Below are 144,179 nucleotides of genomic sequence, written 5' to 3'. Positions count from 1 at the left end.
GAAAAAGAGGCTGGCATCATTGGAAAGGTACGTGCATTCGAAGGAGAGCATTGAAGACACTAAATTGCAATATCTTGTTTAATATTGCAAATTACATAGGAGGCTGCTGAGAACTGATAGTTATTTTGCATAGAACGAGGAATTGGACAACTCAAGACAGAGGAAGCGTTTCAACGGGAGAAACATTCATAATATATTCAATTTGAGAATTTTGGATAATTTTTGATATATCAAAATTGCATTAGGAAGGACACTGAATATTATTTGATTTGTTTATGTAGAATAATAAGCTGGATTTTAGATTGTAATTATATTATATTATCCATTCATTATTGAAGGTTCACGTACGTAGAACGATTTTTGTTTGATAAACATTGTATGCTAATAATTTTTGGAGGTATTTTAATCAGTTTATTTTATTACATTATTTTCATATCATATTATGTTGTTTTTATTCCGTTATTTTTTAGACCTAACCCATCAGCTGTAAAGTATAGATATTGAAGCACGAGTAAAACCTGAGATAACAAAATTGAAAGGTGTGGTATAAATCATAAATCAAAAATTTTAATAATGTTTTATATATATTTTTTGTAAAGTTTTAAAATTAAAATTCTTGATATCACATTAATATATATTAACTGTGTGCCTATTAAGAGATCTCATAATTGTTTGCACTATCTTGTCTTGTAAGAGGTTATTAATGTAAACTGCACTTTTTTACTTATAGTGATAAGTAAACCTCATTCCCAAATATCTATTACTACTTACCCATCTCAATAAGTTTAATGTTACTGTAGACATAACTGACCCCAACTAGATTCACAAGGTCTTCGCTTTATCTCGGGATTTTTTAGAAACTACCTATCTGTTCAAACACTGACCAATCATTAACCTAAACTCAGATAGTGTTTATACAGCGTATCGATCCTTCACTACTTCCAATCAACATCAATAGTTGGTTTTAATTTGAAACCGCTTATGGCAAGGAGGCAATGGCAGACTGATTTAGTTTTAAAGAAATATTGTCCAAAGAAACATTTACTAAGTTGATTTGGAAAATTTTGATAATTATTTTATAATTGATGAAATGTGTTAATATTATTTATTATTTTTAGCTATTTTCATCTTCTTAAGTTGATAATAATTTCTTATGGTATTTTGTCTTAGAATATACTAACGAATTTCTTTTATTTAAAATTTTAACTTTACCAAGTTAATATTTCACATGTTTGTATTCTTTATGATTTTACTATTTTTTTAATGTTTCGTTAACAGACTTAAAACAAAAAGAATGGTAAATCTAGCACATTAGAATATACATATGATATCAATAGAGAATACAGACAAGATATTAAAATTATTATAGGCGACGAAAAAGCAAAGGCAGAGAAGATATATATAAAAACATAACAGTGGGCGAAAGTAAACGTATGAATACAAATGATAATGGCCATAGATTGATTACATTCGCAATTAAAAACAGGATGAAAATAATGAGTAAGCATTTAAACAGAACGAATATATATATATATATATATATATATATATATATATATATATATATATATATATATATATATATATATATGTATATATATATATATAATTTATAAGTTATATACTAGAGAATATTATAAAATATATTTATATGAGGGTATTCTTAAGGAATTACCATAATAATAAGTTTAAAAAGTGTTTAAGTTGCAATGTATTTGGTTATTTTAATAATTATAATATTGTTAATATATTTAAGTGAGCCATGTGCATAGGCAACCAAATATACTCTGAAAGTGACAGTTAAGTGAAGGTTGCGAATGTAGAAGTTTGGTTATTTGTTAATTTTAAGATGTTTAGTTTACATATAGTTACGGATTTAAATTAGTGTAATTTATTGATTTGGGGTGTTTAATTTACATATAAGTTTATATTCTGATCTGAACAGCCTAAATGTCAATAAAATTCTCGATAGAAAAGTAAAGAATTCTCTAGAACACAAAGTTAACCCTGTCTGCGAGGAGAGACTATTCGAGAACATTCATATATGTACGAAATAGAACAATTCGAATATGATTTCTTGCCAGATGATTCTGGAACATGGAAAAAGATATAAATACCCGGTGATTTAGAAAGAAAGCGGACAGTTACTATGAAGTCAGTATATAGTTAGTAAGTGAGACACAGTTAGTAAGCAGTCAGTATGAAGTCAATATAAAGTCAGAAAGTTAGTAAGCAGTCAGTATGAAGTCAGTATAAAGTCATTAAGTCAGTCAGAATTAGGAAGAAAGTATAAAGTATGCAAGAATCAGTGATTTAGTATTAAAATTAGATAGTATTGGAAAGTATATTAGAAGAATATTGATTGGAGATTAGTAGAAATCAAATTATAATGGTTATATGGTCAATCGAGATTAGAAGAAATTAAAATTATAATAGTTATATGGTGATTGGATATTGGTATATTAAAAAGAAGAGTAAATATAAATGCTATTAAGAAGAAAAATATTTTAAATTGGTGGAAGCTGATAATTGGAAAAAGTAATTTCACAAAAACAAGGATAACCGAGGCTGAGAACGAAGACATTAAGTGGTGATTAACATCTTTATTTTGGAGAAAAGTTTCATTTAGGCATTCAGTGACAGAAAGGTACAAAATTTTGTTAATATAATTTAGTTAGTGTCATAACAATTTCAATTTTAAAGATAGTTTGTTTAAAATTTACATTGTTTATATAATTTAATTAGTTTCATAAGAATTTCAATTTAAAGATAGTTTATTTTAAATTTACATTGGCTATGTTAAATATATATGTGTGTTTCACAATAGATATAATAAAGATAATTTCAAAAAGTGCTTACAAACTAATTCTTTGAGAACCGCGATAAAAACCCTATATATTATTAAAAAACACTCATTGCTAATTAAAATATTCACAAATAATACATCATAACAATATATATATATATATATATATATATATATATATATATATATATATATATAGTAACATGGAAAATTCCGGGATTAAATGAATCTAAATACAAAATACAATAAAAGTTTTATAATTGAATAACAAATGTGAAACGTGCAGAGGGGCAGACGCAGACACTGATCATTTTATGGTTAGAATTAATATGAGAAATGCAATAATTAAAACGCATAAACGGAAAAAGAAAATGCAACCTAAAGTCAATTTTACGAAAATTTTAGGTGATAAACGGTTGCCAAAAGAATATACAAGAAAGCTACGCCAAACAAGAGAGTGCTACTATGAGTAACATACAACAAAAGTTCTTAAAAATGACAAACACTATAAAGGAAGCAACGTCGAAAAAATACCAAGAACAATGACAAACGTAGATCGGAGTAAAAAAAAGATCAGATTGGAGATTAAAAAGTTTGCGATCGCAAAAACAAGACGACCTAGAAAGGTATGCCGAACAAGTAAAATAAGTAAAGAAAATCCTAAAGGAGCGGAAAAGAAAGTATATGGATGATAAAGTAAAGCATATTGAAGAAAATTACAAGAAAAACGAAATTTCTACAAAGAGATAAAATACGTTAAAACTGGGTACCAGGGAAGAACGATACGTGTAAAAATTAACATGGAAACCTGATAGTGGACAAAGATCACTAGTCTTCGTTCACTATCCACTATATAATATTGAATATAGTATGTACACAAGAGAAGAAATTGAAAAAATAATAAAAGATATGAAAAATCAAAAAGAGGCCCCGGGAGAGCGGCATTGTGGCAGATAACTTAAAATATGGAGGAGAAACTAACTTCGTGAGTTAACAGTAGAAGTGTGGGACGCCGAAGAAATGCACCAGCCTAGAACAAGTCCATTATAATGCCTATACACATATTAAGTGTATTATGTATAATGCGTATACACATATTACAAGTATTTTTTTATTGATTACAAGGCCGCCTAAGATACAATAGACAGAAACAAATTAATAGAATCGTTAAAAGATTTCCAAGTACCAGTAAAATTAGTAAGATTAATAAAAATGACAATTAGAAAAACCATTTATGCTGTGAAATCCAATGGTATAGTCTCAGAAGAATTCGAAGTGAAAAAAGTGGTTCACCAAGCAGACCCGTTGTCTACCTTGCTATTTAATATACACTTGAGTGCAAAAAAATCGACTCAAAATTATTTTGCGAAAGTTCGTCTCCTGTTTCAATCAAAAAAAGGTGTAAATTTAAAAATATTTAGTATACAATTATTAACCTCATTATTGAGTTTGAAAAAAGTTTTGATTTTTGGTAAATCGGGTGACGTATTACAAATAAATAATGCAATACGTAGAGAGGGGGTCAGAATTTGACTCATTGAAATCGACAAGCACCGATTTAACACGTTCGGTGAACATCGTAAGCATCAATTTCCATAGCAACCCACTAATACATCAGTCAATTAAGTTCGCAACTTCATAACAAATGGATACCACATCTGTCAAAGCAGCTCAAGAAGTAGCATTATTGAGAGAAGACCTGAGCCAGAGAGCCGTGGCAAATCGACTAAATTTAAGCCAATCTGCTGTGTCTCTAGTGTATCGTCGGTACCAAGATACTGGTGATTATGTCCGCCGACAAGGAGGAGGTCGTAAACAAATAACAACAGAGAGATGAGCGATTTCTTGTATCTAAATCTCTGAGAAATCGACATTTGACTGGTGGTAATCTCAATAAAGAGCTTAGAGAGGTTCAAGGTGTGGTTACCAGCGTTTGGACAGTCAGAAGGAGACTGGAAGCAGCCAACCTGACACCAAAAAGGGCAGCTACGGGTCCCAACCTAACTGCAGCCCAGAAGCAAAGGCGATTAGAATTTGCTCGCGAACATCTGGATTGGGACGACTAGCAATGGAGTCAGGTATTATTCTCCGACGAAAGTAGGATCTGCCTACATGGCAACGACAAGAGGCGTCGAGTCTATAGAAGGCCAGGAGACCGATTTGCTCAATGTTGTATACGAGAAATTGTGTCATATGGAGGCGGTTCTTGTATGTTTTGGGCAGGCATTTCTATGGATGGGAAAACCGAGTTGGTTTTCGTGCCTGGTGGAGGACATGGAGGAGGTTTAACGGCGGATCGTTACATCAGAGATATTTTGGAGGAACATATGGTTCCATACGCGGGATTTATTGGTAATGCCTTTATTTTATTGCATGATAATGCACGATGTCATACCGCACGAGTCACCACCTATCTGACTGAAATCGGTATACCTACAATAAATTGTCCTGCGTTGAGCCCGGACATAAATCCATTAGAGTATGTTTGGGATGAGCTTAAACGAAGGACCCGGAACAGAAATCATGCACCAAGGAGCATAATGGAATTTAGAGCTGCACTTAATGATGAATGGGAAGCAATGCTTCAAGAATTTATTAGAAAAGTCATCCGATCCATGGATCCGAAATCGATTGGAAAGTGTAATTAGGAGTAGGGGTGGTAATATTAAATACTGAATAATTAAGAAATTCATGTTGTAACTGATGATTTCTCTGTTCATAACGTCTTTCTTGCGTTAATTACAATGATGAATATTTAGGAAACTCTGTTTGTATTGCATATTATTTTTAAAATGCGTCTTTCAAATAATGCAATAGAAGTTTTTGTAAGTTCAATAATAAAGTTATTGTTTGCACATTACATTTTTTTATTTTCATAATTCTTACATTGAAACAGAAGGTGTAATCTCAAATATCGCTTTTGAGTCGATTATTTTGCACTCAAGTGTAGTTCTAGAAAAAATTGTATGAGTTAGTGGAATAAATAGGTCCGGTACTATTTTCTATAAAGAGCACCAATGATTAGCGTACGCTAATGATGTGGTTCTCATTAAAAGAAATGGAAAGCTCCAAAATAGGACTAAAAGTTAATATTAATAAATCCAAATGTGAAAATCTCGAACAGAAAAGGAATAAAAACCAAGACCTTCTTTAAATTGGCGGCGGAGGATAGATCAGTTGTAGAATTTGAGAAGGTGGAAGAATATATGTACTTAGGTAGGTACCCTTATTGATCAGACATGTAAGGAAGAAACTGAATCAACTTGAGACTGGCCAAGAGCAACATATGTGCTGGAGCCACCAAGAAAATAATTAAGGCCAAACATATATCTCGTAATACAAAAATAAAAGTACACATAAGTAGACTCACAATGCTATACGCTGTCGACCACGGACTATGAACAAAACCATACAGAACAGATTGGAACAATGGGAAAAAACGAAGATATTTAGTGGAAAAGTAGTAGACTTGTGCTATGGTTTTAACCCTTAAGTATTAAAAACGAAAAATGTTCTTAAATTATAATAAAAAGAATTCACTATTAATATGTCAAACAATAAACTTAATCAATTGACCTGAGTTAAAAGTACGTATTGGTGACCAAACAGTGGCTTCGTTTCATTAAACAATAACATCTAAGCTAACATTGAAATGACACAGGTATTTAGATACTATATATATATATATATATATATATATATATATATATATATATATATATATATATATATATATATATATATAATAACGGATTTATTACGGCTGTCGCCGCTTCTCCGCCCCCAATTTCCATCTTTTTCTGTCATATGCAGTTGCCTCTTCTAAGTCTCTTGCCGCCATTGCTTCATCAATATCGTTGCGCCAACTTCTCCGTGGTCGTCCTCTCTTTCTTCTTTCAGGAGGGATCCATTCCAGTACTCTCCTAGGCCATCTGTACTCTGGCATTCTTTTAACATGTCCGAACCAGATTAATTGTTTTCTTTCTATGTCATCATTGATATTTCTCTCCATTTTCATTTCGTTTCTTATTTGTTCGTTTCTAACTCTCTCCAGTTTCGATCTACCGCAGCTTCGTCTCAGATAATCCATTTCTGTCGTCAAAAGTTTGTTTCTATTAGCTTTGGTGACGTCCCATACTTCCGAACCGTAAAGTGTAATACTTTGGACTATACTACCGTAAATGTGTTTTTTGGTTTCTCGTCGAATTGTTTTTTGCCAGAGAAGAGAGTTTAAGGCACGAGTCGCTGCTCTGCCCTTGTTTATTCTTTCCCTGATTTCATCTGCGCTATTTCACTTCTTGTTGAAAATGACCCCAAATATTTGCAGGATTGCACGCCTTTGATTTTGTCGTCTTCCAAGACTAGGTCACATATTTCATCTGTTCCCACTGAGAGATATTCACATTTTGTCATATTCATTATTTAGATACTTATAGGTATAAATACGATACATATCGGATCGTAGATATATAAGAATATTGTTTCACAACAGTTAACGTAGGTTGGCGTATCGAGTTTGTTATATGCTCCTCCTGATAATGTAAACACAGTCGTTAAATCTAATGTATATAAATAAATATAGTATTAATTGAAAGAGTAACAAATAGTTACTCTTATCATAGTCATCATATATCAGAGAATAGAGAAGACGAACTAATCTAGAAGTGTATCAATTTTATTTTAACCCTCCAATAACATAAACCGTCAAAAAAACGTAGGCTAGAATGGCTCGGGGATCTAGACATAATGCAAGGTAATAGGCAAGTCAAGAATATTTTTTGAAGAGTATCTGAGGACAAAAAAAAGGGGGGAATGCCAAGAAAGAAACCAAGAAATGTAGTAATGGAAGATGGAAATCAGATCAGAGAGATGGGAATTATAGATTGGAAGCTGAAAGCTAAGAACAGAAAACGATGGAAATTATCCATCTGGCAATGGTCCCAAAAAGCTCTATTCATACATACATACTAAAATAAAGAAAGCAGATATGTTTTAAAAGTTGATGATATGTCTTAAAAGATGAATATAATGTATAGCTAAATTAACACAGAAAAGAGATAAAAAGCAATACTTTTTAGTTTAAAAAAAAAAAACATATTATAAAAACATTAAAATTTGGTCTGCGATAAATAAACAAATGGTTCCAATATATTTGAATATACAATAAAATATGGTATTAGCGTTGATTGAATAATCCAAATTTGGATTATTCAATCAACTGTATTAGTTAAAATTTATAAGCAAATGACAGCCTATATATACATAGGGGTGAATACAAAAAGTGAAATTCTTTGAAGAATATGGAAAAATAATAAACTTGATAGACAGGAAAAATTTATTCTTATCCAAACATTTATACAGGGTGGCCGAACAGTGTATAGGCCCTGTGGAAAATAGCAGATGACCATTAAAACTGTTTGCAATGGCAAATGACCGTTAAAAAGTGTCTGGTCATTTTCCAATTCTAATTACAATCAGCACTGACATAATAAAAAAAAAATCAGCGATAAGCTTAGGCAACAAATACGCTAATTGGAATGATTTTCGTGAATATTGGGATACCTTGTGTGAATATCTGAATAATCAATGATGAAATACAGAACACGGTGAAACATTTTACACGATCTATATAGAAAGCGATATGGGAGACAACTCCAAGCCAATTCTCAACTAACACACCTCAAGAACTGCCTTTGATAAGTAAACAAAAAATAGCCGAGAAAGAGAAAATAAAGAAAATCTGGCTTACAACCAGTGCTGCTGCAGAAAATACAAAATTATATAAAGTTACTCTACTCAAGACCTTACTAAATACTAATAAAAACAATAAAATTCAAAATTATCTTATGAACTTAACAGCTTTCGAAGCTACTGACTATGATTTATGGAAAGCTGTAAAAACATTAAAGAGGCCTCAATTTAGCAACCCTTCCATACGTACTCCAGATGGTCAATGTACAAAAAGTAATGAGGACCAAGCCAATGTTTTTGTTGAGCATTTAGAAAAAGTCTTCCAATGATACCCCGCTGAAATAACTTCGACATTAAAGATAAAGTGAAAGCATTTTTGCATACCCCATATTAACTGGAACTACATATTTAAAATTTTAATGTTAAAAAGACACAAGATCGATATATATATATATATATATATATATATATATATATATATATATATATATATATATATATATATATATATATATAAGAATTACTGGATATTAGTGACTGTCAACAAACAACACAGTTTATTAGGGTTGCAGTCAGAACATTGGCCGGGATGTTAATGAAACACTCTTGTGACTTTTTGTCTAGCTTTCGGAATGGTTTTATTCCTTTTTCAAGACACTGTAATAAGAAAAAGTGTAAATATTTATAAAATATCACAAATCTTCAGTGCAACTTACTAGTCGTTGAGATTATTTATAAAAGCATAGACACTCAACATTAATAACATACACATAAAATATAAAATAGTGGACAAAATACATTTTAAAATTCTTTAAAATTTAGGTAAAAATAGTAAAAATTTTGTTGTCATCTTTTACTGGTGTGTTTTAACTCTGGCACATAGAGAACAAAAAGAAAAAATCCTATGATTAAAAAGTAATTAGGTGTACTTAATATCATATTTCTTTTTAAGAAATACTAGAGGCCCATCTTAGGTGATTTTAATTTTTAAACCTGTCTTAATGGTATGCAACATGTTATGCATATAACTGTAATTTGTGTGGGTACGGGTGCAGGTAGATATTAATTCTATTTTGGATGTTTTTCCAGTAAGTAACAATAAATGTTGCTCAGTTTATCTATGTCTGACTTTTTATTGATGCAAGATGTACTCGATTTTATGGAACACATTTCCAAGAAAACACGTTTTGAATGGTTCTTTTCCTTTGCCAAAATACAGGAATCCTCGAAATTAAATTCATGTTTCAACGTTAATGCATGTTCTGTCAATGCACATGCATTTATTTTTTTGGTTTTTATATCGCTACGATGTGAGATCACCCTACTGTGAAAATTACGAGATGATTCTCATATATATATTTTGTTACAATTATTACACGGTATAGAATAAACAATATTCGATGACTCCTGTATTGTGAAAGGATCTTTTGTTTTTGTGTATAACTTCGATACCGTTTTCACATTTTTGGTTGTAATTTTTAAATCACTAACATTTTTGAAGATGTTCATTAGCTTCGGTGTCAAAACTGGAATGTAGGGTAGGCAACCATAAGTTATTTTAGATGGTATCACTGATGTGTTCTGTGTCAATGTCAATTGTCGGACCTCATTGTTATGAAAATTTTGGTTGTCAGAAAAATTCGAAGGAAAAGGAGAACCGAAAATGAGTTTATTTAACAGCCCTATAGGATAGGAGGTCTATTGTAATATAGATCCCAGCTTTTTTAGTCCCTTGTCTCTGAACTCGATGTTTGACAAGTTGATAACCCTAGTCTTCAGGGCCAAAACCAAATTCGTTTTCATCTTGGATGGATGTTGAGAATGAAAGTTTATAAAACGGTTACTAAAACAAGGTTTACGATACCACTCCGTCCTTAGCATGCCATCATTGCCACGATGGATTAGCATGTCTAAAAAAGGAATCATATTATCAGCCTCTCTCTCAACCGTAAACTTTAGGTGTTTATCACTGTGTAAATCAGCAAAACAAACAACACAATAAATAAAGATTCAACCTTGATACTTTTTATGACGACTCCACTGTTCTTCTGTATAAATTAAGACAAAATGGTTAATACACAGAAAAAAAGTTTCTATATTAGGTATTAAAAGTGACATAAGAAAGAATCTTAAAGAAAATAAATATATTTTTGTAATTAACCATAATTGTAAAATTGTAAATATTTTGTTATTGTTAAGGCTTAGAAATCATTTTTTGAGTTGAAATTATTTCCAATCTCGCAACTGTGGTTAATTTCCATTATACAAACGTCAAGTACAACACGAAAATAGCTTACAAGGGATTACTTACAGTTTTAAATACAGAGAATAATAATGTAAGGAAAAAACAGATAAGAAAATACATTCAATAATTTAAGTAGAATAATAAAAAAAAATTACATTAACTAAGTAATATTAAAACACATTTTTTTTTAATCTATGATGGAAGTTATATAATTTTGTTCTGTTTATCCGGCATTTTACTTGTACGTCAAATTATTTTTCAAAAACTATAAAAATATAAGCCTACAATTCAGAAGTATGAGTGTATTTAGTTATTGAATTTTTTTATTTTAAGATGGATTCAAAGAAAAAACGTGCTAGCTGGATTGTGGATGATTTAAAAAAAGCGATGTTAGCTGTTAATGAAGGGATGTCAGTCAGAACTGCATCTAAAACTTATGGTATACCCAGGCGTACGTTACGCAACCACGTAAGTAGAAACCTTGCTTAAAGGAAGCTCAAGAAAGAGAACTTACTCAAAGAATTTTTCGGCTTGCTGAAGTCGGATATCCACTTACAGCTAAAGTTCTCCCACGCAGTGTATTTAAGTTCTGCGAAAAAAATTATTTGCAGAATCCGTGAATAGAGGCATTTGGCAAACCACAACTCATTTATAATACACTCTGTTGCTCCTGAACATGGGGAAAATGTATCTATCGTGTCATGTGGAAATGCAATTGGGCAGGTTATTCCTCCAATGATCATTTTCAAAGGAAAGCGACGCAAGCCAGAATGGGAAGATTATTTGCCACCTGGAACAGCGGTAGAAATGACAGACAAGGGCTCAATGACTACATCGACCTTTATCAAGTGGCTACATCATTTTGCTAAATACAAACCCGCAGGAGAAGTTCTTTTGATTTTTTTTGATGGAGCATCGTCACATTTAGATCCAGATATTTGTGACGTTGCTGAAGGTCACAGTATTAGACTGTACTGCTTGCCTAGCAATACGACTCAAGAACTTCAGCCTATGGACAAGTCAGTATTTAAACCATTCGAGTCGTATTAGGACGATGAAGTCAAATTACATTGGTCGACAAATAAAGGGGAAGAAAACAGAGCAATTAATAGACGGGTATTGGGAAAAATCTTTAGCAAGGTATGGCCAAAAGCTGCGTCCCCAGTTAATGTCATGTCTGGATTCCGAGCTACTATGATCTATCCTTTTGATCCAGAATCTATTCTCCTTCTCCTTCCCATCCTTCACCTCGTCCTGATCCAGAAGAAAACATGCGAATGAGTTCCGAACCTGCTGAAGCATCACAGATTCCAACAGTTTCCGAACAAAGGAGTTCCCAAAAAAGGAGACGCCAATCCAACAGTTCTAGTTCTTCAGAAAGTGAGCTATTTTCTGTGGGAGATAGTTCATGTGATGTCAGTCTTAATGGCGATGATGACGATAGCGATAACCATGACGATCTAGGCTGTTCCTTCCAAGAAATTTTGAAAACTCCAGAGCTGAGAAAAAACTCCACACTCCTAGACGGAAAATACTAAACTACCAGGGGCAAGTAGTAACTAAGGAACTATTCGCTGAAAGACAAAAGCAGCAGAGTGCTGCAGTAAATAATACCTCTAAGGAGGTTTCAGTTGGAAAAGGGAAGATAATTCCGGTGAAACAAAAATATCTGGAGAAATCTAGTAATGAAAACGACGGTTCTGCTCCAAGCTGCAGTGGAACATTAGAAGCTGTTAACTGGTTTTGTCATTTATGTTGTGAAGACAGAACAGCTGACATGAGACTTTGCAAAAAATGCAAAAAATATGTTCATGAAGAATGTGTAGGGTTAACATCCAAAGACAAAGTGCCGAATTTCGTATGTCCTTTCGTATATCATTTGTTAATCATTTGTTAATTATATTAATGTTCATTAAATATTTAGTAAATCTTGTCATTTGGTTTTATTGCCATTAACATGGTCCATACATTAAAGTTTTGGGGTGGGCCATATTAGGGACCAGGTATGGGACTTATTTGGAAGATGGGTTCCTAATAAGGCCCCATCTTCAAAAGTTTTTTTTTTCATTTGCATAATCTATTAAAATTAAAAATACAACCTTTGAAACCGGATGGTCCTAACTCTATTTTCAATGTTTCAATGTTAAGTAGCTTTAAAGTAAAATTTACTTTGTATTGTAATGCGTGATTTAAATCTTAAATACATTTACTCCTCATTATTTTTATTAGTAAGAGTGTATGTTTATGTAGGTACCTAATAGGAAAAATAAATATTCTTGATGAGACATTACGAAGATCGGATGAAAGGTTCTGAGGTAGTTGAATTATTTATGTACCTAAATCGTAATTTACTTACTAAAACGGGAGTGAAGGAATTATTACTAAATATTTTGAAGAAATGGGTTCAACTAAAAATCACCCTAAATGTGTCCACCAAAAACTGGAACTGAGTATTGATCGCTCTTTCGAACACTCAACACGTGTCCCAAGCGGGTTCAGTAGTCAGTGCTAATTAGTAAAAAACGGACGTAGACAAAAAGCTAGTAAATTTTATTTATATATTTATTTTAAAGTATTATACAAGCAAATAATACTTTTATCGTATCGTATCGATTTACAAATAAGTCTACCGCATCTTAGCGGTGCTCAGCGGTTTAGAGGGTCGTATCGAATTATTCGAACGCTCTAAATCCTAAAAAACTTGAAGAAACAATTAGTTCCAAAGATGGAACTCTTATTCCACAAAAGTCTTCACAAAAAAATACTTCGCAAAGCTACTTTTTTGGACATGACGCAAAGTCATTGTTTTAGTGACTTTACACTTCTTTACAAAATTATCTGATTCCGTTAGGTACTATAGTTTAACTTAAAAATATTATCTTCTCGAGTCCTTTATCCAACAATAAGGTATCTATTTACCTCTCAAATAAGCATATTGAGGATGAGTCTATAAACAATCATGGTCACATTAAAATAAAAGGGGAAAGTATACATGCCAGATGTCTCATAGCCCCATCTGTGAGACACTCTTTATGAAACGCAAGCCCAACAATTCCTCGCAATATTCCGTATAAAATTTTGGCCTATATCTTGTTCCCGCCATAACTTTCTTAATAATCAGCGCCAATTTTCCGAAAATATAGCCACATATTGGCATTAGACTCCAAGTATACATATATAGAACCAAACAACCTGCCCATTTTAAAGTCAATATTAGTGACCCATGAAGATACTAAAAACAGAATATTTATATCTTAAAACAAAAAAAAATGATATTAATGTAAGAAATCTGCTCATGTAGCATCTATATGCTCCGATTATTAAACCTGGGAATAAAAACCTCAATATCCACTACAACCAAAATCAAATTTATCCAATTTAAATATTTTTACTTAATTTAAATCACTAATCTTTCTAATTCTGATCAATACCAAATAAACTCCTAAAGTACGTAGGACCATATCTGATCAAACAATTATAAAAACTAATCCAAAAAAAATAGAATACAACAGAGTTCCTCAAGAATGGAGATCAAGCATCTTAACACCTCCCTTCAAAAAGGAAGACAAATCGGACCCGGAAAATTACAGAGGAATTAATTTATTAAACAAAACACTATAATTAACAACCAAAGTAATAACAAAAAGAATTAAATGAAATTATAACACTAGCAGAAGAACAACAAGGTTTTAGGTCGGGAAGATCATGCACAGACACTATATTTTTATAATGAGGCAAGTGCAAGAGAAATAAATTAAACCGGCATATCTATGTTTAGTGAACTTTAAGAAGGCATTTGATCGAGTCAAATTAAAGGACGTTATCCACTTATTGTATACAAGAGAGATACCTCCAGGAATAATCAAAACGATCGAAAATATGTACCAAACAACACAATAAAAGTAAAAGTAGAAGTAAAGAACTAACTGACCCTATTGAAGCTGGCAATGGGATAAGACAGGGAGATTCCCTGAGTTTTCTATTGTTCAACCTTATTATGGATCAAATAATAAAAAAGTAAGAACTAGAAGAGGATACCAAATAGGAGAAAAACTACTTAAAATAATCAGCTATGCAGACAACGCAATACTACTCTCTAAGAGTGAAAATGATTTACAACGTATGCTGCACCAACTTAATATAACCGCCAGAAAATTTAACATATTAATTTCCCAAAAAAAAGACAAAATGCAGGGACCTTCAATCAATGTGTACTACCAGTTATGACTTACGGCAGGCACCAAAACACTTTCCTTAATCCAAGTCACAGAAACCAAACACTCAGAGTAGCTTAAAGATGAATGGAACGGTCGTTACTTGGGCTGACTCTCAGAGACAGTGTGACAAACGACCAAATAAGGACAGGTGTCACAGATGTCATAGAGCGCATAGCATGGCTGAAGCAGATAGAAAAAGCAAAGGTCGACCATCTACACTGTGGACAGACGACATCAAAAGAATCGCTGTGAATTTGCTGCAGGAAGCTCAAAGCCTGTAGAACTGAAAGAAATGATGGAAGACCTTTATTCAACTTTGCTGTTGAACGATGGATGATAACGATTAATAACCTTTATAATATAACGTATAATATCAATTATTCACACTCAATTTCACAATAGTTCATGTCTCGATGTAAATATTTCGTAAGGCAATCCTTATTGTTTGAAGTCAATCAATGTAAAATAAAAATCGTATTGGCAGTCACACTTAAGTAGATTGGCCACAATTTTAAAGCTTAAAGATAAATTTTCAAAAAAACTGGGTTGCGTGCAATCCTTCAGAAAAAGGGCGATCAGTTCGTAGTAGAATGAGGACAAGCAGAGTCCGGCTTCAAAATTTAAAAAAAAGAAACGAGATTATTTTTCGAAAAATATATTGACAGTGCTAGTGTGGATAAAGAGGTATGTGAGGATTGGAAAGACAAACTTGCAGAGCAAACCGAGCGATTGAACTCGAAGACATTTTTAACGGTGATGAAACAGGACTTTTCTATAAATGATGACCTGACAAGACCTTATCCACTCATCCAAATATAATGAGCATGATGTTTTAAAAATGTCAATATCGTGCCAACAAATTCCTGGTCAAACACTATGGTTTGTATGATTGTCATGTTTTTAATAATTGGGTTTTAACAAGAAAAAAAGAAGAACATTTTTATTCGCATTGATCTCAGTCCAACAAAAAAAATTGTCTTGCTACCGAAAAAAAATCAACTAATTTTATTTAATTCTTCTGTGATGGTTCCAAAAATACAAACCTTTTCTTTTTATCAGCTTTAGTTTTCGAGATATAACATAATCACCAAATACTTAAATATTCTTACATTTCTGTATATTCCACCACTATAATTGCAATATGTTTATAAACAAACTTAACAAATTCCAAGACAAATGCATACTAAAGACTTCTAATTAAAGTGTACTTATTGGAAATGCACATAACTTGAAATTAGCGCTAATTGCTTCTTAACTACTACTACTACTACTATTTGTCGGTTTATAACGTTCTCCGCCGTTTTCCGACTTCCAATCGCCACTTAAGCCGGTTGTTCCATAGATCTTCTTTGGCCCTCTCTCTCAGTTCTTTATTTATTCCTTCGCTCCAACTTTTTCTCGGTCTACCTAGTGCTTTATCGTAGTGTTATCGTCTAATATGAAATCTTTTTGTTCTGCTCCAATGCACAGGTATTCAGTTTTCTTTTTATTTACTTCTAGACCCAATATATCATACTCTTCAATTAATTTTCGTGCCATATAGTTTAAATCGTCATAATCTTGAGCCACTATTACTTGATCGTCTGCAAAGTTAAGCGTATATACCATAGTATTGGTGAGCGGTATCCCCATTGTCCTGCATTTTTGTTTCCATCTTTTTAAAGCACTTTCGAGGTATATTTTAAATAAGGTGGGAGACAAGCAACATCCTTGCTTTAATCCTTTTGATGTTATAAATCCTGTTGTTATTTGTGTCCCTGCTTTTATCTTTCGTACGACCCGTACGAAATCCTCTTGTTCTTCTGCTTCATAATCTAAGTATTCTCTCTCGATTCGGTTCTTTAACATCTTTCCATATATTCGACTCATAGATCCGGTTACAGCTATTCCTCGGTAATTTTCACAATTATTTTTATCACCCTTTTTATGTATAGTGCTGAGGTATGATATCTTCCTGAGGTTGAGGTATGCATTCTTGAAAAAGTTGTCGAAGACATTCGTACAATTTGTTCGTTCCTTACTTAAACAATTCTCCGGGTATATCTCCTGGTCCGGGTGCTTTGTTCCTCTTCAGCTGTTTACATACATTTTTAATTTCCTCTGTTGTTAATCTTATTGGCGAGCCAACTATTGAAATTCTATCTTGGTTTTGATTTCTATGTTCCTGAAATTCGACTCTATTCTCTACCAAAAGTCCTTTGAAATACTCTTCCCAGTCTTCAGATTTTATGCTCTGTATTACTTGTTTATTCTTTTCTTTTGTCAAATTCTTATCAGTTTCCAGCTTTCTGTGCTTCTGGTTCCTCCTAGATAAGTATTTATTTGTTGGCAGTTTCTTTCCCAAGACTCGTTCTTCTTCTTAGAGATTTTCCTTCGTACTTCTGCTTGTTTTTCCTTATATTTTATTTTGTCTTGTAATGATTTAGAACTTAAATATGGTTGGTATAGTTGTCTTTTACATTTTATTTCTTCCTCTATTTCGTTATCCCATCAGTATGGTTTGTTTACCTTGGGTTTTATGTAGTATCTCTGTTGTGTTCGGAGTGGGAAGTGTATTTTTGAACGTAATAAATAGTGATCGCTACCGCATGTTGCGCTTCTCTGAACTCTTACATCTTGTACTCTTAGTCGGGTTTTTTGTTTTGTTACAATATAATCGATTATTGATTTTATGTTTCGTGTTTCCTGAGTCAGTGTATAGCTGTGTATCAGTTTATGTGGAAAGTATCCATTTAAGATTCTAAGTTGATTCTGGTTGCATAAATCTATGAATCTTTCACCATTGTTATTAGTGGTGTCTTCTCCGTATTTTCCTACTATTTCATTCGCATCTTTTCTTCCTACTCATCTGTTAATATCCCCCATTAATATTATTTCCCGCGATTGACTTATTTTCGATATTTCTTCGTGAAGCTGTTCAAAAAATGCGTCTTTTACGTTGGCTAGTGCGTCGTTATTTATTGCGTATACGCCAATAATTGTTAGTTTATATCCGTGAAGACACATATTTACTTTAATCAATCTTTCACTTATGGCTTCCCAGGTTGTTATGAACTTTCTTAGTCTTCTGTGAATCATTAACGAAATTCCCTGTTGTGGTCGACATTCTTTTGGTACTCCACTATAGAAATGGTCATATTTTCCTAGATTTTCAGAGCCGGTTCCCTTCTTTTTTGTTTAAGTAATGACTGCTATGTCTATTTTTAGTTCTGATAATTCATGTAAGACTTCATTGAGTTTTTTTGATATATCTTGAACGTTCCATGTACAAAAAATCGTGTCCTTTTTCGAAGCTTATGTCGTCTTTGTTGTGCCGTCCTATTCCGAGGCGTGTGATTGGGTTTTTTAACAGTTTTATGTTTTTTACAAGTACTGGGGAGTTAGCCCAATGCCTTAACCCCCAACCTGGAGGACCAGGGGTTTGGGTTCAGAGTCTCCCTCTCCTAGACGCTATTGCTTCTTAACTATTGTCCGATAAGCAAATAGTATTTTCTGTGAAATGGCCTTAATAGATTCCTATAAAGTTGACTGCATTGACTGCAAAGGAAAGTACAAAACGAGTTTGTGATTATATAAAAGGGCATATCAAGCCTGCCTTGGTGTTCACATAGGAGATCAAGATAAATCCTGGGCTCCATATATAGTATGCAAAACTTGTCTTGAAAACTTGCGACAGTGGACGAAAGAATTTAAAGTTTGGTGTTCCAATGGTATGGAGGGAACCAAAAAATCATTTTGACGATTGCTATATCTGTCTTGTAAATATAAAGGGCAATAATCGTAACAATCGACATACGTGGACATATCCTAACCTGGATTCAGCAATAAAACCAATTCCACATCAGCTTGAGCAGATACCCATTCCAATATTTAGCAGTCTACCTACGTTACCAGAGGATGATGTCAAAACGTTATCTGACGAACTACAAACTAATAGATTTGAGAAAGACGACAGTGCTTTTGAAGGAGATTCAACACGTCCTGAGCGCTTTACTCAGGAAGAGCTAAGCAATCTTATCAGAGATTTGAACCTTCCAAAGGATTCTTCCGAGTTGCTTACCTTAAGACTAAAGGAAAAGAATCTTCTTCACCCAGACACCAAAATTACATACTACTCTAATAGAGAAAAAGATCTTTTGCCTTTTTTTCTCAGCAAGATGATATGGTTTTTTGTAACAATATTAAAGGACTTTTAGAAAAAATGGGTGTATCGGAGTATACACCAGATCACTGGTGTCTTTTTATCGACAGTTATAAACAAAGTTTAAAGTGTGTCCTTCTATATAATGGCAACAAATATGGAAATATACCAATTAAGCATTCTACAAAAATGAAAGAAGAATATAAAACAATATTGCTGGTGCTAGAAAACATCAAGTATGACCAACATCAGTGGGCGATCTGTGTTAATTTTAAGATGGTGAACTTTCTCCTGGGACAACAAATTGGCTATACAAAATATTCTTGTTTCCTCTGTCTTTGGAATAGCAGGGCTAAGGACCAACATTGGAGTAGAAAAAAATGGCGTTCTATAGATGCTTTAGTTCAAGGAGAAGCTAACGTAGTTAACAAAGCATTGGTCGACCGAGAGAAAATAATGTTACCTCCGTTACATATTAAAATAGGTCTGATGAAACGATTTGTAAAGGCCCTAGACCAGAACTGTCCTTGTTTTGAATACTTGTCCAGCAAATTCTCTGCACTTAGTAGAAAAAAATTGAAAGCCGAAATATTTTATGGGCCTCAGATACAACTTATAAAATTATCGCATTTTACAGAATCGATGATTGAAATTGAATGTAATGCATGGTACTTTTGTGAAAGTTGTGGAAAATATTCTTGGAAACAATATATCGGAAAATTACCGGGATATAGTGGAAGGAATGCTCAATAATTTTAACAAACACGGTTGTCATATGAGTGTTAAAATTCATTACCTCCACAGCCATTATTTCCCAGAAAATCTTGGTGACCTTAGTGAGGAACATGGGGAACGCTTTCACCAAGATATCAAAACGATGGAAGAGAGGTATCAGGGGAGATGTGACACTCACATGATGACAGATTACTGCTGGAGTCTTTTTAAAGCCTTTGCAAGAAAATCCCAAAGAAAGTTTTTAGGTGACGCCGAATAACAGATTTGTGCTGTGATTGTTAGGTTAGATGAAAAGTTAAGTTTTTTTGGCAGGTATGTGTGATTATTTTTGTAAGTATATTGTACAATAAATATCTTACTTTTTATTCGTGTTTTGTTTATTTGATGGGTAGCAGCACTACGTATATGTAGGTAGTGCTGAGTTAAATTACCCTATATGTTAGAAATGTGATCTGTTGTTGTATTTTCTGAAAACGATCTGATGGAGCAAATCTGGTGGTATTTTCGGATTCAACAGGCCCAAATTACCTAGAAACGGTAAAAAAATTTCCGGTAGCAAACTGTGTTTACCACTATAATTTTACTGCACATGGAAATATTCCTAATCCCCATTTTAAAGAAACATAAAAATAAAATACTTGCATGCAAATAAAACTTTAAAGCTTCGACGACTAGGCCAAGGCATAATGCAAAGTTTCAAAATGCACAACAAGAAGCAGGTTTTCAGATGCTTCCATGCTGATATTGAACACCACACGCCAATGATGATTTAGCCGTTTTGTGGAGAACTCACTGATGCTGAAATTGGCACATGTATATTGCCAGTTCCTAAGTAAGAAGTTGAAGAAGGAAAGAAAGAAGTGAGTAAAATGAACCAACGGTATTATACCATAAAAGATGCTCATAACGTTCTAGATGTAACAAAATGTGTATTTATTTGAAAGGGCCGGTTTAAGTGACGGTGTAGTAAAATCCCTCACGAAATTGGATTGCCCTTTGGACGTGATAACTAGCACTGATAGTAAGCAGAGCAAAATGTATGAAAATTCTGTGATGAAGAAGGCAAGGAAAATACAGTTTAAGCTACCATATCCACATTGTTTTTTTATGTTCATGTGTTTACATTGTTTATTTTTCGTTTTTGCAAATAAATTTTACTCATTGAAATTAATTTACCTACGTACTTTTTACGGATTGCATTGCATTTTAATTGTGTAATGTCAAAACTGTATAAACTAGAAAAAAAAATACAGTGTTTTTATATCGTAACCTATATAAAGTTGAGATTATTAAACAAACTATTTATCATTTTTACAAAACGATCTATCTCTCTACTTGGAAGATGTACCGTTAGCAATCAGACAAAATATGTGATTTTTGCATCATATTGGTTGGGGCATTTTTATTTCAACAGTGTCCAGCACGTTAAATAATAAGGGAGCCTGGTGTACCAATTAAATGTTCACCGCGTGGTCTAAATCTTAATACAATGGATTTTTGTTTTTGGGAATTTGTGAAATATTATGTTTATTCAGTGGAGATAACTTCTTCTTCTTAAAGTTCCATCTCCTATCGGAGGTTGGATATCATAACGGCTATGGTCACTTTGTTGGCTGCTGCTCTGAAAAGTTGTAGTGAACTACAGTTAAACCATTCTCTAAGGTTCTTCAGCCAGGAGATGCGTCTTCTTCCTATGCTTCTTCTTCCTTGGATCCTTCCTTGCATAATAATTCTCAGCAGCTCATATTTTTTCCTCTGGTCATGTGACCCAAATATTCTAGTTTTCTTCTTTTTATGCTGTTCATAATTTCTAACTCCTTATTTAGACGTCGTAGTACCTCAGCATTGGTAATCCTTTGAACCCACTGAATTTTTAATATTCTTCTGTAACACCACATTTCGAACGCTTCTATTTTTCTTATGTGTTGTTTCTTCAATGTCCAAACTTCCATTCCGTATAGTAAGATAGAAAATATGTAACATCTTAGAGCCCTCAATCTGACATGCAACTGAAGGTCTCTGTTGGTAAGCATTGTCTTCATTTTCACAAATGCTTACCTTGCAGTTTTAATTCGGACTTTGATTTCTCCGCTTTGGTCATTTTTGTCATCAACCCAGGTTCCCAGATATTTATATGTCTCTACTTTTTCTATTTGGGTTTGCTCTATCATTAATCTTTCATTTCCATGTTGCGTTTTTGAGACAATCATAAATTTAGTTTTTCTCTTATTTATTTTTAGTCCGTATCTAATGCAATAATCGTTAATTCTATTTACCAATTCTTGTAGCGATTCCAGGGTGTCTGCCATTATAACGGTGTCATCAGCGAATCTTATGTTATTTACTATTCTTCTGTTTACAGAGATTCCATCACCCAGATCCGCTATCGCTTCCTGGAATATGGCTTCACTGTACACGTTAAACAGTAATGGTGACAGAACACAGCCCTGTCTTACTCCTCTCTTTATATCTATATTTTCGGACTTTTGTTCTTCTATCTTTATATTGGACTTTTGATTCCAATACAGATTGATAATGATTCGTAAGTCTCGTCTGTTTATATCTTTGTTTCTCAGTACTTCTATTAGTTTTTCGTGTCGGACCCTGTCGAATGCCTTCTCGAAGTCGATGAAACAGGAATAAATATCTAGGTTCATATCTAAGCATCTTTGAGAGAGGACATTAAAAGCAAACAATGCCTCTCTCGTTCCCAGTCCCTTGCGGAACCCAAACTGAGTATCATCCATATCATCTTCTAGTTTTCTATATAATCTTCCATGAATCACCTTTAGAAATATTTTGAGGGTATGGCTTATTAATGATATTGTCCTATAGTATGAACAATCTTTGGCATATACTGTTTTTGGTATTGCTACAAAGGTGGACACCAACTATTCCTGTGGGATTTTTCCAGTTTTATATACTTCATTAAATAGGTCCAGAAGTACAGGTAGAGTTTCATCGTCTAGACATTTCAGTAGTTCCGCAGGGATTTCGTCTGGACCTACAGTTTTTCCGTTTTTTGCGTTTCGTATTGCTTGTTCGATTTCCTCTATTATGACCTCTGGTCCCGTTTCGCTGTCGATTTCTTCCGGTTCTTGTCGATTATCCTCAAACAGATCTGTTATGTATGTCTTCCATTTTTTAAATTTCTCTTTAATTTCTATAATGATTTTTCCATTTGCGTCTTTCAGAAGGGCATCTTTCTTTTTTCTCAGTGTATTTGTCATTTCCTTCATTTTCTTATGCATGTTAAAGCTATCATACTGTTTAGCATATGCCTCTATTTCACTGCATTGATTAGCAAGCCAGGTGGATTTGGCCTCTTTTATTTTCTTTCCTATCAATCTCTGTAGTTCCTTGTATTTTGCTTTACTCCTGCCTTTATGTTTCCTTCTTTCCTCCATTAGATCTAAGGTTTCTGAAGTTATCCATCTCTGTTTTTTTCTTATTTTTGTCTACAGTAGCTTTTCTCCTGCCTTTATTAAAGTTTCCTGTACCATGTTCCATTTGTCATTAACATCTGTTGTTTTTATCACGTCTTGTTTGATTTTCTTGAAGTTATCATTTATTTCTTGTTTTAAGCTCTGACGTATAGGTTCTTCTTTTATCTTTGAGACATCAAACCGTGGTATATTTGTTTGTTTTTGGATCTTCTTCAATTTTATCTACATTACGCCTACTAATGGATTATGGTCTGAATTTATGTCAGCTCCGGGGTATGTTCTCAGAGACTTTATAGCGTTTTTATATCTAGATTTTATTAAAATGTAATCTATCTGGTTTCGAACAATGTTGTCTTCTGAATCCGCAGGTGATTTCCAAGTATAAAGTCTTCTTTTAGGTAATTTAAAATTTGTATTCATTATTACCATCTCCTCGCTTTGGCAGAATTCGACAAGTCTGGAAATAACTAGAGAAGAATAATTAAAGAACCGAATTTTAGTAGCTCTTAATAAATTTTAGTTCTTAATATTTCTCCTTGAAGTCCCTTCAATACGTTGTCCATCATACGTTGGAACGTGGACGGAGTTCTTAAGTCCAAATGGCATTCTTAAATATTCATAGTGTCCATTTTCCACATTAAATACTGTTTTGGGAATGTCTTCTTCAACCATCTCGATTTGGTGAAATCCGCTCTTAAGTCGAGGGTCGTAAAATATTGACATCTTCCCAATTTGTCCAAAATATCGCTAATGTGAGGAATTCTGTATCGGTCGTCAATTGTCTTCTCGTTGACCTTTCTATAAACTACTACTATCCTCCACTTTATTTTACCGGATGAATCTGGTTTCTTTGCCACGACCCAAATAGGCGAGGACCATGGCGATTGACTTAGTCGAATGATCCCTTGCTCTAACATTGAAGAGATTTGTTTCTTTACTTCTTCCTTGTGCACATACGGATACCGGTATGATTTCTTATATACAGGCTCTTCATCCTTGGTTCTGATGTAGTGTTTAACTGTTAGTAAAGCTGAGAGGAGTGTCTGGTTGGTGAAATATATCGGAGAATTTTCGGCATAGGTGGCGAACTTGTTCCTCTTCTTCTTCGTTAAGGTGTTCGGTTTTAATTAAATCGTCGATATCTTGTCTGTAGTCTGGTCCAGAGGTTGTTTCCATGGAATATATATGGAAATCTTGAATGCCTATTTTCTTGTTTTCGAGTGGTTCCATAAGATAAAGACGAATGGGGTCTGCCGTGAAGTTGGCAATTTCGGTCCAGGTTAGGTGGTTCTCATCGTTATTAAGGGCTTCTCGTACTACGACGCCTTGCACTTTTTAGGTTGGAATAATAATGGTTCCTTTTTCTTCATTGACAGGAATTTTGACTTGGCTAATAGAATTTGCTTCCAAATGAATGGAATAAAATTGTGTTTTATTTGTTTCTTAATATTTAATAGGGATTGCAGAATCTTTTGTAACTAGAAGCGATTTGGGGAAGTTTAATTGGGCTTCGAAGAGTTTTAAACTGTCGAGCCCAATAAGACCATCACAAGTTTTGTATAACTTAAAGAGATAAAATTTCATTTTGCTGTCAGAATTAAATTCTGAAAATGAAGGTATTTTGGCACAATATTTTTGGGAATAATTTTAAAAAATTGATGTGACGACAAAGGGTTCATGTTTTATGTAACTTGGAAAATATGAAGAAGCTATTTCTGGATTTAGAAATGACTTTGTGGATCCTGTATAGATTAATAGTCGTAAAGAAGGCTTAGAAATTTCGATGTAGGGTAGCTCCTGTTTGTCGGGAATTGTCTAATTTGATCGAAGTTTTGTTGCCGATGTGGTTGCTGAAACTGATTCTGCGGATAGAATTGTCTCATTGGTTGCTGACATCGCGGATGTGCAAAATTTGGCTGTTGATACAATAGTTTCTGGATAGGTACAGGCATCTGCTGTTTCTGAGGTCTGCGTTCTTGACAATTTCCGCTTTTTCCTGATGTTGAAGGTTGACTTATTTGATTTTTTGAAGGTATCGAACATTATTTTCTTCGTGTACGTATTGTATTGCCGTGGCTTCCTGGTCTAAATGCTCTGATAACAGAGCCCATTGGTTCTCGTAGGCCTGCTTATAAGAGCTTGTTGACGGAAAAATTCTTGTTTGCTCCTTTTAATATCGGCATTTATGGTATGTAATTCTAGGTAATTATTAATACAGCTTAAAAGTCCAATGATCTTTTCATAAAAATGCATAATAGATTCTGTTGAGCCTTGTCTTAAATTTACTAGGTCCCTTGTAAGCGAATTTTCGTCTCTCTGGTCTCCCAAATTTTGAATTGATGCGTTTTTTATTTCATCCCAACTTTCGCATCCATATACAGATATAACTTCTTTGGCTCTTCCTGTTAATTTACTGAGAATACCATAAAGCATAAATTTGTTTTGTATATTAGCTGCATTAAGCCTGTCAGAATAATGGTTTAGAAGTATTGTAGAAACTTTAATAAATTCATGTAATTCGTTTGGATTTCCGTCAAAATTTGGATATTGCATTTGAATATTGGAATGCATAAATTTTTAACGTCAAATTGTGGAACTGCCATATTTTAAAAATTTTCAATATATATAGTCAATAGTCAAATCAGTATAGTAAATTTTCAATAGTCAATATATAAATATATCAATCTTATTTTCTATCTATTAATCTCTATGTTTATTAATCTATTTAATTTTGTCTTTAAATAAGTTTCTGAATCTCTCTAAAGTCAATCTAAGGAGATATTTTTAAATTATTTTAATCTTTCTGTTAATCTATTCAAATCGTTGTTTAATTTATCTTCTAATCTAGCTCTGATTCAATCTAAGGACTCAGAGGAGTCTGATTTAATAAAAATTTCTTTCAAAATTTAATCTTCTTAATTCTAAGTAATGATAAAAATCGATTACAGAATAAAGACGATGCCGATGTGCATTCCTTTACTCCTGAAGGCTTCTAACTTCTAATTCCCTCGGGTGAACTCTGCAGACGGTTTCTCTGGGCTGGTTCTTGGAACAGTGGACAAACACTTAAAAGTGACTAGCATCTATAAAGACTCTTCCACTTCCGTACTGACTCTGCGCCAATTATGAATGTTCTCGGGAAAAACACTTTTTTAAAAACTGAACTCACAATTAAAACTTTTATTTTCGACTTACAGAGATTTTAGTAACAACAACAATAAATTAAATCAGACTGAGAATATTGATTTTTACATGGTGTTTTTATAATTGCTGATCTTGCAGTCCGATACGTCGCAATTCAGTCCAGAACGTTCAAGCGGTAGCCCCGTGTTGAATACACGTGGTAGAATTCGCTGGATGGTAGCAGTCATTTACTGTAACTCGTGTCAATAACCGCTGATGCGGGGTTAAAGAGGACACGGACTAGGGCCACTGGTATGAAAAATATACCAGTTCTCTATCTGAGACAACGTTGGACTGGCGCAAAAAGTGTTTACATGATGCCAGCACTGTCGTGAGAGTGCACCTGATGCCAATTACTGGATTCGTATAAATCTGACTTGATAACACATTTAAAATCAATATATTGCTCAGTAAGTATATTTTAACCGAACCCCACAATCTTTCAGCTTGACATATTCCACAATATAATTCACTTTCGTCAGTTCGGTGGCGGCCGTAGCTCAGCGGCTAAGATACTGTCATTCTAACCGGAAACGCACGAGTTAGATCCTCCAGACCTTAGCCAGGTCAGACGAATTTTCCTTTTTTTTTTAGTTATATATTATTATCTAATTATTATAAAGAAAACCACTGTAGCCCTACCAATATAATTTTATTATAACATTTGACTATATAATCAATTAACAAGCTCTCTCTGGTATACATATATTTCTCTATATAACACTATATTCGATAATATTTTTGTCCACATATTACACAAATTTGCACATAATATAACATCGATACATTCTTTTAATGGTTTAGTACCTATATTTGGATAAATTCTGTATATTTGGCACAAAAATTTAGCTGAGATTAGTGTAAAAAATGCAATAATATTAAAGGTAATTATAATTTGTGTTATGCTCAGATCATTGCCCAGTGATCTCAAGATTGAGGGCTAGAATTTCAAACACCAGTAAAGAAAATGAAATTAATACAAAAAAATGGAATGTGCAAAAGCTGAGAGATGCGACAATAATTGCAGAACGGTACTCGGAAAACATCACCAACAGGCTAAGGAATTAAAATGTAAATGAAGAAGGCCAGACAGATATAGACTCCTACTGGACCAGAATAAAGGAAGACATTGAAGCAGCAGCGAAAGAGGAAATAGGAACATAAATTTGTGCCCGTAAAAATCATTGGTTTGACGATGAATGCAAGAATGCAACAAAAGAAAAAAATGAAGTCTACAGAAAGATGCTTACCCGACGAACTAGAACAACTGTATAGAATTACCAGACAAAGAGAAGAGAAGAAAAGAGGATACATAAAAGAAAAAAAAGAAACCACCTAAATGAGGAACTTAAATATAGAAAACCTCAACAGAGAGAAAGAATTCGGAGCATTCTATAAGAAAGTTAAAGTCAACAGAAAGGAATTCAAGGCAACCACAAGACAATGCAGAAGTCAGAATGGCGACCTATTAACAACGAGGAAAGATGTATTGAATAGATGGGTGGAATACTTTAACCAGGCACTTAATGTAGAGGAAGAAGAAGAAAACCTGGAAGACGAAAGATATGAGATAAGGGGGACAGACGAGAGGGAAGAGGAACCACCAACGATTCTTGAAGTTAACGATGCAGTTAAAAAACTAGCCAGAAACAAATCACCCGGAATAGATAATCTCCCAGCTGAACTATATAAAGAAGGTGGCCATGATACCATAATGGCATTATAGCAGCTTTAAAAAAAATATGGACCCACAAATTCCTCCCCAATGACTGGAATATTGGAATACTTTGCACCATACACAAAAAAGGAGATATCTTTGAATGCTCTTACCACAGAGGAATTACGCTTCTAAACGAAGCGTATAAAATATTTTCCACAGTACTATGTCACCAGATGGCACCATATGCAGAAAGTATAGTAGGAAAATACCAGGCTGGTTTCCGAGGTGGTAAATCGACAATTCATCAGATTGCAACCCTGGAACAAATTTTGGGAAAAACACTGGAATATGGCATTGATACTCATCACATATTTATAGGCTACAAAGCAGCCTACGACTCTGTGAATAGATAAATGTTCAAAGCAATGAAAGAGCTAGGAATACCAAATCAGTTGGTAAATTTAACCGAACTAACTGTTGAAAATGAAAATGGAATGGAATGAAATGAAATGGAATGAAAAAGTTGAATGTAGAGTATGAATTCAGGGAGAACTGTATGAACCTTTTAAAACCATTAACGGACTGCGCCAGGGAGACACTCTCTCCTGTATACTGTTTAATCTGCCTCTGGAAAAAGTAATACGTATGTCACAAAACACAACCACTGATTGCATATATATTAAATCAGTTCAACTCCTGGCCTATGCTGATGATATCAATATTGTTGGGAGAACGGAAAACGCTGTAGGAGAGGCGTATGTAGCATTAAAGGAATCAGCTACAAAAATGGGTTTAATAATAAACACCAACAAAACGAAGTATATGAAAATAAGCACGCAACCACAAATCCTACGACCACTTGTTATAGAAAACGACGTCATCGAAGCAGTGAACGAAATTGTATACCTAGGAGCGCTCCTTAACGCTCACGATATTAAATCAGTGCAACTCCTGGCCTATGCTGATGATATCAATATGGTTGGGAGAACGAAAAACGCTGTAGGAGAGGCGTATGTAGCATTAAAGGAATCAGCTACAAAAATGGGTTTAATAATAAACACCAACAAAACCAAGTATATGAAAATAAGCACGCAACCACAACTCCTACGACCACTTGTTATAGAAAACGACGTCATCGAAGCAGTGAACGAAATTGTATACCTAGGAGCGCTCCTTAACACTGAAAATAATACTACCGCAAAGATGAACCGAAGAATTTACACGGCCAACAGATGCTATTTTGGGCTTAATCTCCTCCTTAAGTCCACAATTATCTCGAGAAACACAAAAATAAGACTCTACAAAACAATAATACGCCCAGTCCTAACATATGGTTTAGAGACCTGGACTCTAACAAAAAATAATGAAATCATGTTAGGATGTTTCTAAAGAAAAGTACTAAGGCGAATCTATGGTAGCAATGAATGACAATGGAGTGTGGAGAAAATGATACAACTTCGAACTTTATAGAATACACCAGGAACCTGACATCGTAAAGCATATTAAGATAGGACGTCTTAGGTGGATAGGACATGTAATGCGGATGGAAGAAAATGACCCAGCTAGAAAAGCGCTCCTTGATAGATCCATTGGTCAGAGAAGAAGAGGAAGACCCAGAACAAGGCTCCTTGATAACATCGATGAAGACATGAGAAATATGGGAATACGTGTTTAGCGGAGAAAGGCGATGGATAGGGACGACAGGAGAGAAATTCTTGAGGAGGCTAGGACTGACGCAGGTTTGTAAAGCCAGAATGATGATGATGATATTATTATCTAATTATGATTAAGAAAACCACTGTAGCCCTACTAATATAATTTTATTATAACATTTGACTATATAATTAATTAACAAGCTCTCTTTGGTATACATATATTTCTCTATATAACGCTATATTCGATAATATTTTTGTCCACACATTACACAAATTTGCACATATAACATCGATACATTCTTTTAATGGTTTAGTACCTGTATTTCGATAAAATTCTGTATATTTGGCACAAAAATTTACCTGAGATGAGTTTCAAACACATGAATAAAAACTGACCTTAATCACCTCTATTAAGAATATTTGCCTTAAAAATTATAAATAAAAAACGGCAATGCTGCTGCAACTCAAATATAATCTAATTCGATGGTTATATTTTAATGTTTCAAAATCTAAATAAATACTTGTACATACTGAAGTATGTAGTTATACTGTTTCTAAAGTATCATCCGTTAAGATTTTTAATTTATACATGTTTTGATGCGTTCAAAGCAATTTTTAAAATGTTTTTCCTTTAGGCAACGTCACCACGAATAAAACTTATTAAGATGAGCAATTTTTGAGCAGTAGTAATTTAAATAATACTGTGATGCTACGATCAGATGATGCGCGTGACTTGTTTGGTTGTTTTTGACTTAATTTCCACACTTTGATATTCTTTGTACCACTTTTCGTTTTCGTAAACATTTCGTTATGATACAATAATTCGTCAGTAGAATTATTGTTTAACAAGTTACAACGAAGTAGCATGTTGACGGATTTTCTTGAAACTTTTTATATAAGATAATTCAAGAGAAATGAGTCTGAATATGATATTCTTTTTTACCGAAAGTGTTAAGTTCCTGAGATATCGAGAATTCAAGTTGAAAAAGTAGCAAAAATTGCTGAGTTTTCAAAATATCTTCAAAATCAATTTTAAAAAATCAAACTGTAAATAAAAATTCCGGAACAATACATTAGACATTGACGGTGTTATAAACTTCGTTAACGAGATTATATGCAAGCAGCATTAGTCATCGTACACCCTTCACTAAGAATACAGAAATTCGTCTAAATAAATACAATAATCATTGAGACACTGATTTTTGTATATATTTGGTATACGTTTAACAGTTAGAATACAAATAAATTAAAGATTTGTTTTACGAAAACTAAGCTAGATGAAACTCTCATAAATTGCGTTTGATATTTAGTGATAATCTGTGGACTTTTCATTTATAAGTTTAGTTTTCTACTAATAAGGAACAAAATAAATATACTTAAACATAAAAAAATCGTCAGCAAACAATTATAAGATAATATCTACTCTTTAAACAGAATCGAAGTTTTGAGCACTTCCTATTATTGTTTATTGTGGAATTACGTAGTATATTTATATTGATTCATTTGATTCTTTTTGACATACTAATCAGTAATGTTTTAGATTTTATACAAAAACGTTTCAATCGATCAATTGATCGTTACACCAAGCTCTGCTTGGTATTTTTCTCCACACTATATTATTCACAAGTGCCCTGACTAACTAAACTAAATCTAAATCTAACTAAATCAGTTTAATTCATTCCGTTCTTTTACACTTTTTAATAGGCAACAGTATATATAAACTCATACAAATTCTTATAAGACTTTTTTCCATCGCTATGTAGATAGTGAAGCAGTAAATACTATAGAAATTGAGTTAGTGTTTTGGCCGTTATCGACGACTACCTTAAGGAACGAATTGAACCGACTATTTAAAATTGCACCACTACCTTGGGGACCGAACAGTACCCACTATTTTAGAATCGCACTACCACCTTGCATATCCAGTCACATAACAACTATCAGCGACGGTTAATTTTCCCCAAAGCAAAGAAACCTCCATCGGAACTGCGTAACTTCGCTGAAAAGGAACTAAAGCTGAGTACTATCTTAATTATTTCATACCGGCAACCAGCAAGCTTTGAACCACAGCTTGGAAATTTATGTTTTATCCTCTCTGGTAATACGTTTTTATTTAATATTAATTTATTGAATAAACATCATTATCACCAGCTAATGCATCCATCGTTGGATGTAAGCCTCCGTTAGGTGTGTCCATTAATTTCTGTTTCTTTTTTTGATGCATCCATTCGTGACCAGTCATTCGCTTGATATGAACATTCCATCTGGTTTGGGGTCTGCTTGTACTTCTCTTGTTTGCTCTTGGTCGCCATTCAATAATTCGCTTCGTCCAACGGTTGTCTTCCATTCTTCCTATGTGTCCTTTCCAGTTCCATTTTAACATAGCAATCTTTTGGATTACATCTGTAACTTTTGTTACAGATGAATATGATGTTACAGAAAAAAATGTTAGCAGAGTTACAAATGAATAAACATACCATGACTTTTTTATTTCCTGTACCTTTCTAGGATGAACATGAGCAGGGAACGAACCAGGGCTGAGCAGTCAGGCGTAGCACCATTCTGATAGGTAGAACGATGGAATTTCTTTTGAATATCCCCTCGTCCCTCCCAGCTGTGTGGTGTTACTTAACGACATGATCCTGGTCATACCACGGCTTTGACGTTATAAGGTGGGACCAACTATTGTGTAGGCCCAATTTACTTTGTAACGTCAAAGTCGTAGTAGGACCAGGGTCGTTAAGTAACACCGCACTGCTGGGAGAAACGAGGAATCTTCCGAAGATCTCTAAGGATATTTAAATGAAAACGCCTATCGTTCTACCCATCAGAATAGTGCTCTGTCCGACTGGTCAGCCCTGGTTCCCTGCTCATTTTTCTCCACATTTATCCCAGAAAGGAAAAAAACTTATTAAGTCATGATATGTTTATTCAATAAATTAATATTTACATACATGTACAATAAATATAATATTATATTATCAGAGTGGGCAAAAAATAAATTTTCAAGCTGCCATTCAAAGCTTGCTGGTTGTCGGTATGAAATATAGAAATAATTAAGATGACTGACTATATGGCGCAGTTTCCATCAGATTGGTTACATCCAATGGCACTAATGTCCGAATATAATATTTGCTTTGTCAATGGCACTCTTAATTAATATTAGAGTTGCTTGCTTAATTTGCTATTAGTTATTATCATTTTATTGTGATTTAATTATTCATTGTTTGTTTTATGTTGTTTTTAGCTTGTAGCTGTTAATAAAAATAAGACTAACGTACTGCGGCCTGATTATGGGGCGTATACTATAAGCCTTGAAAGCAGTAGCCCAAAATTTACCATCATTAAAAAATAAAAACTACTTAAGATTGTAAGTATTGACTCATTTCCCTTATACTGGGTTAATATAGTACTCAGCTTTACTTCTTTTCCAGCGAAGTCACCCAGTTCTCGAAGGAGGGTTATGGGCTTTGTGGAAAATTAACCGTTGCCGATAGTTGTTATCTGACTGGATGGCTGTTACTGCATCTTAATGTTAATTACGGTATAGGTACAATTAGGATTTACAGCTATTGGGTTTTATTTCGGCCCCAAGGTGGTAGTGCGATTCCAAAATAGTGGGTACTATTCGGTTCCCAAAGTAGTGCTGCAATTCTAAATAGTCAGTTCAATTCGTTACTTAAGGTAGTGACCAATAACGGTCAAAGCACTAACTCAATTTCTATAGTATTTACTGCTTCTTATATACATGCCGATGGAAAAAAGTCTTATACGAATTCGTATGAGTTTATACATACTGAACCGGCTATTTAAAAGTGTAAAAGATCTGAATAAATTAAACTGATGTTAGTCAGGGCACTTGTGAATAATATAGTGTGAAGGAAAAATACTAAGATTACACAAGAGCTTGGTGTAAAGATCAATCTGTCGATTGAAACGTTACAAATCATTGTCTCCATTGCGTCTATTGACAATTTTAGTTATAGTTTGGTTATCTCTCATATCATTAATTTTGTAAAGTTATCTATCCTCTATAATTGTTCGCTATGCTAGTACATACCATCAGTAGCTCTATTGAATTTTTCCATTCACTTTTATTTATGTTAAGACCTTTTCTGTTTTGTGATATAAATTTAGATATCATTTCCATTACTGAAAGTTGACAATCATCATTATGTGTAAGTGATCTTTGTCTCGTGCAGGTCTTGTATCTTTCTAGGTCCCTTTTTCCTTGAATCTATCCCTCCAATATGAGACGCAGGATATATTTTCCACCTTGGTAAATATATAAAATAATGCTTAGAATTCTCTATCGGTGACCATCATTTCTAATACATTTTCATTCTTTTTGCATTCTGTCCACGAGATTTTCCATTTCGAATGCTTCTAGTCGTCTTGTACTATTTACTCCTTCAACCCATGTTTCGTCTTCACACAGTAATATGAAATAAAAATAAGTATTACCGAACCCATATGGAACATCAAGTGATAAAATGAATTTTTTGAGTTTTTCATTCGTTGAAAATCTGATTTGACATTTTGTATTCGCACTCCTATTTCAACCTCAGCATGGATATCGCTGATCGGTGACACAAAAATTTGATCTGGATGAATCAGTTTGCATGTGAGATGCATAGCTTTTCGTATTATCTGTATTTATTCTTGGCCTCCTTTTGTGTCCTGGTTATAGCATTTAATACTTGTTGCAAGTCTTTAATACGTTTAGCTAGAATAACTCTATATTGTATATTTCATAATTCGTAAATATTTCTATTAGTTCTTTATATTCCACTGGGTCAAATACTGTCTGCCAATCCAGAAAACACAGACGCGCGTCTTTTCGTTGTTCACAATATGTTTGAACAATTATTTGAAGGCCTAATAGTACTCTTCGGTCCTGGAGTCCAATGCAAAATCTAAACTGACTGTCATCTATGTTTTATGGTTTATAGTTTGGTCATTGATATCATTTCAATATCTGTTAAAATAAAAAAATAGATAATAGATATTCATTCCTGTAGATATTCCGATTAAAAGCAGCTCCTGCAAAAGTAATTTAACAAATATCCTACTTTAATAAAATCTAAAATGCTTACTGAATGCTTCTTTTCAACTATCTCGAACACGATACATCAACCGTTAAAGCAAATCACAAAAATAACTCTAGTATGCCTTTACCAATTATATACTGCATTCAATATTCTTTAATTAGATATCTACGACAATAACAAAACTGTAATCGAATCCTAAGATAATACTACTTTTATCACGCATATAGCATAAGCTCCGTCTTTGGTCAAACTCTGTGATACAGTGCGGTAATTTTGGGATTAACTAGACTTGCGTCTCCGTGCAGTCAGTGCGATTTACTACTAAATTTGGGCAAATCCAATAAGCTTGTGCAAAATAGTTCTAAAAGTTCAGACATATATTTAAATAACTAATATGACTATTAGTTGTATTTTATTACGACCCTTTTTTGTTAGTATGACACACGAGACTATCAATGTTATAAGAAATAAAAAATCATGATGCATAAGCAGACATGTGCAACTCTCACCTGCACAACAAGACAGGTCTATGTTCATTGGTGTCAAATTACGATGTTGGTAGGTTTTTTGCGATTGACTCAAAACAACTTATAGGTCAAATGTCTGGTTTTGCATTTATACGCTTCATATATCGGTATAAATCTAAGAAAATGCCACCGAATAAGAAAAATAAATAAAAATAGTAATTTAAAATCGGAACTGATGAAAACTCTAAATATATATATATATATATATATATATATATATATATATATATATATATATATATATATTATAATGCATTTTTTAGCAGTCTGCATTGTAGAATTACTTCGCTATCTAAAACAATTTTTTTTTATTTGTATTTTTAATTAAAAAAAAGCATTAGGCTCTATTCAATAGTTTGAATACCTACACAAACAATAGTTTAAACATGCAATGAAAAATTTGAATCTTAAAATCTATTTTTGTTTATCAACTCGACCATCTGTTAATGAGGGGAAATGGGTAAAATATATCTTCCTAGAATTCTAACAAGATTAGATAAGATTACAATCCGGTTTTTCGCAACTTTCACTGCCCCTCCAGGAAAAAATCGACCAATAGTTTACCTGTATTAATTTAACATTACAAACAATGTGTCTGTTATAATCAGTGAAGTTTAATTTTCCAGACTGCTCGGATGTTTCTAAGACTGCTTAGTTCTGAAATACAACTTGCTTTAAAACGGCGACGTTTACCTACAATTTTATATAATTAATTTGTTATTAATTATATTATTTTGTCATATAATATAATATATTACATAATAATAATAATAATTATATAATAAACTTTGAAAAATTAAAGGCAAATATCGAGCACAATTTTAATAATCAAATCTTGCCCAAGTACTTTCACTTTCTACAGCATCATTAGGGGCATTTCGTCAAATTTGGGCTATCCAGCAAGCGCAGAATGTAATAAACATGAAATTAAACATAAATTGTACATAACACTACACTAAAACAAGGACAAACAGTTTAAAATTATTTAAAAATTATTCTACGCTACATTCTTGTCGTCAACAGGAGAGAGAATTCTCAACAAGAATCTCTCGACAAGAATGTAGCGTAGAATAATTTTTAAATAATTTTAAACTGTTTGTCCTTGTTTTAATGTAGTGTTAAGTACAATTTATGTTTAATTTCATGTTTATTACATTCTGCGCTTGCTGGATAGCCCAAATTTGACGAAATGCCCCTGATGATGCTGTAGAAAGCGAAAGTACTTGGGCAAGATTTGATTATTAAAATTGTGCTCGATATTTGCCTTTAATTTCTCAAAGTTTATTTATTCGAGCATTCAACCTTATATCAAATTATATAATATTCGGTTGGATTTATCTTTTCAGAATTTAAAGACGTTAAAATTACTAAATATTGTTGTAAAATATATTAGAGTTTAGTATATTCATGAATTAATAATAATCCATTCATTCACAATATTCCAAAATTTTGACAAAAAAAAATAAGTTTGAATACGTCCGAACATACTGAATTTTGTTTTACTTGCCAAAAATTCTAAACATTGTTGAATTTTAAGCTTGTCAAAATAGTTCAAAAAGTTGAATTTTCTTCTTCTTCCTCTTATAAGTAATTCTACTTGTTCGTTGGCGGATTAATACCTCTATAGAAGGTTGTCACTCCATATTTTGCGCGGTCGTCCGGTACTTCTTTTGTGGATTGGTGACTTATCTCTTGCTATTTTGACGACACGGGCATCCTCCATTCTGCTTATGTGGTTATTCCATTCTTTTTTTCTATTTTGTATCCATTCATTTATACACTGTACGTTACATTTTTTTCTAATGTCTTCAGTTCTCTTTCGATCTCTCAGCGTATTTCCTGTAATTCTTCTCAGTACTCTCATCTCTGCAGTTTCCAGTAGCCTTTGCGTTGTGGTTGTGTCGGGTCTTGCTTCTAAGGCATATGTCATTATTGGTCTTACAGTGGCTTTATAAATTCTTGACTTCATCTCAGTGTCAATGTGTCTGTTTCGCCGTATAGTGTTATTAAGGCATCCTGCCAGTCTATTTGCTTTTTGTACTTGATCTCTCACTTCTTTGTCCAGGTCTCCATAGCTAGACAGTGTAATTCCCAGGTATTTTATTTCCAATACTTGTTCAATACTGATGCCATCAATTTTTATTTTACATCTGGTTGGTTCTTTGCTGACTACTATTGTTTAAGTTTTCTGAGATGGGATTATCATATTAAATTCTTTTGCTCTTATGTTAAAACTGTGTACCAGTCTTTGCAGACTATCTTCGTTTTGGGCTATCAATATTGCGTCGTATGCGTAACAGAGTATTTTGATTTCTTTGTTTCCCATTCCGTATTCTCTTCCTTTGTTAAAGGTTTTGATGATTTCATCTATGATCAAATTGAAGAGCATGATGCTCAATGAATCCCCTTGTCTTATTCCGCTGCCTATTTCTATAGGTTCTGTAAGTTGTCCATCTATTCTGACTTCCATTTTGTTATTTTGGTAGATGTTATCGAGTTTTTATAATATTTAGCGGAACTTCTCTATTATACAGAATATGTATTACATATTTGAGTCTTACTCTGTCAAATGCTTTTTTTAGGTCAATCAGACACAGAAATGCTGGTCTATTATACTCTAGTGATTTCTCAGTTGAATTTTAACTGTTCAATATCAATTAATTCATGAAATCATTAGTTATTTAAATAGATGTCTCAATTTTTAGAACTATTTTGCACAAGCTTATTTGATTTGCCCAAATTTCTGAACTTTTTTAATTCAAAATATCGAACGCGTATTCAAAACTTCGGTTGGCATCGGCTATAAACGCTTTTTTCCTTAACTTTATTTTCTGACTATAGGAGTGTCGGTTCGTATTGGCTTGCCTATTAACGCACTGTATATGTAGCTACAGTCCTTTATAACTTAGTGCAAATTTCACTCTAAATTGCTTTCTAAAACATGTGAATTATAAAATACTTTTTCTATAAATTCAACAATTTACCCCATAGGCGTGTATATTCTTTCTATCACAGTGATTAAATAGTCTAAATATGTATATGGCTACAAATCTCTTTATTCCTAATACTACGGCAAGAATGATGTTGTATAAATAAATAATTGAGTTAGAAAGAAGGTTTTTGGACATAATATCAAGGTTTTAGTGTTAACAAAAAACAAAATGTACATGATTAATTAAATTCCTCAAATTTGGGATAAAAAAAGTTAAAAGCAGATATATTATTTAAGTTTTTACTCATTTATTTTTAAGCACTGGGTTGTATTACTTGGATCATGTAACCTAGTATCTACCGCTTCATTCATTCTAATATTCCATATCTGTTTCATATAAGGTAAATGACGAGTGGCAGGTCAGTTTAGCACACTCGAATTATAAAACTAATTAGTTTTATAATAGTAATATAATATTTATTACTATTATATATTACTTCATAGTAATCAAATTAGTTTTATAATAGTAATATAATATTTATTACTATTACATATTACTTCATTATAATATAAAATTTACTAATCATATAAATATTAAATTGCAAAATACTGATATGTTTTGGACAACCTTGGAATGGATCAAGAACAGATTACGTTGTGTATTACGAATCAGAATAATTAAGGAATAATTTGGTATAAGATCAAACCTGAATTAATTCAATAGTCAAATATTGATACACGCTTATTAAGAAATGATATTACGAGAAAAACAAAAACGAGAGACAACGACCGCGATAACCAAGTGAAGTAAGTTAAAACAAGTGCGCGCGGCGAACCTTCCCCCTACCATACCGCCCGCGCCCCAGCGCCTTACTTGCCCACTACTTACACTTGGGCTAATTTATTAATCGTGTGTTATTTAATTAATTATGCCTATTCGCATTGTTTTGTTTTGTGTTGCGTTACAGTGTAGATAATTATAGATAATACGTTTTTAATGTGACTGTGACAATGAAACGCTGGTTAAAGCCAAATAATTCCGCTTTAGACGAAGAAAATGAAAGACCTTTGACTTCAAAGGTTCATAAACGTCAAGTTTTGTGACGTATACTTAGCTTTCGCTTTTACATCCATTAATTTAAACGGTGAAGAAGGTTCTCAGAGCGTCACTTGCTACAAAGTTTTGTGGAATAAGTCGATTAAATCGGTCAAACTTCGACGTTATTTAGAAACAAAACATCAAGACCTTTGTGAAAAATCTCAATCATTTTTCGACATCAAAGCCTCAGAATTAAGACGAAGCAAAACACAATAATTAAGTCTGCTACTGTGGCCAATAATGAAAATGATGTAGTGGCGTCTTACCAAGTATCCTTATTACTTGCAAAAAGTGGTAAGCCTTTTCTGAACACCATTTCTGAAGAATTAATACTACCGTGCGCTAAAATTATAATTTCCGCTATGTTGGGACAAAAAGGTTCGTAAGAATTGGACGCTATAGCGTTATCCAACAGTACAGTGAAGAATAAAATTGTTGATATGTCAGGAAATGTTAAAGAGCAATTGATTTTAAATCTTAAAGGGAGCAGATTTTATGCTTTGCAATTTGATGAGACCACAGATATTAGCAATGACGCTAATTTGCTTGCATTTGTTCATTACGAATACAACGACAGCATACTTAAGGATTTTCTGTTCTGTAGGCCTCTGCCTTCACACACAGGTGAAGCAATATTTGAAGTATTAAACGACTTTATGCCCATTCATGAAATACCTTGGGATAAATGTGTGGCATGTGTTAGTAAGGATAGTGCTCGGGCTATAACCGGTATACGAACAGGATTCCAGGCGCGCGGGAAGAAGATAAATCCATCTATTATCTGGCATCATTGTTGCATCCTTAGAGAAGCATTAGCTACTAAAAATATGCCCGATAAATTAAAAACAGTGTTAGACAAGATAGTGCAGGCCGTGAATTTCGTTAAAGCCATGCCTCTAATTTTCGGTATGATTTCTTAAGACATGGGAAGGATTCACAAGCAATCGTTATTGCATGCTGAGGTGCGTTGGTTGCCTCATGGCAAAGTCGCGTCGTGTGTTTTCGAGCTAAGAGATGAGAGTAAAATGTTAAATGTAAATGTAAAAAGATTTCAGCAGGCAGCGGAAATAAACATGCTGATAATTTCAATAATTTTGAATGGATTACAATTATGTCATATTTGGCTGATATCTTCAGTACTCTTAACGAGCTCAACTTAAGTCTACAAGGAAGAGATAAAAACATTAACATAAACATATAGTTAAAGATAAAATAGAAACTATGATAAAAAACTCTAGCTTTCGACTAATCGTACAAATAAAAAAACTCATTTTCCTACACTGGTAGTTTTTGGAATACTCTGGTGGGGAAATGTTACCAACGCAACAGAAGAAAAAAAAACGATTAAACACCTCCGAGGTTTGCGTTCTTTTTTTCGGGATTATGTTTCAGAACCACACAGAAATAAAAACTGGATAGCTGACCCTTTCAACGCAGATGTTTCAAATATCATTGGCTTGACAAAGATACGGGAAACTGAAAACACTGAAACATTTACTGCTTTTCTCACCAACATACCTCTGTGAAAAGGTATTTTCTCCTCTTTTATAACTCAGAAACAAATATAGAAACAAACTACAATTATTGGAATCCAATTTGAAATTACAACTAAGTAAAAATTCGCCCAAACACATATAACAAATTTAGAAGCCAAAAAGTAGCATCAACCTCCACAGAATTTTTAATTTTCATAAAAAAGTTTTTTGTTCAGTACTTAAATAAATTGTTCTAAATTAACTTCTGTGCTCTTTATTAAGGGGTCATTAAAATTGTGTTTAATTTTTAGGGGTCCGCGGATTGAAAAAGGTTAAGAAAAGCTGTTTTAAATAATACTTATAAATTCTTTTCATCGTTTAATTTCAACTTAATGATAAAGGAGAATATTGCTAAATAGAGATGAACTAGTTAGTATCATCTGGTTTCTAAAATATAGCAGAATAAACGATAAGAAATCCACTAGGAAACTAAGTTCCTGTAGCTGGCTGTATACCATGTATCACAAAAATTTTTATTTCAAATCCTTTATAAAAGGTATATAATAAAATATCCAAACGGGCTATATCACAATTACATTACAGAACGTTTTCGGAAAGTTAATTTCCATCATCAGTGTAACGAAGTATACATGCTATGAGTCACTAAAATATATTTGTAAAAACCCGTTAAATGTTATTAATTTATAGTTATGTTACATTATATAGTATTACAAATTGGGATGTTCAAGTTACCGTTGGAATTGGTAACATGGCGACGTATGGCTCCACATAGGTTACATGGTCCTGAGACAAAGTGTCTTCGAGGATCTGTTGATAACAACTGTTATCAGTTGTTATCAGCTTTATACCTTACCAGTATCTATACCTTTTATAAAGGATTTGAAATAAAAATTTTTAAACGATAAGAAGTTGGTGGATAAATTAAGACGCGGATAGAAAAACCAATCATGTGATCCGAATTATTTATAGGATGAACAATATTTGGACACAAATGTCAAATAATATAACAATCTACATAAATAAAGCAATTGTCAATCATTTTGGAAAACCATAGCTGAATTGTTACAGATAAAACCAACTATTGGCCGCTGTCGACCGTTAAAAAAATTTAAAGTAGTAAGTAAATTTTACCGACAAAATAGATTTTTTGTTAAGACTATTTCACTAGACTATTTTTAACCGATAAAACGTCATAGCAACGCCACGTTTCCTACTGACAACACTCCTTCCTGTCCGTAATTTCGCAGCGACAAAATGATGACAGATTCGTCACCAAGGTGTCTCGTAATTCTATTGTTGTCAGTTTGACAAACGTCATCGAGGCGTAATCAATTTTGGACAGATATAATGAATCCAGACGAAAAATCAAGATTTGGATGCCAGTCAGATGAAAAAAAATCAAAAAATTGGTTTCGGAAAATGTCTCATTGGACACGCAGAGATCCAGAAGTTCTATTTGGAGAAAAGAATGGGCAAACTACTATAGCTTATAAAAATTGTACATTTAATATAGTTAACAAAAAAGTAAAGACTATTCTTGTCGAATATCATTCGAGAGAAAATTATTTACCGGCATAACTTTCTTCTGGTTTTATTCGAGTTGCCGGCGAAATTTTCTCTCTTATGATATTATATACGATAACAAAACTTCTATAAACCTAACACTAAGTTACCATTTCTGATAGCGTTATTAAGTACATGCAGAAGAGATACATATAAATTACGTAAAACAAAAACGTTGTCGATCGAATTGCCTAAAAACATCAAAAATAATGTTAACAACATATTATAAACATTGAAGAGACAAGTCAATCTCAGGGCCAAAGTTTGTAAGCACATGATAAACAATTATATAATCTTCCAGGTCAGAAACCACTTAACAGACAAAAGTCACTGAATATAATAGGACAAGAAGGGCTACAAGCACAAATAATTAATCGAGAAAACTTATAGTAAAAACAGCAATGTATTTTTTTTTCTATCTATAAAGTCTAACTTTAAAATTCCATATATAGAAAAGAAGATATATTTTAATCTGATTTTTTAGTAGTATAATAAATGGATGACTATTGATTTTTTTTTAAGAAAGAGAACCAAATTAGAATATCCACAGTAGACCCGTACTGTGATTCTCATGAGTTGGATGAGAGATATGCAATGTTGGAAGTAAATGGTTGTGTACTTTTAAATAATTGTATTCGATTCATACTTAGTGCGTATATAAGTCTCTATAGGTATATTGAAACGGTAAAGAGACTTAAGATATGGATAAAACCTCTCTTCCCATACCAGTCCAATCCTTAAGCCGTATCATATGTACATGCATTTCAATAGAAAAGTTTAACAAAAAGGATAATAACTAGTGCACAATCTGTAAAGAGCTAAAGGTAGTAAACTTATAGCTTAGAAGAAGATATATAAGTAACGGAAGATACAAAAAACAATAATGCTATCAATTGGTGCCAGAAAGTCTTTTTTATGACGTTTCACGACAAAATTACTTTATTATATATTTAATGATTATAGTAATATTGAATATCTGCTAAGAATTTCCAAAAACCTTCTTTTTAAACCTAATCAAAATATACATTAAATGTAGTCAAACCAAGATTAACATAAATTAAACAACTGTTATAAAATATATAAAAATTAAAAATAACAATAATAGGAATCAAGAATTTACAGGAAAATATTCTTTGGCAATGCTTGTGAAATAAAAAATTCTAAACTACTAAAAATTGTCAAAAAATTATTTAAAACCATAAGGGAGATTAGTTTAAAACCTAAATACCAGATTCTACTACTATTGCTCGAGTATTAAATTAACAATTAACTGTTTGAATTGACGATATTATTTATCGGAATATAGATATACTGCTAGGGCGGCTCCTTTTGCAGCATCACCACCTTTTGTAAACACCAATGGCAGTTGATACAGTTTCTCCACTTCCTTTTGCAATACCATATTTCTGGAGAGACCTGAACCGTTTCCAACTATACGATTTATCTTTGCACTTTGTAGCACTTCTCTTGGTATCATACTAAAAATAAACATAATAAAATAGACCTAAACAGGATCCAGCTATGTAAGTACAATATGTTATTAATGTAATGCTTGATTAGCAGATTGTTTCATTAAGAAGAAACAAAAATGCAACTAAAGATAGACCGAGTTACAATTAACAAATATGAATGTATATTGCAACGAATTAACATCTCACTCTATTAGATACGTTGTGACGAATATTAAGAGTCATCAACTATTAGAAAAATATTATAACGGCTAAACTCGCAAAATTGGTGTAGTAATTTCTATATATATATATATATATATATATATATATATATATATATATATATATATATATATATATATATATATATATATATATATATATATATATATACAGAGTGGCCCAAAAATCTAGAAACGGCCAATTATCTCGTAAATTGCTAGTCATAATTATCATAATTATACAAAATTTGAGGTATATAATTTTACACCTATTTTAGGACATGGAGATTCCATATTTGATAATTGCAATGTTGCCGGATTTGCCGTTTCTCTTATATTATTAGTAACTTTGGTTTTTCAAATTCATCACCCTGTATATTCAGTTATTATTGAAATCTCTTATTCAATCCGAGTTCAACCATATGTAACACTTATGATTTTATGTAGTCTGGCTGGAAGGACTTAAATACATAAAACAGAAGTTTTTTATTACTGACTATTTTGAACTACATTAAAACGTAACAATTGATAGATTACAACATTTTTTTAACACAATGGTTACTTTATCAAGTGTTAAATGAACTCCATTTGTGAATTGACAGTACCTTAATCGATGGTAGAATGCGTCTCCACATTTCTCCATGATTGTCTAGAAATTATTCCAGATTCATCAATAATTCGTTGCCTTAGCTCTGCAAGACTTTCTGGTTTAGTTTTGATAAACTGAATTTTCCAAGTATCCCCAATAAAAATAATCTTTAGGATTGAAATCAGGTGAACGTGGAGGCTATTCAAGTCTACCTTGTCTACCAATCCATCGTCCGGGAAATATCTCATCTCAATAACGCCGAACATTTACACCAAAATGAGCTCGAGCTCCATCTTGCTGAACCCATATCTGATTAAGATTGGTCCCAAACAAGTTTCTCAGTGTAGGTATAATTTTATTTCTAAGTAACATTTCGTAACTATCTGACGTTAAATTTCCTTCAATTAAAATTGACCCAATTACCTGAGTACATACTATACATAACCATACATTTAATTTTTGTGGTCTTTGAGTATGGTTTTTACGCATCCAGTGAGGATTTACGTCACTACAGTACCTTAAATTGTGTCGATTTACACTTGCACACAGTGTAAAGGTTACTTCATCGGAATAACATATTCACTTAACGAAATTTTCATCATTTTTAATTTTATCATCAATTCTATTATACCATTATTACCTCAGTAAACTATAATCTACGATCGAAGTCATCTTCACTTAATTTTTGCAATAAGTTAATTTTGTATGGTTTAAATTTATTCTTACGTAATACACCTAAAACTGAAGAAGGACCTACATCATCTACTTGTTCTACCCTGAGTAAGAAGTATGTGGATCTTCAACAAAACTTTGCATTATATATAAAGTTTTGTTGTCATTCATAACTCTTTTCGGTCTACCTGATTGGTATCTATCTTTTACTTCTCCAGATTCCTCAAATCGCTTTACAGTTTTTTGTACCGTCGCCTTATGAATAGGAGAACGTTTTGGGAAAGTTTCATTGAACAAGTTGGCTACTTCACAATATAATAGTAATTCGTTCTTTTTCGTTAAGAGCCATTTTACAGAAGCAATTTATCTTGCAGAACTTTTTGAAACATAACTACTGTCAGTTTAAGTTAATAATGTAAACGGTAAACAAATGTCAAAATCACAGCATTCTACATTTACATATTTAAATGTATTAAAATCTACATATTTTGCACTGTTTTATGTATTTAAGACCTTCCAGGCTACATAAAATCATAAGTGTTACATATGGTTGAACTAGTATTGAATAGAAGATTTCAATAATGACTGAATATACAGGGTAATCAATTTAAACCTGGCAACATTGTAATTATCAAATATGGAATCTCCGTATCCCAAAATAGGTGTACCTCAAATTTTGTAAAATTATAACTAGCAATTTACGAGATAATTGGGCGTTTCCAGACTTTTGGGCCACTCTGTATATATGTATATATATATATATATATATATATATATATATATATATATATATATATATATATATATATATATATATCGATACCTCAGTTCCATAGGGAAACAACACCAAAATTTCGTATTTGGAGTTAATTATAAGGAAATGTTCATTATGTCTTGTTTTATCGATACCCTATAGAAACGTCAAAAATAATTAATTTTCCATTAAAAAAGTTACATATTTTCTTACGATAATGTCTCATTTCAATATTTTACTAGATACATACAGCAATACTTCTAATAATTTCTTTATGGACGTTAGGAGTTCTAGTTGAAGACTAAAATTCATACAGAAACATTTTGAGTTGTTTCTGTATAATACTCACTATCCCAGACATAATGTCCTTGAAAACATTCCTGAGGCAGTTTTTATTCATTCTAATGCACTGGATAGAGTACGAATCACTATGGATTTTAAGAATTTGCAGTAATTTGCACTTTAATTATCTTGTTATTTAAACTATGTATATACAATTACCTCATTTATAAAAAATGTTCGTTTGAGGCGGTTAGTGTGTGTAGTATTTAAAAGTTATTCTAAATTAAGTAAATTATTAAACTAGATACTTTGTGATAAATATGGATTTACCTGTATATAAGAAACGTGGTGAAAAAAGAACTCTCTTTATGTTACGTTTAGCTCAAAATGAAGTTAACGCATCTAATGAGGTTAGTACAGTGTTGACTATTTCAGAATAAAGTAGCTGTAAGCAATGGGGACAGTAAAGTAGTGCATTGCATTCAGAATTAAGCTATTCAGCCATTCACTTCATGTCTCGCGTTTGATAAGATTTGCATGATAAATGAAAAGTCTAAATGATAATTTAAAAGTCTAAAACATACAGCTCCCTTCCCTTTTTTATTGTAAATTATTCAATAATTTTAACTTAAATATATATTTTGCAGAGTAGTGGTACATAATAAATATATTATGTTACTTGCTATAAACGTTTATTATGTTTTCTTGGTTTAAATCTATATTTTTCTTTTCAAGGAGAGGAAACTCAAACCAAGGTACTAAAAGGGGATACGTTGCCTACTGTGAATAATACAAATGAGCCAGTGAACAATCTCTTATCAATTCCTAAAACAGAACGCACTTTTGTTAAACTACAGTCAGTAAAAATATTTGACAACAGCTATTGTGATTTTTTAATCCAGAATGATGACCAACCAGTTTCTTCAGAAAATCAGCCACTTATATATCGCACTCAAATATTATCTGACGAATTTCAGGATAATCAGACTTCGCAAAAAACAGTAGCACATAAACTAGGTTCCTACAAGGTAGATAATATTACAGTTAATTCTACCTATACCAACAATGATAATATTGCAAATACGGACAATATATTATGTATTCAAACTAAACCAAGTCATAAAGAAAAGACTAGAAATGAACATAGCCAGTATGAATGTGCACAGAATTAGCCAAGTTTAAAAGCACAAACAAGAAAGCGAAACCGAGATCGTAGTAACTGGGCAAAAGAAATTGCTAAACGTAAGAGGAACAGTGGTCTTGAATATGTTAATGTGAGCAAAAATCATGTACATGCTCGACAAGTAAAACCAACTTGCTTTGAAAAATGTCGTACCAAGTGATACAAATGAAACAAGGGTTTTTAGAGAATTGGTGACATTAATATTCAAAGAGACTACCTTCTTCATATGTCCAAAATAACGTATGCAGACGCTAATGTCCGAAATATCTCTGTTCGACTGTTTAATGTAGACCTGAACTCGTTTTAGACCTGTTAAAATTGCTAGAATGCGTACTCACTTTCCCAAGCCAGAACGAAAGCATTTTGACATTCGTCACATTACCAGAACCCGTCCAGCACACAAATAAAACGTCCAAAGGCCGTTTTGTAACACACAAATGTAACACACAAAAATATTTTTATTGTTTATGTACGTATAACATTCAAATTTTAAAAATATTAACAGCTATAAAAAACAGAAAACATTGCAATAAAAATGTTTACATATACTTCTGTCTCAAGGTGATAATTATTTTTACATGAAGTGCTGCTATGCATTTGATGTTACATAGGCTCTACACGCGCATTTTTTGCAAATGATGCGATATCGTTTGTAGTTACACTCTTTAAAGCTCTATTTTGATCAAGATGCTAAACAAGAAATAAGCCGGAGAGTCACAGACGTTGACAGAACCGATCAAGTATCAATAAAGTCGGAGTAGGCTAATGTAAACTCATTAAGGCAATAAATCAACTGCAAAGTTCCATCTTTCGTTCCTGAAAATAATTTAAAATTGATTTTAAATTGAGGGAGACACCGAAAACATAAAACCCCGATGATGGAAGAGGTAAAACAAGAAGTACGAGCACCGAAGAATAACAATGCTCCAGGTATTGACAACTTCCCCTCTGAGCCATATAAATTAGGTGGAGAACACCTAGTAGGACAAATGCATATGCTTATGAACAAGATTTAGAATGATGAAAAGATCCCTAGCGACTGGAAAACTGGATTATATGCCCAATTTATAAAAAAGGGGATACACTGAAATGCGAAAATGATCGCGGCATAACCCTGTTGTGCACAGCGTACAAAGGTTTTACTTACATACTAAACAAACGACAACAACAACTAACTTATAAAATACCCATCTTATAACGTACATGAAGTAGGGATGACGTCACCGGTGTGGGTGTAGTGACATAACCGTTAATTTTTTTAAATAGAAATTGGTATAATGCGACACCTCATTTGAATGAGAATTTAATTCTCTATTTAACGACATTACATTTTTAACTAAAATATTTTTTTAAAGTACAAAAACAATTTTTTTAATTTAAATTCAACTAAATTACAACTAATGATTTAATTCATAATTTACTTTAAAGTAACCAAATTATGCATAACAATTATTTTAAATTAAATGTTCGAAATGCCATTCATCGGTGCCTGCCATGACTTTCTGAAGTAAATACTTAAAAAAGCAAAAATAAGTAAAAATAATAATGGACACAAAAAGTTATCTCATAAACACTGAAACTTTTTGTCAAATGTTAATTCAAGCAAGTGATAGTGGCATAGTTACTGTAATATTTATTGACGTAAATGTTTTGATTTTGTGAATTGTCATCAGATGTCAATTGTAATTTTTACTTTTAAATACTAAATTATGGCTCACCTAAATGAAACACAACGCATAGAAAAATTAATTCTTAGCGGATGCGGAGATAAAAAAGAACACAGAACGAAGTATGCAATTTATTCAACGCAAAATATCCAGACAGACCCATCAGCCAATTAACAGTAAGTAAAACAGTCCGAAAATTTGGAGAAACTGGGCACGTTAAACATATTCCAAACGCTGGGCGTCCTAAAATTGAAGACAATGTGAAACTTGATATTTTATTAAATGTACATGGCAATCCTCACAGTAGTTCAACACAAATGGGTGAATATACGGGAGTTTCACAACCATCGGTATTACGTATTTTAAAAAAAGAAAAATACCATCCCTACAAAATTCAACTACATCAGGAATTAAACGACGATGATCCCGATCGCCCGCTTCAATTTTCTGAACTTATGTATCCGCAATCCACATTTGATCAATCAAATCCTTTTTTTCGATGAAGCCACATTTTTTATACATGGTACCGTGAATCGTCAAAATTGCAGATATTGGAGTCAAGAAAACCCACATTGGATGACTGAGTCACACAAGCAATATCCTCAGAAAGTAAATGTATGGGCAGGGATCATTAATGACAAAATCATTGGCCCTTTTTTCTTTGAAGAAAATCTAACAGGAGAACGTTATTTAACTTTTTTGAGAAATCAACTTATACCTGTCCTTGCTAAGATGTATCCAAATGCCAATAATCCAAATTAACCTGGCCAGCAAGTTCGCCAGATCTAACACCTCTAGACTTTTTCCTGTGGGGTTACATAAATTCAAAAGTTTATGTCAATATACCCCAAAACTTACAGGACTTGAAAGATAGAATTAGGTATGAAATGAGTCTAATTACTCCAGAATTCATCCGCAATGTACTTGATGAGTGTGTCCGTAGATTCGCATCTTGTCAAGAAACCGATGGATGGCATTTCGAACATTTAATTTAAAATAATTATATGCATCATTTGGTTACTTTAAAGTACATTATTAATTAAATGATTAGTTGTAATTTAGTTGAATTTAAATTTAAAAAAAAAATTGTTTTTGTACCTTTAGAAAATATTTTAGTTAAAAATGTAATGTCGTTAAATAGAGAATTAAATTCTCGTTTAAATGAGGTGTCGCATTATACCGATTTCTATTTAAAAAAAATTTACGATTACGTCACTACACCTACACCGGTGACATCATCCCTACTCCATATACGTTATACCATGGGTATTTTATAACAAAAATCGACCTGTTTCGGGATTTCCCTCAAAATTCGACGGTTCTCGAAATAATGAAAATATTCCATAATTTAGCCGTTCACTGTATATTTAGTTCAGTGTTTTGCGTTTTTTCGCTGCTGCTACATACATAAAAATATATATCCCACTTTCATTATTATTCATTGTGGCATCAGAAATTTGGCATCGCTGTTGAATATAATATTATCCATAACGAAATAGACAATTTAAGAAGGCATATATTATTTTCAGCAATAAATCATTTTGGCCTCATGTTTTTGTTCCAAAGTCATGCGTTATGACACATTGTACTTATAATATTTTTTAACGTCAGTATGTACGTTGGATAAGTAATAATGATGTTGCAATTATACAGTGTGGTGCGAAAGAAAGTATTTTAGAATCAAATCCTAAAACTCGTCGATTGTTATTGTTAATCGACCCTTTATTAGGATATTCATCTCTTTTTGAGACATCTAGGCGTTTTCTTCTTCTCAGGGGATAAGGAATAGTTCTGCTAAACTTTTGTTATACCATGCTTTAAGATTGACCAGCTGTGATGTTCTTTTTAAATATGTAAACTTTAAGTGCCTTTATGATGTTTATTAATTATGCCTCTTTATGCCTCTTTATTCGACGTAACATTTTAGTTGCGCATCTATCGAATATTGAAAAACCGACAACGATGCCAAGCATAAAAAATACGCTAATCGAGCATAAACGACTTATAACTCGAAAATGATAACATTTCTTGGTGATGCCAAATAACTGCAATATGAGAAGAGTTCACAATGATAGAGGGATGATGAGTAAATTGTTAATGTGTTAGTGGAATATAAATATACCTAATATTATCCGATGGACTTATAAGCTTGGATTTACAGTTTCATTATTATAAATCATACCAGATAAATGAATTGATTCAATTAATAAGTGATTCAATTTAAATCAGCACCCAATAATCATCTAAATTACGTTACTAAAATACTCTGTTCGTTTGAAAAAAATTATATTATATGTTATACGAACCTATGCAAATTTTCCATAAGCCCCCTGCAAAGTGCCCTAAAAACCTGAGCTAACCCTAAGTTACCAACGTGTATATTTGTGACTGATGCAGCTAGATCTGGATCATATCGTTCTCCAAGACAAGTGGGTTTAATTGTAAGGTCTGAAATAGCCGTATCTTCTATGCCGATAGCTAGTAATTTTTCCCACAGTTTAGCTAAAAATATAAATAATATATAGAAAAGTATCACCTAGTAGAATTACTTTCTTACATGATTTAATATAAATTACAAAATTCTAATTGTCTTATCAATAGGATAATGGAAAAAAGCAGTGGTCGAATGTTATTTAAAGTTCTACGAATTTTTCGAAAACTAAAAATGCAAAATACAGGAATAAAACACATGTTAAAATTCGTACATGATGTACAGTAAATGCCTATCAGTTTCGTATCAAAGAAAAATAATACATATAAAGAAACAATGGAACTAAACATCGACATAAAAAAAACCAAAGAGTTCTTCATCAAATAATCAGCGCCAAAGGTAGAAAGTAGAAAATAAAATTAAAGTGGTAAAACAACAATTTCATAGTATAAGTATAAAAAAGAATATCAGTTAGTAGTGCAGTTTACCATGAGTTATTTTTAAGTGTCACATACTAATAGTCTTATAGTTGCAGAAAAATAAGCGTTACTTACACTGAGGAATACTAAAACCCAAATCTATTACCCACTGTTGTAGCATCCTTACAAAAGTAGCTAAGCTATTTCCCCCATTTAAGGAAGCCGCTACTGCGACGTACTGATCGTTGAAATAGGGCCAATGATTCAAAGGAAGAACTTCCGGAGGCCCATCATTGGGTGTGTAGCCGTCCACCACATAAGATATCTGAGCTGAAGTTGAAATATTTAATACTGCATCTTGTGGAGTTTCTACCGTAGACAGTACAGAACACTGCAAATCACCAAGTCCAACACCTAGAAATAAAGAATTTATAGAATTTTAATTGTAGAAAACTATGTGGTAAGAGAATCCATATCAATTAAAAAACTTAATATAGGCTAAAGTCAGTATAATGCCTAGAATACTTTACACTAACCTCCTCTTCTCTATCACATTATATACAGGGTATTTCATTAATATGTGTAAATATTTTAACTTCACAATTTGATGTCAAAATATGATAGTCTAAGATCGCACTGCAGGATCCCTACATTCATAACGTAGTTAATCAAACTCACATTTTTACATGCATTTAAAATAAGGAGAATACATTAATAATAGGTTGCCCGTCAAAAAGTGGCCTACAAATATAATTCAATTAATAGTAATTGATTTTTTGTCTAAGCAAATCACTTAGACAAAATATTGTTCGTTTAGGAGACAGGAAGATGTTTGTTTTACCTAAAAATTTAAACATGAATTCTTATTAAGTTTGAATACCGCTTGATATTTTTCAAATAAATTAAAACACATCAAATTATACTAAAAAAGAATCTCTCGCTGTCCCTGTCTCGATGTTAAAACAATTTTTTAGATCTTCAATTTCTTTTCTGTAGATAGATTTTCTTTCGCAAAAAAAATTCGTTACTTTCCGAGATATTTAAGCTTAAATAAAGACAGTAGAATTATTTTATTTTGAACTTCCTTATAAACAACCCACAAGAATTAGAAGGAAAAAGTCCTAGAGTTCGAAAACATCATAAGAAGCTGTAAGAAATAGCAGCACCGGAAAAAAGTATACTTTGCTTCTGATGAATTCTACAGGGTGTTGCAAAATAGGAGGAAAAAACAACTTTAGTCTTACACCCCGTATATGGGTAAACTGTTGACATTTCCCAGAAAACATTAATACTATAATTGCTTAAAAATAGATCTGCAATGCGAAAAGAAATCATCCAAAAGAAAAATAGCTTAAAAATTATGGTACAGTTGAGCTAATGCTTTAATTTTGGAGACTAGAAAATCACGTAATGCTTTGAACGTACTTTTTTTTGATAATAGAGATATCGAGATGATTTTGTTACGAAAATGTTCAGAAAAAATAAAGCTATCTCTAAATATTATTAAGATGTAGCGTTTGTTTCTAATACATTCCACAGGGTGTACAAAATTAGTTTAGTTTAGTTTAGTAGTGTACAAAAACGTTGACTCTTTCCAAAAACCATTAATATAGTAATTAATTTCGATCACTAAGGGCGTCTGCGCTTAGAATGGGATTAAAAATAAACGCACAGAAAACCAAGTATATGTATTGTACTAGATCATGCAACCAGATACCTAGACTATTAATTGATGATTTGGAACTGGAAGGTGTGGACACCTTCGTCTACCTGGGCTCGCTGCTGACCAAAGACAACAATGTCAGCGAAGAAATTAAAAGAAGAATAGTGCTTGCCAATAAGTGCTATTATGGCTTGAGGAAACATATGGCCCTAAAATTACCCAGAAAAATTAAAGTTACCATATATAAAACACTAATAAGGCCAGTGTTAACATACGGGTCTGAAACGTGGTCACTTACACAGAACGGCCAAGAATTGCTTAAACGTTTCGAGAGAAAAATTCTAAGAAAAATATATGGGGGAATCCAAGAACAGGGTTTGTGGCGTAGGCGCTACAACTTTGAGTTATATAGAAGTTTTGGGGAACTTGACGTTGTAAAATATATTAAATTAGCACGCCTTCGATGGGTAGGAAATGTAATTAGGCGAGATGAAGATGCAACGATCAGAAAAATTTTCAACCGAAGAGGACCAGTGGGAAGACGAGCCAGAGGAAGACCAAAACTTAGGTATCAAGATAACATAGAGGATGATCTAAAATCCATCGGGGTTAAAGCATGGAGAAGAGTTGAAAGAGACAGGGGCGAATGGAAGATTGTTCTGAAGAAGGCTTTAGCTCATAACGAGCTGTAATGCCACTGATGATGATGACATGTACCAAAGCGGGATATACCATATCGTAATTTGCCCAAAAGTGGAAGACCAAGAGTTTTAACTCCTGCTCGGGAACAGAGATTAATTCAGAGTATGGAGAACCAATTAGGAAAGTGTTTGCGAAATGTTGGCCGAAGATATATTGTTTCACGAATGACTGTCAGTAGAACAATTTCTAGAAATAATTTAAAACTATATAAAAGAAAAAAGCTCCTAAGTACACACCGGCCCAGTTAGAAAAAAAAGAGACGTATTTATTTTTCTGGTAAAATTCTCATTGTTGATGATGAAAAGTATTTTACTTTATCTAATTTTGAAATGAAGGACGACTGATTTTATACACGCAATGTACAAGATGCACCAAACGAAGTTAGGTTTAAGGGAAAAGTGAAATTTGCCAATAAAATTTTGGTATGGGGTGCCATCTCAGAAGCTGGTATTTCACAGCCGTTTTTTTGAGCGTGTTAATGGTGACAATTACGTTGACGGGTATCTTACAAAGCTTGTTCAATTTATAAATTCTCATCACCCCGATGATTATATCATATTTTGGCCCGGCCTAGCGTCATGCCATTAAGCCAGGAGAACGGCAGATTGATTAACTGCTCAAAATATAAATTTTGTTCCCAAGCTCGACAACATTCCAAATAGCGCGACAACCCTCCAAATGTGCCTCAGGCGAGGCCTATAGAAGAGTTTTAGGCTGTTTTGTGTCGTATGGTGTATAATAATGGCTGGGAAGCCCAAAATGAAGATCAGCTAAGGCGAAGAATTTTGCAAAAATTTCGTGAGATCGACTTAGAAACAGTCCAAAGGCTTATTGCACATGTAAGAGCAAATTTACGTGCTATCAAAGATCACAGACCTCTTTCGGTTCTATAAAAATACATTATAACCTTAAATATGTAGACTTAATTTTCTGTATTTAGTTAATAAAATAATCTTAATTTACAAGTAGAAAATACATATTTATTTTTTTCCGAAAACTTTAGGGACATGCGTTATTATCATTATCAAGTGTTATTGAATACTGGGTTACTATAAATTTGTCAAATAGTAGCAATCTTAAGGTGCCTCTAAACGAGCAACATTTTTACTGCAATATGTGGCTGCAACACAATACTGCCAACAATAGCGGTCAGATTCTGCAATATAAGGAAATGCTTTTAGTATTTAGCATACGGCTTGTAATAGCCACACATTTTTGGTATCGCTCGTATTATTTAACAATAGTTGCCGGACGGTCAAAACAAACTTTACTTTGTTTTGGTTTGAAAATTGTGGCGGAATAAAAAATGACTAATAATTGGTTCAACGAGAGGATTGTAGATTTTATTAACGAAGATGAATGGGCTGTTGTCACTGAAAAATTTGAGATTTCAAGTGATGAAACGTACAAAAAATTCGGAAGCTTGAGAAAGTACGCAAAAATCTGAAGAAAAATAAAAGTGGTAGTACCGGTGGTAAACCAATGAAATCGTTTGTTTTATTGAGCTTAAAGGTGCTTCTAAACGAGCAATATTTTTACAATATATGGCACTAATGCTGGCAACAATGGCCCAGCCATTTTCAGCCCAGCCATTTATGACAACATTGAATGCAGCAAATGGCTAGACAACATATTATATCTCAACAACAGTATAGACTGTAATTTTGTTCGTAAATACATTAAATTCGTAAATTCGCAAAATTGTACCCGTCGCAGCGACTTATGTTATATTAAAATAAAATTTAAAGAAAAACAATATTGTGAATTCGATCTTACTTAAACAGGCGTGAAACTTTAGATAACATAAGTCTATAAGTAAGTTGTTGTTTGGGTTTATATGACTGCGGACACTAAATCCATTCGCCAATCTTCCAATGTTTACTCATTTTTTCATTAGTCATTGTTTCTTATACAATCTTATCCTAAATCTATTATTAAGTAGTATTGATCTCTACATAGTCTTTTTTTTGGTAATTTGTTTCTAGTTTTTTTTTTCTATTAGGTGCTTTTTAGACATTTATATATAAAATAGGTGATGAGGTCCTCAGAGTTCCACAGCAAACTCTTCTGCAGCTATCTACTTAATCCAACAGCTACTTTGCTGTGGACTGTCCAAGTTCCTCATTTTATATCTTTTTTTTTTATTTTTTTTTTTTATTTTTTTTTTAATTATTATTTACTTATTTCTTATATTTTTTATTTTATTTTTTTTTATTATTTTTTTTTTAATTTTTTTGTATTCTAACAAATTACAAAGAAATACTTACTCTATATTTACAATTACAATTTGAGTTTAATATCTAAAACATGTTTATACAATAATCTATATAAAAACTCATTGTTTTCTAATGTTAATAAATAATTTAAATTAATGGGATGGTGGACATCGGAGTAAGTTTAATAACAACTTTCTAAAAAAATTTTAAGAATATGAAATAAAAAATAAACGATATTGCATCGAAAGCAAACCATTTCACTGGTTTAACACCAGCACTACCTAAGTACCTACCACTTTTAATCTGTTTTTTTCAGAATTTTTTGCGTTCGTTCTCAAACTTCTGAATTTTTTGGTACGTTTTCAAACTTCTGAATTTTTGTACGCTTCATCACTTGCAATCTCAAATTTTTCAGCGATAACAGCCCACCCGTCTTTTTTTTGCAATTCGATCTTTGTATATTCCGATTTTCACATTCCACAACTCATGGCGTAATTGTATTTCGTTGAAGGAATCTAGAATTATCTTATTGAACCAATTATTAGTCATTTTAATCCTAGAAAATGTTCCAAAAAACAAACAATCGCCAAAACGAAGTAAATATTGCAATTATGTTCGCTCGCCAAACGATCATTCGACAACTATTGTAAAACAATACGGGCGATACCAAAAATGTGTAGCTATTACTAGCTATATGGCCAAGACATACTAAAAACATTCCTCTATATTGAATAATCTGACCGTTATTGTGGGCAATAGTGTCAGCTACAGTGTTGCAGCCACATACGCAGTAAAAATATTGCTCGGTTATAGGCACCTTTAGAATGCTACTTGTATATATATTTGATAAATTCCTATCTCAATATTTAGTAATATTTAAGTGCCTGAGAAAGAGAAGGGATTATGTCACAAAAAATTTTTTTAAGTATTTAAATATTTTATTAGACTGAGCATAAAACACATTAAATGTCATTTTAAATGAATTTTGTTTCGAAGAGTTATATACCAAAAAATCTGGGAAAATTGTTGAAAAAAATTTTTTTATGTAAAATTTTTGAAATATTGTGAATAAGAATTTTTTTTTTAATTTTCACATAAATCTCTCTTAGAAACTCATTAAGCACCAGATAATTACATACAATCCTAAAAAGCCAAAAAATATTACCTGAATAACCTTTTCTTTTTAATTTCTCAGTAAATAGAAAATAATTTATAAAGAAATACATTCAATACTTAAAGCAATGCACATTAATAGAATTAGAAAAAGCTGAGTCAAAAACAAATCTTATTTTTAAGAAATTCGTTTATGTTAAACATAAGAAGTAAAAGTAAAATACAATCAATACTCAATAACACAATACAAATACACCCGCTGAACAAAAATATTGAGCTGAAAAACCATTTTCAACTTTTACAGTCCTTTTTACAGGACAAAAGTCCTGTAAAAAGGAATTTTGCCAAAAAGAAATTTTGCCTGAATATCCTAGTAAAAAAATGTTATGTTGTTTGCCATGTCGGCCTCGTTTGTCTAAATGTGGTAGTAACAAAGTTGATTCTAATGTTTGCTTTTGTTCATGGTCATGGTTAGTGTCATCTGAGTGTTAAGGCCTTACAGGCCTAGTTTCAGTAGGCCTAGGCTTTTCTGCAGAATGAATTACTGAAACACGTTTTGTTACTAATATCATAGATAGCAAATGTATCGTAAAAGATTTCAGACACACTCTTACAACTCCATCTCCATTTTTTTAAGAATATGTACAACTTAATTTCCTTCTACTAGAGGTTTCGTCATTTCTCTTGTTTTTTATCGTCTGTTACACTTACTACTTTTTATGAAATCCAACAAAAATGTATTGTGTAAATTATAATTTGCTAACTTATAGAAACTCACAAACATATTGTCCTTGTCTGTATCTGTTAAAGTATGATATTTACACCAATCTCATTTAGCATTCGCAGATGTTAGGTTACAGATAGCCGCTAAGTCGTCTTTTTGCTGACACAAGTTTATTGATTTTTACACTTGTGTAACTCTCACCACTATTTCTCTTAGTTTTTGCAATGTTGATTTTCCACTTAGCTTCGTTTCTAATACGCCTTTTAGGCTGCACTACACGACTACACTAAAAACACAACACTATCTCCATCAGAACTTGACATTTTGAGGTTAGTGACCGGCACTGTTTACTAACACAACTGCTTGGATGTGGTTGTAACATAGCCTCCCCCTCCAAGGGCATGTAGCATAGTCCCTTATCTTTCTCAACAAACAGCTGACACTCGAACTGTCGGATTTTCAACTGCATTTTAGACAAACAAGGGGATATGCCACACTTGCAAAGTTCATATTATTGTTCTTTGATGACAGCACCGACTCTCTTTAAAATATACGTCCAAGAAGCATTGATGAATTGGAGAAATAAATGTAGATTTATGGGCATCGAACTGGGACAAGAAACTCTGTATACATTGTTGTTTGCAGATGATCAGGTGGTGGTTGCAACCGATGAGGAAGATATAAATTATATGAATCGAAAATTATTTGAGGAATATGCCAAATGGGGGCTTACTGTAAACATAAGCAAAACAGAATATTTAAAAATTGGAGGAAATACCACAGATCTGAGGCTTGAAAACGCAGTCATAAAAGGCTGCAACCAGTATAAATATCTAGGAAGCATCATATCAGCAGATGGCAGAGTTAAGATAGATGTACAAAACCGAATAACCCAAGCGAAAAAATGCATCCGAATACTGAATTCATTACTGTGGTCTAATAAAATAAAGATGCATACCAAACTTCGCGTATACAGAGCAATTGTAGAACCAATTACCACATATGGTGCCGAATGTTGGACGATGACAAAGAATGAACGAGATAAAGTAGACGTTGTGGAAATGGATTATCTTAGAAGGTCATGTCGAGTATCGAGAATGGAAAGAATCAGGAATGAGGAAATACGAAACCGTGCAGGAATTAGAGATACTCTTTCAGATAGAATACAAGGAAGGCAATTACAATGGTATGGTCACGTGATGAGAATGGAGGAGGAGCGGTGGCCAAAGAAAGCCTTAATGTATGTTCCGCCAGAAAGAAGGAAAAGGGGAAGACCACCAAATTCCTGGAGAAGAGAAATTACAAAAACAATGCAATCTAGAGGCTTAGAAGAGGGAGATTGGAGAGATAGGAAAAGATGGAGGCTGAAATGCGGGAAGCGGCAATCGCCGTAGGACCCCCGTTATATTATATGATGATGATGATGATGACAGCACTATGCAGAACGACAAAAAAAAATAAAATTTTAGGTTGTGTGGCATAGCCCCTTCTCTTACTCGGGCACTCATTTGATAATGACAATATTCGCCTTAAGTCAATATTTAACTAACTTTAGACCTTTAGAATTACTGACTTTAGAATTTTAAAGGGAACTTACCGCAAGTAATACATCATTTGAAAGCTCGTTTAAAGTGACTTATTTAAATATTTTCTACGTGTTTCAAAGTTTCAAATCTTTATTATCTTATAAAAGAATGCCAAATCCGTTCAAAACATATTGGACACATGGTTATTTACCCAGTCGTTACGATAAATCTTTCAATACGAAACTTTTAGGGGGAAAAATTCAGGTTTTATGGTTGTGCAAATTTAATGATTGCAAGAATGCAGGGAAAAAGACCTGTTGGAAGACCTAAAAAGAGATGGGAAGACGAAGTCGATGAGGATGCCAGGAACTGCCTGGGAACGCGTGCATGGAAAAGAACAGCAGTAAATCGAAATGATTGGAGAAGCCTGTTGAAGGAGGCCAAGGCCCGATTTGGGCTGTAGTGCCATTGGATGGATGGAAATTTAATGATTACGTCACTGAAACTTTATCAAAATAATGAAAGTTCTTTTACCCAAAAATTTATTAATTTAAATGTTATAGTTCAAAAAATATGTCGGGAGAAGGGCGAGACTTTGGACGCGCTGTGTATGATAGCTATATAAAGAAAATTTCTGATTAATAAAAGTGCCAATAATTTTAAAAGTACATAGTAAAAGTGTACATTGTATAGTCAACAAAATGTTAAACTGGTGAAATATGTAATAAAAAATATGGCAAAACGAATTTCGATAATTTTAAATAGTCGGTACGCGATAATTTTAAATGTGTCGTTAATAACAACAGCAACTCTAGTTTATTTTTCGAATAGTAGGTATCCTTGGACTGAAAATAAAGAAAAATGGAATTTAATTAAAATTTTGGCACCGATTACACTGGAGTAATATAGAAAAGCTATATATCAAAAATCCAAATCCTTTCAATTTTTTAACAAATAAACGAATGTTTCTAAATTTAGAATCCGTTAATCATTCAACGGAGCAATTTTACTTTTATCCAGATATTTAATATCAGATGTATGTGTATAATAAATGTTATCATATCAATATTTTTGGTTTGTTTGAAATTGAAGAATATTTAGATTTTTCGAACCTAGTTGGATGTGTAACGATTTTGTTGTACGGAATATAACATAGGAAACTAATATTGTTAACAGAATGTCGAGAGAAATTAGAAATAATGAAGCACCCAAACATTATTGCAGAAATCATATCATTTAATTTAAAAATGTTAGCCTAATGTCTTCATTGCTTTTAGTGTGAAAGGTATAAAAACTGTTTCCCAACCAAGTAGAGAACTTAGAGTAAATAAGGTGTTTGTTTTTAGTCGACTCTACCGACAGGAGTCACACAGGGGACAAAGAATCTTTAATTAATTTATTTTTATTTTAATTTTTGAAGCGAAGCTTCTATACTGGCGTTGTATTACTTTTTTCTCTAAAGTAAAATGCGGAGGCGAGCGTCACGAAACTAGCGCTGTTATTTCATTTTTAACGAGCTTTATTGTAAATAATAATAACACAAATACAAACTAATGCATGTTTCTGAGAATTGTTGTCAGCTTAGCGGTTTCCTTTGTAACAAAGAATTCCAATAATGCCGATTGCGCGGAAAACTGTACACTTCCCAAAATGAACAGTACCTGTAACTGCCGCTTGTTTTAAATCTCATTTGTGCTTCGACTTTCTGTTCAAACGCAACAAACAAACGTTTATTATTGCCGCCATTAGTGTTTATTAGTGCCATTATTAGTGTTTATTATTGTTTATTTTTTGCGTTGTTGCGTTTGTGGAAGACGGTCACACTCAACGGTAAGTCGCAAGAACTGTTGGCGTAAGCCTTTCTACGGTTCAACGAGTGCTTCAACGCTTTCAGGAGACGAGTTTGCTAACCAGACGACCTGGCTCTGGACGAAGAGCCTCTTCTTCGACGAAGTCTCTTCTGGACTATCTTCTCGGGTAATGGCTAAAGGACCGTCACTTGGCCTGACGCATCGAGTTGCACGACTAGCTTTTGCTCGACAATACGCGCATTGGGGAATTAATGATTGGAGCAAAGTGTTATACTCAGATGAATCCCGTTTCTGCCTAACTGGATCCAATGGACGTGTAAGAGTTTGGAGGAGAACCGGTGAACGATTTTCACAAGCTTGCATTGATCCAAGAATGCCATTTGGTAGAGGCTCGGTCATAGCTTGGAGAGGTGTATCTTCCGACCTCCGCACAGAATTACCCTTCATCAAAAATGGGTCCTTAACTGCACGAAGGTACATTACGGAGATTCGGGAAGAACATGTTATGCCCACCATGGCAGGGCTTGGAGAAGACGCCGTGCCAGGATCAGTATGCAATACTTGGACGAGGTTAGAATTACGAGTTTACCCTGGTCAACTAGGTCTCCGGACCTAAATCCCATCAAACATCTCTGGGACGATTTGAAAAAACGTATTCAAACCCATACACCTCCTCCTAACAACGCACAGGAGCTTAAGGATCTGTTAGTGAGAGAGTGGAATAACATACCTCAACATGTAATCCGGAGTATGCCCCGTCGTCTGCAAGAGGTTATTAGAGCAAGGGGAAGCAATACACGATATTAGTTATTGAAATTCCACTGATGTTTTACGACGTTGTGCATTTTTCATTTTTCCTTTCGTAAGTCTGTTTCAACAATTTGGTTTGTTTTCTGCTTTTTCAATAAAAACAATAAAAAAACCGTTTTTTTTTCTTTCAACACAAACATTGATGACAAATAAAAAATACATTAGCTTAAAAAAAAAGGTTATTACTGCACCAGATGCAAAAATATTCAAAAAAGTTGAAATTTTCAAGGTGCCCGGATTTTATGATCGCGAGTGTATTTATACTGAGCAGGTTTAAATTAAAAATTGCATGAAAAATAACTAACACAATACAGACATTAAATGAGAAGTAAAAAATAAAAAAAATATAATGTTAATAAAAGATTCGATTCTGAACGATTGTCAAAATTTTCGATATTGTGAAATATAAAGATACTTTACTCTTGAGCAAAATTCATATTTTTTGACATACCTCGTATAAGATTAAAAAAAATGATTTCTCATGGTTGTGTCTGAGGTTTTAGACCATGCACAACTTTTTATAAAGAATTTTTTCATAAAATTATTAATAAAATAGTTTCTCATATGATGCCGACTTAATTGGACACATTGTATATTTACACATATGTGTTATTTATTTAATTTATTAAACGTGTTGAAAAATGACAGCACTATAATAAGGCTAGAATAGAAAGAAATTTACCGGTTGTGCAAGCTATCCAAGTTTGATACTATATAGAAAACAAACCAAAAAAGTGCAGCTCCAAAATTAAGTTTTGGTGGGAATTGGAATTGTGAGATGATAAAAATATACGGAACAAAACAGAAACTGATTAACAAACACAAAAAGACAATACGCACATTTAAAATATTTGTAGTTGGTGCACTACTTTACATTATTAAGGGAGGAACTGATTTTAAAAATATATTTGAACTATTTTTTGTCTGAATGAAATATTTTAAATAAATTGATTGTAAGTCTACCTATTATTTATTTCTTTTACCTAAATTGAAATGGACTCACATGTGCAACCCATTTATCGTTTTAAAAATGATATATTTGTTTCATTTTTATATAAGATATTAAATTAGCTCTCTTGGATTTAAATTTTAATGATGTGATGGAAATTTCCTAAATAATTTTGTTCCGATTGATCATTATGTTCATATTGAATATATTGTAATTATGTTTCTATTTACTATTAGCTATAAGTTACATTTTAGATTTGAATCCTCAAGATTGATATTTTTTACTTCAATCAGTTATGAACATTACATTTTTTTAATCTGACTTTAAAATAATTAAAAAGCATTAAGAAAATATCAGTGTGTATTTCGAATACAGCTAACAATATCGTTCCTTTTTCATGGTAGTTTTTGTTATATATGCGTATTACCAGCATTATTCTGTTTGCCTTTATCCCACCTGCTTTGTCTTTATTTTCGTGCTGGAGCAACTTCCTTATTTGAAGGTTTGGAAATTGTTGCTGTTCCTTTCTCTTCTGCTTTTATTGTGTTTCTGTAAAACTTTTTTTACAGTAAATTTTTATGTTCTTTTTTGTCTTTAAAGAAGATTACAATTAAAGATCATTCATTATGACTTAAAATATAGTAATTTACTCTAAATTTTTACCAAAACAGAAAACATGAAGTATATATTTCAGTCGTCAGAGACTAAAATGCCACTGAACCTCTAAAAATTAAAAGAACAAGCTTAATTTTGCTGAAAATTTGGGAACAATTCAATTTTAGAACCTCAAAAATGATGTAAAAAATCACATTTACCTCCTGGCTTCTCCCTAAAATGCCTGTAGGGGGAAGGAAACGGAAAAAATCGATTTACCAAGAATCTGTATGCCGTAGAAAAAAATGTTTCAAATAAAAAATTTAGCTGAGATAATTTTGAACAAAAATGTTGAAATTGTTATTTCCACATGTAGATAAAAATAGAGAATGAATAATAATTACATATGGTTTTTTATGTGCGTGTTAAAAGTGACATAGACTTTATATGGTAAATGTTTAAATTTATAATAATCGATAGTATTAGTTTTAATATATGTAAATTTCATGGGGAAAACCGCCTATCGGTTTTTCAACGGTTTGAATAAACAAAACTAAGCGATTAACGGTTTGGTATTGTCCTATTGTGCCTTTTGCATCAAGGCTCTTCGGTAGCTACTGCAACGGAAAGATCGTCTCCACAGCTGTATGAAGAGTTGGAACACCCCAGAGGATGAAAAGGTTATGCAGCATTGCTAAAGCAAGGAACAAGTCATCAAATGACGACCCACATGCTGCAGATTAAGAGTGCGCATGGAAAAGCGTTAAGAACTGATGTTGAAATAAAGCAAAGATGGTATGAATACTCCACATGCGACGCCAAAGGAGAGACAGAGGATGCGGGATCCCAAATGAGAATGGAATACCGGGGATTACGAGAGATGAAGTTGTCGAGGCGTTAAATAGAGCAAAGAACGATAAGGCAGTAGGACTTAATGGAATACCTGTAAAGGTTTTGAAGGCTCTAGGAGAGAAAGGGGTTGACATTTGTGGCAAATGATGAGTAGAATTTATGAAGAAGAAGAAAAAATGTCCAATGCATGGAGAAAGAGTGTGATGGTATCATTGTATAAAGATAAAGAGATGTAAGGACTATAGAGGGATAAAGTTTGTCGCGCCCTTCTTAGGTCTCTGTAATTAAAATTATTCAGATATCTGGATTAAAAAACTCAGTATTTGTTTGTTTGTTAATTATATTGAAATTCGTTAAACTAGAAATTTTATTTAATTTTCTAATTGATTTCAAAATCATAATAATATATAAATACTAGCTGACCCAACAAAAGTTGACATATTTTGAAAAGCTGTAATAAATAAATTAATAGTTTCTTGTGCAGAATCACCCCCACCCCTCAAAGTACCATATTATTATATCCAGCTTAACTGATAATCTAAACTTTATAAACTGCAAATAAATATAGAATTGTTCTGAAAAAACACTATGTTACTTAACTTCTATAGAAATTATTCTTGTATTACATGTGGGCGTATTACATTATTATTATTGTGTTACATTACTACATACATTAAATCTGCTGGGCACAATAAAATAATTCAATTTAGTTTAAAAATCAAAAAACTAATTTTATCGCTATCAGTTTTTATACGCACAAATGAACAAAATAACATTTCAATATTCTATTTTCATCATACTGGCTGGTAAGTTATGTTTTGATAGTGGTTTTCTCTGATTGAAATACAACGAATGTGGTGAAGTCACTCAAAACTAAACTGTTAAAAATATATCATAGGTTAAAGATATAAACTGAAATTAAACAAAAAAAAATAAAAAGAATCCCTAATATTTATTTATTATTATATATGTCTGCTGCCTTTAAGGTACTTTAGCGTGTTAAAAAATTACACATTTTTAACTTTTTTTTTGTATCTTATCTATTATATATTGTATAATCAAACTTTTTATATTATTATACAAATTTTGAAGATTACACGCCTTTAAGGTACTTTAGCGTGTTAAAAAATTACACATTTTTAACATTTTTTTTGTATCTTATCTATTATACAGGGTGTTTCAAAAAAAGGTTACCCCGTCTCTAGGGTAGGTAAAAACTGAAAAATAATTGGGGTTTGCTTAGTAAAAAATGTTTGTAACGCCATCCGTTTTCAAGATACAGGGCGTTGAAGAAAACAAAATTTTACGCATTTTTTACGATTTTGTCGAAACAACTGGCAACATTGTAATGAAATTTTATACGAATATGTTTTGGAAGCTGATACATCCCATGAATTTGTTTTTATATCTGATTCTCATAGAGGGCGCTAGTTACACGGATCGTACTAAGTATTAGTCAATATAACTTTTTTAAGATTAATTATGAATCAAAATTTCAAGTAAACTTAAACACCATTCAATTTTACACGAAAAAGGTACTCTTGGTAAAACTCGATACTGTGTACCGTTTTCGGAATATTTTGATTTGAAAATTATGAAGTAATAATTGATGCTGGTAGTAATGATAAAGTTCTAATCGGTATACCTCTATTTTTTCCAAATGTGCCATGGAACTCTGACATTTATTGATTGTTATGACGATAAATCAACAATAATTAGAGTTTTGAAACCTTGTTATTTGTAAAATCAAATCAAAATGTACTCAAATGTTGAATACACTGACATGTTATTAACCTTAGGCGAATGTTTAGGATGTTCTAGTGCAGCTGTGACACGTTATGCAGAAAAGTTTCCTAGAAGAAACTTACCAAGTAAAAAAACATTTAGAGCCGTTGAACGACGTTGTCGAGAAACTGGGAATGTGAGACCAAATAAAATAATTTTTTTTTTCTTCAACGCCCTGTATCTTGAAAACGAATGGCGTTACAAAAATTTTTTACTAAGCAAACCCCAATTATTTTTCAGTTTTTTACTTACCCTAGAGACGGGGTTACCTTTTTTTGAAACACCCTGTATATTATAATCAAACTTTTTATATTATTATACAAATTTTGAAGATTACACAATTTTTTCCCGTTGTTCCTGTATTTTTGAAGGCGCCAACACTTTTTCGTCCAAAAATTACATTTTTTGTAAAAATTTAATTTTTAAACAATTTTTCAAATGCCCGTCAGTATGTTTTGTTTTAAGAATTTTCAATTTTTCTGGTTAACTATCACTTCTTTTTTAAAACCCTTCTTGAATTTTATGTTTCAGATTTGCCATTCCAGAGTTTATCTGCCCCCACGGAGCAGTAATTTTTGGACCAAAAATTTTTGGCGACTTTTTAAAATACACCAACAATGGAAAAAATAGGAAATAAATTTTGGTAATCTTTAAAAGTTGTATAATAATATAAAGGAGGTTTAGCTTTTAAAAGATACAAAAAAAAGTTGTTAAAAATGTGCAATTTTTAGCATTCTAGACGGTAATAGTACCTTAAAAGCATATGTCTCCCGAAAACTTCTGAGGTATCTAATGAATAGCGAAAACTCGACAAAGACGTGAAATTTTTAATAACTTTTTTTTTAAATCGAGCTTTTGAAAATTTGTTTGTTGTTTTTAAACAGATCATAGTTATAAAGATGAAAATATTCATATACTAGAATTTTCCCTTTCTGCGGTAAATAAACATTAATCTAACTTGTCATTAGTATATGGGCGTTATCTGTTTATACAACACAAACATATCACAAACATTCAATATGGATACATACTCGAAAATAATTACTATGTCTACAACGGTTATCAAAGTAAACTTTATGTCACAGTAAAGGCCGCCGTTCGAGTTGAGTTCAAACACACATCATTGTAGACAAAAAACTAATTAAGCATGTTTTGGAATTAAAATGTTGATAGATTGCTTGTTTAAGACTTAGTTTCGATAATATTTGTCGATACTAGTAATAACGAGTTTTTTATAGCTCATGAATCGTGAAAAACGTGTTAATATTTTATTTTTATTTGCAATCCTACGTACATTTTTCAAATGACAGCCGTAAAATTCCTTAGTCACGTTATTAATCACTCGCACCTCAAAACATTACGTCATCACTCGCGTGTTAGATTTAATTTAACATATATGGGTATAGGTCAAATAAATGAGTCATTAGTACTTATTGGTTAAGTTTATTGGGTATTAACTCACAAAAAAACGATAAACTTACATTTTTTAAAACAAAACTGTAAAAAAAAAACTAAATACAATTTCCAGCATTTTTATATGGTTGTGTCGCCTTTTGCTTTTGCTTTTATCCGAGGTAAGTTCGTAACAATATTACATTTTTGAATGTGTGGCTTATGTTCCAACCATGATGTTTTATCTTTGCCATAAAATCTTGGAAACCATCATCTTGGCCGCTTTCTTCCATGACATCTTCAGGATGACTGAGTAGATTTTGTGTGGACTACTCAAAATCTGTATTGTGGAATCTGTACTGTGTTCAGAACCAACATCACTTAAGTCCTGATCGGAATCTAGTAGTGCCACATCGTTGTATACCTCTTCACCATTTTAGTAACTGGTTCTCCATTTTCTTGTCCATATTTACCTGCGATAAACCAAAAAAGTTATAAAAAATACCCTGTGTATATAATAACGTATGTTTAACAATCTATGTTTTACTAAAAATCTTACCTTTTTTGTTACTTTTCTCAAGTGATTTCTCAAAAAATCAACAAACGCTAACACTCTGGTAGTTAGATTTTTTCTAACATTCCAACGAACGCGATCGCTCGCGTGTTAAATTTGAACTAACAACAATCGCTGTCGGCTATAAGATAATAGGTACTCCCATTACTATTTAACATAGTCTTACACGAGTCTTCATTGCACGCCCGCGCGTTATGCGCTCCTTCCAGCTATGCTTGCTATCGATTCAATACATACTAAAGCAAGTACGGATTTGTCAGTGCTAGATTGACCGTTTCTAAAACACTGCACGTAAATTTTACGAATGGATACCAGTAAGGAGCTAAAATGTCAAGCCGTGGTTTATCGGTGGAAGAGCTGGAGAGGACACAGAATTGTTGCCACAATGCCACATGAGGACTTGGAATGGCAGCTGTTGGGTAGTCTGTCAAAAATTTGGAAAAAAACAAGAGTTGTAAATCGAAAAGCCAGATATTCCAAAACTCAATGTGATAAGAATAGAAAAGAGAGAAACTTCCTCAGGACCCGGGAGTAGACCAGAGGATGACACAACTTTAGAAGAAATAACAAGTGTTCGGGTATGTCATATATTTTGCATATGAGATATAAATATTTTTATTGCCTTTTTATTTTTCAGATCGATGACATACCTTGCTTTGTGGTTACCCCAACTAAAGAAAATTTAATTAAAAAAAATAGTTATGAATGGTTTTCCAAACCAACCAACACGGGGAAAAGCAAAACTTCTTCGAAGAATATTATATATGTAAAACAAGGACATTCGCCGCATTTACGAGATTTACTTGATACAGTACGCGTGTTTCAAATATTTTTTCGGACGATATCTTGAATATAATAGTAAAATACATTAATCTAAAGATTTGCTCCACAAGACAAAATTAGGATAGGGAGCGTACGTTCAGAAGCACGTTTGAAAGAACTAAAAACATTTCTTGGGTTTTATATTTTAGCCAGATTTTTGAAAGATAATCACTTGGGTATCGATACCATGTTCAATACTACCTTTTGTGGTACACGATATAAAGCAACCATGAGTTAAAAACCTTTTGAATTTTTGACAGTTTGCCTACGTTTTGGTGACACTAACAAACGCGAGGAAAGAAGACAAGAATCTAAATTTGCACCAAAAGACGATATTTGAAATAAGTTAATAGAGGCATGATTCGTTCCTGAACGTTACTGAAACAAGTAAGGGTGACAGACACGATGGAAGAAAAAGCCAAAACAAAGTTTGCTGAGCTACAGAACCACCCAAGCCCAATACGGCGAGAGATAATAAGATAGGATGCGTTCCATCGATAGAAGCACAAAAGACCAAAACAGCAAATCTTGGTCAATATATAAAGTCTAGAAAATCGTAGCTCTATTAACAGAAGACATCACAGCACATAGCTCTGGCAATTTTAATAATGACTAATGACTTTTCAGACATCTCTCAAAAAAAAAATTACAAAAAATTTAAAAAACGGCTTTGGCCACCAAAAAAATTACAAAACTACTAACAAAAAGACGAAAGTCACCAAAAAAATTAACAAAAAACTCTAAACTTGGGCACGAGAGGCCCACATCCTCGAGCGCCGAACACGGAGCGGAGACTTGGGGCCCGAGCAAGCAATTTCAGATTCGATAAGTCACCAGAGATAGCAGGAAAAGAGCGCCTTACGCTAACCTGCTTTGAGCGGGGAAGAATGTCGTGTTGGAGTTCTTGTACCCAGGACTTCCACACGAGAAGCACTTTACTGAAAGATAGCTCCTATCGCGCATCCGAGTGCTATAAGGGGGAAAGGGGTGGCCTGGAGCATTGGGGCTCAATGGAATGACTCCTGGTACAAGAGTTAATCCTCCTTGCCCCCAATGAATTGTAACACCCGAGTGTCATTCTTAAGGGGTGTACAAGTCTCACAGGCTGGGTTAAATTAAATTGCTTGCGTAACTGTAAATAACACCACAAACAAACCAGAAATACATACAATTCCACTAAGTGTGCCGTTGACAGATTTGCTAAAATTAAAGCTATAAAAATAATTTTCATTAGTTAACAATAAAACCTGTTATAAAGGGTATCCTAAAAAACTCAAAAAACGCAATAAGTTATACAACGGTTTCTAGGGACTACGACCAAAGTAAATCTTCGGTTTTACGAGTATTAACTCACTTCAATGATAAAATTTTTCATAATTACAGTATACTCCCTCTATAACGAACACGGTTATTACGAGGTTTCGCTTATAACGAGATACATTAGATGTCCCGTGAAATTTCTATTAAACTATAACCGTCTATAGCGAGGAAAATTTGGTTATAACGAGGGAAAATAAGATCCAAAAACGTGTTTTTTACGTTTTTAGTCCAGCCGTGGCTATAAATAAATACCTTTTCAAACAGCCCCTCAATAAACTTAACTGCAGCCCGCAATAAAATTCTTTACAATGAATAAATACAACTGTTTCACATCTTTAGAAAATATATGATAGAATGATACTGGACCATTTAAAGCAGTTAAAAATAACAGAGTTCTTAAAATTACAGAAGCAATAGTTTATGTTATCCTTGAAAATACGATTTATACATTATGTAGTTGGAAAAAATATAAGTACAGCTTTTTTGTTTTAACGTATATCATTGATAATAAAAGTAAACAACTCTTTTATGTTTTAATATATTTCATTGACAATAAAAGTAAATAACTTTTTTTCAAAAACGCCATTCAAACAATATTTATTAGCAACTTATATTGCTCCGAATGGCTTCACTATAGGAAGTTGATGGTTTAGAAAACTACAGATTCATATGTATGCACAGTATTATGATTGTCTGATATAACGAGATCGGCTTATAACGAGGTAATTAGTCTGTCATTTCAGTTCTCGTTATAGAGGGAGTCTACTGTATAAACATAAAGCAACATAAAAAATTAATTTTATTTTGTAAATATAATATACCATACAGTTTTTAAGCGCATTTTTACATATACATAGGTAAATTAATAATAGTCTTATGACCATCCCTATAAAGCATGGAATAATTTTTCGGAAGTTATTTTTGGAAGACCTATATATTGTGTTGATTAACAAACTTACCAATTGGAGTTCCTTTTGGCACGCTGTGCCAATTCCCGGCTAACAGTCCAGCAATTTCGCCGCTAGCTCGGACTTCCGGTAATAACTCAACGGGAAAACTGGCATTTTCTAACAATTCTGTATTCCATTCAGAAGTTCGACAATTGAAATAACCCCAACTTGCCGCGTTTTGATAAGATATTACTGGTTTGTCCAAATTACATAACATTGCTACAGCGAAATCTGCTATCGTTCCGGAACAATTATATTTCGTTAGTTTTTCTGGCCTGAAATTAAATACGGAATTTCTAACAACTACATTTTCAAATAAACAAAACATGTATATTTATGTTTATATCGTGTATCCTTTATATTAAATATTGAAATTTCACCCGTTCCTATCCTCACATTGACTACAGGTATCGTCAAGTTAGACAATTTTTCCTCACGGTAAGTTCACTTAGTCAAATAAGCCATACGATTTAATAGAGTAGTAGTGAAAGTGGGAAGTATTTTGGAGATATTAGTTGGACTTTTCGGGTTTAAATCTAAATCAGCTCGGGCGACTGACGAGGTAAAGATAACGAAATAACAGTTATATCGGTCTATTGATTCCGATGTGATTCAGACGTGAAAAGTTTGACTAATTTGTGCTGCTCCAACGCCATAATATTTGGCTTTTATTTCATCAGAGCAGTAGCAACAAAGAAATGCAGAATACATACAAACTCTTTTTGGCGACGATAGACCTTGTTCTCCACCATCCACAGATAATCGAATAAATGAAAAAGGCCCAGAAATAAATAAAGAAGAAGTGATCCACGCAGTAAAATCTCAGAAAGATGGAAAAGCCACCGGTCCAGACAATATCAATGTCGAAATACTAAAACTAATTGCAGATAACGAAAGTAAAAGCCTAGACTTAATAACAGCACCCTTCAATAAGATATATGACACAGGTAAAATACCAAAAGACTGGCTAAAATCAACATTCGTAGCATTACCAAAAAAATCGAATTCCTCACAATGCGATGATTATCGAATAGTAAACTTGATGTCTCATGTCCAAGAGTGACTAATGTTGAGGTACTTTGTCGCATGTGTAAACAAAAAGAATTACTAAGAATAATCAAAGAGAGGAAAATGCAATACTCGGGTCACGTGTTGAGAGGCGAATGATACGAATTACTTCAAGTACTATACTATACTATATAATACTAGAAGGAAAAGTACAGGGCAAAAGATCAGTAGGAAGACGCCACAACTCGTGGATGAAAGACCTGAGGAGATGGTTCGACCGGTCATCCGCAGAAATCTTTCGCGCAGCAGTTTCCAAAACTACACTTGCCATTTGGATCGCCAACCTTCGAAAGGAGACGAAGCCATGAGAAAAAGCTAATTTTCTTTATATTGAATACAGAGCAAGTCAAAACACAAGTACATTATTTTCTCAGTAATTTTAAATAGAACATCCTGTATTTTATGACCCTATCGAAAAGTAACATTACCATATTTCAATTTTTATTTAATATTCCCTATGTTTAAATTTATAAGTTTTTGAGATATTCACATTTTTCAAAACGAATTACTAATTAGGTAAAAAATTTTAAGTAAGCCATGAATGGATGTCTAAATCTGACAGTTATCCATAATTGTTTGTTGTTGTATAAACTTACTAACATTACTAAACTAGGTCATTCCTTTATGTCAGCTGAGAGTTTTCACCAGGTGGAACAGTCTTTGTAGCGAATGAAAAAGGTGTAAGACTTCGCTGATTTTGTATCTTGCATTAAGTCAGCTAATTCCGGAATGGTTGATACCAAACAAATGAAACTGGAGAATTTCTTTCATTAGCCTGACAATTCGTCAATTTACAAAATAAAAAGTATTATTCAAAAAATGAGATAAACAACAGCCAGAAAAGTACAGAGGTATATAAACTACAATATATTGCTAATAAATCAGAGGATAAGTTTAGCAGATGAACAATAGGGTTTTCGTAGTGGAAGATCGTGTACAGATGCAATGTTCGTTATAAATCAAATAACTGAGAAATCACTAGAGTGTAATAGATCAGTATTTCTGTGTCTGATTGACCTAAAGAAAGCGTTTGACAGAGTAAGACTCAAAGATGTAATGCATCTTCTGTACAATACAGAAGTCCCCCTAAATATTATAAAACCTATCGAAAATATGTACCAAAACAACAAAATGGAAGTCAGAATAGATGGATAACTTACAGAACCTATAGAAATAGGCAGCGGAATAAGACAAGTGAATTCATTGAGCCCCGTGCTCTTCAATTTGATCATGGATGAAATCATCAAAACCGTTAACAAAGGAAGAGGATACAGAATGGGAAACAAAGAAATCAAAATACTCTGTTACGCAGACGACGCAATATTGATAGCCCAAGACGAAGATAGTCTGCAAAAACTGGTCCACAGATTTAACATAAGAGCAAAAGAATTTAATATGACAATCCCATCTCAGAAAACTAAAACAATAGTAGTCAGCAAAGAACCAACCAGATGTAAAATAGAAATTGATGGCATCAGTATTGAAAAAGTATTGGAAATAAAATACCTGGGAATTACACTGTCCAGCTATGGAGACCTGGACAACGAAGTGAGAGATCAAGTACATAAAGCAAATAGACCGGCAGGATACCTTAATAACCCTATATAGCAAAAAAGACACATTAACACTAGAGATAAAATCAAGAATTTATAAAGCCAATGTAAGACCAATAATGACATATGCGTCAGAAACAAGACCCGACACAGCCACAACGCAAAGGCTGCTGAAAACGGCAGAGATAAGAGATGAGTGTACTGAAAACAATTACAGGAAATACGCTAAGAGATCGAAAGAGAAGTAAAGACATCAGAAGAAAATGTAACGTACAGTGTATAAATGAATGGACACAAAATAGAAAAAAAGAATGGAATAACCAGATAAGCAGAATGGAGGAGACGCGTGTCTACAAAATAGCAAGAGATAAGTCACCAATCGGCAGAAGAAGTATCGGACGACCGCGCAAAAGATGGTGTGACAACCTTCCATAGAGGTATGAAAGCGAGGTATCTTTAATTTATTTTATAAAACAAGTTTTGTTTTCAACGAACAAAAAGAATTTTTTTTTATTTTTAAAGTAACCAAGTCTGGCTTCAAAGAACCTGGATTTCAAAACCAAAATGAATTACAGAAGAAAGGAAGCTAGCGATTTGGCATAATTTGGTTACATTAATACCTGAAAATCGAAGGCAATTTTGGCAGAGCCTTCTTGTCAATGATGCAGCCGTCGCTTTAAGATCGGAGTTTGATGATGTTTAATAAGTGGATTTTGTGTTTTTTTAATAATTAATAGTCTGTTTTGACTAATTATTTGTTGTTCAACAAAATGTAGAATTAAGCCTAATGATGTTATAGGAAAGTTTTTAACTAATAAAGTTAATAAAACGAAATGATTTTTGTTGTTACCGTGCTTTCCGTTAAATAATTATTACACTAAAAAGCAGTAACCTCAAACTAATTGCAGTTACTGCTTTTTATGTAATTCATTCTTACCGGTTGTAATAATATACCGTGCTTAAAAGCAGTATCCGCCATTTTCATTAAAATTTATAAAAATATCTTATAAAAAATCAACTTATGCAATGATATGCAAAAAAACTAAAACACAGTTAAACAATTCCGGAATCCATAAATATTTTCATAGTGGTTCAGCCCTGTTTATCAAAATCTGCATTATCTCGAAACTTACATTTTTGTAGATTAATTTTTTCGTTTTGTCGTGTATAATTCATTTTTCCCTTTTTAATTAAATGTTAAGTAAAACTGATTTGTTTTGATCAGTAAGTTTGTTACATTTTTTTCAAATTTTTGTTTTCAACAGTTTATAATTGGTTCATTTCAGCGAACCACAAGCCGTAGGGAAATATTGTACAGATGATGAGCTGGCTTGAAGTGTTACCGCAAGCGTTACTGTTTTTATAGATGTTAGTCAGTAATTATTAAATATTGAACGTCCGTGTTTATTCAGTTGTTCAATTACTTAAAAAAATATATTTCAAACTTAATTTGATATAAGCAATGATATAATAAAAAACAAGTATTACCAAATTTTACAAACAAATGTGAACCTATACTGCCCAAATTTTTCTTGTTATTAGTAATGCATTAAAAACTCACTTGTTTTTGTACATCCAGAACATTGTAGCAACTCCAAAACCAGTAGAAATGTTTAAGTGAGATTCTGGGACGGGAAGAGTAGCCAAGAAGGCGGGATCGCATCTATTGTCTTGCCAAGTATACAGAGCTGAGACTCTATCTTGTAGAACGTCGTATCTAACGGAAGTATCTTTTTCCACGATGTCCCAGGATTTTCTTTCGTCGTCGTTTTTCCAAAACATTACGCCATGCATTTGTCCGCATATTCCTATTTTTGTCACCTACAGATTTCATTAGAAGAAGAAAATCATCATAAATTACTACTCACTAATAAAAATATAAACGCTAACACCAATAGAGAGTATATCGTCTAAAAAATTTGAATCTATTATACTGATTTTCGAAGTTACAATATTCCTATAGAGTGAATCTAATGATAGATGACCTTGCTATGTTGTTCTAGTAATCGACTACTTAAAAAATATAAAATAAAATAACAGTAAAATACAATAAATGGACGATAGCACTTTTAGTTGTAATTATCCATTTGTGTTATTATTACTTAATTATTCCTTTCAAATTTCATATGTACACAGGACTTATGTACCACTTCCACACAAATATTTGTATGTTCCAACTAAACTAATAAAATTGATTAAAATTAGTTGCAAAGTATCTAACTTTATATTGTAACCGTTTCAAAAGATTTAAAAGAAACTCATTATATATTTCAATAATTTTTTTTTAAATAAAACTTCTAACCCCATCTATCTGTCAAGTACCTACCTGTAGCCGACTCAAGGATTCTTCTGTAATTCCCAAATATATCCGGTAGATGAGCATATTTTTCAACTTGTCACTCACGCCCAATTTCCAGAATCAGGCGCCATGATAGCGCTTCGCTCTTTTCTGTTAAGACCGTCCAACCGTTAAGACGTGTTTCCAAAGTGGGTCTCAATTTCAGAGGTGAGCTAAGCAATCCTTTTCTTGTTCATATTTCAGATAGATATTTATTTTTTTATACCCTTATTGGAGAGGCTATAATGCTGATATTATATTTCTAATACTCGTCGCAAGATAGTATTGCTATGGAGTTATTCCAGATCATGGCCCAGTAGCAGTATCTTTTTATGGAATCCCTAACCCCTCTTATCTAGGATGGTGGTGATTTGATATAGTACGTAGCTGAATCAATGGTTTATTTGGTGACTGATTAAATAAGAAGAGAAACAGAGAAGATTAAGGTTGTACCAATTTTTATTATACCTACTTTCAAGACAACAGAAATGATTATGAACTCAAAAAAAATGAAAATATAGTGAAGTGTTCTAATTTAATTTAAAGGTTTATTTTCTTCATTGTTCCTAGTAGATAAATAACTATATTATTTTCAATGTAAACAAATTTCGAAATTTGGGGTTAATATATATATATATACATTCATTTTCTTTATAACCAATTCTTAATTTAATACGATACAAAGATTTTTTGCTTATGATAATGTTAACATAAAATAATATTTTGGAATCCCTTTGGGATGACGTAACTTTTAATGTTTTCTTTTTGTTCATTACTAAGAAATAATAAAGAATAGTTTTCTTGTAAACTTTCAATAAATCTTAATTTTTTTTTTGCTCTTCCCCTTCGAGGATAAACCAGGGGTGGCGTCCAATAATAAATTATAATTTCATATTATCTAATTGTGCTTGAATTTAAGATACGATATAGTTTCTATATGTTTAAGAAAACCCCGCCCAATTCTCTTCGACAGTGAGCGATTCAGGCCTTGTATATATTAATGTAGCACGGCAGTGTTACAAAATGGCGCCCAACGTGGGGCTTTTGAATATTCCTTTATCTTCAGAGTTTTTTTCAATATTATTAGTTGTTTTGTACCCCCCTGTATATGTGGTTAATTAAGTCTGTATGTTTTGAACCATTTTTTTGGTTAAATTGTGTATTTGTTTTATCCAATTTTTCATTAAATCAACACTGCTACTATTTTAGAATTTTTTGCAAAGTATTTATATGTATTCGTTTTTAATCTTCATAAAATTACGTAGAAATATTCTCGTCGTATTTTAAATTTTTTGAAATACTTAAAACGTATTTGGAATGATGTAACCATTCACTGCTTACATTCCAGACTCGTCTAAAATAAACATTCCATGTTAGAGAAATTTTGTTTATGTCCATAAATTAATTCGTATCTAAACGATGGCTTTCTTTGCAGTTCAGTCTTATTTGTTGATAGAACCATAATAAATATATTCCTCAATGTGTTTATTTTAAATAAACGAAATGGCTCTTAGCGTTTGTTATTTGAAAAATCAATTAAGCGAATTCTATTTATGGTTTAATTTGCAGCAAACAGCTGGGAATTATATCTATATACAGGCTGTCCCTACGTAATTTTAAAATGTGTTATCTGGTTTCGTGCAGAATAATTACGCGAAATATTCTTTTTTCGATGATATGAAGTTGAGCTCTTTAACTTAGGATGTTTTTAATTAGTCTGTTATCTGTTAAATTTTCTTTTTAATTTGTTTTTCGTTTATTTTAAAAATTTATTTTTTCATAGTTTAACTTTTTCGTACTTTGAAAAGAAAATTTTATTTCCTGAAAAGGAAAATGCTTTCTATATTTTGCAGTCCGTGGTTCTTTTGTTTTGCAAGTATAAGGAAATAATGATATAACTTCGTTTCTCTCTGCCTAAGGCGTCTTTGTTGAGAATATAGAGCGGAAATATTGTTATTCTCCTTCTGTTATGTTAATTTTATGTCTTTGTGTGGTCAGATGTAGTAGAAGTATGTTTTTGGTACTGGAACTTATTGTTATTTGTGGTTTTACCTTTTTCTTTTCTCGAGATGTCCTGTAGGACGTACAGGCACGTGACCTGTATTATTGTATCTTGAGTTATTTGTGTTGATGTCAGACTACTGGTATATCCAGCAGCTTTCTTTTTTTTTGTCGTTGACATTTTTGCGGTCTTCTAATAGTTTATTAGACCACATATATCTTTTGCTTTGAGACTTTTTGGCTAAGGCTCAAAAGCTTTCATTTATTATCTTGTGTTCATGATATGGTACAAGTGAAGGTTGGAGTAGTTTACTGTTGTCTATTGTGACTCTTTGTATAAACAGAGGTGAAACAACCCGCTGCCGCCTATTGTGAATTTATCTTTTATCTTTATGTCGACGTTAAGACCACGTTTGTTTATCAATTGAAATAGTTCTGGTACTACCGTTAAATGACCCACTGAGAATTAAAAGTTTATATTATTTTGACTCTATTGGAGTTCTGCTAAAGAATGGTAAACATTTCTTTGTGATTTGTATGACGACCATATTGGATTCAATTAGGTGTCAAAAATGTTTTACTGTTCAACTTTTTTATTGTTGTGGTGTTACATCCAACATCATGATTTTTTTATTATTGACGATGGACTGTAATATTTTTCTATTTCTTTGGAAGATTGTAATGATTCTTCCGTTCCTTTTAAGTCTTATCGTAAGTTTTTGTTTCGTGGAAGACTCTTACGTTTTTTTTTGTTTCTTTTGGAAATATCAGTTTTAGATTGAACTGTTTGTGTAGCGATTGTGGCTTGTATGCCATATACCCATTTTCTTCCTTCTTCTCCAAGATTGTGTATTAACGGTTTGGATTTATTTTCTTCTTTTGTCCTTTTGGGAGTCTCCTTGTTGGAAATTTTCCGCTGTGATCAATCCTAGAGGATATTCTTATGGAACTATTGGCCATCCTGTCTTTCTTCTTTTGCGTTGGTTTAATTTTCAACCAGTGGTTGGAAATTCATTCATTACTTGACTGTCATAGTCAACTTTATTATTGTTTGATGCTATTTAGGTTGTCTACCTAGTGGATAACCATAGCGAAACTTGTTTAAGCTGTGTTGTTGGCCACCCGCCTTTGTTGAGCTGGAAGCATTCCTCTTTTCGCTCCCAGAAACTCTAACACTGGTCTGTTCCACACTTTTGGTTAGGTTAGAGCCATATTTATAGAAATCTGCCATTGGTCGTTGTGCCTAATAGCCAACGAACTGTACCTGATGTCGATTCATTAAATCGAGCATCCAGTTTAATTTTGTATGTAAATATGTCGTGATTTTTGTTTATTTTTTTTTTGTTTTATTTAGACCTAAAACTTATCTAAGTCAGTGTTTCATCGGATAATTCAGATTTGTCTGAAACCGAATAAATCGGTTTTCTTAAAATTTTAATACCTTTCTTCTAAAATGTTCAGTCCATTCTTAATTTTTAATTTTTTAGATGATTCCCTTTACGCCTTTGCGTACTTAATCTTTGCTACCTTCTCCAGCGACTATTCAACCCCTCCGTGGCCCGTGTACAGGAAGAGTTGCGCTAACGCGAACTTTATCCTGGAGAGGACTCGTTTCCTTTCCAAATTTTTTTTTTGGCGTGGGGTCAGTACAGCACTGATACCCTAGTACTTAGTACATTGAATACCACTTTGCTTCGGCAAATCTGTCCCCTAGTGCTTCTTTCCCTTCAGGAAGTTGACACGTTTCATTTTTTTTTTAGCTGTCTCGACAACCCTTGTTTTATGTCGGTGGTGTTGACTATTAGTCAGGGAGCATCCTGCTATAGTCAAGTGGATTAGTGGACCTATCCCTATTCCGATTAATAATTTTGTGTATCTCAGATGTTGTCGCAAAGAGACGAGCCTCTGGAAGTAGTGTAGGAGACTCCGCACGTCGATCTCCAGAGCAACTCAGTTTGGCTCGCACCTCAGTTCGTTGAACTGTTTTACTTTTTATTATTATAATATTGATCATTTATTGTGTTCAATATGTCTATATATATATATATATATATATATATATATATATATATATATATATATATATATATATATATATATATATATATATATATATATATATATATATATATATATGTATATATGTCGTATTTCTTTTCGACATAAATTTTATTTTTATCTTATCTTATTCTACTTCGGTATTATTCTCTCTCTAGTTTGTATTGATCGAGATCTTGAGTTTGTGCTACCCCGACCAAGAACCTATATTGATTTTAAGGGTGTTTGCAACTTAATCTCATTTTATTTTTAGAATGCCTTGGTAGAATGTGATATTTTTATGCTTATGTTAGTTTATATTACAATAAATTGTACATACCTTTAGTTGTCTTCAAGTGGATACAAAATTCAATTTATCTTATTTTACGGATTTATAAATCCAAGTAATTTTTTTTGGTATCTATACCAAAGATATCAAGATTCCTCTGTCTAGTTACAAATGATAGTTCGTTATAGTATCTGTTCATTTGCCTAAGTTTTACTCTTAGTGTGCAGACCTTCGAATTTCGACTCTCTATTCAAAACCCCCCAAAATAATATTTGAAAAGATTATTGCTGTCTAACATCCTATATTCTGAATGGCCAGACACTGAGGAAGGCTAGGGATGAAGTAAGCGGATTCCCGCTAGTTGACTCGTCGGAATGATAAGCCATTCATAATTTTATTTCAGTAATAAATCTAGAATAACAGCCTCCCGCGTCAGGAAACTTTTTTAGTTCTCCAATACTTGTTTAGTTATGTAATCTAGAATTATTTAGACCCTACCCGAAGTTAACCCTACCCGAAGTTGACCTACCGATGTTGTCCCTATTATAGGCGGATGATACACGTTAGTTATCACAAATTCTAGTTGTCATACTAATAACTAAACATCAGCCTTTTTTTTGTTTCTAAATATAGATGTGTCTTACAGAAATTCTGATGTCCCTTTCCCAGTAAACTTATTAAGGCTTGTCTTTGTAGAACTTTAATGTACCAAATTTTGAACTATTAGTAACTCTTTCCTTTTCTTTGCGTATTTCTAAATGTGTCTATAATGACGCGCTGCGTTATTACCTTATGTTATTCGTGGATTAAGTCATAGATGAAAGACTCTATGCTTCCGAACAAACGATGACACATTTGTATTTTGTATCTTATGGCGTTAATGATACGATTGTATTATTATTCTTATGTTATTCGTGGATTAAGTCATAGATGAAAGACTCTACGCTTCCGAGCAAACGATAACATTTTTTTTGTGTTTTATTGTGTTAGGTCTCATAACGACTACGCAGTAAATTATCTGTTTTGTATCTTGGTGACAACACTAGTATGTTTTGCTTTATATTACTTATGAAATTTCAAATGGTAATATCTTAATTATATTATTTCAATTGAATGCGAGCATTTGGTCTCAAATAATGATTTGTAGATATGTTTTGTTTTATTCTGCTTTGTTTATGATATTGGTTATAGGTGAAATACCCTATGCATTTTGAGAGTGAGCATGCAATTTTTTTGTTTACATTTTTATAGTTGAGTCATTTCTATGCGTTCTGTTTCGCTTTGTTCTGAAATCTTTGAGTTGTTCCCACGTGAGTTGTGAAAGAAGGATTCTGTGAGTCCAGATTGTAGCTACATTTGTCCATTCTGTTTGTCTTACCTCTCCGTATATCTATTCCCACTTTTGAAAAGGTTAGTATGGTGTGCCACCATGCCTAGTCCGATTCCACGCTGGTACCCAGTTGAAATCGTGGGGAGGGCTGTGTAACCGTTTCAAAAGATTTAAAAGAAACTCATTATATATTTCAATAATTTTTTTTTAAATAAAACTTCTAACCCCATCTATCTGTCAAGTACCTACCTGTAGCCGACTCAAGGATTCTTCTGTAATTCCCAAATATATCCGGTAGATGAGCATATTTTTCAACTTGTCACTCACGCCCAATTTCCAGAATCAGGCGCCATGATAGCGCTTCGCTCTTTTCTGTTAAGACCGTCCAACCGTTAAGACGTGTTTCCAAAGTGGGTCTCAATTTCAGAGGTGAGCTAAGCAATCCTTTTCTTGTTCATATTTCAGATAGATATTTATTTTTTTAGACCCTTATTGGATAGTACGTAGCTGAATCAATGGTTTATTTGGTGACTGATTAAATAAGAAGAGAAACAGAGAAGATTAAGGTTGTACCAATTTTTATTATACCTACTTTCAAGACAACAGAAATGATTATGAACTCAAAAAAAATGAAAATATAGTGAAGTGTTCTAATTTAATTTAAAGGTTTATTTTCTTCATTGTTCCTAGTAGATAAATAACTATATTATTTTCAATGTAAACAAATTTCGAAATTTGGGGTTAATATATATATATATACATTCATTTTCTTTATAACCAATTCTTAATTTAATACGATACAAAGATTTTTTGCTTATGATAATGTTAACATAAAATAATATTTTGGAATCCCTTTGGGATGACGTAACTTTTAATGTTTTCTTTTTGTTCATTACTAAGAAATAATAAAGAATAGTTTTCTTGTAAACTTTCAATAAATCTTAATTTTTTTTTTGCTCTTCCCCTTCGAGGATAAACCAGGGGTGGCGTCCAATAATAAATTATAATTTCATATTATCTAATTGTGCTTGAATTTAAGATACGATATAGTTTCTATATGTTTAAGAAAACCCCGCCCAATTCTCTTCGACAGTGAGCGATTCAGGCCTTGTATATATTAATGTAGCACGGCAGTGTTACAAAATGGCGCCCAACGTGGGGCTTTTGAATATTCCTTTATCTTCAGAGTTTTTTTCAATATTATTAGTTGTTTTGTACCCCCCTGTATATGTGGTTAATTAAGTCTGTATGTTTTGAACCATTTTTTTGGTTAAATTGTGTATTTGTTTTATCCAATTTTTCATTAAATCAACACTGCTACTATTTTAGAATTTTTTGCAAAGTATTTATATGTATTCGTTTTTAATCTTCATAAAATTACGTAGAAATATTCTCGTCGTATTTTAAATTTTTTGAAATACTTAAAACGTATTTGGAATGATGTAACCATTCACTGCTTACATTCCAGACTCGTCTAAAATAAACATTCCATGTTAGAGAAATTTTGTTTATGTCCATAAATTAATTCGTATCTAAACGATGGCTTTCTTTGCAGTTCAGTCTTATTTGTTGATAGAACCATAATAAATATATTCCTCAATGTGTTTATTTTAAATAAACGAAATGGCTCTTAGCGTTTGTTATTTGAAAAATCAATTAAGCGAATTCTATTTATGGTTTAATTTGCAGCAAACAGCTGGGAATTATATCTATATACAGGCTGTCCCTACGTAATTTTAAAATGTGTTATCTGGTTTCGTGCAGAATAATTACGCGAAATATTCTTTTTTCGATGATATGAAGTTGAGCTCTTTAACTTAGGATGTTTTTAATTAGTCTGTTATCTGTTAAATTTTCTTTTTAATTTGTTTTTCGTTTATTTTAAAAATTTATTTTTTCATAGTTTAACTTTTTCGTACTTTGAAAAGAAAATTTTATTTCCTGAAAAGGAAAATGCTTTCTATATTTTGCAGTCCGTGGTTCTTTTGTTTTGCAAGTATAAGGAAATAATGATATAACTTCGTTTCTCTCTGCCTAAGGCGTCTTTGTTGAGAATATAGAGCGGAAATATTGTTATTCTCCTTCTGTTATGTTAATTTTATGTCTTTGTGTGGTCAGATGTAGTAGAAGTATGTTTTTGGTACTGGAACTTATTGTTATTTGTGGTTTTACCTTTTTCTTTTCTCGAGATGTCCTGTAGGACGTACAGGCACGTGACCTGTATTATTGTATCTTGAGTTATTTGTGTTGATGTCAGACTACTGGTATATCCAGCAGCTTTCTTTTTTTTTGTCGTTGACATTTTTGCGGTCTTCTAATAGTTTATTAGACCACATATATCTTTTGCTTTGAGACTTTTTGGCTAAGGCTCAAAAGCTTTCATTTATTATCTTGTGTTCATGATATGGTACAAGTGAAGGTTGGAGTAGTTTACTGTTGTCTATTGTGACTCTTTGTATAAACAGAGGTGAAACAACCCGCTGCCGCCTATTGTGAATTTATCTTTTATCTTTATGTCGACGTTAAGACCACGTTTGTTTATCAATTGAAATAGTTCTGGTACTACCGTTAAATGACCCACTGAGAATTAAAAGTTTATATTATTTTGACTCTATTGGAGTTCTGCTAAAGAATGGTAAACATTTCTTTGTGATTTGTATGACGACCATATTGGATTCAATTAGGTGTCAAAAATGTTTTACTGTTCAACTTTTTTATTGTTGTGGTGTTACATCCAACATCATGATTTTTTTATTATTGACGATGGACTGTAATATTTTTCTATTTCTTTGGAAGATTGTAATGATTCTTCCGTTCCTTTTAAGTCTTATCGTAAGTTTTTGTTTCGTGGAAGACTCTTACGTTTTTTTTTGTTTCTTTTGGAAATATCAGTTTTAGATTGAACTGTTTGTGTAGCGATTGTGGCTTGTATGCCATATACCCATTTTCTTCCTTCTTCTCCAAGATTGTGTATTAACGGTTTGGATTTATTTTCTTCTTTTGTCCTTTTGGGAGTCTCCTTGTTGGAAATTTTCCGCTGTGATCAATCCTAGAGGATATTCTTATGGAACTATTGGCCATCCTGTCTTTCTTCTTTTGCGTTGGTTTAATTTTCAACCAGTGGTTGGAAATTCATTCATTACTTGACTGTCATAGTCAACTTTATTATTGTTTGATGCTATTTAGGTTGTCTACCTAGTGGATAACCATAGCGAAACTTGTTTAAGCTGTGTTGTTGGCCACCCGCCTTTGTTGAGCTGGAAGCATTCCTCTTTTCGCTCCCAGAAACTCTAACACTGGTCTGTTCCACACTTTTGGTTAGGTTAGAGCCATATTTATAGAAATCTGCCATTGGTCGTTGTGCCTAATAGCCAACGAACTGTACCTGATGTCGATTCATTAAATCGAGCATCCAGTTTAATTTTGTATGTAAATATGTCGTGATTTTTGTTTATTTTTTTTTGTTTTATTTAGACCTAAAACTTATCTAAGTCAGTGTTTCATCGGATAATTCAGATTTGTCTGAAACCGAATAAATCGGTTTTCTTAAAATTTTAATACCTTTCTTCTAAAATGTTCAGTCCATTCTTAATTTTTAATTTTTTAGATGATTCCCTTTACGCCTTTGCGTACTTAATCTTTGCTACCTTCTCCAGCGACTATTCAACCCCTCCGTGGCCCGTGTACAGGAAGAGTTGCGCTAACGCGAACTTTATCCTGGAGAGGACTCGTTTCCTTTCCAAATTTTTTTTTTGGCGTGGGGTCAGTACAGCACTGATACCCTAGTACTTAGTACATTGAATACCACTTTGCTTCGGCAAATCTGTCCCCTAGTGCTTCTTTCCCTTCAGGAAGTTGACACGTTTCATTTTTTTTTTAGCTGTCTCGACAACCCTTGTTTTATGTCGGTGGTGTTGACTATTAGTCAGGGAGCATCCTGCTATAGTCAAGTGGATTAGTGGACCTATCCCTATTCCGATTAATAATTTTGTGTATCTCAGATGTTGTCGCAAAGAGACGAGCCTCTGGAAGTAGTGTAGGAGACTCCGCACGTCGATCTCCAGAGCAACTCAGTTTGGCTCGCACCTCAGTTCGTTGAACTGTTTTACTTTTTATTATTATAATATTGATCATTTATTGTGTTCAATATGTCTATATATATATATATATATATATGTATATATGTCGTATTTCTTTTCGACATAAATTTTATTTTTATCTTATCTTATTCTACTTCGGTATTATTCTCTCTCTAGTTTGTATTGATCGAGATCTTGAGTTTGTGCTACCCCGACCAAGAACCTATATTGATTTTAAGGGTGTTTGCAACTTAATCTCATTTTATTTTTAGAATGCCTTGGTAGAATGTGATATTTTTATGCTTATGTTAGTTTATATTACAATAAATTGTACATACCTTTAGTTGTCTTCAAGTGGATACAAAATTCAATTTATCTTATTTTACGGATTTATAAATCCAAGTAATTTTTTTTGGTATCTATACCAAAGATATCAAGATTCCTCTGTCTAGTTACAAATGATAGTTCGTTATAGTATCTGTTCATTTGCCTAAGTTTTACTCTTAGTGTGCAGACCTTCGAATTTCGACTCTCTATTCAAAACCCCCCAAAATAATGTTTGAAAAGATTATTGCTGTCTAACATCCTATATTCTGAATGGCCAGACACTGAGGAAGGCTAGGGATGAAGTAAGCGGATTCCCGCTAGTTGACTCGTCGGAATGATAAGCCATTCATAATTTTATTTCAGTAATAAATCTAGAATAACAGCCTCCCGCGTCAGGAAACTTTTTTAGTTCTCCAATACTTGTTTAGTTATGTAATCTAGAATTATTTAGACCCTACCCGAAGTTAACCCTACCCGAAGTTGACCTACCGATGTTGTCCCTATTATAGGCGGATGATACACGTTAGTTATCACAAATTCTAGTTGTCATACTAATAACTAAACATCAGCCTTTTTTTTGTTTCTAAATATAGATGTGTCTTACAGAAATTCTGATGTCCCTTTCCCAGTAAACTTATTAAGGCTTGTCTTTGTAGAACTTTAATGTACCAAATTTTGAACTATTAGTAACTCTTTCCTTTTCTTTGCGTATTTCTAAATGTGTCTATAATGACGCGCTGCGTTATTACCTTATGTTATTCGTGGATTAAGTCATAGATGAAAGACTCTATGCTTCCGAACAAACGATGACACATTTGTATTTTGTATCTTATGGCGTTAATGATACGATTGTATTATTATTCTTATGTTATTCGTGGATTAAGTCATAGATGAAAGACTCTACGCTTCCGAGCAAACGATAACATTTTTTTTGTGTTTTATTGTGTTAGGTCTCATAACGACTACGCAGTAAATTATCTGTTTTGTATCTTGGTGACAACACTAGTATGTTTTGCTTTATATTACTTATGAAATTTCAAATGGTAATATCTTAATTATATTATTTCAATTGAATGCGAGCATTTGGTCTCAAATAATGATTTGTAGATATGTTTTGTTTTATTCTGCTTTGTTCATGATATTGGTTATAGGTGAAATACCCTATGCATTTTGAGAGTGAGCATGCAATTTTTTTGTTTACATTTTTATAGTTGAGTCATTTCTATGCGTTCTGTTTCGCTTTGTTCTGAAATCTTTGAGTTGTTCCCACGTGAGTTGTGAAAGAAGGATTCTGTGAGTCCAGATTGTAGCTACATTTGTCCATTCTGTTTGTCTTACCTCTCCGTATATCTATTCCCACTTTTGAAAAGGTTAGTATGGTGTGCCACCATGCCTAGTCCGATTCCACGCTGGTACCCAGTTGAAATCGTGGGGAGGGCTGTGTAACCGTTTCAAAAGATTTAAAAGAAACTCATTATATATTTCAATAATTTTTTTTTTAAATAAAACTTCTAACCCCATCTATCTGTCAAGTACCTACCTGTAGCCGACTCAAGGATTCTTCTGTAATTCCCAAATATATCCGGTAGATGAGCATATTTTTCAACTTGTCACTCACGCCCAATTTCCAGAATCAGGCGCCATGATAGCGCTTCGCTCTTTTCTGTTAAGACCGTCCAACCGTTAAGACGTATTTCCAAAGTGGGTCTCAATTTCAGAGGTGAGCTAAGCAATCCTTTTCTTGTTCATATTTCAGATAGATATTTATTTTTTTAGACCCTTATTGGAGAGGCTATAATGCTGATATTATATTTCTAATACTCGTCGCAAGATAGTATTGCTATGGAGTTATTCCAGATCATGGCCCAGTAGCAGTATCTTTTTATGGAATCCCTAACCCCTCTTATCTAGGATGGTGGTGATTTGATATAGTACGTAGCTGAATCAATGGTTTATTTGGTGACTGATTAAATAAGAAGAGAAACAGAGCAGATTAAGGTTGTACCAATTTTTATTATACCTACTTTCAAGACAACAGAAATGATTATGAACTCAAAAAAAATGAAAATATAGTGAAGTGTTCTAATTTAATTTAAAGGTTTATTTTCTTCAGGGCCTGTGTAGCGCAAGCGGTAGGATGCTTGCCTCGCATGCCGGTGGTCCGGAGTTCGAATCCTACCGCCGGCAAGAACAACTAGACATTTTTAAAAATGTCTATAGGCCCCAGGTCGACTCAGCCTGAATAAAATGAGTACCTTGGGTAAAACCAGGGGTAATAATAGGCGGTTGAAGCGTAGCACTGGCCATGTTACCTTCCTTGTATACCGTAGGCCCTAGATATAGCAGACTACCCTGCTATACTCCCAAAGCCGCGAAGCGGTATAAAACGGGAGACTATTATTATTATTTTCTTCATTGTTCCTAGTTGATAAATAACTATATTATTTTCAATGTAAACAAATTTCGAAATTTGGGGTTAATATATATATACATTCATTTTCTTTATAACCAATTCTTAATTTAATACGATACAAAGATTTTTTGCTTATGATAATGTTAACATAAAATAATATTTTGGAATCCCTTTGGGATGACGTAACTTTTAATGTTTTCTTTTTGTTCATTACTAAGAAATAATAAAGAATAGTTTTCTTGTAAACTTTCAATAAATCTTAATTTTTTTTTGCTCTTCCCCTTCGAGGATAAACCAGGGGTGGCGTCCAATAATAAATTATAATTTCATATTATCTAATTGTGCTTGAATTTAAGATACGATATAGTTTCTATATGTTTAAGAAAACCCCGCCCAATTCTCTTCGACAGTGAGCGACTCAGGACTTGTATATATTAATGTAGCACGGCAGTGTTACAATATATAGTTGAGAAGAAATATTTGAAGGAATATTAAGAGATCATTAATGCAGTGTTTGACCAAATCTAGTATTTAAAACTAAATATTTGTAATAAAATTGTGTGCTTTTAGGCTCTTAGGCTCTTTGTACTGCTCACATATTTCGTAGTTGGTTCTTCTTCTCACTCCTTCACTCCATCCTTCACTCCATCCTTCCTCACTCTTTATACCTCCCAAAACGCTCCGTTTTTTTTTTTCGTACTCGTCTGTCTAGACGCCTCTCTTCAACTGTATTGAGTACCCACGTCTCGCATGCATATGTAGTATTTTTTCTTACGTATATATATATATATATATATATATATATATATATATATATATATACACTCGCGATCATAAAATCCGGGTCATCTTGAAAATCGCCGTTATTTCATTTTTAACGAGCTTTATCGTAAATAATAACACAAATACAAACTAATGCATGTTTCTGAGAATTGTTGTAGCCTTGGTGGTTTCCTTTGTAACAAAGAATTCCAATAATGCCGATTTCGCGGAAAACTATACACTTCCCAAAATGAACGGTACCTGTAACTGCCGCTTGTTTTAAATGTCTCATTTATGCTTCGACTTTCTGTTCAAACGCAACAAACAAAGGTTTATTATTGCCACCATTAGTGTGTATTAGTGCCATTATTAGTGTTTATTATTGTTTATTTTTTGCCAAAAATGCCTTTGACTGTTGTTGAAACGGCACGCATTGTTGCGCTTGTGGAAGACGGTCATACTCATCGGCAAGTCGCAATAACTGTTGGCGTAAGCCTTTCTACGGTTCAACGAGTGCTTCAACGCTTTCAGGAGACGGGTTTGCTAACCAGACGACCTGGATCTGGACGAAGAATAACGACCACGGCACGAGATGACCGTTTCCTTATGTTTCAGGCTTAACGAAACCGGACCTCAACTGCGGTTATGCATCGAAATCGTCTACAGGAAGTACGAAATTGCAATGTTGGCGTTGCAACAGTCAGGAGAAGACCTTGTTCTTCTGGACTATCTTCTCGGGTAATGGCTATAGGACCGCCACTTCGCCGGGCGCATCGAGTTGCACGACTAGCTTTTGCTCGACAATACGCGCATTGGGGAATTAATGATTGGAGCAAAGTGTTATTCTCAGATGAATCCCGTTTCTGCCTAACTGGATCCAATGGACTTGTAAGAGTTTGGAGAAGAACCGGTGAACGATTTGCACAAGGTTGCATTGCTCCAAGAATGTGATTTGGTGGAGGCTCGGTCATGGCTTGGGGAGGTGTATCTTCCGACTTCCGCACAGAATTACCCTTCATCGAAAATGGGTCCTTAACTGCACGAAAGTATATTACGGAGATTCTGGAAGAACATGTTATGCCCACCATGGCAGGACTTGGAGAAGACGCCGTTTTTATGCAGGACAACGCGCGACCGCACGTTGCCAGGATCAGTATGCAATACTTAGACGCGGTTGGAATTACGAGGTTACCCCGGCCAGCTAGGTCTCCGGACCTGAATCCCATCGAACATCTCTGGGACGATTTGAAAAAACGTATTCAAACCCATACACCACCTCCTAACAACGCACAGGACCTTAAGGATCTGTTAGTGAGAGAGTGGAATAACATACCACAACATGTAATCCGGAGAAAAATTGAGAGTATGCCCCGTCGTCTGCAAGAGGTTATTAGAGCAAGGGGAGGCAATACATGATATTAGTCATTGAAATTCCACTGTTTTACCACGTTCTGTATTTTTATCATTTTTTTTTCGTATGTCTGTTTTATCAACAATTTGGTTTGTTTTCTGCTTTTTAAATAAAAACAATAAAAAACCTTTTTTTTTCTTTCAAAATAAACATTGATGACAAATAAAAAATACATTAGCCTAAAAAAAGGTTATTACTGTACCAGATGCAAAAATATTCAATAAACTTGAAATTTTCAAGGTGACCCGGATTTTATGATCGCGAGTGTATATATGTATATAACCGTATATCTGGACCTGAGTATTAAAAGAGCAAATCTAAAATCGTCTACGGCAGCGGTGCTCAAAGAGTCGATCGCCAAAGTTTTTGTAGTCGATCGCGATTCACGGAGAAAATACTCTTCACCCGAAAGTTGCGATAATGCTCATTTGGCATATCAGCATTCACAGATAAATTATGAAATGGGAGTGTGCTGTATCAGCATTGTATTGCTGTTAGTCAAGCATTAATCATTCATTACTAAGTTATTACTAGTAAAACATTTTAGTAATATATTATTTACATTAATATTTGAAACTCGATATAAGTGCCGCGAAAAAGAGCAAAACATATCATTTAATAATGCGTGGGAAGAAGAATTCCAGATAAGTGTGTTTGTCGGTCTTCCGTTGCTCTGTCCAAACGCGGAAATTTAGAACGGCATTATAAAACTTTGCATAAAAACTATGAAAATGATTTTCCGGAAAACAGTTTGTTTAGAAAACGAAAAGTACAAGATTTAAGAAGTAGTTTGAAGATGGAACAATCAATGTTCACTAGGCCTGTTAAACAATCAGTAGCTGCAACAATTGCAGTCGTCGTTTAAAATTTCTTATATATTGACACAACATAAAAACCATTTGAAGATGGAGAGGTAGTGAAGCAAGCATTCATTGAGGCTGCGAATGTGTTATTTCAGGACTTCAAAAATAAAACAGATATTATGTCTGCCATCAAAGACGTCCAGTTATCACGTACAATGGTTACTAGACGTATCGAAATCATGGGCAAAAATTTGGAAAGCCAAGTTAAAAGTGATATTATGAAGTGTATGTACTTTTCTTTGCAATTTGACGAGTTGACGAGGATATGACTGATACCGCCCAGTTGTGTATTTTCATTCGGATGGTATTTTCTGACATGTTGACTAAAGAACTGTTAACAATGCTGCCTCTGAAAGAAAAAGCTCGCGGCGAAGGTATATACAACGTTTTTATAAATTTTGTGAAACAATACGAGCTACCGATTTACAAACTCGTGTGTATTTGTGGATTTGTTGCATTATGTAGAGCTAACGATGACTTTCCATCGTTTTTTCATTTCATTGCATCATTCACCAGCAGGTTTTGTGTTCCAAAATTTTAAATATGGACGACATCGTGAATATGACAACAAAAATTGCGAATTCATTCAGAGCGCAAAGCTTGCAAGGCCGCCTTTTTAAAGCGCAATTGGAAGCTAGCGACTCTCTGGAACACACTGATTTACTTCTGCATACAGATGTGAGGTGGTTGAGGCATGGAAAATTTTTAAATAGGTTCTAGGAGCTACTTCCCAAAATAATTTATTTTTTACAAGAACGAGGAGACGACACTCATCTACTTCAAAACGAAAAATGGCTCCGTGATCTGGCTTTCCTAACAGATTTAACAAATCATTTGAACCTCCTAATAATTAATTAATTAAATAATTCATTAATTTTGAACTACAAGGTAAAAATAAAACAATTATCGATGATATGACGAGCGCAATACATTCTTTTGTCAACAAATTGAAATTATTGATTAAGCAAATTAGCAGAAAGGATTTAAACAACTTTACATCGTTGAAAAAAGCCGCTCATTTGAGTTATGTTTATTACGAGACGGCGCTGCAATCACTTCATAGCGAGTTTGAAAGACGCTTCGCTGATTTTAAAAAACTGACAGATATTGTAACATTCATGTCCAATCCATTTTCTTGTCAAGACGTGGAAAAAATAGCCACTGAAATATCCGTTGCATTCAATATGGAGATCATTTTCGTCCAAAATAAGGTATTGAAAATAATTTCGGATATACACCTTAAATCCAGAGCGACCGATACGAAATTTTGGTCTTTCCAAAGAGAAATATCCGTCTTTGAGACAAGTAGCTTACAAGTCACCATACTTGTGTGAGTCTGCATTTTCCCAATCGTAATCGGTTAACTGACGAACATCTCTCTTCATGCTTGCGTTTGGCCCTCGGTAATTACGTACCATCATATGAAATTCTTGTGGATGATATGCAGTACCATGCATCAACATCCAAATAAAATTAATATGAAAAACATGACTTTAATTACAACTCTCTGTAGTTACAACTTTTTATCAACTAGAAATGTGCGAAATGTGCAAGTTTTTTATTTTCAAAATTGTTTTTTTTACTACGCTTTGTTTTTAAACCAGGAGGAGTAAACTAAAGAGACAGATTCACACTCAAGAAAGTAACTAGAAAAGTTACCAAATACATCTTTTTTGGTTGATCATATCGACCTTCGACGGTAATCCAAAAATGTTATATTATACTAATACGTCGATAAAGAGTTCTAAAAATAACTGTTTTTTATATACATAAAAGCAGATTAAAAATTTAAAAATTAAAAGAATAACGCAGAAAACACAAAAATCGCCGATATAACTTAATTAACCTATGAAATGCCATTAGTGTTAAAATTTCATAACAGTGGAGTAAACTTGCCTGAGGTTGGACCAATTACAAACAAACATTGTGGCGCGGTAAATTTGAATTACTCCTTCTGGTTTAAAAACCGGGTATAGCAGTCGATCTCCGGACGCTTGCAATTTATGTGGTAGATCCCATGCAGTATAAGTCTGAGCACCACTGGTCTACGGTATGTCTAAGAACTAAAAACTGTGATATCAAGGTCAGTTCCATATATTGTCCGCCTAGGCATTCACTTAAAAAATATATATAACGAGTTCTTGAATACCTTAGGAGAGAGACACATAGTAAAAGGAGACTTTATTGCAAAGAATGCTCATTGGGGCTCTTCACTAACTACCACTAAAGAAAAGGAACTTCTATTGGCTATCAACGAACATAGATGCGAATCAATATCTACTTGCCGAACAACCTGTTGGCCTACAGATAGAAATAAAATTCGTGACCTACTAGATTTCTTCATAATTAAAAATATTTCAGTCAATTAACTAGACATTGATGATTGTTGGAACATGAGCTCGGATCATTCATCCATAGTATTAACTCTAAGCGATACGATCATTAAAATAGATAATATTCCAACATTAACTAATAAACTTACGAATTGTGCACAATATCCAGCAAGCAGCGTGGGAAAACACTCATGTGCTGAAACCTAGGGTAAATGGAAATAAGAATCCAAAGAAAATAAGAAAATTAATAACCGATAAAAGAAAACTAAAAAGAATATGGCAACAAACTAGGTTTCCTGAAGATAAAACAAGATTAAACAATGCGAATCACGAACTCAAAATAGAAATCCAACAACTGAAGAATGAAACAATTGATACATACTTATAAAATTTAACGGATGATAATAGACTGATTATTCTCTATGGAAAGGTACAAAAAAACTCAAAAAACCAATTATCCACACCCCACCCATTAGAGTAGAGGGCGATAGTTGGGCCAGAAGCAATGAAGAAAAAGCACAAACATTTGCTAAACATCTTGAAAACACGTTCAAACCCAATGAAAGCCAAGAAGATGAGCAAAGTTGAGAAGAACCAGTTCGAGTAGAGAAAGTAAGACCAACATCTCCTAAAGAAGTAATGACTGAAATAAAAGAAAATATCAACCCAAAAAAGCTCCAGGCTATGATTTAATCACTGGTGAGGTACTAAAAAACCTACATTGTAAAGCTATTGTTGAAACTTACGAATCTTATTAATGATGTTTTTAGGTTAATGTATGTTCCCAGATTATGGAAAATAGCGGAAGTTATAATTATGGCTAAACCAGGAAAACCTCCCAAAATGAAAATAATTATTGAAACAAAAACTTGATTCCGACACATCAATTTAGCTTCAGAAATAAGCAAGCGAAAACTGATCAAATTAGAGCCGGAGTTCCGCAAGGCAACGTGTTGGGCCCGGTCCTTTATTTGCTATACGCGTGCGATATACCTGTATTAAAACATAATACCATTGCCACCTTTGCTGACGATACTGCCATTTTAGTGGTAGATGACACTATCGAAGAGGCAATAAACAAACTACAAACTGCAGTTAACAAAATACATTTCTGGGCAAAAAAATGGAAAATTAGGCTAAACGAAAATAAATCTGTACACGTTAACTTTACCAATAAAAGATACAAAACATACCAGTTACAATTAATAATAACCAAGTACCATATGCACATACGGCAAAATACCTAGTAATAACATTAGAAGCACAACTACGCTGGAAAGTTCATGTTAAGAAAAAAAAAAGGAAGAACTTTGCATAAGATACAACAAATGTATTGGATGCTTGGAAAAAAGTCCTCTCTATCTATATAAAAGAAGCTTTTAGTTTATAAACAAATATTACGACCTATTTGGACCTATGGTAGCCAACTTTGGGGGTGTGCCAAGAAAAGTAAAATAGAAATATTCCAGAAATTTCAGAATAAAGTATTGAGAAACACTGTGAACGCTCTTTGGTATGTAAGGTACAGCGACCTGCATAAGGACCTGGGTATCGAAACAATGATTAATAAGACGGCTGAAAATCATGAAAAGCGACTCCATAGTCATGTGAATGTTAAAGCAATCCAGCTTTTTGACAACACAAGGCTAACTAGAAGACTGAAGAGGACAAAGCCCTTAGAATAAGTTTAAGTGACAAAGAAAAAAGCAGAGCACAGTGCTTTAGTGCGTGATGCATGTTATCATTAGTGCGGTATTTATGCGGTAAACTCTTGATTTCAAACAATTTGAGTAATTTAGGATAGATTTAAATTGCTTACTGATCATTTATGACCAGATTATAATCGAAAATAAACAGAAAAAAACATTAGGGGAAGACCACGTTCCTTTGTTGATCTGCTTTCTTTGCAAATCGTGATTTCTATTAATAAGCTGTTATCTAATGAGAACCCATCGATCAAACTTCCCCCTTTTACAAATGACTTATACAATAAGTTCTTCTTCTATTTTCGGACTGCAATCCACCAGAACTATCTTTATATCATGTTTCCATTAATAATTCCTAGAATTCCGTTATACTCATTATTCTTCTCTTCGATTGGAGCATGTATATTTAGAATACTTTTGTTTTTCTTTCCTCCTCTTATTCTTAAGAGCCAAGTTATGCTACTTATGGGCATAACATGTATAATCTGTTCCTTTTGCTGCTGCACAACGAAGATTTCAGTTGCCAATTTTCTATTATTTCCACTACTTTGGAAAAATATTACATACTTCATTTCACATATCCCATTTCCCTTGCAGTTTAGTCTCTTGCGGAGTCATCACTTCGATATTGTACATTTTTTATTTCTGAATGGCACTCTCTGTGTTGGTTCCTCTCACGTTCTATGTGACCATTTGTATTCCCACTCCGTCACAGTTACTTACTCGTTTGCCTGTATTCGTTTCCGTTTCCTTTGCAATAGTTATTTTTTTCTCTGTTTCTGATTTCTTTAGTAGTTTTTTAATTTTTCTAAGGATATTGTATCTTTGTTCCAAATCCATTTTTCCGCTCAAATTGTTATTTTGGCGACAACAATTTTAACTGATTTTCTATTTATCCTTTGTTCGTGTGCCCTCTGCCTTATTGCTTTCTGCATATTTCTGTCGTTCTTACTTAGAACACAGTTAATAAAAAAAAATGTCGTTTCTGATTCCCTTAAGTTTATGCCTTTTTCCATTACTCATTGCTTATCGTCTTAGTTTTTTTTTATTCTATCAGGTATAATTTTTCTCCTAGTTTTCTTGTTCTTATTGTTTGGATCTGTATGATCAGTTTTTGTTCTAAAAATTGCACATTGTACTTTTTGAATCATTTGCATTACTGGTATCATTTTTTAGTCCTATTACATAGTACAATATTATCATCTCTGCTCCTTTTATAATACCCTTCCATATCGCTTTTTAAGTCTTTTAACGCCTGCCTAATTTTTTCGACCTCCTTTAGTATTTTTGGTAGTTCTCCATTTAGGGTACTGTTAGGTATTAAGAATTCAATTTTTTTCTTTAACCTCTTTTTGCTCACTTCTTAATTCTTGTAGTTCCCTTTTTTACTTCCATCTTATCATCTTTTGCATCTTTGGACATTGCTATAACCTATCTAATATATTCCTTAATTTTATTGGTGCTCTAGCCGTTTTTTTACTTCTCTGAAAAACTTTATGAACCAGATATCGTAAAACACATAAAGATAGGACGTCTGAGGTGGGTAGGCCATGTAATGCGGATGGAGCAAACCGACCCAGCTAGAAAAACGCTCCTTGATAGACCTATTGGTCAAAGAAGAAGAGGAAGACCCAGAACAAGATTCCTAGATAACATCGATGAAGACATGAGAAATATGGAAATACGTGCTTGGCGGAGGAAGGCGATGGATAGGGACGACTGGAGAAAAATTCTTGGGGAGGCTAGGACACACACAGGGTTGTGTGTGTGTGTGAGAGAGAGAGAGAGAGATGACATTAGACAAAAAATCTTTTTGCCACAGAAAATTGTTATAAGGATGTTTAAATTTTTATTTTAGAATCGTTTATAAACTTGATTAGAATATTATATATAGATTTGTCAGAATAAGATAACAGATTGCTGATGTTAACTGGTAGGCTAATATTGAGATCAATTAAATCTAGATATAGGCTTCGAGTCCGTTCCCTATGATTAGGACAATCGAAAAATAAGTGGTTCAAATCTCCGACAGTTTTACCATCACAAGGACAGAAAGGGGTTTCATAGATTCCAATCCTATGTAGATGCTCTGGAAAGAGGCCATGGTTAAGTTTTAACCGGGTTATTAACGAAGAATGTACTTTATTATAGTTAAAATTAAAATGGGGAATATTTTTTGGTAAGCATGGATGAATAGAAAAGTAATGGTTTCTTGAAGTCTTCTGAACCTCTTTATATTTTGACATCCATCTTTCCCTGCCAATACTCCTGATAATAGAAAAAAGATCTTTAAAGTAGTAAAAATTTGTAATTTCTGATATCTCAGATGTATTTTTTGCCATACCATCCACTATTTCGTTTCCAATTACTCCATTATGTCCTTTAACCCAGAGTAAAATAACTGTTTTTTTTGTGAATTTAAGATCATGTAATAATTTTTTGATATCAAGTATAATGGAGTTTTGAAAACTATCCAATGGATGGTTACGAATAGCTTGTAATACTGCCTGAGAATCTGATACTATTACGATGTTCTCACAATAATTAGTGACACACCAAGTTAGTGCTTTCTGTATAGCAGCAGCCTCGGCTGTAAAAATAGAACAACATTCAGGAATTCGATATTTCTCAACATAATTGTTGTTTGAAACAAAAAAAGCGAAACCAGTACTTTCAACAGTTTTTGAACCATCTGTATAAATTATTGTTAAATCTTCCCCTAATTTGCTTATTATGGATTTGAATATCATATTAGTTAAAATTGGCAAGTCTGAATAAGAGGGCATTATAATGGTTGGTTTGTCTATCAGAACTTCAAAGTCTTGTATGTAAAAAGGAAATTTTGGTAGCTGTAATATATAAGATTGAAATGAATTCGTATCGATAAAAGATTCTGCAAGAGGAGGAGAATTTTTTATTCTCCAATAAGAAATTGTTAAATTTTCTGTCAAAAGTAAACCTATTTTGTGAACCATAGTTGTATTAAACGATCTGTATGTTATTAGACGTTTGTTGGCTAACATTTGCCTGCGTATGTGTAAAGGTGGTTCCTGGGCTTCTGCTAGAACTGCTTGGTTTGGTGAAGACATCATAGCTCCTAGACAAATTTTTATTGATTTAAATTGTATTCTGTCAAGAGTTAACAGATTTGTTTTGCATGTTGAACCGTAAAGAACACAACCGTAATCCAGAATGGATCGTATGTAGGATCTATAAAACATTAAAGATATATTTTGATCTGCACCCCATCTTTTTTTAGAAACGAAACGCAGAAGGTTAATTCCACGCTCGCACTTTTGTTTTACGTACTTTATATGGCTGGACCACAAGAGTTTTTTATCTAGGATCATGCCTAGATACTTATACTCTTCTGCTAAGGGGAAATTATAATCACCTATCTGGCATTTGCCTGTGACTTTTTGTCTACGTCTAGTGAAACATACAATCGAAGATTTTTCTTGTGATACACTAAAACCCATTTGTTTCACCCACTTATCTATGTTACTAAAGCTAAGTTTTAGATTCAACATACAATCTTCATAGGATTTATGGCTGGTATATAAACATATATCGTCGGCATATTGAATTATTTTGCATTTTTCATCCATCAAACCATGCAGATCTGCAGTATAAACATTAAATAATAAAGGACTCAGAATTGAGCCTTGTGGGAGACCGTTATATAATATTCTTGGACCGTGTAATACATTTCTATGGTCCCGTAAGTATATTTTTCTATTCACATACAAATTTATAATATTTACAGATAATCTTTTATCAATACCACACCCTACCATTTTTGAATATAATATATCCAAATCAACCACGTCATATGCACCCTTTAAATTAGAAACAAACATAGCATAAATTCGTTTTTTGAAAAACAGAGTTGAATATCCGTAACTAAATGTATGAGAACATCAATGGTACCTCGACCTCTACGAAATCCATACTGTGAGTAGGGAAAAACTGAACTACTTTCAATAAAATGTTCTAATCTAAATTTTATAAGCCTTTCAAAGGATTTTGTCACACATGATAATAGAGAAATGGGTCTATAAGATGATGGAAGTTCTGGGTTTAAGTTAAATTTAAGTAAAGGGCAGATGATAATATTTTTTAAAGTATCGCAATATTCTTGTTTCAACCACCAACTATTAAAGATTTGTAAGAGAACATCTTTGGCATTTGACGGCAATTTGTCCAATATCTTATAAGTAAAACCGTCCAAACCGGGGGCTGTATTTCTGCTTTTTTTAGTGCGAAATCAAGTTCTGAAGGAGTAAAAGGTTTTGACATGGAATCTACACTAGTATTAAAACGAAAAAAGTCTTTAATCCTACCAACATTACCAGAGGCAGATGAAGGTGCAAGTTGGTCTAACATCTGTTTAATGAGATTTTCAGAAAGTTGAGGTTTTTTGTTGTACTGATAGTTATTGGAAATTGATCTGACGGTTGACCATATTTTTGAGAGAGGTGTGCTTTTGTTTAGACTATTTAAAAAATTTATCCAACTACTCTTTTTCTTTGTTTTAAATAATCGTCTGGTTTGGGCTGCTATATTTTTATAGTTTATGTAATTATTATAGTTACTTTGGGTTCGATACGCTTTCAATGCTTCTGATCGTTTTTTTATTATGAATGTACATTCCTCATCCCACCAATAAGGCCTTGGAATTGAAGGAGTAAAAGGTTTTTTTATGGGCATAGATTTGGAAGCAGCTAGAGAGATAGTCTGAAAGAGTAGGGCTGTCTTCTCATCGTTAGAAAGATTATTAGATGATAAAAATGTGGATAATTGTTTTTCTAAATCTGTCTGAAATAGCTTCCAGTCAGCGCGGCAATCGTTCCATTTTGTTGATGGATTAATTAATTTTAAGCTCTATTTTAATAGGAAAATGATCGGATCCCAATGTGTCGGGATATACTGACCAGTTTATACGATTTGTTAATGAGGCTGAGGTGATAGTCAAATCAACGGCAAAATGATTGTCACTCGCGGCGATTCTAGTAGGTGTTCCGTCATTTAGAGAAACTAATTCGAAAAAATCCATGCTTTCGACTAATATTCTACCATTACGGTCATCCGGGATCGGACCCCACATGTAATGGTGGGCATTAAAATCACCACAAAAAACTGTTTTGTTATAATCGAATTGTTCAAATAAATGTATCCAATCAGTCTTTTCTACTCTGATGTCAGATGGTTTATATATAGACACAAAAGATATATTAATTTTGTTAAGTAAGACTGCACACACTTCTATTCCGGTATTAAAATTATAGTTAATGTTAATTATTTGATAATCAATGCCCTTTAGTATGAAAATGCCTACACCGCCATAGCCACTTTCACGGCATTTTGAAACAAAATTATACCCTTTTAATTTAAAGTCTATTTGGTTTTTCAACCAAGTTTCGGATAAAATTATAATATCTACATGAGAATTATTAATATAATTTATGAGATTATCCCTATTACTTACTAACGATCTACAATTCCATTGTAAAATATTTAAGGAAGATTGAGTAAGTTGACTGTGCATTTGGAAATTAATAATACGAGTGAATGCTTTCATTGTCACTCGTCGCTAAATTATCCGTTTCTGTGTTATTACCTGTTTCTTCTAAATTATTAGAAATAAGTTTTCTTAATTCATTTTCTAAATTGCATATAGGTTGAGATTGATTATTGGTATACATAAGTTGATTAATATGAGATGTGACAAGTAATATAAGTTTCTCTTTATAGTCAATAAATTCGTCCCTGTAGGGATTGGGTATTATAGGATTAGATTTAGGGGTAGGTCTTTTGCTAGAAGTTGACGCAGAGGTATGGGGTAAAATTGGTGGAGAAGTTGCTTTACGTTGTTTATTTGTAGAAGTATGAATAGTTTTCCTTACCCGTTTATTTAATGTGAAATTAGGGACATTGTTAGACGAGGTAGGTAAACTGGGAAAATTGGAAGTGTTATTTAGAATAGAAAATCTATTATTAGTTATTATTTTTGCGTAACTTGGATTGTTATGTAATTGTTCTGCTTCTCTGAATGTTATATTTTCTGATGCCATTATTGCTTCGATTTTCTTCTGTTTCTCGTATATTGGACATTTTCTAGACAACGAGGTGTGATCGTTGGTTTTACAATATATGCAATGATTATTTTCATTACAAGTTTCTACAGTATGGGTGGTGTCTGTATATTTTTTACATCTACTGTCCTTAGATTTACATTGTTTTGAGGAGTGACCATATCTGAGACATTTATAGCATTGCACTACCGGCTGTATGTATGGATCTACTGAAAAATTGCATAAATTAATTATTATGTTTTGTGGAACCTCGTTGCCCAAAAATTCTACAATTATCATTTGTCTTGGTACTAATTGAGTTGTGCCATCGTTGTTCGTTACTTTTCGTTGCATCCTTTGAACATTTACCACTTGTCTCTCGGATATTATCGCATCCTTTAAATAATTCTCCGAAAAGAAAGTATCAACCATACGGACTATGCCCTTTCTATGTGTATAAAATTTTGGAATATAAGCTATAAGATCATTTTTATTTATTAAATCATGATTAATTATTTTATTTGCTATAGAATAAGTTTTAAAAATGACTTTTACCCTATTAATGCCAACTGTTTTTATATCAAGTACATCATTTTTAATGGACGAGTCATTTAATAGAAAATGTCCTACCTTCATTGGAAATAACCTACCGATATTTTTATTTTTGTGTTCAATATATACAAAGGATGGGGCCTTATCGCTGGTTTATACCGGTTTTCAAAATCAATTAAAGTATTTACAGACCTGTTATCATCAATATTAGTTTTTTCAGACGTGTTTACGGAATCTAATTCATCGGGCGGTCTATGACCTCCAATAGCATCTTCTTCCATACTTAGATTTTTTGGAATACCAAATTATGGGCCTAATTTGCACTAAACAAATTCACAAAATAACACAATAGCGATCACTTTCAAACTCGCACCGACAACAATATCAAAACAAACCGCTCTTTACGGCTATCGACTCGAGACTGCCACACAGGGTTGTAAAGCCAAAATGATGATGATGAAAAACTTTATCAGCATTTTTATTTTCTTACTAACGTCATTGGCGGATGCGTCACTCCCCCTTACTCTGTGTCACGTTTGTTAATAGAAATATTATCAAAGGAACAGTAAAGGAAATATAGAATGATCAAAACATTAATAAAGTCAAGGTGTATCTCGAGAAAATCCAAAGGAAGAACCTACAAGGCTACGCGAATCATAGAAATCCGAGAGACAGTCACATATCGTTCATTTTCATCGAGAGAGGCTCTTGCGAGAGATAAATTTGAATTTATCATCTCTAATTTCCATATAAAAAGACAAAATGCAAGTTTATAACAGCCAATTTATTAAGATATAAAGGTCAGATAATAGAACAAGTGATGGAGTTTAAATATCTAGTCATCACATTATCTAGCTACGGAAATCTCAAAACAGAAGTGGAAATTCAAGTGAATAGAGCAAACAGAGCCGCAGGTTGTCTGAATGAAACAATATGGAGAAATAAAATATCGGAAGAAATTAATCGGGCAGAATTTACAAAACAGTCATCAGACCAATAATAACTGGAGGGATGCCGGTTTTCAACATCCCGTCAGGAAGAGTCTTGTATGCTAACAGTGTCTCTTTCAGCGGTTTGTACTAGCTGTAAATCCAATTGTTCCGCTAGCCTTCGAATGCTCATTAATAGAAACTTAAATGGACTCTTAATGTGATTTAGTCTGGCCTGTTGAATAGATTGATAGCGTGAAATAAAACAATAACTTGTTTAGCTAGAACTGTAATTGAAAAAGAACAAGAAACAGAAACTTATAAACTGTGAGTGAATAACTAATCGTAATCGTAAGGAACCTAATTAGAAAATTACAGTTTACGAACGAAAACACCATAACACTTCACATTAAGGGTTCCCGATATAGTGCGTAACTTGCGATTGCGAACGTGGAGAAAAACTCTCCGAAACTTGAAAAGTAGGTCTAAGCCCTACGACGATCGCTAATTCACTGGCTTCCCCTAGCCCCCCCGAAATACTTGGCTATGCATTTTGAAGGATCTACCGGTTTAAGGTCAATATGGGCGGAGATTAACATTCTAAGAAATAAGTCAATGCAGACAAGGGATTTATTTAGATAACCGATGCGACGGAAATATTTTTATTTGTTTTGAAATAGAATTATTTGGTTGGAGATTATTGTTCTCCAACAATAACATACACAGTAAAAAACGACCTGACACAGAGAGAACAAAATGAAGTTAGAAACAGCAGAGATGAAAACACTTAAAAATTTTTATGGTAAAACACTATGGGACAGAGCTAAAAGTAGCGAGATACGATGTAGATACAGGGTGGAGAACATCACAAACTGGGTAAGAAATAAAACAGTAGAATGAAATGATCATGTAAGCCGAATAACAACAAATAGAGTATTAAAGATGGCAAGAGACGGTTCCCTAATAGGAAGACGATCCGTAGTAAGACCACGAAAACGATGGAACAACAACTTGCTGGAAGCACATTGTAAAACAGACAGAGTCAAGTCTACATAAAAAGAAAAAGAAGAATAAAGTACCATATAATTTTTTTAATTCTTGGTTAAATTTATCGTTTAATGACTGAATTATTCGGTCTAAGAGCGCATAAAATACAAAGAGTTTCACTTCTTTTTTATCATTAACTGTAAATGCATTGCCAGAATTATTATCTAATGTACTTTAAACTTTACTTTTTCTTGGAGTAGGAATGTCAATTTGAACCTTATCACAAGTGTCTTACTTTGGAATAAATATTATCACATATATATGATTCGATCCTTAATTCTTACAAAGCAAGCGCCAAGTTTGAAACTTCGTCTATAACTTTACAAATAGCTATGTCTAGTTATTGGAGACATTTGTTAAATTTGACAACCATTTGCAGAATTGCATGCATTATTTCCAAACGCATAACAAAATCATAGGATTTTTTTTGATGTAGTATGCCTTTATATTTAGCTCTAACTTTTGCATCAGTTGCATCATCAATATCTCTTCAATGGCTTCTATAATTGCTTCAAGCTGATCTTTGACCACAGCAACTGCCTCAGCACGAAAAGCCTAACCTATTTCAGATAAATATTTCAAAGTTTTTAACTTATTCTTTGTGACCTTCACAATCTCTGCAAAAACAGAGTGCCTTTTTGAACTGCCTTTAATATAAGAATAAACCAATTATGTTACACCAAAAAATAAGGAAAATCTTTGGATTTTCAATATGATTAGAGCAAGCGGCTACCCACCCATGCTAAACTAAGGCGATGAGTATAGCAATGAATATACAAAATTTTAATATTTTTCTCTTTACCATCTTTGCTGTACACCAGTAAAGTTTCCTGACATCGCTGAAGGCCTACAGATTCAACATTCTCCCACGAAACATTCATATCATGCAAAGTAGGATTTGTTGCTTCACAAATGGTGTTTGCATCAGTTAAATTTAAATTTACTTTTTCGTTTCAATGCTACTAGCCTTTCAAGTGGAAACGCACTACATTTAGAGATATATCTAAAAATACTAGCAATCTGCTTATGACAAGTGACATCAGAAGTCTTGTCTGCAATCACAAAAGTTTCCCAACATAAGAAACTAACCATACAGTATAAATTGTCAATTTCTTTTTACACAAAAAGAATAAGATGTAGGAGCAAGTGATTGGTGTCTTTCTTTCTGGGCATAAAAATACCTTCAACTGCGCGAGCTGGAGAGTAATAACTACAATACTAGAGCAATTTCAAATATCCCCATACCTACAAAACATAGTGGAGGAATACCTACTTCTTAAATAGACAGATTGACATAGCGGGGAGAGATATTGCACAGACATCGGCAGGAATGTCACACGGCTTGATCCTAGGACAGTTGCTCTGGAATATCCTTTACAATGATACTCTAGAGCAGCCGTACTCAAACTGTGGTACGCGTACCACTGATGGTACGCAAAGCACTTAAAGGTGGTACTCTATAAACTAGAAGAAATGAAGAATTTTAATAGAATTTACTCACAAATGTTATCTTGTCTATCTATCTCTATACAGGGTGATGACAAAAAGAGTTGTTTCAAAAAACTAAAACTGGCGGTTAAGAAACAGAAAAATTGGTAAACCGGTTAAAAAATAGTATTTTTTGCAATAAAACTTGATGAGAGCACAGATATAACAAAGTATGCTCAGTTTATGGTTTACGTGCGATATATATTTCAAACCACAATCGAAAAAGAGTACTTATTTTGTGAGACGTTAACGGAACGAACTACTGCCGATGAAATATTCAAGAAAATCAATGATTTTTTGTGAAAAATGGACTGAACTGAAAACAATGTGTTGGTTTCTGTTCGGATGGTGCCCGAACCATGACAGAAAAATACGGAGGTGTGACTGCCAAAGTAAACCGTTGCAGGAAAATTGTACTTTTACCCATTGTAGTATCCACTGAGAAGCTTTGGTAGCAAAACGAATACCAGATGAATTTAAACATGTTCTCCATGAAGCCGTTCAGATAGTCGATTTCATAAAATCTCGAGCCTTAAACTCGCGTTTATTTTCAAAAGTCCCTCCCTTCAAAAACCCTCTGAAATGGGAAGTGATCATATTCAGTTATTGCTACACATAGAGGTAAGATGGTTATCAAAAGGAAAAATGTTGAACAGGTTATTCGAGTTGCGTTCTGAAGTACATGTGTTTTTAATGGAAACAAATTTTGAACTGCGTTATCGGTTACTAGATGAATTGTGGCTCACAACACCAGCTTTCTTAACAGACATATTTAATCGATTAAATGACCTAGACTTAAGCTTACAAGGTAAATCACATAATCGATTTTCTGTAAACGACAAAATAAATGTCTTTATCAAGAAATGTTATATGATGAAAAATAGTGTTTGTGGTTGAGCATGAAATAAAGATTGAAGATGATCTTATTTTTAACATAAAACAGCATTGTCAAATGCTAATTGATAGTTTTAAAGAATATTTTGACGAAGACTATGCTCAGTTTCGTTGGATACGACAACCATTTATTTTGAATAGCATTCCTGAAACATTAAAACAGGATGAAAAAGAGTCTTTAATAGAACTATCTTGTGATGGGGGTTTGAAAATAGAATTTTCAAAATTAGAATTAGCCGAATTCTGGCTAAATATTAAAAATGAATATCCAGCCTTATCAAAAAAAGCATTGTTATTTCTACTTCCTTTTACGACCACCTACCTGTGTGAAACTGGATTTTCTGCTATGCTACAAGTGAAAAATAAATTTCGCAGTAGGCTTAATCTTGATCCAAATTTACGAATGGAACTAAGCACAATTGATCCTGATATCAATTGACTTGTTGTAGCTATGCAGAACCATCCTTCGCACTGAATTTTTTACTGGGTTAGACTGTAAGTTTTGTTTTGTAACACTTATAATACCATTTTTTTTTAAATAAATACATTTTTAAATAAATATAAGGTTGAATGCTCGAATAAATGAACTTTGATCAGATAAAAGGCATATATCGAGCACAGTTTAATTAAATCTTGCCCAAGTACTTTCGATCCCTAGATCATCTTCAGGGGCATTTCGTCAATTGTGGCCTATCCGGCAAGAACAAGATGTCATAAACATATAATTGTACATTACACTACACTACAAATGGACAAACAAACACTTTAAAATAATTTAAGGAAGGCTACATTACTTGAAGAAGCTGGAGACAGAATAGATTCTGTCTCCAGCTTCTTCAAGTAATGTAGCCTTCCTTAAATTATTTTAAAGTGTTTGTTTGTCCATTTGTAGTGTAGTGTAATGTACAATTATATGTTTATGACATCTTGTTCTTGCCGGATAGGCCACAATTGACGAAATGCCCCTGAAGATGATCTAGGGATCGAAAGTACTTGGGCAAGATTTAATTAAACTGTGCTCGATATATGCCTTTTATCTGATCAAAATACATTTTTGCCAAAATTAGTAAATTTTATTACCTCGTTTTTTAATATGTGGTACGCGATTGACACAGAATTTATATAGGTGGTACGTGTAAAAAAAGTTTGAGAATCGCTGCTCTAGAGGAAGATTTAGGAGAAGGGACACAGGCTATAGCTTACGCGAATGACCTGGTCGTTCTAGTAGAGCACAATGAAAACATGCTTTTAATGAACGCAGCCAATGTTGCAGTGGAAAGGGTGAAACCGTGGTTGAAAGACCAAGAGTTGACACTCGCTATGCAAAAACGGAAGCTTTGATACTAACAGGACCTAGAGTCAGAGATCACATCTTCACTCTCGATGGAGAAAGAATAATGCTGGAGAAAAGGCTTAAATACCTAGGAGTAATGCTGGACAGAGAGAGAGAGAGAAAGAGATGTACTTTGTCTACTCTGAATCCAGCTCACACAAGCTACAGTTTAACTGGTACAGTGTTTTCCACTCTCACAAAAAAAAATGATTTTATCTTAATCATTAACTTGTTTACATAATTGTAAATTTCTTTCTACAAACGTAACCATTTTTTACTATATTTTACTATATTTACTATATTTACTTTACTATAATTTAGAACAATAATATAATTTACACTTATATTTGGTTCAAAACATTAACCCTATCTATGAGAACTTACTACAAATAATATTATTTAAATAGATCATTTCATAAAAAATAGTTTTTGTTGGAAAAAGTAGATCTGCTATGTATATTATAAACTGTAAAGTTTGTAAATTTTTTTATTTTTTAAACAATTTTATTTGTTGTTGACAAGTTTTCAAGGCCTATGATGTACTTATATGTTTATTTTTCATTAAACTCATTAAGTTTAATCCTTTGTGGTTTTATTTACATTAAACTAAAATCCTAATAATATTCTATGTCCAATGGTTTTTTAAAGGAACAAGAAGTTATGATTTAAAAATATGAACAAAGATAAACACAGATTTGAAATAGGAAAAATCATAAGGTCTAAGTAGAAATATTTTAAAGAATAAACTTATACTCTTATTAATAACTTAGAAAATAATGAGTTCAGTTATACTTAATACTATAAATTATTATAGCAAAATAATTCAAGAAACTTTATTTGTAATCCTACCTCCTGAAGTAGCTGCTTTGGTAGCTTAGATACACACAGATTTAGAGCAGAAACAATCTTAGATACATCCTGTTTATTACCACCGGGTCCTGTGTCACTTGGTATATTTGACTGGGTGTCTTTAACATGTTGGACTTCTACATCATGTGTATCTTCATTAACTATGCATACTTTTACAGATGTAGTTCCAATATCAATACCCAAGATATGCTTTCCCATGATTGATCTAAAAATATATTGACTATAACTTATAGTAAGGATATAAAATATGCTAATAGAAATAAACTTAGAAACTTAGTAGTTTAGTAGACTTAGTAAATAGAAGTAAAAAACTGTGTATTGTGTATCTCAAGAAATCCCATAAAGAGGAACATGCAGTTCAAAAATTGATAGACTACACCAGCCACATTCCAAGTATGGCAGTGCAATATATACAAGACTGGGTCTAACAGTACTATCATGTACTATCATCAGAAATAACAACACAAAACAGTACTGTATATTGGCTGGCTAAATAGACCTTAAACCTAAGGCCAAAAAACAGCATTGATGCTAACCATCAAAAACAGAGATATTATCAAAGAATATAGATGCTTATAGAAGAATTGTTCACTGTTATTTTTGAAAGTAGGCAAAGGTTAAACAGGATGGGACGCACGTGGTACCACTAAGGAGCGGTCATGTCAGCTCTATTATTGCTTCTAAAATATGAAAGAGTGGGGCAATAAATGCAACTTTAGATAATTTTATATGTAGATGCCGCGTGGTCCTAGAATAGGATTAAATTTTTGCGTTTTATAAAATTTTTTAAAGAAAATAATAATATTTTAACTTTTAATAAATTAATCTTTTTAGAAAAATTATTATGATTCAAATTTTTAATTGAAATCTGTACAAATCTTAAGTATAAATCAGTTTAAGACTATATTGTAATAATTTCACCAAAATTCATTCATTGTGAAAATTATGTTTTAGATACTACTAGTTGTTATTTTAAAACACGATTAAATAGTACCTATATAGCGTAAAAACTTTCACATATACTATTCATTAAAAGGTACTGTTAAATATTTCAAAAATAAATCAGGAATGCTTTTTGTTGTTATTAAAAAATTATGGACGAAATGGAAGTTTGGAAGTTTCGTTGAAATGGAAAATTTCATAATTTAGTAAAAAGTTTCATTGAATACTTTTTTTTTTTAATTGAAATTTTTTAAAAATGTTTCGTTAATTTCTGGGCAGAAAAACAGTATAATAAAAAGTTATGTGACGGTTTTTCGTTGTGTTGGAACAAACCTATTTTTAATTCAAAGTTATACAATTAAAAAAATAAATACTTTGAATATTGTAAATATCATACATTTTTAAGTTTTAAAATTAAAAATTTAACAACTTAATATATTAAAAATAAAGATTTTATTGTGAAAAAAAACCAAAAAAAGTCAGTTTGCAAATCAATGACATCGAAATTTGTTTAGGCGTAGATGCAAAGTTAGCTGTTCGTACTCCTTTCCTACTTCCCCCTAACTACATATTTCATTATGAAATTTTCATGATAGTTTTATGCAGCCACCCTCTTAAGGAGTGTTTTGAAGTACAAACCGTAACCAAATCGCCCATTTGAACTGCTCTTCTATAAGCGTCTATATTCTTTGATATTATGGTGACATCAGTCTATAATCGTTTAACTTCCCACAGACCCATAATTTCAAATTTCAAAAACCAGCATATCCAGTTTGTTGTGGGTGATTTCAATCAGAGTTCAAGCCATAACATCTCTTGAGACATCTATAGTGAGATATGAAATAATGGACATTTGTTAAATCCCTAGACTGAAGCCCACTTGGCACTTGTTTATTATCCAAAATTGCCCTATTCCTTTGACAGCAAAATTTGGGGACTAAAGTACAACCCAGATAATACTTCATAAGCTCTGTTATTCAGAACAAGTGCATCAAAAAAATCAGTAAGTTAACAAACAAGAAGCTTTGGACATAGTCTCGTACTGTAGGAAGTACCATTACTAAAGGAAGGTTAGAAGACTGATAGGAGACTTAAGAAAATTTGCATTTACTTATTACTTTTTTCATGAAAATAATTGTAGACAAATATATTTTAGGAATTACATAATAATATTCATTCCTATAAATGCCCTCAAACTATAACTAATGTCAAAAAACATTAAAGGCTTCTCAGCCCCCATGTTAGTACTTCGAATATCCAAATAAAACATTGGAGTCTGTACTTACAATAAACTGTAAGAAAATTTTAAAAATAGATTTATTTATGCAGAAAATTAATTAAATAATAAAGTTTAAACAGCATTTTCAAAACTATTGGAGTGTGCCTATTAGATTTAATATAAGTAGAGGAACTATAGAAAAATAACTAGAAGGAGATCTCATCTATTTCTTTAATAAGATTCTTTGATCACAATCAACTCTGCAGATATTGGGTATAAATATATATATATATATATATATATATATATATATATATATATATATATATATATATATATATATATATATATATATATATATATATATATATATTGTAATTCCCAAAACCAACTTCACATGTATTTTCTAATAATATTTAATATTTTTTGATCTTTCCTTTAAAAATAATTTAATTTAAACATATTTTGAATCAAGGGCCTACATAAAGAAACTGATCTGTTATGAAAATACTTGTAACTAGGATAGGACTAGCAGGAAAAAAATTCTAAAAGACACATGAGATACCTAAAATTAAAAAAACATACTTTCTCTGTTAAAAAAAGGAAGAAAATGCTTAAGAAATACTCAAATGTTCCTCATCATCAATCAAATATCTTGGATGACATAAATTAGAAAATGTACTAGTTGGATAAGAAGTTAAATAGTGCCAATGTAAATGTTTATAGGGGAAAATATAAAAAAAGTTCTTAGGTATCACTAAGGTAAGTATTTTATTTTCTTAATTCTTTGAACTTTCTTTAAATTATGGGTTGTGATAATAATTAACAGATGTATACAGCTGTTAGAGTAACAGACAAAGAAAAAATTTTAATTTCAGAAATATTCATAATCAAAACATGATTTTGTAACAATTAAGTATAACAAGCAATATTTATATTAAGATAAAAATTATTTTTCCCTATATCTTTTTTAGATAGTTTATATATATATTGATATGTACTGAAATTATGAGTGTAAATAATTAAAACATTGTCTCATATAATCAAAGATAATTTGCAATTATGATTAACATTTTACATAATTATAACAATTATTTATTGTTGGTAACATTGTGTAATTATTTGTAACTCACCTAACACACAAAATCTACTGAACTACTGAAACAATGAGACTCATGTAAACAAAGTTGATGCTTAGTTCATATCAATATTTGCACAACACTTCAAATATTCAGTCCTGTATGATTAACCTTTACACTATTTGTAATAACTATAATACAGCAATATGTTTGTGTTTCCCGCTACACAGTGACGTCGGACTTCCTTATAAAGTTGATAAATGTTTAAATCAAATTAATAAACTGGGTATCAAAGCTTAGGAAAGTCAACAAGCAAATCTTATTAATTTAAAAGCTCTCGACTCTGCCCACTACTTTTCGTGGAAGCACAGCTCGTGATTAAAAATATATTTGTCTCGGACAATAAATTCATTGATAAAAGTGACAAAAATAGAAAACACTTATTATGTTATGTTACATTTCGTTGGAAAAATATGCCCGTGATTACTAAAAATTCTCGAAAATAAAAATAATTGTCTATTGTTAGCAGAGTACTGGCGTTTTTTTATGATGGGATGTATTGTAATTATAAATATTATATTTTTACATATTTATTATATTACTTACATTATTGATATGACAATTTGTTAATCCCGTCCTGATACAATCATTTGGCACTTGATATGCTTTCGTTATCAGTTTATATTTATTTCTCCTGATTTCTCTGTTCAAATCCAGTATGTTCTTGATCCTAAAGTCAATTAGATCCAAAGTTTTAATGTTCCCATTTTTCAAAACAGTTTGTGTCTGGTTTTAAAAAGTAATCTAACTGTTGTCGTGAATCCTTCTATTGTAACAATTTTAGTATACATTCATTGTAATTTAAAACAACTTTTAAAACAGAATGTAAAGCGAATGCATTACTTAATGGTTTTAGTATTTTAAAATTGTTGGACTTTAATGTACATAAACAAAGACATTTACGTAATTGGTCGCTTTTAGTTGACATATAATATTTGACCAATTATATCATTGTTGATTTTTTTACATTTCCGACAAGAAATCGACCTTGTAATAATTTTAGGTTGGTTGTGCTGTTTGGTCAGAAAAAAAGAGGAAATAACGAGGCCAACCAAAAAGACAGACCATGACGCGTCATAATTCCGTAACTTGCGATTGCGGACAATGGCGGTTGTATATGTTTCATGTTTGATTTAAATACGTTATTGTATCTAACTCTGATTTTTGCTAATTATTATCAATCATCTGAACTATATAATACCTTATATAATTTTATATTCTGCGTGTTTTAATAATAAGAATTACTTTTTATTTATAATTTTATTATTATAATTGTATTTATTATTATATTATTATAATTTTATTGCTATATTTCATTTCCCTATAATTTTTATCACAATTAATTTTGGTTTAATATCGTGTGAAGACAATTTAACTTGAACTTTCTTTTTTGTTGATAGTATAAAATCTTCTAAAGACCGTACCAGTAGAATTTGCCGAAAGAAATAGTTGGTGTAATTACTATTTAAATGGGAATAGGCCACAATTATAGGTTAAAGTAAGTTTATTGACGTTTCAATTTCCACTTCCGAAATCGTTCTCAAAATACAAACATTAGTAAATTAAACAAATTTTGTTTAAAAAAAAAATTGTTTAATTTACTAAGGCTGCTACTACTAGCTTAAGAACAATAAATAGTTGGCGTGTGTTGGATTCAGAGTAAAAGAATACATCCGAGTGCATTTCCTCTTCTTGAAAATCGTTCCTAAGGGTGCATCCATGACGGCCAGTCTCCCAAAAACCATTTTCGGCCACGTAGTCGCGATTATTCTTGTTTGGAACATCCTCATCTTCTTCCGCCCAGGATTTTTTGTATTCATTTTCTCGTCTTCCTGCCACTTCCATTATATATTATTCGGCCGCACTTTTCTCTCCCTTTCGTATAACTCTGCTCGCTCGTTCGTGAACCTTATACAACCAAACACACAGTATTCCGCCGTGTCGTTAACCCAGCAATCAACGTAGTTGTTGTCTTCTTGCATCCCTATCTTTACCACGTAGACTTTGAAGTGAAGTATTTGGTCTTCCTATGGAAAATTCTTCCCAGTCTTTCACGTCCTGTGTGACTGTTCTTGTCCATTCAGCCCTATGCTATGTTAGTTTTCCCACTCTTCTTGCCATTTCGCGTTGATCACCCCTCTCTCGTCTGCTTTGTTGTTTTCACTCATGCCATATGTGACTGCTCTTTCCCTTACTAGTAGATCAATTGGTGCTATTACTTTTAAGGCAACTGTCGACATCGTCTTATATGCAGACATGACCCTCAACAGGGCCCTTCTCTGAGCTTTCTTTAAAATTCTCTTCTATTTTTGTTTACACATTACCTGCTGACATCTGCTTATATTAGTGGAGTGGACCACTTCCATAAAAATTCTTCTTCCATCTGTCTCTGGATCTCGTACGTTTGGCATTATCTTTATTAGCGCTGCTGTTCTTTGATTGGCTTTTTTCGCGGCATTATATTATGTGTTGAGCGAAACTGATTGCTATCACGCCCAAATATTTGATTTTCTTAACGGGTAGATTACTTTCTCCTCACAAAGTGAAGGAGGTGTGCTCTCTCGCTCTTAGGCCCTTGAGGATTATGACCTCCGTATTTTCTTTCACCTAGCCTGCTTGCTTCTTTCTCTCTTACTATTCTGTTTATGGCGTCTAAGGCAGATCTGCCTTTTGTGAAACCATACTATTGGTCCAACAGGCTTCCCCTGTCTTCTATTTCTTGTTATAGCTTCGACTGTACGACGATTCCGAATAGTTTAGTGTATTTAGCAAGCATATTGGTCTGAAATCACCCGTTTATTCAATTTCTTTCTCAGGTTTAGGGATGAGGATAAAGTTTGCCGCTTTTCATACCATAGGAAATTTCTATCTTCTAAGAAGGTCGTTCATTATGTTTTTCGCCCATTCAGCCTCTTCCTCAATAATGGCCTTTATTATTTCTGGAGCAGTTCTGTCAGGTCCGGCTGCCCTCTCTGTCTTTGTGCCTTTACCGCTTCAATTATCTCTTCTATTGTGAAGCCATTTGTTGGTGCTTATGTAGGTATTATTTGAAAGATTTCCTCCACTCTTTTCGAGAACAGTGCTTTTCGCTTTTCTGCTAAGCTGTCCTGTATCTTAAAGAAGGTGTTTCCTTACGCGTCCCCCAGATGTTATTTTCCAGAATTTCGCATAGTTTTTCCAGCACCTTCCCCTTTCGTTATTTATTTTCCTGGTTAATTCGATATTTTCATATTCCTATTCTAAACAGAGTCGCAGGTTGTCTGAATGAACCAATATGGAGAAATAAAAATATCGGGAAAGAAATGAAAGGCAGAATTACAAAACAGTCACCAGATCAATAATGATATACCTACTCGGCAGAAACATGACTTGATATAGAGAGGACAAAAAGAATTTTAGAAATAGCAGAGATGAAAACTCTTAGAAACATTGATGATAAGACACTATGGGATAGAGCTAGAAATACAGATATACGACGTAGATGCAAGGTGGAGAACATCAAGGACTGGGTAAGAAATAGAAGAGTAGAATGGAACGATCACTTAAGCCGAATGACAACAAATAGAGACAAATAAAGAAAACGAGAGACAGTTTCCCAATAAGAAGATGATCACTAGGAAGACCACGAAAACGATGAAATGACAACTTACTGAGGCACATTGAAAAACAGAGTCATGTCTACATAAAAAGAAGAAGGAGAGAAAGAAGTTCGTTCTTAAAGGCTTTTAGTCTTTCGGCCTCCTCTTCCACTAGTTGGTTCTTTTTCCTATTTTTGGAGATTTTTCTTCTTAATTCGGAATAATTTCTTCTTATTACTTCTGTTATCTGCCCACCAATATGGGCACATGATCATTATTCATACTGTTGTGAATTTATTAAAAGGTTCAATATTTATAACACTTACGAATTTAATTTATTTTTTTTATTTATATTAACTTATCTGACAATAATTTATATATATCCGAACGTAACAATTAAATCGCGAGCGCGTCTTCAAAATCAACTCATCCCCTTCAATTAAAGTTCCGTTATTATATATGAATTCCTGTTATTCGAGAACGGCGGCGATCTCCCCAGAAGCTCAGACCGGTCTTATTTCGGCCTACCTGACACCTCGAATCGGATATGATTTATCATAATTTGGATCTAGATCCTTTGCCGAAATTTCTACAACAAAACAGAATTAGTCATAATATATTTACGGTTATTTTAGGCCATGATATTTATCGTAACAATACTTTTGGTCGCTATTTTCTTATTTGGTTCAGATCCAATAATTAGATCCGCCTCCGCTTTTCACCTGATTGTGAGCATGTCATATTCTGCCATGTATCTCCCCAGATTTACCTGTAGTACTAGTTCTATCTGCCCTTGAAGTTGATCAACGTCTCATTTCTCCTTTTCTTAATGTTACTATCAGGTTATTCTCAGATTTTTGTTATTCTCAGCTTTTAGGTTCTTGTACACAGGGCACTCATATGAGTCTGTCCTGTGCCCATTATCCCATATACAGCATTGCGAGCATTGTGAGTTTTCGCATTATCCAACATTGTATCCCTCTTGTCAGCAGTTGTGACATTTGTCCTTGGTTCTCTTCTTGAAGTTAAATCTTTTGCGCCATTGCCTTAAGTCGTTTATAACTCCAAATATTTTGCGGAGTATTTTACGCTCAAATATTCCCAAAAGTCTTTCATCTTTCTGCGTTAGAGTCCATGTTTCTAGCCCATATGTGAGGACCAGCCGCAGCAGTGTTTTCAGCAGCCGCTTCAAGACTCCCGTTTTTTACGCCCTATAATATTAATATCATCAGCGTATGCTAAGATTTGTATCGATCAATTGTAAATAGTAGTTGCCGCCATCTCCAATTCACGTCTCCTGCAATCACAAACCACAATCACCTATTTAATATTGCCTTTCTAAGACAATGCCAAATAGAGGGCAATCTAGCGCTTCCCCTTTTCTAATTTCATCCATTACCTTTAAAGATTTAGAATTCTTTCCCTGTGTTATTACACTTGCTTTTAACTCATTAACGCACATATATTTGTTTAATTTCAAAATTTTACTTATACATAATCACTAATCTTGTTCTAATTAAAGAAATATTCATGAAATTGTTTTACGTCTTTTTATTTATTTATTTATTTAATTTTTTTAAAGGTTCGTCTCGTATCTAGGACTACTTCCAAGTACTTCACTTTTTGGCAGGTCAGATCCTTTCTCTCTCCAGGACAAAAACTATATGGTTTCTGGCCCTCGGATCCTTTAGAATCATAGCTTTAGTTTTCTCGACCGCCAGCATGAGTTCCCTGCTTCCCATCCATGTCTTCATTTTGTTGAAGGGGTCGGTTCCCTCTGAATGATTAAACAGTTTTCGTTGTGTTCATCCAGCACCACCAGGACATCCGCATATGCTGTTGCCTGTACACCAATTGCCCAGGTCTGCCTCCAAAATCTCGCTGTACAAGATATTCCAAAGCAATGGCCCCAGTAAGGAGCCCTGTGGCGTCATACTTATAGAGTTACCCCTCGCAATGTTTTTAAAATGATTTTTATTATTTTGCGTGCTATTAAATTAGGTCGAGGCGCATCTTCGTTCCAGCATCTCATTTTTCTACCATTTATTTCTCGTACCAGTTCTCTCTTCATGGGTTTTATTCTTTCTACCTCCTCTTCAATCAATCGGTGCCTCCCTCTGTCCCTTGTGACTTTTCTTTTTAGCTCTATGTAGTCTTTTCTTATTTATTCAATCCTCTCCGTCCAGCAACAGGGTCGACTGTTTGCTCTTTTACCCTGCGGACTGCACCTTTCTGCCATATCTTTAATTTTCTCGTATCGTTGTTCGAAGTTTCTGGCGTGGCCGTCCATCCATTGGATTTCCTCTTTGAGTCTTCCCTCCCTTGGTTTTGTTACGTTTCCTCTAATTTTAAACAAATTTCCAAATTATCACCTATATTTTTTTATTCCTTTAATTATTTTAATATTTTCCTAGAGTTCTTTCTATGTTTCTATCTAAAATTTTGTTAATAAAAAATTAATAATCATTTTTTGCAAATTTACGATCTTAAAAAATGAATATATTATCAATATTTTTAATAAAATTGATATTATATATTGATAAGATATATTTATAGACGATCGAAATAATTATAATAAATTCCGTGCTTACAAACCTAGAAATCATAGATAGTATTTAATTTATACAGTTGGCTCTACTGTATAAGTTTTACCACTTCCATTTATTTGACAGAAAATGAATGTGGTCAGGACGCCATTTTATTTCATTGTTGACAGCGAGCTGAAAGTGACGCCATCGTAGTATTTTTATTTCATTAGTTAGCCATAATATAAAAAAATGGTTGATAAAATTGAAATGAGTTTGGACGACATAATCAAATCAAACCGAACACAACGAGTCCGAGGAGGCAGAAGAGGCGGAAGAGGTCGTGGAGGAGGCGGTAATAGTAGCAGTGGTGGCGTTGGTGGTGGCCAACGCCGTGGAGGAAATTTTAGAAATTCAGGTCGTCCCGGTGGAAATGTGCAAAGAAGTCGTGGGCGAGGCGGCATATCTCGCAATTACACGCGGGTAACTAGATTTAGTACTTAATTTTAATATTTTTTATATATTTTGAGGCTCGGGCTGGAATGTCGTGGAGTCTTCTTAAAATACAGCAGAAGCTATAGGTGCTGACCAATTGTTTCTTTAGGGAGACGTAAACAGTGCATGGAAGCATGATCTATTTGAAGGTTATGGCCCAAGAAAAGTTGCAGCTGCTAGAGCTACAGTACAAGCCACTATGGGACCAACTAAACTTTTGGTTTCTAATCTAGATTTTGGAGTATCCGACTCAGATATACAGGAATTGTTTGCTGAATTTGGTGTATTGACTGGTGCCGCCGTACATTATGATCGATCTGGCAGGTCCCTTGGAACAGCAGATGTTATTTTTGAAAGAAGAAGTGATGCAATCAAAGCCATGAAGCAGTACAACGGTGTTCCTCTTGATGGAAGAGCAATGAATATCCAATTAACAACATCAGAAATACCTGCTCCACTAAGAAGGCCTGGTGGTAGCGATAGAAAATTCCAAAGTAGAAGTCCTAGGGGTGGTAAAGGTAGACTTCCTAGAGGTGAGTATCATTATATACATTTAAAAGTGGTTACTATACTTCGGCAAATAAAAAATTAAATTAGTCATACATGTGATTACTAAGTTTATCCTATTGTTTAGATGTAATTAACCCTCTAACCGGTAAGTCGTCCCTGAGGATGACATTCCATTAATTCAAATAATTTAATAAGTAACAGGCTGTGTCGATCAAACCGTTTAGGCGTCTTTTAGTATGTTTCAAAGTAATTCATTGTTGGCCGTTTGAAAATTGTACGATGCATCATTCAAAATTTATTACCAGTCGAGTAGGAACAATAAGTGAGTAGACACGTATTTATTATTGCTCCGTATTACGAACAAATAAAAAATTGTAACAGATATTTCTAAGTATCGGATTACACTAGGAATTTTTGTGGTGAGTATATAAATACATATATTTTCCTAATTTATTGTTCAATATTGTGCAATATGTAGTTTGTTCTATGTATTTGTTATATTGTATTGTCATCCTCAGGGATGACAAAACGGTTTACGTGAATTTTTTTTTTTAATTCACTATTATTCTTGATAAAACTTTTTGTGAATTTTGAGTTGTTTTTATCACCTAAATTTATGTTTGTTGGTTTGTAGAAAGACAAAAAGAAGAAACAATGGACGGACAGCTACCACAACGTTTTTTCATTAGAAAAAAATTGTCAGAGTACAATGAATTTGAAAGACAAAAGAAGTATAATTTGTCAGATATGTCTGAAGAAGAACAACAGGAGTTCATGAACTGTATTGAAAGCTCTGAAGAAGAAGAGGAGGGTGATTTCGACGATGATGATGACATTGCAGATCCAAATTATGTACCAACTGATATAACTCCGGTAGATGAGCAGAGTATTTCCGAATGCATCGAAGAAATGAATACCGCTGAGTCCAGTGAAACTTTCATGGAAGCTGTAAATTTTAGTAATATTGAAGAAAGTTCAGAAGTTTCAATACCGGAACCAACACCACATGAAGCAGAGATTTTAGCGCCAAGTACAGCAGTAGAAACAGCGAAAGCTCCAAAGAGAACAAGATCTCCATTGCCAGTTATACAGTCTTCTGGGCCTCAAATTGTGCCATCTGCAGGTGGATTTACCGGTTCAGGTATTGTCAAAAATATATCAAGAAATTATGTAGACACCTCATTTTTTTTTCTCTTTTTCCAGGTTTAGATGCAATAAAGAAGGATTCAACCGAGTTTTCGAATATACGATGGAGAAACAAAAACATGAAATTGCATATAAATGAAATAGCCTTCAGAGGCAACAACAATTTGCCCGACAATGTGACCCATCTGTCATCACCAATGCAGTATTTCAATTATTACTTCAATGAAGAAGTTATGACTTTGATTGTCGAAGAAACAAATCGAGCTGCTTTTATTGCCAACTCAAATTTCACAACAAATTTTGAGGACATGTATCATTACATCGGTATTTTGCTGTACATGTCGATCTATAAGTATCCAAACCTGGAAAGTTATTGGGGAAAAAACGCATTTCAACCAATCCAGTCCACTATGAAGCTACGGAAATTTGAACTGACCAAAAGATATTTATGTTTTGAGGATGAGAGTCGACGTGCTAGAAAAGGTGAGCCTGGATATGACAAGCTTTTTCGTATCAGAAAACTGGCTGATATAATAAATGAAAGATTTGATTCCATTCCGAAAACAGCTCGTTTATGCGTAGACGAGCAAATGTGTAGTACCAAGATCAAGCATCATCTGAGACAATACCTTCCGAATAAACCACATAAATGGGGAATAAAACTTTTTGTATTATGCGATTCACATGGTTATGCTTACCGATTTGAGATATACAATGGTGCAGGTGACAATATCATTTTACCTGGTACTCCAGATCTTGGTGCTACAGGTAATGTAGTTGTACGATTGTCTCAAACAGTGCCTAATTTCGTCCATCATATAATATACTTTGACAATTTTTACACCTCATTACCTTTATTAGTATATCTTCGTGCAAGAGGTATTTATGCACTTGGTACTATAAGGATCAATCGAATTCCAAATTGTAAACTTCCAAGTGATAAAGAAACAAAGAATGCAGAAAGAGGAGATTCCATGGAATATGTTGGCACTGCATATGGTGTCGATGTGAATACGGTACAATGGAAAGATAACAAAAACGTAAGACTAGCTTCAACATACGTTGGGATTGAACCATTTGCTAGAAACCATCCGGTAGAGACTCAGCCAGCTAAAATATCACGATATGATCGTAAAGAAAAAAAGTACATGGAAGTAGAATGTCCACAAATAATACGAGAGTATAACAGTCACATGGGTGGCGTAGACTTGATGGATGGACTGATGGGTCGTTATCACATCAGACTCAAGACTAGGAATCCAATTATTCGGACGTTCTATCATCTAATAGACATGGCAGCAACAAACGCATACATTCTATACCGTCGAGTCCATGCTAATAAATCTACTAATAGTGATGAACCAAAGGAGAAATTCTACCAATTACCTCAATTTCGTGAACAGATAGCTGCTGGCCTTGTGGCGTATACACAAAGGCGTTCTGTTGGTCGACCATCTTCTCAGTCGGTACATCCCGGTACTAGTAGTGTTGGTCAAAAAGCTAAACATCCTGTAGCCGATATCAGATACGACAACTACGACCATTTTCCAATATGGCTAGGTAAATCAGGAGGGCGAAAGAAATGTAAATATTGTAAAGACTCCGTAACCCAGTGTGTGTGCCAAAAGTGCGACCTACATTTGTGTTGCTCTAACTCAAAAAATTGTTTCTACGATTATCATCATAAATAATGTAATTTCCTTGTCTTTTATTTTGTTCGAATAAAAATACATTTAACGAAATATGCTGTTTTATTTCACTTAAACCGTTTTGTCGTCCTTGAGGACGACTTACGTTTTTTTTACCTGGCGAATGAGTCAATAAAAAAATCTTTATGGGAACTTCATATTCGTCATTGTCATAGCAAGATTAACTAGAAACAAAAATTTATACATGAAAATATGCACTATTTCAGATTTTACGGTTAGAGGGTTAAGACTTCTACCAGGAAGTGTCAGTAAAAGAGAAGTTATTTTTTATTTAGCGTATGGCATATGATAAGAAAATGTAATTAAAAGTAGGAAAATGTTAAAAGGAGTATTACAAACGAACATCTAATATATCAATATAATCTAAAACATTTTCAGTTACATTCAGGAATTCCATCATTGTTTTTCTTGCTGTTTGTCAATGTATTACCCCCTTATCTCTTCACATCTTTTATTTGAATTCAATTCTGCTTTAGTTCAGTTTCTAGTAAAATTTCACTGTCCCTTTTGGCTTACTTATACTAAATTCATTCTCAAGTTACCGATGGAATAAATAGAAGTCACTGCGTGATATTCGAATCTTGACATGATTATTATAAGATATTCATATTATTATCATGATTAATATCTTATAGGATAGTTCGATAACTTGTGGCCAATAATAAGACGTTCGTCACATCCAGACTGGAATATCAAGTGGTGACTTCTGTTTATTTCATCGGTAACTTGAGAATGAATAGGTTATTCTTGTAGTTCTTTGTTCATATTTTCTCTATTCTTTCTGCGTAGATTTTTTATTTCTTCTTTATATACTTATTTATATTCCTCCTCTACTTGCTGTGTTCTGTGCCCCTGTTGTAGTGATGTAACGAATATTCGCATATTTTTGCATATTCGCATTCGCGAAATTTTGCAAATATAAATATGTATAAGAAAAAAAAAATTTGAAGATTAGGTTAATAAAATAAAAATCCATTCACTTCTCAGTTTTTTTATTAAGAAAACTCACTTTATTTTACAAGCTTAGAAAACTATACAATTGGAAAACAAAAAATAAATGATGCAGTGTAAACAAACAAAAACAAATTATTCTCAAACTTTTATTCAAAAGTTTTTAATTTTAGACAATCATCTTGAAAAAGTCTAAGAATTATTAAACTACAAATTAAAAATACTCTGTGTTTTTATGTAAAGAGTTTAAACAAACAAACATAAACAGTTTGACTTGAGTTAGATAAGTTCAGATAAATTTATTAATTCAGCAATTTTCGTAACAAGATACATATTATAATGTACACTACACTGTAATGTAATACAGTACATGATTTGTATAATTGTTCTGAAAATTGCTGAAATACTAAATTTATCTGAACTTATCTAACTACACACCTCACGCAAATGAGACTGCCGTCAATGCCGGAGACAAATAAAGTTGCCAAATTAAAAAAAAAAAACTGAATATTCGTATTCGCGAATGTCGGTGGCGTATATACTCATTTGCTAATGTTCAAAAACTGACATTCGTTACATCACTACCCTGTTGCGTCAGTAAATATTCAGTTTTTTTCTTTCTGTTATAATCTAACATTCTTCTGCAAACCAGTCATTTGTTCTTGTTCTCCTTTGTTGACCTTCCATGCCTAATAATTCCCTCTTCACATTATTAACGTGAACGAAAACTTATTTTGTAAACTAGATCTAATGTATTATTTTTGTTATAAGCAGAAATATAATATTCTGTTGTTACAGTATAAAGTAACCAGCAAGGAAACATATTTTCTTACTAGCTGTCTATGATAGAATTTAAAATTTTCGAGAATTCATGATTGATACATGATTTCAGCTAATATTGATTACTTACAATGTGTGACTTTGGATGACTAATTTAATTTTATTTTCTGTTTGCTAGACTATAGTATATTATAAGGGTACAAACACTGAAACATTAATTTGGATATCCTAATTATCATTCTTATATAATTTATTTATGTGTCTCCTCTGTGGGATAGTCTTTATCTTTCACTTGTATTGTATTAATGTAGGTTTCCATCGTCCTTTTGTCTTTATGTTCCATTTTCAACTATGAACATCTTTTACCAACAAATTGAGTAAATGAACTGAATTTTTTATATCAGCCAATATTTATTTCTCAATCATGATGTGCTCCTGTTGATTACAGAAACTTACTTTTATTATGTGGTTAGTTGGACAAATACAGAATTAATTTCAGTTTATATTGATCACATAGAGTAGTTATTAGAAAATTTGGTGTGTTACTGATAGAACAAAAATCATACAAAGAAACAATAAAAAAGTCACTAATTATTTAAGAGAAATTTTTCAGGAAACCAATTATTTTGAGACAATAAATTTAAAAACAATACAATTATTTTCTTTTTAATCATATTCAAGTCCAAGACAATGAAATTCATATGACTATATTAAAATAACTATGCGTACTTCTCTAATGTACATTGTTAGAGTAGTAATATTAGGTATTATTAATTTGTGAAAAGTTATCTAAAAAGAAATTTTTCTCTTTAGGGGGAGGCCGAGGACGTAACCCACGAAACCAACAGGCAAAACAGCCAACAGCTGAAGAACTGGATGCAGAACTAGATGCTTACACAAAAGAAGCAAAGTAAATTTATGGGGATATTAGACTCTGATCTGTTTCACAAGTGTGTAAAGTTTATGTTTTGAGGTATTTTTTAAGTCTTTCCTAATACGCTACTAAAAATATATGAGTTGTTTGTTCAGTTTACTTTAAAACATTTTGAAAGACAAGAAAATGGTTTTGATGACATAATGTTATCTGTAAATGTTATTAGAATAAATGTAATTATTTAGTAACAACAGTTTTTTAATAAATAATTTTTAAATAATATTCTTGATTTTTTGTTAGTATATCCATATACTCAATTAATAACCAAAATTAAAATGTCATACAAACTCATAATCTCAAGCATTTGTACTGATTTTTTGGTAGTTATTCAAATGGGAAATATAGCTTCTTGACTATCTGTACATGTATTAATCCACTAATCTCAAAAGCCCTTATGAGAGTTCGGTCCTGACAGGTATACTAGTTAGTGCGAATTTGTTAGCTCCAAACAAAAACTGTTATTTAGATAGTAGGTAATATTTAATTTCTCAATATAAGTGGATAAGAGTGTGTTCTTTTCCATCCTGTAAGTACTCTTTAAAATTACATAAAACAGAGTCATTTCACAGGAATTTATTGTACCATATCATAATCCACAAGGAATCTACGTTCCTGTATTTGGCTGTATACCATATATTAAAAAATTAATTAAAATCCTTTGTAAAAGGTATATATTTAAATATATACCTTTTACAAAGGATTTTAATTAATTTTTCATATCATAATATCGATAAGTTGGCTTGATATAAAAACTATAAACAAGTTTATTCATTATCTATAACGACATGATTAAAATTTTCTGTTCTAAAACAGATCCATATTTCAGGTCTAAATTTGTTTTAAATTATAAAGAAAAGATGTTTAATCCAACTGACAGGACTTATTCTTCTGCTGTGATTAAACAACAATTCCCTACCAAAGATCAAGCTATTATATTCCCAGTCATTGAAAACCTAAAACTTCAAGATTACTTGATTCTACTAGGAACATTGATCAAGCCCAAAAATTTTATTTTCATCACAGCTTTCCAACAAGAGTGTGTATGTACCTTACAAACAAAAACGTTGAACATTTCATGAATAAATATGGAGGGTCTATAGAAATTAATAACCAACAAGTTCAAGCACGCAAACTAGTCACTCCAGCAGCAGAAAGACTAATTATGTAAAATATTTGTCCCACCATTCCGCATGCTTTACTAACTCGAGAAATTAAAAAATTGGGTCTTAAGAGTGTGTTCTTTTCCATCCTGTAAGTACTCTTTAAAATTACATAAAACAGAGTCATTTCACAGGAATTTATTGTACCATATCATAATCCACAAGGAATCTACGTTCCTGTATTTGGCTGTATACCATATATTAAAAAATTAATTAAAATCCTGAAAAGAACCATATCCTGTCATTTCTCTAGATAAGTGCTGGTTTGTCGGAATTTTGCCACGTTTATAGTTTTAGATGACAAATTTTTATCACACCACTGCTTGCCTCAATACCTGAATCCATATTAGTTCAACTATAAGATTTTTTTTTCATAAGACAAGATTCATTGGGATCTTTTTCATGTAAAAGGCAAGGCCATACTGCAGCAAATTGCAAAACAACCCAAGAATCAGTTTCTGAAAATTATAACCAAAACCTCCACTCCCAAACATCTTTGCTATCCACACCTCCTTAAATACTTCCTACTAACCCCTAAAAAACTACATCCGCACAACCAATAATCAATATAGATACAACCTAATCTACACAAAATAGCTTAAAACACAGTTTGGAAGAAATAGACACATCCTCCAGCGCAAAATGCTGTTTCAGGAAACCGAAGTCTACACCCGTTTATTAAACCAAATGATGCTCCATCGAAAAAGTAAGAAAAGACGCCAACTCACATACTCATGGAACCGACCAAGGCATTCATCTCAGAACAAAACTCTCCATTTATTCTTGATTTTAATCAAAATATTCGATCTATTTGAAAATGTTTATGGTGCACAGGATCCAGTCAGCGTCGTAAAAAACTACACTAACGATTTAGAAGCTTTTAGTGAAAATGCACACAGCAATATACCATTATTTCAAACAAAGATCCATTAAATCTAGATGTACAAAAATAGGAAAGAAACTACTGATACATTTACAGATGACTTACTCGGATACTGAGGCATCAGAGACTGAAAGTGAGTTATCTCAGGGATTGAGTCATTAACTTCTGTAACAATCCCAAGTTTCAGTTTTTATTTATTATACACGGGGTTCTCTTCAATTTTGCAAACGAACGTTAACGGTTTTTACAATAACCTTCCGATGCTCCAAATAAATCTGGCCAGATACAATCCAGATATAATTTGTCTTCAGGAAACTAATTTCAAAAATGAAAAAGTACAAGCTTTAAAACAATTTAAAAACTACTGCAAAAATCGAACTAGCCAAAAAAAGCCAGTGGTGGAGTAGCTATCTTTGTAAAAAAAGTCAATTGAAACAACAGTAATTTATCTCCAAACTAATCTAGAAGCAATTTGTATTAAACTTATGTCCAAATATCTACATTTGTAATGTATACCTACCTTCATCAACGCAAGTAGACTCGGAAGCATTAACTGAAATGTTACAACAAATTCCCCAACTCAAACTTATTTTGGGCGATTTTGATGCCCACAACTTTTTATTGGGCTCTTCTACTATAAATACTAGGGGAAGACTGCTAGAAGAGATATTTGAACAGTCAAACCGTTCAGTCTTAAACGACGACAGGCCCACTAGATTTAATATGCAGAACGGTGAATCCGGTATAGACCTTACGATATGCGAACCAGGTCTGACCCCACAACCTGGGATAGGCTCGACTTCTTATACAACAGTGATCACTATCCACTTTTTATTCATAATAACAAAAACCAATGTGGACAGACATTTACTACAAAATGGAATTTAAAAAACCCTAACTGGAATCTTTTTTACAATTTAATCAAAAGCAGTATGACCACATTTAAAAGTACCTCAAATATAGACGAGACACTGAAGAACCTTGTTAACATTATTACAAAAGCAGCAGAAAAAGCAATAGGCAAGACTACATGCATAAAACAACGCAACCCTCTCCCACGGTGGAATCACGAATGCAAAACAGCAGTCGAATCTCGCAAAAGAGTTTTTAACCAATACAAGCGCTACATAACTGTTAAGAATAAAATTGAATACAGAAAACGTGTTATAGTCAAGAAGACAACTAGAAATGCCAAACGCCAGTCATGGACTCAATATGTATCAACGTTAAATGCAAACACTCCCATGACTGAAGTATGGAACAAAGTCCGAAGAATATCCGGATTAAATAGCCTCAAGATAAATGGAAAATCAGTTAGGTACTAGTAATACTGAGATTACCAAAATCGTTGCTAACCGTAAAGACAGACGAAGCAGTTTTCGCCGAGTCGGCAGCGGATTCGGCCAAGAAGCGGTTCAAAGCATACGCTTGTCGCCGCAACTGTCGACCGAGAAATTTAAAGATCATTTCATTGTGATGTCTAGTTGTACGTGCAATAAGCGATATGAGTTCGTCTGATGAAAGTGCTGATGATTTGTTTTTTCTAACAACTGTTTGCTTATTATATAATAAGATGAAAAAAATAAAAAATCGCAAATATTGGCTACATCCCATAACTAATGGGAGGAAAAATAGGTGATTTTTTTATACTATAAACAACTAATTGATGTCACAGAAAAAATCTTCAATTTTAGCAGAATGTCTAGAGAAACATTTCAAGAATTATTAGCTATTATAAAAGATCCATGTTAAAAAAAAATACTACTACCATGAGGGAAATCATTCCAGTAGAAGAAAAGCTTCTTATGACTTTAAGATAAGTTAATTAATTTCCTACTTAATTGATATTTCAAAAAAATATATGTGTAAGTATAAATATTTTCTCCATAACTTATTTAACTAATTGAATAAAAGCACCTTAACTGGTATACAAATATTTTTTATTATTGGGAAAAAAGAGCAGATCACATATAATAATTAAAAATAATAAAAAACAATAAAGCTACTAAAATAACGATAATTCTGAATCGGCCTGTGAATATTTGGAACTAACCGGTGATAATAAAGAAGTGGCAGGATTTTGCTGATGAATGCCGGTGCCTGTAGGCCCAGGTTGAGATTGTTGTTGGTGAATTGAAGAACTTTGTCCAAAATAGGGCTGCACTTCGTTAATCGATGACATTAAATGGGTTGTAGGACCCTGTTGATGAATCCCAGAGGGCCCTGGTTGAGGTTCATGTTGGTGAACCGAAGGTCGAGAAGTGGGCTGCATTAGAGTAGATCCAAGCTGAGGGGCTAGGTGCGGTACCACAATAAATTTGTTGATGCTTTGCATAATGCCCATTCTTGCAGCAAATTTAAAATGTGGCGGAACTGATTGTGTCTTCTGTTTTTGTCGAACATTGTGGTTTTCAATTGCCTCTAGAAGCGTTCTTTCCAGTAAATTTCCCTTTCTGTCTTTGATCACTTGAACATCAGAAGGTTCATCGAGAACAGCCATATGATTTGCAGGAGATGGAGGATTTACAATGTAAATTGTAAATATATGCTATGATATGTACGCCAACTGGTTGGTGTACATATACACATTTTTGGTTCTTCTTACCTGTCCTGATTTTCCCTTGTTTTCTTTTAGTTCGCTGGAATACCTATCCCTTATATTTTTCCATTTCTTTTGTAGAATGCCACCTAAAAAAAGTTTTATACCTTGTATTTTTTTATTCCAGGTATCTAGCAACTGGTTGTTCATTTGTTGATTTGCACTATGCATTTAGAATTGGAAAATCAACAGCAAGTTTGATTGTTAAAGAACTTTGTGGAGCAATATGGACACGTGCTAGACACATTGCTTTTCCACCATTAACTGAAGAAAAATGGCTCGAAATATCTAAAGGATTTTAAAAAAATTCAGATTTTCCACATCGTATAGGAGCGATCGATGGCAAACATATAAGAATGATAAAACCTACGAACAGCGGCTCTATGTTCTATAATTATAAACAATATTTTTCAATGGTACTTTTTGCAATGTGTGATAGTAATTATTTATTTACATTTGTGGATATTGGCTCATACGGGAAAGCTAGTGACTTTGCAATTTTTAAAAATTCCACGCTATATGAAAAAATGGTAAAAAGTACACTTAAATTACGGACATCAACGCGGATTGAAGGAGATTTGACGGAATATCCATTTGTTATTTTAGGAGATGAAGCATTTCACTTATCTGAAAATTTACTTAGACCTTATGGTGGATCAAATTTAACTTCTGAAAAAAAAATTCAATTATAGATTATCAAGTATATTGAATGTACATTTGGTATATTGGCTAATAAGTGGAGAATTTTTCACAGACCGCTTAACGTGAATGTTGATTTCGCCCAAAATATAATAAAAGCCTGCTGCGTACTTCATAACGTGGTAAGATTAAGAAATGGAAACCTAGATGATATTCTTACATCAGCAGGTGGCTTAAGAAATTTAGGCGCTTATTCATTAAGCAGAGGAAATCCAAGAGCTCTTAACTGCAGAGAAAAATTTACCAACTATTTTGTTAATATTAATCCGTTAGAATGGCAAAACGCACAAACATAAAATTTATCAAATCAAATAATCAAATATTGATAATTTTGTTATTATTAAATAAATTTCGAATTTACATAATTACCTAATTTTTTTTTTCTCCTCCTGAGTAAAACTTTCCTCAACAAGTATATCGGTTACCTCTTCATAAGAACGTTTCTTTTTTATTTTGTTGGAATAGTCATCTGAATGCATATCCCAACTGGCAGGTCTTACGTGAATTTCATCAATTAATTTTTCAATGTCTATATTCTCCATAGTAGTTATCTAGTAGCAACGTTGATAGACTCAAAAGCTACAAAATCACCACGAAAAGGCTTGCGTGTGTTTTGTCACATAAGAGAACAAAGACTGACCTACCGACTAGAGTCATAAAACCGCCGTCGGCACATGATATTTGCGAGGGTACGCTCGCCATAGATAAATTACACCGTACGCTCGCAAGCATATGTTTTATACAATACAAGATTCACTTCGGCGCCGACTCGGCGAAAACCGCTTCGTCTGTTTTAGGTCTAACACATACAAAAACCGATCCAGTAATATTAATTATAAAAAATCTTTCATTAATTACAAATAACAAGAAGAAAATAAGAAAATTAGCATTATACCTTGTCATATCAGTAGGTTATGATTACGGTCACGGGGCTCTAGGCACAATGTATGGAGACTCTTTGTCAGTTGTCACTACTTGTCAAGATCATTGTTAGAACATGGGTTTTGGGACATTGTTGATTCTTGAAGACTTTGTTAAAAAGTATGTTTAAATAAATGTATTAAACTCAATGAAATATTATTACTTGGCGCAGTCTAGTGGAAATTAAACAAAAATCATGGAAGCAAGGTTACCAAATCCATTATCATTTGAAGGCAATGTGGCCGAAAATTTTAAACGATTTAAGCAAAGTTTTGAAATATATCTGATGGCATCAGGAAAAAGTGGTAAAAGTGATGAAGTTAAGGTAGCAATTTTACTCAATTTAATTGGAGAAGAAGGCATTGAGATTTATAACAGTTTGGAATTAACAGGGGTCCAACAAGGAAAGCTAGCAGATGTATTGGAAGCATTTGAGTCTTATGTTACCCCTAGAAAAAACGTGGTTTATGAAAGATATTTGTTTTATAAGCGCATTCAAGAAGAAGGAGAGCCTTTTGACCACTTTTTAACAGATTTAAAAAATAAAGTAAGAAATTGTGAGTTTGGTGTTGAAGCACCAATAGAGCACCAATAGTAAGGATGCACAACAAAGCATGTTAAAAACAATTAATTTAGATCTGACTAAAGCTATTGAAATATGTAAAATGCATGAAGTATCCCAAGCTCAAATAAAAGAAGTTCAGAACAGCTTAGAGAAGGTGAAAATTGAATCAATTGGAAGTAAAGTCAAGCAGGGGCATAATTCAATCCAAACAGTCAGGGGTGCAAGTTCTTCTAGAGGTGAATTTAACTGCAGAAACTGTGGGAGTGTCCATGGATCAAGGAGGTGTCCAGCATATGGAAAAAAGTGTAGAAAGTGTGGTAAATATGGGCATTTTGATAAAGTGTGTTATCATGGTAGGTTAGTAAGAGAGGTACAAGTGGAAGAAAGTGAAAATAATGAAGTAGATGATTTCATGATTTCATCAATCACTGTTAATGAAATTAAGAATAAAAATAATAAAGACTGGATGGAAAATTTAAAAATTAATAACATTGATATACCTTTTAAAATAGATACAGGGGCACAGGTTAACATTTTACCCAAGGTTTTTGTTGAAAAAGTTTGCAAAATTAATGAATTAAAAGAAACTAAGGTCATACTTGAGACATATGGTGGTTTTAAGATCATTCCTTTGGGTATAATAAAACTTGTCTGTAAATATAAAAATATTAATCATTTATTAGATTTTGTTGTTGTAAAGGAAAGATCAACACCTATCTTGGGTTTATGTTCTACCATAGAGCTTGATTTAATTAATAAAATTGATAACATAACACTGCATTCTAAAGAAAAATTTGTAGAAATGAATAAGGATGTTTTTTCAGGTTTAGGTAAATTTCAGAAAAAATGTAGTTTAAAGCTTAAAGAAAATGCAGTGCCAGTGGCTAGGCCACCTCGTAGAGTCCCACTTACAATCAAGCCTAAACTTAATAATCAACTAATTGATCTTGAAAAGCGAGGAATCATAGCAAAGGTTGATGGTCCTACGCAGTGGCTTAGTAACCTGGTAATTGTTGAGAAAACTGATAAATCATTACGTATCTGCCTAGATCCTCGTGACCTGAACAAGGCATTGGAACGGGAATTTTGTATAATACCTACTGTTGATGAGATTCGTTCAATGTTACAGGGTAAGTCATTTTTTACAGTTCTAGATTTTAAGGAGGGTTTTTACCAAGTAGAACTGGATGAGCAATCCAGTAATTTATGTGCTTTTGGCACTATATTTGGCACATATAAATTTTGCCGCCTCCCATTTGGTCTTAACATAGCACCTGAATACTTCCAGAAATTAAATTCTGAAAATTTTGCAGATATTCCAGGTTGTATAGTCTACTTCGATGATCTATTAATTTGTGGTGAGTCAATAGAAGAGCATAATAATACACTGAATAAGGTGTTAGATAGGGCTAGAGAACTAAATGTGAAATTTAACCCAAACAAAATACAATATTGCGTTGAAAGTGTTAGATACTTGGGTCATATCTTTGATAAAGATGGGATGAGAGCTGGCAACAAAAAAGTAGAAGCGATAAGAAGATTGAAGGATCCAGAAAATAAAAAGGAATTACAACAAATTTTGGGAATGGTAAATTATTTAAGGGCATTCATTCCAAACTTGTCAGAGATTTCCACGCCCTTAAGAGAACTCTTAAAAAAAAGTAATGCATGGGTATGGACATATAGACATTCTGATGCACTAAATAAAATAAAAGAAGTAGTTATGTCAAGTAGTGTACTTGCCAATTTCAATGAGAAGTTACCAACCGTGATACAGACTGACAGTAGTAGTAATGGCTTGGGGTGCTGTCTCTTACAGAATAACAGACCGGTAGCATTTGCATCTAGGGCGCTAACGAAAGCAGAGTCAAATATGAGTCAAATTGAAAAGGAGTTCTTGGCAATCCTTTATGCATGCAATAAATTTCACAATTTTATCTACGGAAGGAAAGTGCAAATTGATTCTGACCATAAGCCTTTGGAGGCATTAATGCATAAAGGCATTGCGGACATAATGTCGCCGAGATTACAAAGGATTAGGGTAAGATTAGCTAAATATGACATAGAGGTAAAATTTAAGCCAGGCAAGTTCATGCATGTGGCAGATTTATTATCGAGGAATTTTATAAAAGATGAAGTGGATGATGATAAATTTATTACAGAAATAGTTCATACTATTGACATGACTGATGAGAAGAGAGAACAATTTAGGATTGAAGTGGATGCTGATGAGGATCTGAAACTAGTAAAGAAATATTGTATACAAGGGTGGCCCAAAACTTTGTCAAGAGTAAGCGATTCAATTAGGTATTATTATTATATAAGAAATGAACTATATTTACTTGACGGACTAATATTTTACAAAGACAGAGTTATAGTCCCAAAAATATTGAGAGAGAGCATGCTAAGATTATTGCATTCAAGTCATTTTGGCATTCAGAAAACCCAACAGAGAGCAAGACAGATATTACATTGGCCACAAATGAACAAAAGTATAGAAGACTGGGTAAGAAATTGTAGCAAGTGTGAGATATTTAAAAGTCACAATGCTAAAGAACCACTATTACTTAGAGAGTTGCCTCAAGCACCTTTTGAAAAGGTAGCAAGTGATATATTAGATTATGGTGGACAGTCATATCTAGTTCTGATCGATTATTTTTCTAAATGGCTCGATATAGTGAAAATTAATTCAAAAACTTCTCAGGTGGTCATCAAGGAGTTAAAGAAAATTTTTTCAACACATGGAATACCCTATGAAGTCATATCAGATAACATGCCTTATAATTCGTGGCATTGTCAGCAATTTGCTAAAGACTGGGATTTTCGGTTTGTAACGTCCAGTCCCCGCTATCCACGGTCTAATGGGCAGGCAGAACGAGCCGTTCAAATTGCAAAAAACATGCTTAGAAAGTGTGACGACTTAGATATGGCGCTCCTGGAGTATCGAAATACTCCAATAAATGGAACAGATAAAACACCGGCCCAATTAGTGACTAACAGGGTTCTTAGATCGAAGCTACCATCAAATAAAAAGCACAAAGACATAAATCTAAAGGAAGAGTGGGAGAAACTAGAGGCAAAAAGAAACGAATATAAAAATTATTATGATAGAAACACCAAGGTAAGAAGAGAAATAGTGCCAGGAGAGAATGTAGGTGTCAGAGAGGGTAGAGAATGGAGACCAGGTAAAATTCTGGAAAAAATAGATGAGGCACCCAGATCTTATTTAGTGCAGAAAGAAAATGGGGAAGTGGTCAGGCGAAACAGTTATCACTTGAGGCCTTCCCTAGTTAAAGCGGAAATTAAGAAGAATACTGATTTCGCACATAATGATAGATCATTAAACTCCTCATCTGGGAATCAGAGTTGTGGAGTAGAGGAACCTTCAACCTCCCAGATGAATGCTGAAAATAGAACTAGTGCTAGAATCAAAAGGCCTCCAGTGCGTTTTAAGGACTATCAAATGTAAGGGGAAAGATGTCATATCAGTAGGTTATGATTACGGTCACAGGGCTCTAGGCACAATGTATGGAGACTCTTTGTCAGTTGTCACTACTTGTCAAGATCATTGTTAGAACATGGGTTTTGGGACATTGTTGATTCTTGAAGACTTTGTTAAAAAGTATGTTTAAATAAATGTATTAAACTCAATGAAATATTATTACTTACCTAACCCAGATGAACCTTTAAATTTACCCATTTCTCAATTAGAGTATACAGAAGCATTATCAAATCTCAAAGAAACTAGCGCTGACCCGGACGATATTCCTAGTATTTTTATCAAACACCTTCCAGATGGCACTCACAAACAACTTTTAATCCGTTTAATATTATTTGGCTACAGCACAAATTTCCTGAAAATGGCACGAATCCACAGTTATACCTATACAAAAACCTAATAGTATTAAATTAATTAATAATAGCTTTCAGAGTTAGGACAAACAACACATCAGATATAATGTATCCAGAAAATGGCATTCCTTAAGGCTCGGTTATAAGTCCTACGCGTCTTCGCGGATGATCTTGGAGTTTTTTGCAAAGGTAAAAATATACAAAATATATTTTCTCACACACAGAACTTTATACAACACTTAGAACTCTGGTCACAAAAAACAGGTTTCTGTTTTTCTACTGAAAAAACTCGTTTCATCCTATTTTCTAAGACAAATGTCACAAACACCCCCAACCGAAAACTATGTGATGAGAACCTCTAAAACGTGTAACGTCAATAAAGTTCTTGGCATAACATTCGAAGAAACCCTAAGCTGGAAACTTCATATAAAAAATTTGATCTTATCTTGTTACAAGTGATTAAATCTTCTAAAAACTCTGTCCAATAAAGAATGGGGTGCGCATCGCCAAACACTTTTAATGGTATACAGAACATTAATCAGATCAAAATTAGATTATGGATCTACTGTGTATTCTACAGCCACTAAGACACTGCTAAAAAAACTTGACAGTCTTGAAAGTAGCTATTGTGAAGTTGGTGAACCGTCCTTAGAAGACAGAAGACTTTATTTAAGTGTAGCATACGCCGCAAAAAAAGGTCTAACTAAAAAAACCCTACTATTCAAAATTGTTTTACAGAAAAGTTCCCAAATCTATTCATAAATAAGCCAAGAACAGCCTAACCTTTCTACGCAAGGATTAGAAGCTACTTAAATCAATTAAGCTACACGTTCCCAGAATGCTTTCCCCCCCAATCGTCATTAATTCCTCCATGACAAATACAGAACCCTCAGTGCCTAACCCGCCTCATTTCTTTCGACAAACATTCAACAAATCCATAATTAATTAAATCCGCCTTCAATGATATGCTTCACATCTACGAGGACTATACATATATATATATATATATATATATATATATATATATATATATATATACATTCGCATCTAAATCAAATGAAGGTAGTGGTGCAGCAGTCATAACCCCAACATCGACACATAAATATAAACTCCCTTCAGAGTACTCCATTTACTCTGCTGAACTATAAGCTCTATACCAGGCTGCCCTTGCTGTCAACACATCCAATAATACTAATAGACTCAGTTGTAGTTCCGTATAGTGGCACACCTAGAATTTTCCTGTTGGGGGGGGGGGGGGGGTGGGCTTGGTTGGGCATCGAAATTTTTTTTATGCTAGCTCCATTTTGAGTTCTTAAAATTTGTAACAGTGTCGGAATAGTGCCCCGGCGAGAAGGGGAGGTTTAACCCGCAAAACCCAGCTAGGTGCAGCACTTGTTCCGTACATTCAATCCAATATATCTACCCAACTAATCCTTTGGTCATGAAGATAAAACTAGAAGTTCATATCGCTCAACTGAATGGAAAAAATATTATATTGTTCTGGATACCATCCCATATTGGAATTAAAGGAAATGAAGAGGCAGAGAACCCTGCAAAAGAAGCTGCAACTAGTGATAGTGCGGAGTGTACTGATACATTTAGGAGTGCGGACGTGAAAGCAGCGGTCAAATGTAAAGTGCGATATATGTGGGAAGAAAAGTGGAATATATGTCGGCCAAGCTACGCGATAGTAAAAATTAATAAAACCCTGGCCCACATTACCCACAAGTCGGAGAGACCAGGTAATATTAACGCGACTCCGACTGGGTCATACGCGATTAATTAATAGCTATGTTTTTTTTAACAAACAAGAACCAAGATGTGACAACTGTGATGAAAAGTTAACTATCAAACATATATTAGAGAAATGTCCAGCATTAACGCCAAATCGCATATTGTACAATATACCCAACAAATTAAGTGATATTTTAGGTCTACAGAGCAACATATCAAACATAAAAAGTTTCTTAAATTCAATTAACATTTTAAATGCTATCTAAATGTAATACAAATTATTGTTCGCCACTATTGTTTCGCTAATAGCCAATTTGGCTGATGCGATTTTGTTAATAAAAAAAGCCCTCATGTTAATTTCTTTTGCTCAATGTGAGATTGAATAAATTTCTACCTGGAATAGAGAGGTATATTCTCCTAGCGAAATGTTTACATTTTTATGTAAAGGACCCTGGCACTTTTCTTAAGTGGTTTCAGTTAATTGGCTGAAACTTTGCAGAGAGCTAAACTGATCAAAAGTTCTCATTGTTGCAAGACTCATGAATCAATTGTTTTAGAGTTACAGAGGTTCAAAGTGTCAGTTTTTAGTCCATTAATATATATTTGTAGAATATATAAGGCGTTAGTAAATAAGTAAAACAAACTTTAGAGAGATTCTCCATGGAAAAATGAGTTTGCTATATAAACATATATCTGCAAATACTTTGTTTTTTTTCTTTACTATGACCATTTATTTAGTATTGCTCATTTTTTACCATACAATTAGAATTTTATATTCATCATGATAAGCCTGTTCTTTTTTTTCATGTGGCTCTGTTTTATGGAAAAAATTAAACATTTTAACGCATATTTTTTTTATTTCTTTAATACATTCTCAATAACTATATAATACAGTAACATTAGTGTAATGTAACATAATGTAGTCCATTATGTAACTATTGTCAGAGCCTGTTGCATTCTACACTTGAGTGCAAAACAATCGACTCAAAAGCGATATTTGAGATTACACCTTCTGTTTTAATGTAAGAAGTATGAAAATAACAAGATGTAATGTGCAAACAGTAACTTTATTATTGAACTTACAAAAACTGCTATTTCATTATTTGGAAGATGCATTATAAAAACAATATGCTATACGAACAGAGTTTCTCAAATATTCATCATTTTAACTATCCCAAGAAAGACGTAATGAACAGAGAAATCATCAATTACGAAATGAATTTTTTTATTTTTCAATATCTGATATTACCACGCCTATTCCTAATTACACTTTCCAGTCGATTTCGCATGGATCGGATGACTTTTCTAATAAATTCTTGAGGCATTGCTTCCCATTCATCATTAAGCGCAGCCCTCAATTCCATTATGCTCCTTAGTGCATGATTTCTGTTTGGAACCCTTCGTTTAAGCTCATCCCAAACATATTCTATTGGATTTATGTCTGGGCTCAACGCAGGCCAATTTATTGTAGGTATACCGATCTCAGTCAGATAGGTGGTGGTGACTCGTGCGGTATGACATCGTGCATTATCATGCAATAAAATAAAGGCATCACCAATAAATCCCACGTATGGAACCACATTTCCTCCAAAATATATCTGATGTAACGATCCGCCGTTAAACCTCCACCACGTCCTCCACCACGTCCTCCACCAGGCACGAAAACCAAGTCGGTTTTCCCATCCATGGAAATGCCTGCCCAAAATATACAAGAACCGCCTCCATATGACACAATTTCTCGTATACAACATTGAGCAAATCGTTCTCCTGGCCTTCTATAGACTCGACGCCTCTTTTCGTTGCCATGTAGGCAGATCCTACTTTCGTCGGAGAATAATACCTGACTCCATTGATAGTCGTCCCAATCCAGATGTTCGCGGGCAAATTCTAGTCGCCTTTACTTCTGGGCTGCAGTTAGCTTGGGACTCGTAGCTGCCCACACCTCGGACCTCTCTAAGCTCTTCTTTGAGATTAGCACCAGTCAAATGTCGATTTCTCAGAGATTTAGATACAAGAAATCGATCATCTCTCTTTGTCGTTGTTCGTTTACGGCCTCCTCGTCGGCGGACATAATCACCAGTATCTTGGTACCGACGATATACTCGGGACACAGCAGATTGGCTTAAATTTAGTCGATTTGACACGGCCCTCTGGCTCAGGTCGTCTCTCAATAATGCTACTGCTTGAGCTGCTTTGACAGATGTGGTATCCATTCGTTGTGCAGTTGCGAACTTAATTGACTTATGTTTTAGTGCATCGCTATGGAAATTGATGCCTACGATGTTAACCGAAAGCGTTAAGACGGTGCGTGTCGATTTCAATTAATCAAATTCTGACCCCCTCTCTACGTGTTGCATTATTTATTTGTAATACGTTACCCGATTTACCAAAAACCAAAACTTTTTTCAAACTCAATAATGAGGATAATAATTGTACAATAAATATTATTAAATTTACACCTTTTAGATAGAAACAGGAGATAGACTTTCGCAAAATAATTTTGAGTCGATTTTTTTGCACTCAAGTGTATATCCATGCCATTCAATTTGCTGTGGGTTAAGTTGACCAGTTTATCTGAATAGCCCAGCACATTATGTCTGCCTTAGCTAAGTCTAATAACCCATCCAAGTGCAGATTTTACAAGAGAGGAGATAAGACTTCTCTGTGAGGACAGCTTCTGCCCACCTGTGCTGACACTACCCCTGAATAATGTATATATCACGCTGCTCTTGTCTCCACCTGTATCTTATTTCGTCTATTCCTTTTAACTGAATCGCTCTTGTGATTGCTTCATAAGTGCTGTCGAATGTTTCCTGATATCAAGAAAGGCACCCAGCACCACCTAGTTTTCCTATAATCCTGATGTATAAGATGATGCCTGTGTTTTTGAAGTTATACTTCTATACGCACGGTCGGCGTTGGAAATTTGCATGAGAGTGAATCTGTGAAACCATTACATATGTAAGATAATGAGTAAGAGAGAGACAGAAGATATATTTTCTCTCTCTTCCTCTCTCGAGAATAAAAATGTTCCTTTTGTATATATATTTATATTATATACATTATATATAATATTGTATATATATATATATATATTTATATATATATATATATATATATATATATATATATATATATATATATATATATATATATATATATAATATTATATATAATATAATATGTATTAATATTATTATTTATGTGATATGATTTGTATTATTTAAAATTAAACGTTTATAATTTTATTTTAGGCTTTTGTATTTCAAAATAATCACTGTTTTACCGAGAACTGTCAAATTTGAAATCAGTAAGTGTCATGTCTAATTGGCAAATCCTTTACGTGTTTGGTTCATACGCTGGTGGTTGTGAGTTCGAATCCCAATTATGAATTTCCTTTTTTATTTTTGAAATATTTAAAAACCTCACGTTAATCTTATTAAATATATGTAATATACGCAAAAAACATAAATTTTAAAATAAAATGAAAATTTACAACATAATCCGAGTTGTTGGTTTTTTATTTTTATCTTCGTAAAGTAAGTTATGTATATTGGCAGTTCTAAATACTTATGAATATTACATTTTAATTTATATTGTATTATTATATTGAATTATGTTGCAGTGTATTTATTGTATTGTAATTTTTATATTAATAACAAAATAAACAATGAATTTTACTGCAGAGTATGTGTAAAATTTTTTTTTGCCTTCAACTCCTCTTATACACATATAAAAATAAAAAAATATATTTTCATTAAAATATTGATACAATCCTTCATTTACTATACTCCTATTACAGGTCAAATGTTTATATACAGCAAACGATGCACCATATACCTATATAACTAATTATTTTTCTCTTTCTGCTCTCTCTTACCTATAGCATTACATATGTAATGATTGTGCAGATTGACTCCTATATAAGTTTTTAACGGCGAACGCGTGTATAGAAGTATAACTTCTATAGGCAGTCCCACTGGACTGCCACACCCGTTTTTTATGTAATGTGAGTTTTTAGTACAACCCAACATTGCTCGAGAATTCCATTATCTTACAGAATGCGAGGAATGATTACAAACATTTTTATTTCGAAATCGCTATGAAATAAACATGTATTTTAAATAATAGGGTCAACAATACGTTCTAGTTTTCAAATTAAGTTTAACAGAAATCATTGACAAGTATTCATATACAGGGTGAACTACGAAAGAAAATAACAATTTTCTCATATTTTTTAAATGTACAACCCTATATTTTATTTTTTTTCAAAAATTGCATTTATGATACTGTTAATTTTTATAGAGAATTTCCTATATCTAAACTCATTACTTTCCAAGACATTTTTACTATTCTTCAAATTTCGGTAGTACCTTCAATTTTTGTAACTAGAAATCTTGTGTGATAATATAACTAAAGATAGTCTTATTCAATAAATAATTAATACAAAACAAATCAAAACAATATGCTACATATAAATGTAACAGTTTTTAGATTAATGTTATATTAACAATATTCTAAGCCAAGAAGTTTTTAGTAAAACATTGATAACTGTTGTAAAACATTGTGACCATTCTTGTTCAAACATTCACAGTGAGTGGACGTAATCTAAATAGCAATTAACTGAAGGTGTTTTGTTTTTGCGTATAGAAAATAATAATATTTATTTGTTACAGTTAACAATATAAACAATATTGGGTGAAAAGTGATTTTTTCGCTGTGCATGTAGTGGTAGTGGTAAAGTATGAGTGAAAACACTCCCACCGACAAAGGGGGGACCCACGGCATGAACACAAAAGGCCAGAAAACCAATCAAGCTATTCAATCTACAAAAAAGTCATCTATATGTGGAAAAGGTATATGTATTTATTGAAAAAACAAATGATGAAAATATTGGTAAACTGTATCCGATGAAGGTAGGTCATATCCTGCATAAGAAATTGGCTATTAGAAATATGTATTATGAATGTTGATAAAATAGAAAGGAATAAAGTAAAAGTTCAAAATAAAAAGCACTAGTGATGCAAACCATTTGGTACTGAACGAAAATCTAAAAAAAGTGCATAAAAAAGCATATATTGAAAATTATTAGCTTCAAAGGAAAGGTATAATTTGAAATGTAGACACTACTTTTAGTGACGGATGCCTATTTGATAACATAATCTCAAATATTACAGTAACAGAAGTTTACTGACTTAAAGGAAAATTGTTACAAATGAGGAAAAAGTTTGTCCACAGACAAATAGTGCTACTTACTTTTGAATGAAATATTTTACCCAGATATGTATACATAAACAGTGTTGCATATGTTGTAGAACCTTATGTGCACAAAGTTATCCACTGCTTTAAATGTTTAGAACATAGGCACATATTGAGTAATTATAATAGTATGAAAACTAGATGTATAAACTGTGACCAGGAAAAAACAATGAACATAACTGTCGAGTTTGTAAGTTCAAGATCTCTGTACTTGAAGATTTCAATTCTTTTAGCGATTTAGAAAAATTGGACAATATTTCTACATCTTCTTCTTCTTAGAGTGCCATATCCCTACGGAACGTCGGCGAGATTATTTCTACATAATGGCTAATAAAATAAGGATTTTACAGTGCAATACATAATCTGCTGCAGCTAATAAACTGAATTTATCTAAATGTTTGGAATAATATATAATTGATATCGCATTAATTTCAGAGAACATGTGTTTCAGATAATAGAAATTTCAACTACACAAAATTTTAACAATATTTTGATGAACACAAATAGATATTAAACAACAATGATCTAGTTTTAACATGTTTTCCACTCTACTGCCCACCTGATATATAAACATCAACCGCTGATTGGGAGACAATATTTAACTATACAAAGTTCAAAGCTATTATTTTAGATCATTTCAATGCGCATAACCAAACATGGGGATCGCACCAAAGACAAACAAGTAGCAACTACTTCAGATAATAATGAGTTAGTAATTTTAAATACCGGATCAGCTACAAGATTAACGAATAATGGAAAAAATTCAGTTGTAAATTTAACGTTTGCAACTCCAGATATAGAGCCCAGTGGCGGCCGGTCAGGGTCGGCAGTGCTGACCCACATATTTGTAGATATTATAGATTGTTTTAATATATAATTTAATCAGTATTGCAAGAATTAATTATCGCAGGTAATACGTTGATGTCATTTGTTTCTGTGAAATAAAAAAAATATCTGTGAGAC

At 33.0% G+C, this 144,179-nt stretch overlaps 2 protein-coding genes across 3 annotated transcripts; one reads left to right on the top strand and one right to left on the bottom strand.

The window, feature by feature from the left end:
• Positions 1-29,927: 29,927 nt before the first annotated feature.
• On the bottom strand, positions 29,928-113,872 carry LOC140436849 (sedoheptulokinase-like). 2 transcript variants are annotated; one of them, XM_072525988.1, is made up of 7 exons: positions 113,463-113,872; positions 109,596-109,821; positions 76,102-76,361; positions 71,929-72,194; positions 52,252-52,530; positions 51,573-51,768; positions 29,928-43,925 (listed from the first exon to the last, which is right to left on the bottom strand). In XM_072525988.1, exons 2-7 carry the CDS (start codon positions 109,812-109,814, stop codon positions 43,736-43,738), a joined length of 1,410 nt encoding a protein of 469 aa, XP_072382089.1. In that variant the 5' UTR covers positions 109,815-109,821; positions 113,463-113,872; the 3' UTR covers positions 29,928-43,735. The 2 variants fall into 2 exon arrangements, with proteins under 2 accessions (XP_072382089.1, XP_072382090.1); XM_072525989.1 differs by lacking the exon at positions 113,463-113,872 and adding an exon at positions 112,911-113,201.
• A 5,304-nt stretch (positions 113,873-119,176) lies between these two features.
• Positions 119,177-125,766, top strand: Ref1 (RNA and export factor binding protein 1). The gene is made up of 3 exons (XM_072525987.1): positions 119,177-119,502; positions 119,624-120,047; positions 125,424-125,766. Exons 1-3 carry the CDS (start codon positions 119,272-119,274, stop codon positions 125,522-125,524), a joined length of 756 nt encoding a protein of 251 aa, XP_072382088.1. The 5' UTR covers positions 119,177-119,271; the 3' UTR covers positions 125,525-125,766.
• Positions 125,767-144,179: the final 18,413 nt, after the last annotated feature.

This window comes from Diabrotica undecimpunctata, chromosome 3, assembly GCF_040954645.1.
Source record: "Diabrotica undecimpunctata isolate CICGRU chromosome 3, icDiaUnde3, whole genome shotgun sequence".
NCBI lineage: Eukaryota > Metazoa > Arthropoda > Insecta > Coleoptera > Chrysomelidae > Diabrotica > Diabrotica undecimpunctata.
The sequence above is the reverse complement of the archived record's forward strand: the minus strand, read 5'-3'. Positions and strand labels throughout refer to the sequence as shown.

Bases quoted from the DNA above. Each gene is read 5' to 3' on its own strand.
- Ref1 (XM_072525987.1), top strand. From the start codon at position 119,272: ATGGTTGATAAAATTGAAATGAGTTTGGACGACATAATCAAATCAAAC. The intron at 119,503-119,623 runs GTAACTAGATTT...TTGTTTCTTTAG, and splicing joins TATCTCGCAATTACACGCGG to GGAGACGTAAACAGTGCATG. The intron at 120,048-125,423 runs GTGAGTATCATT...TTTTCTCTTTAG, and splicing joins TAAAGGTAGACTTCCTAGAG to GGGGAGGCCGAGGACGTAAC.
- LOC140436849 (XM_072525988.1), bottom strand. From the start codon at position 109,814: ATGGGAAAGCATATCTTGGGTATTGATATTGGAACTACATCTGTAAAA. The intron at 52,531-71,928 runs GTAAGTTTGTTA...CTTTATTTCTAG, and splicing joins GCCAAAAGGAACTCCAATTG to GTGTTGGACTTGGTGATTTG. The intron at 51,769-52,251 runs GTAAGTAACGCT...TTATATTTTTAG, and splicing joins GGGTTTTAGTATTCCTCAGT to CTAAACTGTGGGAAAAATTA.